Source organism: Chroicocephalus ridibundus, chromosome 3 (assembly GCF_963924245.1).
Source record: "Chroicocephalus ridibundus chromosome 3, bChrRid1.1, whole genome shotgun sequence".
NCBI lineage: Eukaryota > Metazoa > Chordata > Aves > Charadriiformes > Laridae > Chroicocephalus > Chroicocephalus ridibundus.
In genome coordinates, this window is record NC_086286.1 from 93,023,349 (window position 1) to 93,167,527 (window position 144,179).

The following is a 144,179-nucleotide window of genomic DNA, read 5'->3' on the forward strand; positions in this document are numbered from 1 at the left end:
CCAGTTTTTAACCCAGCGAAGAGTGCACTTGTCTATGCCATGATTCGCCAGCTTCTCCAGGAGAATGCTGCGGGGGACGGTGTCAAAGGCCTTACCAAATTCCAGACAGACAATGTCCACAGCCTTCCCCGCATCCAGAAGGCGGGTCACATGGTCATAGAAAGAGATCAGGTTGGTTAAGCAGGACCTCCCTTTCCTAAACCCATGCTGGCTGGCCCTGATCCCTTGGCTGCCCTGCACTTGCCGTGACCGCAAGTATATTGTGCCACAATTTGTACTATACATTGTTGATATTATCCATGACAGAAAGCAAGAGGTATTTCAGCCCGTACCATCACACGGTGTAGCTCCTGCATTTTTCAAACTATTTCTGAGACCATTTTCTCTTTTAGCATCTGCCTACAGGAAAAAGTACTTTCTCCAGTTTTTCATTTGAAAAGTGTAACTATGGATATGAAAAGTAAGCTACATTATTGAACTAGTTACAGCTCAATATTTTCCCCTTTTTTCACGGTACTGCCCTTTACAGAGATGTGCTCAGTAAGTGAGAAGACAGGGCCAGAACATTTCCTCTCCCTCGGTAAGACTCAACGTTTGCGACTGCAAAATTTCTCCTGTTGTCTGCAATGTTCCTGTTGTTCTAATCTCTCTGTTTGAGACTATCCTCTTCTTGTTATTTGGGTGTCATCAACAAACTTGGTGGCTGTTGAATTTACACTAAAGAAGTCCCTGACAAAGAGGAGGTTCATTAGCAGGTTTCAACCCCCAGTGCAGCAGCTCAGCAGGCCCAGAGAGAAGCTCTGCCTGACGGCTGACACATGCATGATCGAAACCATGCTGACGGCTTTTGTTTCAGCTGTGCCTTCACCCATCTGTGACAGAACCAGGCCCAGAGACTACCACCAAGCGCTCTCTGAACTACCAACAGGGTGCTTAGAGGTGTGCTGTGAGGCTGGGCTAAAAGTTTATGTTAAAACATGACATAAACTTCACACTGGAGAACTTCCCCTGACTTCTATTCATAGCAGGTTAAAGGCGCTTGTCCGTCTTCATGGAAAAAAAATGACTTCCGGGAGTTGCAAATATCATTTACTTAAAAAATAACCTGCAAAAAATAAATAAAACCCTTTCCTTTCCTCTCCTCTTCTCTTTCCCTTTCCTTTCCCCTTTCCCTTTCCCTTTCCTTTTTTCCTTTTCCCTTTCCTTTCCTTTTTTCCTTTTCCCTTCCCTTTCCTTTTTTATTCTTCTTTCTTTTTCTTTCTCCTTCTCTTTCTTTTTCTTCCTTCCTTTCCCTTCCTTCCTCCCTTCCTTCCTCCCTTCCTTCCTTCCTTTCTCTCTTCCTTTCTGTATAATCTCCTTAAAAATGGCAAGGGATTAAAGTCCATGCAGGTGTTTGTTTTCTGAGAATGCGAAATCCTTATCCCATACAGCCCGTGGGGAGGCTTAACCACAGCAGGGGGAGACAACTGCCAGACTGGGAGAAAACGGGTAACCCCCCCGCCTGACAACCTGACGCGGGCCTCAAGCCGCCAGCGTTCACCGCTCTGGCTTCCATTTACAGGCGTTAAAACTCTTCCCGGCCCGGATATCGGGGGAAGGGGCTCAAGCGAAAGCGGCCGCTTCCCGCCGCTCCTCTCAGCCGCACAAAATGTCCGCCGCCCCCTAACGGTCGCTACCTGACGCCAGGCGCCGCCGGCAGCTCGCGCCCTGCCCCTGTGGCGGGGGGGGGCGCGAGCTGCCGGTGGCGCCTGGCGTCAGGTGGCGCCGCCTCCACCTGGGATCTCAACCCCTCGCCGGTCAGCGGAGCCGAGCGGAGCCGCCGGGTGAGGGGCTGCCTAACGCGGGGAACCGGGAGGGAAGGGAGGATGGCGGGGTGGTGCCGACACCTGCCGCCGCCCGGCGCCGGGCCGGCTCTCCCCTCAGGTGCTGAGGGGCCGGTGGTGCGGGGGAGGAGGGCCTGCGGGGTCGCCTCACCTGCTCGCCGGTCGGCTTCGTGGCCTTGGTCCCCCGACGCTTGTGGCAGAGTTACCGGGCGGGGAGTTCGGCGGCTTCTCCCCGAGCTGCGGTGGGGGCTGCGGCTCGGCTGCCGGGCGGTTGTCGACGGGGGTAAAGGTATAGCTCGTTTCTGACAGATTTTTTAGGTACTCGGGGAATGTGCGCAAAAGTATTTTGGTTCTGTGAGGGCCCCAGCTTTGGTCCGGGCTATCTCCCATCTGCTGCTGTGCTCCTTTCCATCTGGTGGATCCGGCTGCCCAAAAAGTTGCTTTCAGAAATAGCAGAAAGACCCGCAGGGACAGTTCATAGAATCATAGGATCATACATAGAATATTTACAGTTTGAAGGGACCTTGAAGATCATCTAGTTCCAACCCCCCTGCCACGGGCAGGGACACCTTGCACTAGACCGGGTTGCTCAAAGCTCCGTCCAACCTGGCCTTAAAGTTTTTAAGTAAATTTTAAGTAAATTGAGCTGTACGGCCGTGTTGTGGAAACGCTGTGGGCAGGGTGGTAGCGTTCCCCGGGGGTCCTGTCCAGCTCCCCAGCCTAGCAGGGTCCTGATGGTTATTTTGTTGAACTAATATGCGACTCTTCCTCCCCCCCAGCGCCGATATACCTGAGTAAACAAGTACTGTACACGTACAACTACTGATAATGTCTAAAATTAGGAGTTATTTTTTTCTTTGCTCTTGGCTCTAAAGCAGGTAATGCAGAAGTGAAAAATGCAGTTTGTGGTAACTGTTGATCACACGTGCAGATGTTTTCGTAGTCCCTACAATATTCTTTGGGCCTCTTTCAGCTTTATTGTGTGATCTCGACTACCTTTGCTAGGCAGTTTTCATAAATATAATTTCCTGCATACACGAGTACTGTATCTATTGCAGTAATGCAAATTATTTGGGTAATATATAAATAAATATATATATTATTTGAGTAAATGACATAAATTAGGATAGTAGGAACTAGAAGCAACTCAGAAACAACAGAAACAATTTGCTTGTGCTTGCAAGCTGCATAGTCTACTAGAGAGTAGTAGTTGTAACAGCCACTGCTGGAGACTAATGAGACAGAACAGAGAGTGGATGTAGATGACTCTTTGAATGTTGCAGTAAACCTGTGCACCCTGAGAACACTTGTGTGAAAGATACAAATCTCAAATTTCAGCAAGTCTTAGTTCCGGTTTGAAAAAACATCACAGATGTAAAAAGACAGTAAATGTGCTCCTCAGCTGAAGGTGAATATCTTAATTTGGCTGGGAAGGAGGGGAAGAGCCATGAATATCTTAATGCATTGGTAAGGTGTGGCAGGTGCTTGTGGAATGTATGGTGATGTCAAATCCTTTTCGAGTCTAGTGATGGGACTGTGGCACACATTGTTATCATCTTGGTAAGACGCTATGCGTGCCTTCGGTTTGAAAGAAAAATTCCTTAGTTCTGTCAAATGCACGATAATCGCTGCATCTAAATAGATTTTTCTTGAGGCCATCAATCTGGTATGTCGGACATATTTAATGCACTTAATTTGATGATATAGCAGCACAATGAATTTTATTCATGGGGAGCAGCTTTTTATTGCAAATTGGACAACCATACAACTTCCCATTTCTTTTTTTTTTTCCCCTATTTCCAGATGAAAGAGATGTCTGTATAACTCAACTAGGTTTTTGTTTTCTTTGTCTTGTGAAGCTGTCTACTTTAGTCTTCTATTAGTTTTTATAAGTACCTTCAAATTTAATTCAGTTTGACCTGATGTAGGTGTGCTCCATGTGTAACTGAAATGCCTGTGTAGATTGTATGTTACCTTGTGAATCAACAAAACAATCTGAAGGAAACATTTAAGTACTACACAGCTAGAAAAGCTGACAGCTACATTTTTTGTCTGTCTCTCTTTTTTTAATTTTTTTTTTTTTATTCCTCTTCTCTGAGTAGAGAGCAAGGAAGAGTCTTTTAAAAAACTTCCTGTTGGAATGCCTCACATCAATGCAGCTGCAGCTCTGCAGATCTGTGTGCTGCTGTCTGCGCTTCCTGCACAATATTTCATATCTCAGTGGTACGGGACGGACTCTGTTCAGCGCATCCAAATAACAGAAAGGTTGTAAGTCTCTCCTTCCCTACTGTATTTATAAGAGAGTTCTCTTTCTCATCCCCAATGACACTTTGTCCTGGAAAGTTGGAGTGTGGGTGGAACGCACTGGCCATTCCTGCATGAAAACAACATTCAAATCATACCTCAGACATTTTTGTGGCTTAATGTGACTGTGTTTAGTTGTTTAAAGATGTCCTTCAAAATTTAAATAACAACCGTTGTTCTCTTCACATAAAAATCTGTATATAGTCTGTGTGAGTGCATGACTGTGCCTTAATCTCATTCTGGTTTTGGACATTCCAATAAATGTTATTACGGGTTATGTCACTTTAAAAAGGGGGGGATGAGGTGTTCGATTAGTAAGATTATTTCTGACTTTCCATTACCTTTTGACACTTCCTGTTAAAATAGGTTTTCTCGCATAGTATGATTCAGTACAGTCTTAACCAACAAAAAATCATTCATAGTAAATTACTTAAGGCAGTCATAATGGTAGAGTTAAGTAAGTAGTGCCATTTTGTGTATGAATTAAGAAATTATGTATTGACAGGGTTGCACGCATCTATCTATCTCCAGATGTGAAGTGGAGAATCAGGTCCAAATACTTGGTAGGGGTAACCATTGGCAAATGTTGGTACCTTGAAGATGAACCATGCGAAGAGAAACTTCTGTGACTTAGTTTTGACAGTGCAGCCTGTGTAGTGCATTGGTTGTGTGGTTCATCTGCAGAACTCAAATACATGAAGTAATGAGAGCAAAAAATTGGTCTGTTGAAAAAAGAACTAAGTCTGGCTTTGAGCGTAAAGACCCAGATTTAAATAACATTCAGGTTTCATGGCATGAGTCAACTACTAACCATTTAGATTCATACAAAAACTTTTATGCTATTTTTAATAGTTTTTTCGTTATGTGTACCATTTTTGAAATGTCTCATGCGCACTATTCTCAACTAACAGTTGAAACTGCAGAATCTGATGCAATTTAGCAATTCCTATGGTCTGAGTACAGAAAGCAAGCAACCTTGTAATGAAAAATGGCATTTTCCAAAGTTTACATATGGTTTACTTATACAGGTGATGATTGAAAGAATGTTCATTTGCAGTCTAGATATTAATCTTGAGGAGAATTTGTTGCTGGTCACTGACTTTTTTTCCTGTTTGCTATAGAAACATAGTTTAAATATTAAAAAATATATATAGATGAATACTGTAGAACATTTTTATAACAATGTGATGATCATTTTTACTACTAAAGGATAATTGCCTCCTGGAGCAGCTTTACAAAATCTTACTTGAGTCTGGATGCGTGGGCAGATCGTTTAAAGCTGTGGCTATCAAAGACAAGGTAGGATGTTACATATTGTCTACACTTAATACATTTCAAACATGGCCTCTTCTTAACAGGAAGGTGTGCTGTAGGGGTGAAAACAAGTAAAAAAGGGGAAATCTCTCTTATTTACTTGTTGAGACTGACTGGGACTTCCTATGAGTTTTAAGAAAACCTTTCGCCTGTATTCTATGCAAACATGCTATTTGAACTTCAAGCAAAACTAAATATAAATCATGGCACTAATTCTATATGTGTTATCCTCCGCTTCAGATTTCTCTGATTGTGAAGTCCGGAGGATTAACCATATTAATGATTGTAAGCAGCTACGTTTGTAGGGTCAGATCCTACAACATGGGATGGACATCTTATGCTGCATATGGGAGTTCGAGTAAACTTCAAGTTGAATCAGAAAACACAGATGGGAAATCTGTGGATTTAGGAAGAAGGGGAAACTTGATTATTGGATGTGTGACTGAGTTTGTCTAGAAAAAGTAAGATTATATCCATTTATATATATGCCATATAAATTTAAGAAGAGGGAGGTTAAAAGGCTTGTTTGTGAGATTTAATTCTTGTGGAGTTGAAATAGTCAAAAGGTTTTACCACGTCTAGACCTTCAAAGGTCCTTTATTATTGCTCCATGAACAGTAACCAAGGATGTCGAGTCCTCTGAACTGTGGAAGACTCAGACTTAGTTTTACCCCCAGGAAAGCCTAGGGGAACGGTATATGGATGGAAAGAGAAACTCTGCTTTCACCATAAATTGCTTTGCAGCTTTGTGGAAAGCTCCAGGCATTTCTAAAGATAAAGCCTTCCAAGACCAAATGATCGTTCGGAGCTGCTTGTGTCTTTTGAATATCTTATAAGAATTGGTTATCCTAAAAATATGTTGGCATTTAAGACCTTCCAAACCTACTGTATTAGCTGCTGTTTTCAACAATGCAGTCTGACAAGTCAGGATATTTGACCATCCCTGTTCCTGTTAAAAGGTATTTGTCAACCTTAAGTCTTCTACAGATTTGAGCTAAACCAAGACGTTTTAAAAAAAGTATTGTTTGCACAGTTGTGGAACCTGGTCTTACTTTCTTCCAGGCAGGGCAAAGGGTGTAAGACTGAAAGAGGGAAGGTAGTGAACACCATAGAAGAGGAAGTAGACTAGGACAACTGATAGTTCTTTGGCACCAACAGGTTGCTGACTGATATGAATGGAGAATGTTAGCTCAAATATATTTGTTCACAGACTGCTCCTGTTACATTGCTAGCAGAAGGAATATTTGAAAGCTCCCCCCTACTAAGTGTGGAGTTTGCTCATTGTTTCTTTACACTTTCTCTTTTTCACAATGGCAGTGAAAACCGTAAGCCATCTCCCCTTTTTAAAGATGGCCCTCCGCTAGCCCCCACCCTTTAAGTTCACATGTAATTCAGCCTAGTGCAGAAAGATAAGTTGTATTTATTGTAGCCTTAGTCTGAGACTTATTGCCAGACACCTTGTCCATACCAATGTTAACCAATCTGTAAAGATTTCACAATAGAATTTACAAAAGATACTGAAGAATCACTCTGTTAGTGTTCAGAATAATATTTGCTCACCTGTAGAAAATAAATGGGTTTCCTCTGATATAAAAATTATAATGCAGCTGTAGAGTTACATATGCAAAAAAATCAGATTCATACTCTTTTCTCCTGTTGGAACAAATTCCTTTGTCTTGTGTATTCCTTAAAAACGGTTTTAATATAAAACTGTCATTCTGTTTGGGCTTCAAATTGTGAAGAATTTTGCATCAAAGGATTTGCAGTATCCCTCTATTCAGACAAATGCTTAAGATAGTAATAATCAGAAGGCCAAGTATCCTAAAACTCAGTTTCTAAAGAACTTGTTTGAATGTTGGGTTATTAATTTTACATTTTAGGAATTGGTACTATGGAGAAAAGAAAACTAAAATTGGCGACAATGAAGCAGAAACTCATTCTTATTTTGCAGGTATTGGAGTTTTTGCAATCCTTTTGGATTTTGCTTGTGATACTGGCTTCTGTAAGGTCTTCCATAGTGGATTTCTATACTTGCTTTGTAAATGGTAGTCTCTTTTCTTTTTTTTTTTCCTTCTCTTTAAACATTATTGATAATGTTCATTAAGCAAAACAGAAAATGTAAAATCCAAGGCCTTTTCACCCTGTGTTGTGTAACAGTATCAATACGACATACTATATGTATGTATCTATTTTATTGAAGAGATCTGAGTGTGCCTGTTTTGTACTGATGTATGAAACAGTGGTATAGCTTTCACTTGATTCAAATGAACTGATTTAGATTGACCTCATAACAGGAAAAAGAAACAGTTCATCAGTCTGCTCTTGGAAAGAAACTCCTCACAGTCAGACTGAATAGAAGAATTCTGTGACCTAAGCTGGAAAAAAAAGTAATGGCAAAATCCATTAGCATGTGTAAGCACTGTAAAATATTGTATGTGAGGCTTAAGTAATTGTCAATGCATACATTTGTTTATGTTTTTCAAACCTCTGTTAAGATCCCTGTGTAATATCAAAGGCATACAAATAGAGGAATGTGTTTCTTGGTGGATACTCTTTGTCAAATATCATATTAAAATTCTGGGGAGAAAAAAACAAAGTACCCATTCCCATGTTTACTTTGCTTATTAATCTAACTATCACTTGTCTTCTGGTAGAAGGGAGGAGAATGTCTGTTTCAATGTTTAATATGCTTGATTAAACAGTTATCCTTGCTAAGCCTCTTTCTTTGTTAAATTAGAATCGAGTCACGTTCGCAGCCCAAAGCCTGAATATATTCAGTTCAGTGTGGGACAGGTAATAGTTCATAAAAGATTTGGCTATTCAGGAGTCATTGTTGGATGGGATGTAAAAGCTAAAGCTCCAGAAGAATGGCTACGACACAAATATCCTCCAGCAAAACAGGTTTGAATGCATTAAACTCTTGCTGTATTAATACATACACAAAATAACTCAGGTTTAAAAAACGATCAGAAACACTGTCATGGGCAGACTTCTGCTAACCTAATGGAAAATACTTTAGGGTCCCATATCACCTGTGCATCTGAGCGGTACCTTTGCTGCTTCTGTGCTGTTGTCCCAATAGCGCTTTGCTTTTGCACCACTGACTGGTTAAGCTTTGCTGGTCAGGGTTGAACTGGGCATGTCTCGAATTAAAATTACTCAGTTTTAATACAGTGTTGTATTTAAAGTAGCAGTGTCAACCTGTAATGTTTGAACGAGTTTCTCGTGGTGTGTTACTAAAGTTGAGAGGCTGTTAAATCTTTTATCTGGTCATCCATAATTGGTAACATCTTCATGGCACCTAAGAAATGCAAGTAATCCTTTGTCTTTAATCAATTTCAGTTAGAAAACAATGTTTTTGGGGATCTGGATACTTGGAATGTAAATCTATTTAACAACTTGTTTTTGTTAGAATTCTTGAGGCTTTTGAAATTCTCCAGCCTAAGTCCTTGTTGAATTTGAAAATCAGATGCTAAATCTTTGTTGACAGTGCTGTTCTGATAATACGGTGCTGCATACTCTGTGGTTTGGCTGCTGACATGCTGCTTAAGTGGCAGGAAGGCACTAATCGTTAAGTCAGAGAATTGAAAGTGAGAAAAAATGAGGAACTCTGCCTGTAGCAGGGAATTCATGTTCAGCTGGGAGCAGATATTATGTCCTGTTTTGTGAGTTTTGTTCCTTCCCTGCTGTAATTTTATCCATCTGCCACTCATCTTTGGCTTCTAAAACACGTGCATCCTTCCTTTCTTTTCTCCTCCCAGTGTTGTTGCCACCAACTGAACACCCGTGAATGTCCCATTAGGTGTTCTGATTCTTTTTATATTGTTCTGTTCTCGCAGTGACCTTGTGTTCATCTTTACTGTTTTAATTTTAATAGTGGTGATGCGTGGTTTAAGTGTGTGCCTTTTGGGGTTTTTTAACTTGCCTTTGCCTTTTCACGTTACATGCATCAGCTATGAAAAACGCCTTCTGACCTTTAAGAGGCAACTACTAAGCTTAGTCCTTGCACATCCCATCTAAACGTTAGCCAGGGTTTCAGCCCAACTTTTCCTTGCCTTTCTCTGACTTTGAGTTCTCTACTACATCATTGAGCAGAGGCCGTTGCCTGTCACATTGATCGATCCTAACTGCTTCATAAACTCCAGTTATCTGTCTGTATTCATCCATCACTTTTTTGTGTTTAGATTGTGGGTTACTTTGGGCAGGAATGTTTATGGATAGTTGTGAGCATGGTGGGATCCTGGCCCATGATTTGTGTTCGTAGGCACTGTAAAAATAATAGTAAGCCACACTTTTCCTTACTTGGCTGGAAAATTTTTATATATACATAGAAGTTACCTTAGCTCTGTCCAGCATCGGGAGCAAGATTGTCAGAGATGTTAAGTTCTGAATTTGCCTCTTTCTCTCAGGTGTTCTGTGTTGCCACTTGTGAAGGAAGAAGGGTGACTAACAAATTGTTATGGGACCTATATACATTAAAATCTTGACTCTCAAAAAATGTTTCAGATATGCCAAGAACTTCACATATTATAATTTTGATTGCTTTATATTTAATTTTCCAAACTGATGTTGCTAAGATCATAAAAATGAACTCCTTGCATGTATCTGTTGAGTGGGTTTAGGTTCTGTAAACCTAGTTCAAGTTAACTGATTACATTATATAATCTTTAGTCATCATCTCCCCTCGAGGCTATTTATTTTCTTTCTATTTTTACAGGATCTAAAAGATACTCCTCACTATCGAATTCTAATTAACAAAGCAAATGGATTTGGCAAATCTACAGCTTACATTCCTGAGGAAGAGATAACAATTATTATGGGATTAGAGGTAGTATTTCTTTTTTATTCAGTTGCAACTTGTTTGTTATCCTGTATGTCTAAAAATTGGCTGACCTTTCGCTTAGTAGATATTATCTATTTTGTGAAGTTAGTGAAAACTAATAGAGAAAGCAGATAAAATACGTACTTGCAAGTATGTGTTTTTGGAAGCTGATAAATGACAAAACGCAGGTACTGCCTACTTCAAAGTATCCAACTACCTAGTTTTATAAGTGTTTTAGCAACTTCTGTTACGCGCAGGCTGTTGCAGACGTGGACTTTTGTTTTAGGATTTTACTGACCTATCAAAATTGGACCAGTCATTTAATCTCTTTCTACTGGATCTAGCAAAGTATATTGGTTTCTCAGTCCCACTCTGAAAAATCTGCATTTTTAACAGCTCCTGCTCAACTGCTGCCCAGACTGAATAATGTCTCCTTTCTTAACTGCAAAACTCTCTGGGAGCCGAAAATTCTGTTTTGTGTATCACGGTCTTGGTAGTTTTTGATTTCTAGCTTATACAAGGTGCAACTGATTCTTAGACTAGTCAGAGACTCTGATCCACAAAATGGCCTTCAGGCATGCGTGGCACATACGGCTTTTTGCAAGGGATCCAGTGCTATCGTGTCTTTTAAATAGTGGGTAAAGACAGTATCTGTACTTAAAATAACAGCAAGTAGCTAAACCATTCATCTAACAGGAGATATGTGGTCAAGTCAAACAGAGGAGATTCAAATTGGCATCTTTTGCCTGTCAGGAGAACCCCCCCGTACGGAGTTGTGTAAGTTAGGCTGGCCTGAAGGCTCTCCCTGCCCTCTCTTGAAACTGTGCCACTGCACATAAAGGACCCCCCTCAATCCATGGGGCCAAACAGTGGGACACTATTACCTCTTTTATTTGGGAGAAACCTTAGTTACAGTCCTTGTTTCTGTTTTAGCCACCAATTGTAATATAAAATGTGCTAACATGCCTGAATTTAGGAGCTGGAACTATGCTGTCCCTGATAACTGTCATAAGTATTTAAAATTGGAGTTTGGCAACTCTTGTGTGTCTAAAAAATGTACCCTTGATTATGTCAGTCAGCTGGGTACCTTTGGTTTCCTGTATAGTCTGTGGGGAGAAACAGGTACCTCATCTTAAATATTTATCTTGTGTAAACTAGTCTTTAAGATATCAGATTGTTTTACTCACCTGCATGACAGGCTAATTCTCCCCACAGATTATTAGAGGAACAAGCTCACAAAATCAGATACTTGGAAGTTGTCTAGTAGAGATTAATTACAAATGGTGAGTCATTATATATGATGGCTATACTTCAAAAGGAGGTCTGTGGATTGCCCTCACTCAACTTTTCCTACAGCCTAATAGGCAGAGTAATTGCCTGAAGAGTTGAGACCGATGAGAACACCCTTAGACTTGTCCTAACCCTTTCCCACTTGATAATTCTAAGTCATTCACTGTATGCATTCTGCATCATAGCAAAGCTTGTAACTTGCATTGTCCTTTGTGGATTTGCATCTTCACGTTGAACATTGTGGTACCCAAGGCCATCAACTTGCTGTATCTTCACCATTTCCCTGACTACTTTACTGTTCCTGTTGCCTAATTGGATTAGATAACTGATCCAGCTGAAAAAAATAACAAATAGCTCTACCACCAACAGAAGAGCGGCAACTACTTCAATAAGAAACAGTTCTGATTTTAAAACATCAATGCTGATGTAGATCTAGCACGTAATATCCCATTACTCTTGTAGAGTACTTTGAGAAAGCCACTGTTTTGATGACATAAATCAGATTAAAGTACATGGAAAATCCCACTGAAAATCTATGTACATTATGTATTTAAAAACTAATCAGGAATTTTCAAAAAGTTAAGTGTAGTAACTTTAATTATTCTTTTAAGTGTCCGTTTGTATTTATCGCTAATTCTGTTGCTTATTCAACTTGAAATATTTTCTCAGGTGCACCACCCTGATATGAAAGCCTATTTCAGTGGATATGATGGATCAAAATATATTATGCAGCCATGGTTGAAAAAAATCTATCCTCATGACTGAAGTACAAGTGTTTGTACATGTAAAGTACACCCAGACAACAGATATCCTTTTTAAACATGAGATGCCAGAATAAAACTTATGTATATTTTTCCTATGATGAAATAAAACATTCCTAAGCATGTTTTATGTTGAATGATCCGTTTCGTTAGAAGTGAAAGCTGTACATGTTCAGTTTACCATGACTTGGAATGGGGATTAATTTTCTTCCACATTTGGGAGGAAAGGTTTAAATCTATCCCAGTTGCAGCTAGGAGTACCAAAGGTTTTGCACGTCAAATATCTTGCCCTTTTACAGAGGCAGTTAAGAACTGTAGTGCCAGAATAAATCATAACCTTAATTTTCAGGGATAGAGCTAAAATTTCTGGGGAGGGCTGTAGAAAGTAAATCCCACAATACTTTGACTGTTCTCTTTACAAAAGCATGAATTGTGCTGCTTTCAAATGATACAGGCAAAGGAGGAGTTAATCTACTTCTTTGCACCTGGATGGGTATGTTAAGAAACCTACTTTGGCTCACTACACAAACCTCATTCTTAGTATCTTCTCTTAACTCTACTTGCTACTGTAAGACTAAAGTAAAAAAAAAAAAAACAACAATAAATTCAAGAAAGCATAAAAAATTTTATTAAGAAAAGGTGTAGGATTTCAAAGTTTCTAGAGCAACTTGTTTCTTCTGTTTTCTTTTCCCTTTATCTCAAACACAGCAAACACTCTACAGGAAGCATAAGCGGTAGCATTCTGGATTCTTTCCTGCAGAGTCAGTGAATCTGGGGAGTTCGAGAGATGATTGTCTATGTGGCCTCCCCATTCTTTTGTTTCTTCTTCTCTTATTAATAGAGGTTTTCCCAATGACTGGCCAAACAGTCGACAGACTTCTTGAGCTTTCCGCCGTGTGTTTCCAACAGCAGCAACACATACTTGACGGCTGAGGGAGAAAAAGCAGCACAATAACAAGCAGGGCCGACTGATGTACAAGTATTCCTGCCAAGCATTTTTTTTTTTTAATGCTTCAGCTTTTGTAACTGCATAGATGTAAGGCATATCACCTTCCCCCAAGTTCTGGGTGATTGATAGTTTAGGAGTTTGAAGGGGGATTGCATGGAGAAAATGTCAGCATCCTCATCAGCTATGATCAAGCATTTCTAATACCTGTATGCTGCAGGTATCCATGGTGTGTAGTGCAGAGCAAGAGTTCAACCCTTGCTCCAGGCACTTGGGCGGCCCAGGTGTAAGGCATCTATTTAACCTCACTGGCCTGATTTCCAGACTCCAGTGTAGATACCTTTGAGATACACTTCTGACACCTCCAGAACTGTTAGCAGCAGCTCATTGAGCTTGCTTCTTGGACCAGGCATGATTTTTTCTTTAAGAGGCAAAACCCAAACCAAGATTAAACTTCCCTCTGCCCCACCTGCCCCAATAGGAGAAGCAGGACTGTGAATAATTAACACCTAAAATACCAAGACTGTGAGCTTCAAAGCAGCGTGTTTCAATGCTGAGCAAGCACCATACATGGTTCTTTTCAGGACACGGCAGCAGCTAAGAGTAATGGGAATTAGCTAGGGTGCTCAGAATTATCAATATCTGGTAACACACTTGTATCTTCATGAATAAATATAAATTAAACCTACATGTGCTGGTGTAGCCAAAGTAAAATTCTGATGATCTAATGTTCAAAGTAGATCATACTTCCAGTGGAAATCAGTAGGAAAATATTTTTTATTGCATTCTGCTTTTGCACAGGGACACTGTAGAAACAACAAGCTGCATCTTCTAGGCTGAACGGCTTTAATTTATATTTAAAACAAATACTGAAATATTTGAACATAAATTTTAATAGGTATGAAGGAAACCATTTGCTGACATTACAAACAGTATAATTATGTATTCATATTAACTGTTATCTGAAGCTGTAAATTTTGTGGCATGAGAGAGAACTTACCGAAGGGTGTCTACGGCTTCTGGTGTATGGTAGAAGTGAGGTGGACTGATGGTAACAGAGGTTCCTAACTTTTCAATGAGTAGATTGCAAACATTCTGCATTTTTCCAAAATCGCTGAATATAATACAGACCTGGGAGTGAACACAGACATCACACAAGTAATTTTTTTCAATTTTTCCCTGTGATTCAACACTTGTATTTAAATCAGTATAAAGACAAATATGTACAAAATAAACATACTAGTTCCGTATATAACTCCAACATTTACTTAGAGCACTTTTATACAGCCCTAGAGACTATCATTAGGTTTGCAACAGAAAGAAGTTAATAAAATGGTTTAAAATTGAGGATTAAGAAATGCTTTTTTTGTGAGGAAGTACGGCATTCTTGGTATGTAGACAATTCAAAGAATGAACGTGCTCTTTGGGACACATGACTAGATGCATCCTGGTTCTTCCCTTTTTAGATGACTAAATGTTAATTACACAGAAGGCCAAGCAAAATGATGTGGAAAACATTGTGCAGAAAGGACAACTAGATTTTAATTCCAAGCATTAGGTTCAAGAAACCTAAACTGAGACTAAGCCTAGCCCAGTCCAGCCTGCAGTGTGCTCAGAACCCTGTGTTGGCTGAATGGAGTCACTCCAGTGCCTACCGAGAACTGGGCACTTCAGACTTGCATTAAGACCAATTTAAACATCTAGCTATCTGTGGCTTTGGCAATAAGAAGCATTAAGTACAGATGTGTCAGGAACTCAGGTGCTTTCCCAAGCGCTACAAAGCAAGCATCGCTATCAGCCCCACATCCAGAGCCCTACAGCCTTCCTTGTGGGGAAGTGCCAGCCAAGTGGCAACTTTCTAGGCAGGAGCCAGCCTTTTTCTGTGGCAGAACACAGTCAGCAGGAGTGAAGCGATGATGCCAAGCTGCTGCTACAGCATTCAGGAATCAGAAATCCCGGGTCCCAAAGTCCTTTAAAAGAACTAAACCCTCATCTTCACTTCCCAGCACAGTGTTCTCACTATCAAGTCAGGCACACCTTCTCTTATCCCTGACTCTTTATTTTTACACAGTAACGCAGCTGCAACAGGAAGAGGAGGAAAAAAGCTGTGGTAAAGAACATTCCACTGCCAACCCCTGTGACGCACAGCGATTGCTGCAGTCCATGCGGTGACCTATCCCAGCGAAGGTATATGGTACAGAAATCCAAGTTATGGCATGTCAGCTGCACTGCAGTAGCTTCCTGTGTGCATACCACAGATTTACCTCGTGGTAAATGAGATAATTCAAGGAAGTTGAATCTCTCAGTGAGAGAAGAGGGGACTACTCCATATACAGCATAAGGTAAAAAGTGGACATTGACAATTACCACAAAGTAATTAATGAACACATTACCCTGGGTAGCCTCTCAGTGCAGTGCATGTACCTCATCCTGGCTTGAATCCTTGCACTGGCTCAGTAGCTCTTCACACAGCCGAGCCAAAGCTGGGCTTAGGGCCTTAAAAACTGACCAAGATGGAGTGGCAGGGCAGGTCCATCTTCTACAAGGACAAAGGGTCACACCTCTGGTGCAAAACTGCACCAAGGCTTGCATCTTCACCTGAGCTGCGCACCCTTTATCTGTAACGTGGGGGTTGGATCACTTTCTGGAAGGTGCAGTAGCAATCTGAAAAAAGGCTGAAGATGAGACTAAACCTAGATTTCTTTCTTCAGTGGGAGTTCTTGCCATACATAAAAAGCATACATCCTCCTGTGCTGTTTTGCCAGAAAATTGTCATAGTTGTATTTTGTGGAAAGTTGGACATCTCACTATAAGGACTATCATAGTGTTTCCCAGATCGTTATCAGTGTCTACAAGATTAGTTCCCTCAAGGGGATGAAACAAAAGAATGATCAAACAAAAGAACTGTGGGTCTTAAGCAAGAGATAAGCTGCTCAGACTGAGGCAGTTCTGGGCACTCAGGAACTTTATTGTTAAAAAAGAAGCATGTAATCAGGTACCCTCAGGGGCAGAAAACAACTGAGCAGTATCTGTGAATTTTGTTGTTTTTTTCCCCCTAAACCCCACAGAGTTTTCAGTTAGAGCTAGACCAAATAATTCCCACTTACATTTACAGAAGATACCTGAGCATTAAAATGCAAAGCAGTGTTTCAATTTCTTCAATCATGATTAAGGTTAAAAAGTGTGAAAAAGTAATATGAGGGTATGCAAAACCATTATGGACATTAGGAGGTTTGGATAAGGCTGTAAAGGACAAGAAGTTACGGAGGCGAGTATGTTAAGAAATGCACAAAACCAACATAATCTTCATCCCATGAGATCATCATGCAATAAATGAACTATTATGATTAAGATGTTATAGAGCTTTGTGATCTCATCCACAGCTTCATTCTTCTGCATATTTTCCTTTGTTATAGCATGAATTAAAATTTATCTCCTTACAGTTGAAAGCGTATCTTGAATTTTTAATTACACCTTAAAATAGCTATTTGTCTGGGAATTTCTTCAGTCTTCTAAAATGGTAAAAAGTTTATAGAGTGAAATAGTGCATGACATCTATGATTTTATGTACAACAAATATGATGGCAAACTTTAGTAAAGAAGCGAGTGTAAGTTAATTTGAAATTCATTTATATTGCTAAAGCAGGCAAACACACTGGTCAATGGAACTTCATTGGTTTATGAAGCTGCACTAATGAAACAAGTACATACATAAAGGGGGAAGCAAGGAGAAACTAATCTCTGCATAAGGAGCAACCATACTGCTACTTAAGTGTACAGGGCAGCCAAAACAGCAGTACGATGGCTAGATTTTTCAAGTTCTGCCACCCAGGTCCTAGGAAACCATACAACTTTTGAACAGCAATTACAGCTGGTCCAAGCTGCCTACAAATGAACACGAAATCCATGTAATTTGCTTTCCACATAAAATCTTTGTTGTATAAAAATTAATAGCAGAAGGGAGACAATTGGTTAAGCTACCACTAAAGACTGAAGATGTAAGCCTACGCTTGTCTGTAGCTTAAATAATAATTCAATATAGTTTTATTAATTTTTAAGTATAGCTTATCTAAAAACCGTGGTGATTTAAGCTCTCATGATACTGTCTATGACATTAAAGTCATTCAGAAGATGACACATTTAAGTATCTGAAGACTCATTTTAAAATCCAAATTTTGTTCTCCAAATTCTCTATTATTTCTGTATTTATTGTTGTTATTTAGGTGAGAATACGCCTTAAAGCAAGCAAGCGGACTAAAGAGTCTGAACCCTGTTTCAGGGGATTGTCAATAACAGCTCTGTAAAACATCTATCATTTTATTGCAGACTTCCAGGTTTACTTCATAGGAATCTGTAAATTTGCTGGGTAGTGATTAAAGTTTGATGTTCTAAAAAGATCCATTGACTGAAACCACACCGTTGCCCTCAGCGAATGTTTTCAGCACAGCATTTATTTCTTACTATAGCATGAACGTGCAAAAATATACTTCCCTGAGCTGCTTTTGAAGTAAATGGGATTATTCCCATAATATTTAGCTTTCACACAGGACTTTTTACCTACGGAATTCAAAGTCAATTACCTAGGAAACAATTAGCTTTGCTTTACTTGCAGCAAGCTGATGGCAGAGTCTTGTAGAATAGACCAAAGTCCAGGTGCTGTTCAGCTGTGGCTTAAGCAGATCTAGATTAGCGCTGCCCACACCATTGTTATTCCCCATCCGCTCTTGTCCTCTGCCTTGCATTGCCTCCAGTTCAGGGAGCTAAAATAATGGAAAAAATAAAAGCTAATCTAGAAAATAAAAAGTTATTAACTGGAGCAGCTTTCTGAACTGACCTATCACCTGATCACCTAAGTACAACTCCTTGCAATAAGTAGAGGGCAGGAAGGGCTAGGGGTGAAGGAGAGCGTGCGTTTGCTTACACTGCCACAGAACAACTGGAGAGTCCCAGAACCAAATATTCCCTTCCATTGCATCGTGTAATATTAAAAAGCACGCATTCATCTGAGAAGATAATAATTCTTTCTATATTACAGTAGCAGAAAACAAATTCAGCACACAACAGAAGACTGCAGCTGAACTCTGCTTTAAACTGCAGTCCTTCAATAGTTTCTTTGGACTGTGCTGCCTTTACTGTAGAGACCATCAACTCCTCGGTATGAGGAAAGACAGTCTGCAAGTTTCCATTGGTCCTCGCTACATTTCTTATTCTTTTTTTATTATTATTTTTGGTTAGGTTGAATACGTACCTCTGCTTCCATTTGGTAAGTATCTTCTACTCTGCTAAAATCCTCTGTTACAGTCATATTTTCTTCCTATAACAGTACAAGAATATAATCTTAAAAGACAGAAAGTAAGCATCTGTTGGAAAAGCTGTGTCCTGAAAAGTTGAATTATTTTGGCTTATTGCTTATGACTTAGCAACAGAAATGTGGAATTTTCCATACAAATCTCTTCAGTTAAAAACTATCTGGATGTTAAAGACTTCCTGACATTCTTTAAATTATACTGTAGCTCTATAAAGTAATTTTGCTGCTATTCACTTGAAGAGAACAACTAGGTCTTAAAAGTGACTGCTAGCAAGGAGCAGTGTGTAACTGTAAATTCACCTGGTTCAAAAAACTAGAAGATTCAATTGTTTTCAGAAAGTTGTTATGTGAAAAGTACTTTTCAGGCCCCTATTTTAAGATATTTTAACAGGTGCAGCTTGTAGCAAGGTGATGTGAACAACAACTGAGCACTGGTTATTCTGGCAGAACAGTAACCAGACTGGCTGTGCCGCCATTGCACCTTTGCATTAGGAGCAGCTACATTATTCAACTTAATGTCTGCACAGACCACTAGCAAATCCCGTAAGACTTATAAATAAAATACTAAACTAAGATACAGAATAACTCCAGTTACATCTGAATATTTGACCAGCTAGCTAGCGGTCTAACTCACATTTCTTTCACCCACTTATCTCTTTGGTAAACACTTTGGATGAGCAACTTCTTGTAAAATTACTACAACACAACAAGAAGTGCAGTTTACAATTTAATTGTAAATATAACTTCGCATTTAATATCCAGGAATTGTAGGGAAGCAGATACTAAGCCTTCCAATTACTGAGAAAGTTTTACTTATTAAATTTATTCGCATAGGAAAACAATATTTGCTTTCAGTGTTGACACATTTCAGGAGATGCTTTGTGCCAGAATATTTCCTATAGAGGCTCAAATCTTCAAGTTTATCATGTAGCATGCATGCATAAGCTTATATAAATGACATTAATCATGAGAAGCATTTTCCTTTTAAAATATCATATGGAAATTAGATCCATAATTACCATTGCACAGCAGCCTCCAAGAAACAAATTTTGAAATTTCAATTTTATGATTGATTGGCAGTGCTCAAATACAAGCACAACAGTTCTTATTTTTGGATAATCCTGGGCAAGGACCGGGGCCACTTAGTCCCTAAAAAACAATTTCCCCTTTTGCAGTCAGAGGTTTGAGGTAGTTTGTCAGCATGGCTGGCTGTGGGTTGCAAAAGAGTGCTCAGGTCAGCCCAGCACCAGCAACTCAGTTAATTTACAAAATGGAGAAAATCTTAGTATTTGTGATAGAATCTAATTACAATTGACATGAAGGATTTTTTTCTAGCGCTCTTACCGATCTTACAGAAATAACCACACGGAAAAGCTTTGTTCTACAACTCATATTTTGAAGAAATAGCTATACTGTAATAAAACTTTAGAGTAAACACAGAAAAAGTGCATTTGTTTTTCCTTGCCCCTGCTCCTTAAAGCTTTTAAAAATAAGCTCTCTTTCCTGCTGAACAGATTGAAGTCCTCTAATTTGGTTTTGCACTCTGCAAGGTTCCTGTGTATTTAAGGACAGTGCCATCCTGTGGCTCCAGGCACTATTGCAAGATCAATGCAATCCGAGTGAAAGATCATTTTGTGCCATCTATTATAAAATTTCCCTCACAGCCAATTTTTATCCCACCAGATTTGACAGTAGCTGTATGCGTTATTGAAGATAAATGGACGAAATAATTGCTGAAGTCATAACAAGGTAGCCTCCTGCAATACATCTTCTGTTAGATACTTTGTTCCTGTTCGGGAGCGTGTTCGGACAAAGATATGGAAAAGACAGGTAGCTGACAACATAATTTTAAATTGGAATCCAGACTTCGACTACATAAAAAGCAAAAGGCTTTTTTTTCCTACTGCTTATGTCTACTGCTCATATTTTAGCCAAGGAACTATCCATTTGATGGCAATAGCCACAGGAAAAATAGTTTTCCCTGTGACTTAGGGAAAGCTACACTTCTGAAGCATCAGGTATTCTGGACTTCTGGAATAACTTTCTCCATTTGCTAAACCTGTGGGCCAAGAATCACAGTAGGAAAATTAAATGAATATAACGTTATTGTTATGTGATGACTCAATTACCCCAGAAGCCATTAACGATTCTTAACAGAACTGCACTTGCATTCTGCTTATATAGCCTATTATCTGAGCCAGCACTGACATAAACCATCACGGCTGCAGGTACTCTAAAAACAAAAATGAAAAAGACAGCCAATATCCCATTGAGCTTATAATACTAAGTCTAAAACTGTGCTTTGCCTTATATTTTTCTTGTTTTCAACAGAACAAAATCTTACATAGCCCTTCCTCCTACCTATCTGCTACTTCTGAACAGTATGTTCTTCACAGGACCACCGCGTCCACCCTCATGACACTGTTGCTGTTTACAGGAATAACTGCTCCTTTCCCCAGAAGAAGACAGGAAAAAAAACCCTAAACAGATAAGTTAGCAAAAGCACACTTCAAGGAGACAGCTATATAACAATACAGTATGAGAAAAGCCTATCTGCAGATAAAGTTATGTGTTCTGCTGCTGGTTCCTGAGTTAATGAAACTGTGAGAACTTTTTATGAAACACAAGACCAGCGTTAGTAAGGGAAAGTGTTTATAGTTTGCAAACGTATGCTAATGCACCCTTGTGGTAAGCTGTGCTGATATTTGTAGTTATAAATAAAAAAATCTAGGAACACCTGGAAACATCTCTTAAAATTTACTTGTACATTTGAACTGATATATCCAATATAACTTTACATTATGAAAAATAAAGATATTTAAACAACAAAAAGAGTTAGCTTCTTCCACCTGAACAAAGCATTTTTGTTCTTTAGCTGAAGAAATAGTTAATCAGAGTCTTGGTGTATGCTCGTATCTCCTGACAGTCCATCCACCATAGTGTCCCCAGGCAGTTAAGGATGATAAGCACCTATAGTCAGCGTGTACCCCAGGTAGGCATCTGGTACCTGTGCTGCAGCCTCCCATCCCCTCGCTCTGTCTGTTCTGTTTAGCATTAGACAGACAGAATGACAACCTAAAAATATATGGTGAAGAAGATCCTGCTGCTTAATGCTGCTCAAGCAATAACAGAAGTATATGTAACAGTTATTTTAAGAAAGGTAAAAAGCAGATTTGTACTCAACAAATGTCAGGATTCTTTAAAATACATGGTAGTCTAAAAAAAAGGTGATGCCTTATGCCGTTTTGTACCTTTCTTATTCCAGGATACATTGAAATTGGAAGATTTTGTAACTGAGTGAGCAAAACTTCAAAATCTTTCTTTGTAACTGACTGTGCATCCGTAACTGTTACTCCTAAATAATAGTTTTGAAATATGGAGAATATCGCACATATATCCAAGGATATATCCCATTAGAGACAAACTCTAAGCCAGAGCCCACTGGATATAGTTTGTGAGATGGTTGGTTTGTTTATTTTGTGCTATAACACTCTGACTGGTACAACAAATATTATCACTGCTATTTTTAAACAAGATGGCAAATGCCAATTGTTAGATACAGTGAAAAAAAACAAGTGTCATCTCCACACCCCTCCCCAAATAAATCATAGGTGGTAAATATAAAATGAGTTGCTTCTAGAAAAAGAGAAAAAACTACTTTTGAGCAGCTGGGCTGCATAAGAGAGATTGGTTTCCCCACTGATTTTACTTTCCCTGCAGCCTTCAAAGCAGATTCTGTGCTCTCAGATGCTGCATATACTTACAGCACTCTATAAATAAATGCTACTATGTGCATCTATTTCTGATTAAAATCCTGTGTAAATATATATGGAAATTAGGTGCTGCCCCCAGGCATCCTGACAAGCTGCTCACGCAAGCTCCTACTGCTGCAAAGGTTACGCACTTCTGATCTCACAGACTTCCTACGACAGCAACAACAAGGGTTAAGGACATTGGTCTACAGATTAATTAAAAATAAATATATAGAATAGCCAGCTGATTTCTAAAGAGGCTTGCAACAACTAGAACCATATGGAGATTGTGAAGAGATATTAATTTTACAGTGGTCTAGAATGGTATTAGCTACAAGTGATGTTAGCAAATGCAGTTAAGAACAAATTGCCAGCAGTGAGAGTTGTTAGTAGACAAGCTTCAAGGCAAATAAAAGCTGTAGCACTGCAGTGATTTAAAATTGGATGGAACAAAGCACTAAAAATTATACCGCGGGGAACTACTCTGAAAAAAAATAACTTCATGTTGTTTTTCTCGGAGTTCCCTAGAGCTAACACTTTGCTAACACCGAGAAACCCACAACTTAAGCAGCATTTCAGAGTCCCTCAAGTAAGTAGAAAGAAACAACATTTCCATTCTCCAATGTACAGCATTTCCGAAACAGCAAGAGATTACTGTGAAATTATTATAACTATAATAAGACACTGAATGCTCCCCACATTATAAAAACAGTCCACTCTCCACCTAGGTTACACCACCATTGCTTACCTGCTCCCATTACATTTCTGAATCTGACTGCATATACCCAAATATAATCATTTGTTTGCCCAGGTCGTACTTCATTTTGCATTTATTTTTTTTTCTCCTAGCCTGGAGTAGTGCACACAGCCTCTCTAAAGCATGCTCACTTACTTAACAACCCGGCAACTCCTTTTGCATGCCATCCACCATGTGTTGAATGCTCCATGCTATCCTAATTCAATCAGGCTCATGTCAAAGCTAGCAGTCAGTTACTCAGATTCACTGTAGGGTAAGTATCTGCAACTATTTTTTCTAATCTATCCGAGCTCTGAAGAGCTATTTAATTGCAGTCAGGATGAAAATACCCCATGATCTGACAGCTCACCATGGTGGTGGGTAAAAAGCTTATTGTTTTCTCTACTAATAAAAATGAATGTGTGATGAGTTGCTTTGTCTTCTCCCATTCCTCTTAAAATCCACCAGACTTAAAACTCCTGTTAATTCACTTAACCGAAATTAAAGGCATTCAATTTGTAATCCCATACAAAAATGCACTGGTTCTGACTGAACAAGCCATTCTGATGTCCATGGAATTGTGCTCCCCATCACAGACACACACCCAGCCATGTGTTTGGGAAAAACGTAGGGAGCAGCCTCACGTACCTAGCCCACAGCAGCCTGTATGTATCTTTGCCATCTAGTCCCATAGCTGCAACATCAGCTTTTCCTAAATCAGGGGTTAAAGGGCCTTTTTTATTGCCTTCTTTATTCCTGAAAAAATGCTTTATTTAACTAATACAGAAACAGAGACAGCAACACTATCGGTTTTAAAAGAAAATAGTAAAACCTATTTTGTTGGGGGGGAAAAAAAAAAGTTGGAGTCAGCACTTATCTTCAAATGCGTGCAGCATTGAGATATGGGCATGCAATTTCACTGTAAGCACATCACTGTTTAGGCCGAGTAATTTAGGCCGATTAATTTACTCTCTTTACTTTGCACTTACTAATAGTGAATTGCATTGTAAACACCATACAGTATCATGGAACCCTCCTACGATTTTTACTTTTTTACTACATTGAATAATTTGGTGTTGATCAGAATTCTGTCATCTCCCTTTTCCCCAGCTCATTTGTGAATACACTAAAAAGGCACAAACTTCCCGGGGAACTTCAACAGTAAGTAACTTTCAAAAGCAACCACTTAGCGTAGAATCATAGAATGGTTCGGGTGAGAAGGGACCTTAAAGATCACCTAGTTCCAACCCCCCTGCCGTGGGCAGGGACACCTCCCACTAGACCAGGTTGCCTAAAGCCCCATCCAGCCTGGCCTTGAACACTTCCAGGAATGGGGCATTCACAACTTTTCTGGGCAACCTGTTCCAGTGTCTCATCAAAGATCAGCTTTGTTCTGTTTTTAAGAGTCCTAGGTGTGGAACACTGTCCAAAACCGTTTTATAAAATCCAAGAACATCAGCAGCACAATTGCTAGGACAAATATCACCCTTATGGAGCATTTACGGTATGGACAAGGCTTTAAAAGTAAGACTATGCTTTCCTCATTGTCACAAAATGATTTCCTGTGGCCAAAAAACTTACTGTGGTGAAGGAACTTTCCGAGTCCACATGGGGCTTCTGTCACTTCAGCTATCTTGATCACATCTCACATTTTTTTCATACCTCTCTACTTAAGCGGAACAAGGAAAAGAGAGAGGAAAAAGCTCTGTAGGCATTTGTTGCTAAGCTACGGGAAGCACATAGTTACACTGACACTTACACACACGTAAAGGTTAAGTTATGCTGCTGTGTACACCTTTATCAGTTTCATCCATACGCACGTGAGGATGCTGTATTACATGATAAACAGTCGAAGCAGGATGGTTTTCCCATGCAAAACAAGCATCCCGTTGGAGTGCCCAAGTAGCGACGTTCCAACTTTCCTGTTGAGGCTGGCAAAGCTGCAACCTCCCAGAGACAGACAGGCTTTCCCAGTGGCCGGTGCATTCCCGAGGCCGAGAGCTCCGAACCCCTCGTTACTCCTCTGCTTCCCGCCGGCCAGGCCGATGCGCTCCACGCACCGGTCCCTCAGCGGTCGCCTTTCCCCTCGGGGCTGCCCCAGCCCGGCCGCCCCTGCTCCCGTCGCCGGCAGGGTAGAGGAAGGGTAGGAGAGGCCCCCGGGGTCCGGGAGGTGCCGGTTGGACCCCACCGCGGAGGGGAGCTGCCCCTCCCGCTCCTCCCCTCGCCTTTCCCCGGGGGAACCTCCCGCCTCTCGGGGCCCGGCGCCACAGAGGAACCCCCGGCGCTGCAGGCGGCGGCTCTCACCGTGACGCCGCGCTGCCGGGCGCTCTGAGCGATGTACTCCAGGCGCCGGGACACGCTGCTCCGCGCCGCCCCGGCCGCCCCCTTCCGGCTGCCCAACCGCAGCGACACCCGCGCCCGGTCGGGGCCGGCGCTCAGCTCCGCGCTGCCGCTAACGTGCACCTCCCGCCCGGACGGCGCCGGGGGGCCGCCGCCGCCGCCGCCTCCTCCTCCTCCTGCCGGGGCCGAGGCCGGGGCCGGAGTCGGAAGGAGCTCGGCGAAGACGCGGGCGGGGGGCGGCACAGGCAGCGCCATGTTGGCGTTTCCCTCACGGCACCATGGCAACCAACGGCGGCGCGCCCGCTGCACGCTGGGAGCCGCTCGCTTGACCTTCCCCCTCCCCCGCTTCCGCTCCGCACCGGAACGCCACCGAGGCGCCTTCCCGCCATGTCAGGTACCGAGGCGGAAGTGCCTCTGCCGCCCGCCGGAGGGGATCCGCCATGACAGTTACCGAGGTAACGGCCGTAGCCGTTAGAGAGGCGGTAGCTGGGGAGGAGCAGGTGCATATCCTCTAAGGAAAGGCTGCCCTCTTTTCTGCTATTTTTGACCTATTCTCGTATCTTCCTGGCATGTTAAGGTCTGGAGCAACCTGGGAGTGTTAGGAGGAGTGCTGGAGAACTGGTTGTAGTTGCTGTCTGTGGACGGAGGGCAGTGTTTTGTTGTGTCGTGGCACGTCCTCCTCTGGTGGCAGGGGTGATTAAAATCCATTCTAGCGTCAGCGCTGCTGGTTCTCCATGGAGGGGTCCTGCAGTACACACATTAGCTTTGCTAATGTCTGCTCACCAAGGCCTGCTAATGCTGACCTCTCTTTAGGAAAGGCTTCTCAGAGGCTTACGGAATGTTTGAGGTGGGAAGAGAGCTCTGGAGAGGGGGTCCAGCCCCGGCCCAAGTAGGGTCAGGCAGAGCACGTTGCCCAGGATCATGTCCGGTTGGGTTTTGAATACTTCAAAGGATGGAGACTCCAGAACCTCTCTGGGCAACCCCTGCCAGTGTTTGACCATGCTCACGGTAAAAATGAAGTGTTTTGTTATGCTCACGTGGAGTTTCATGTGTTTTAAGCCATGTCCATTGTGTCCTGTCCCGTCACTGGGCACCACTGAGAAGGGCCTGGTTCCCTTGTCTTCCTTCCCTGCCATCAGGTATTTATACATATTGATAAGATCCCCCTGAGCCTTCTTTTCTCCAGGCTGAACAGTCACAGCTCTCAGCCCTTTCTCGTAGGAGAGATGCTTCAGCTCTTTCATCATCTTTGTGGGCTTTTGTTGGACTCTCTCCAGTCTGTCCATGGCTCCCTTGTACTGGGGAGCCCAGAACAGGAGACAGCACTCCAGGTGTGTCTCACCAGTGCTGGGCAAAGGGGAAGGATCACCTCCCTTGACCTGCTGGCAATGCTTCTCCTAATCCATCTGGGATGCTGTTGGCCTGCTTTGCCATGTGGGTGCATGATCTGCTTGTTGTCCACCAGGACCCCAAGCCCTTTTCTGCTTTCCAGCCAGTCAGGCCCTAGCGTGTGCTGGTGCATGGGCTTGTTCCTCCCCAGATGCAGGATTTGGCGTTTCCGCTTGCTGAACTTCATGAGATGCCTCTCAGCTGAGTTCTCCAGCCTGTCCGAATGACTCTGAAATGACTGTCTCAGTGACTAGCTCTGTATGTCTGGTCTCATTTGTATGAGGATTTTTGGAAAGGACTCTGGATATGTCATTACTGTTTACATTTGTGGTACATTGTGTTTTGATCACCCAAAGTCTGGAATCGGGTACAGAGGCTGGAAGCTGATGATACTGTATGTTTAGACAAGGTCTTGCAGCCTTCAGAATTCACGTTGCAAATGTTGGAAAGTCTGCATGACATGATACAGATAAATATTGCTATAGTTTCCTTCTAGATAAAAACATGACATGTAAAGACATCAAGACCTGATTTTACAAGTCAGATGCAGATTCCTTGGAGGTGTAAGGAAAGAGAAATATTAAGGGAATTGAAGCCCTGTCTTTTTTCCCCTCATTAATCTGCTTGGTGCGGTATGTGCTTCGTGTCCCATCATTAGGGAGATTATGCACAGACTTCCTTTCCCATCATTAATATCACATCTGCCTTAAGAGGTATCAATGACTTTTGCATGCCTCGTGACTTTTTGAGTCTTCTGCCTTTGAATCTGGTTTTCTCTCCAGATTTGCTGAACACTTAAAGTTTCAAATAAAATGGATTGAACCTGTTAGGTATTCATCATTACCTCTGGAGATGACACTCCATGTTTCTCAGCATGAATAACTGAAAGTAGAGACACCTAAAATTTTGAGTGTAACTGACTTTGATCAAAGTTATATGACAACGCAAGGAAGAAGCTTGTAACAGAATCCAGAAACACTGGTGCCTAGTCACTTAACATAAATCCATTCGAGAGCTTACATGAATAAATTCTGGGTACCGCTGACTTTAAGAAATAAAATATAAAAGGAAAATGAGTACAGAGGAAATTATAAATGTATATTGCTCAGAAAGAAATTATTTCATTAAACAGGGAGTTAAAAATGCTTTTGAAAGTAGTCTGTCACAGCAGTACTTTCTTTTTTGTTTTGTTTGTTTGTTTTTATTTAGCCAAGATGTTTGTAGAGGATTTACTTGATAATATGTAACAGTATCAATAGGCACACTCTAAGTATTGAATGCTGCTTATCAAGAAATCATCAATAAAGCTTTTAAAGAAGGGCTGGATAATGTAATGAACCCAAATTGGGTACTCTCCAGGTTGGTTTTGTTTGTTCAAGACTATTCTGATTTAACCATTGATGATAAGTGATTTGCCTTTTTATGAAGGCAGCCTGTATCAGAAAAAATCTGTTGCAGTAGTTACATGCGTATACACAGATATGCAATGAAATCTCCTGCGTGTTACGCACTTCATAATTCAATGCTGTGTGATTTTTAACTTTCTGGGAACACGATGTGTCTTGTAGAAATATTACAAAAAGGTATCATAATTAAAAGCTTAATTGGATGAATCCTAGAAGACCTTTCCTAGGACCACTTATAAAATTGCCTTAGATGCAAATTAATCTATGGAAAAATACTTTCCTGTGAAACAAGGTCCAACAGCATTGAACAGTAGCTTGCACTATAAGAACATCATACACTAAGGATAATTTAATAACATTTTTACTTTTCACTCTTTAAGGGTACTTTGCAAAGCTCCAGTTTAAGTATATTGAGAGTCTGTCACTCAGAATTTTAATATAAAGCCCAATCTATGGATAATAAGCTTTTTCTGACTTACAGTTTGAGTAGGAGGCATTTTTGAAAATGATGGATTAAACTGTTGTTTCAGAGTTGGAAAAGCGAATTTAATTGTGAATATCATTCTGCTAACTCAAATTTAAAAATTGAAAACTTACCTACAGACTATGAAAAGGTGGAGAAGGTGCTAAGTTGTGTATGGGATTTGTTTTTTTCCTTAGGAAACAGCTGGTTTTATGCCTGGATCTATTTCTGTATGGTAGCAGAGAAGTGCTACATTGCTAATGACTTTCAGCAACGCAGCTGGATTTAGTTAGTGAGGTAAGATTTTTGAGATTTGGAATGTGTGTGACAAGGAAATCTCTGTTAAAGCTGCTGCCAAAGGCTTTTCTGTGAAAGGACAATTTGCAGTTGCTGTGTTGACTGATATCTTTCTGTCATATGTCTCAGGTGCTGACCTACTGTACTGTAAAATACTTACTGAATGGAGGCCCTATGTTGTATCAATGTATTAATTCGTTATTCCTTACAATGTTTTTATGCAAAGTTGATTGGTCACCCACTTCATTGCGTTGACAATCACTCTGTAGGGCAAATAAATATCCGCTGTAAGCCAGGTTTGTTTTCAAAACCATATAAGACTCAAAATTGAGAAGGTTAGATCCAAGAAAATAGAAAATTCTTCTTCAAAATTTAAAATTAATTTGTCAGAGTTCTAAATTACTGAATTCTTAACTTAATAATGATCACCAAAGAGTTCCAAACTTTTACTTGAGCATTTTTTATTTTTTAAGAGGAAACATGCATGGAAGAAAGAGAAAATTAGAAGCCCTTCCCCTGGTAGTGTTCTATTTCCAAGATCAAAATTTCCAACTTAGATGATTTCTGTGAAATCTTGTATTTTAAGGACATGAGTGTCCTCAGGAAGCTTGTTTCCCCTCATGGACTAATGAGGATAAATGAGACTTGATGAGGCTTGAGGGGAACATACTAGGGCTCACAGGAGGTGAGGCTGGTGAGAATTTTAAAGCAAAACAAAGGTTTTCCCTTTAACAACATACAGAGGTCTATGGAGAAAGAGAAATGCCTCCAGTCTTCTCACTCTGACCTTGCCTACAGAATTTCCAAGGCTGCTAACAATTTCTGTAGCTCAGGAGGTTGGTCAGTGGGTCTCTGCTCTAGATGTCGCTTGCTGCAAGACCCACTCCTATGAGTAGAATTTGCAGCCCAACTATGGTAAGTGGCAGTATTGCTGGAAAACATGAATGGATTTGTCACATTTTTACTTTCCTTTAAACAGTTTAGCATCTCACAGCTTCAGAAAAGACATCTGTCATTTCTTTTCCTCCCAGGCTTCTTCCTAAATAGTGATTTGACAAGATAAAGTGATTTTGGAGGTAACTCAATACAAAACCAGTGACTCAGTCTGGGCTCAGATGTGGTCTGACTTTTTCTAGTCTTAAATTGGTCCTGTTAATAAAAATGGAGACTTCTTTACTCTGTTTTTTTTAAGTCAACTTTAACATATAATGTGAGCAATGAAATTGTTCTCTGACTGTAGCTAGCTGTTGATGAAGCGAGCTGATAGTCTACTGCTCGAACACCCACAGTACAAAAAAACCATCAGAACATCATTATTGACCACTTCTGTAAAACTGTAGAAAACTTAACACAGTTGCTGCTGAAATCAGTTAAGAGACTGTGGTTGTCTTCAGTCACAACTGAATGAAGCCCTAAAGCATGGAACATACTGATATTAATAATACTGTCATAGAGAAAGTTAGGTTAAGACTAGTAGAAATAAGATTCACATCTGGTCTCTGTCGTAGATGTCACTGAAATGTCTCGTGTTCTGTGCTCAGCAGCACCTGAAAATGAAAAAAGTTGCAGTCTCTGTTCAAGGGTATGAACATTACAGAAAGGCTAAACGGCTCATTGAAGTGGTCTTCAGTAATGCATTTGTGAGGAAATGGCCTGGAATTATTCTCTGTAAGCAATAAATCTTTGCCAAAAATTTATACGTCAAAAGAAGCAATATTTTAAGAATAAATTATAAATAAATTAATAACCTAAAGATAGTAATCTTGCAGAATCTGATAATTAAAGTGTAACTTCAGGTACTATAAGCAACTCAATTAAAATTTACATGCTTAACAATTTTAATACTAAGTTTCAGGGTTTTTTTATTTAAAATGTCATCTGAGCTTTTGTGAGTTATGAAGGAAATAATATCTATTTTCTCCAGCCTACATTTTTATATTTTCTTAGAAATTCACAATGACTGTGAATGAACGTACATGTATACTTCTCATATATAAGCACTGCTAAACATCTTGATGTTAACTGCCCCAAAGTACTCCTTTTCAGCAAGACAATATACCGCTGTAATTTCACCAATGGGAACCTGGCAGTTATAGCAATTACACGTTGGGCAGGAACACTTTAAAGGAGCTTTGTGGCGGCAATCATACAATTGGGGAGAATTACAGAATGCTGGATTTTAAGACCAAAAGAAATCCCTCTGTCCCGACCTCCGTAAGAGGCCACACAACATTCAGAAGTTTAGAAGTGAGCTGACCAAACTTTTGGAAAACTGGCATCTTGATGGAAATATTTCATATTGTGGAGAGCCTGTTGCTGTTCTTGAGCAGATATTTATTGATTAATTATTCTGATTGCTAAAAAAAAAAAAGATGATCAGAAAATGCAGATTAGAAGAGGCTAGAAACTAACAAATCTATTCTTTTCCAAGCAGTCCTTGGTAGATTTTAGGCTACCCACTTCTATAAAGACCCTCTGATACTAGAGATTTTTTTCACTTCCCGGTGCCTTAGCTGTCCTCGCTGTCTCTTGTTTGCTTGTATCCTTTTTGTCAGGAGATTCAAGGAATGCACTGGCTCAGCACTTAATTGTAATCAGCAACAATGAAGAAACACTGCTTCAAGAGACCGTAGTCTCCCTCTTTCCACAAGCTCAGTTCCTTAATTTCGGACAAGGTTCGACAGGCACCATCTCTTTGACTTCCCTTTCTCACAACTGATCACAGAGACCTTTGTCCCGGCTTCAAAATGCAAAGGAAAGGAGTTTTTATCCCAGGTGGATTTTTTTTTCTGGGGCTTGGTTGTTAGACCCTGTTCTTTGCTCATGGGTATAGCCTGAAACTCTTAAGTGTGTGGGCCCAGGGCTGATTTGGGCCCGGGGCTGTTTTTTCCCCAGGGCAGCTTTTATCCATCCTATTCCTGGAATTTGTCTGCTGGCTTGCATTTCTGCTAATGTAATGGAAATTACACAATGGAAAACAGATGACTTAAAAATCAATACTTAAAAATTGTCTATCTAAGCTTGAATTAGAAAATATTTTTTTTTAATTAAAAGATACTCTTTCCCTTACACATTATTTATTTATTTAACTACACTGAACCTATCCCAGCGTCACAACACTATGATATTGAGAAAAAACAGCTTCTTTTTCAGCAAGGCAAGTTACAGTTTAATGTCTTGAAGCACAAGATTAATTGGGTATGCAATGTAACAAATGTTAGCTTTCTTGAAATTACCCAGGCAGTCGTTATTAGACTTGACCCAATAATTTGAATCTCCTGCATCAAGGAAATCTGTAGTTTGACTATACACAGACTGAAGATTTTCTTTGCTTAGTCTTTAATCCCTGAGCTATCAATTCATATGAGATCTTGCTATCACACAATTGGTGGAGGAAAAGGTAAAGAACTGATCACTGGTCATTGGATGATCTTTATCTTTTTTAAAAGAAAAAAAAATTCAGTACATGACATTGCATCTTTAAAATATTTGCGGCAAGGTGTAACTTTGATTTTGTTGTGGATCTTCTTAATGACTTTAAGATTATTGTTAATTATGCCTATTAATCTGAATGATGAATATACAGAACATCTGTAAAGGTGCATGTAACAGTTGCTAGTTTTAAATATACACATCCGAATATTAAAGTGCAGATGCTGGAAGCAAGAGATGTAAGAATAACTATGGGAGAGTGTGACAACTGAGAAATTAGCTGAAATATGATGTGCAAGAGTTTGGATTAGAAGAGGAAGCAGAGGTGGGAGGCTCAGACCAATGCAATTGACAGCAAGAGACTATGTGTGCTTTCATGTACTCAGGGGAATGAAAGCTGGAAAGAAACAGATAGTGACACAGTGACAACCTTAAAAGGGTAAGTGAAACAGTGTTAGAAATGAAACAGTGTTAGAAATGTCTCCCTAACTTTTGTGCCAAGACATTTTTTTCATGCATTAGAAGTTACTGGAAAAAGGAACAGAAATCGATGTTTTCTCTCTATATTTGGCAAGCTTTCATTTGTTATCCCTCAGATTTTCCATGATAAGGAGTTCAAATTCTTGCCTTTGAAGACCCTGGGTTTTGGCTATATCCTACAGGTTTTGCTTCCCTCCTTTTCCAGCTCACTCTACTCAATCCAACGGAGGTATTTTTCACCTTCTTCTCTACCTTTTACAGATTTCCCCCGCATTTCCAGAATTCTTTGGAGGACTAAATTTACTGTGTTACTACTCTCTTCTTCATGTCCTTCCTCAGAAAAGGTTTCCTTAGAAACCCTAACCCTGTTTTCCCTATGAACAGTTAAGCCTAGATTTAAAGGTTTAGGATGGAGCTCAGACTATACCCAATGGTGGGGTTTGGAGTGAAACCCTGTAGAGTTCCTGTACCGGTGTTCACTGCCTAATATTAATCTTCCTGAATGTTTTTTTTTTTTTATATATATATATATGTTTCTAGAGGCAATTTCTCTGGCAGAAAAGGCAGTTCAGCATGGTTTCTAAATGCAAGGGGAAGTTAGGTGCCTCCTGCCAAAAGCTTTTCTCCTGGAGTCACCTTTTCTGGAGACATTCAAAACCCGCCTGGACGCGTTCCTGTGCAACCTGCTCTAGGTGAACCTGTTCTGGCAGGGGGGTTGGACTAGATGATCTCCAGAGGTCCCTTCCAACCCCTATCATTCTGTGATTCTGTGGAGCCCATAGACTCTCTACAAGGGACCATGGCTCCCATCCTGAGCACCTGCCCCAAATTCCACCCTACATGACACAAATGAAGAGGTGATGTTCCTGTTGTCAAAGGGTGTCTAAGGCGCCTTTACGTTCCTGTGTCCAGAGCAGACTCTTGGCACAGCAGTGTGATTGCTCCCAAGTCCAAATGCTTGTTACAGCAGTTACCTGTCACTGGGGCACCTTGATCAAGCAGCCTACTGACCAGTCCTCAAACTGTGCAACTGCCAAAGGGTGGAAGGGTTGGGAATCATGACTCCTGATCTTATTTTTGGTTAGTGGAGAAGATTTTTTGAGGGTTTAAAATAGATAAAGTAGTGTAATGTGACTTGGGAATGAGTAACTAAACACACAAAGTAGATCACTTAGTAACTGAGATCTAAAGAAATGATATCTCAATAATTTTGCATGAATGTCGGAGATGATAGTTTTAGAATAGCCACTGCAATTGCAACAGCAGATGCATTAGTGGAAATATAAGTGATACAGCAGGCGAAAAGCCAAATCACAGTTCAAAGATCAGCCAAGAGAAAATGTTCACAGGAAAAAATTGTCTATAAAAATGCTTTTGAAAAGCTCTGGAGGCTCCCTAATCAAAAATGGCCAAGCGCCAGAGAGAGAAAATGGAACAGGTAGGACCTGCAGAGACAGTAGGACAATGCATAGCAAACGCCAGAAAAAGGGATGACAGAAGAAGAGCTGTCAAAGCAGATGGTATCAGGGTGATAGTTCTGGCAAGGTGGAGAGGTCTACTATCCGAAAGCTGTATCTCAAGAGGACGTTTGTGAGCATGCTTGGACTATGAATCTGGAGATTTGCAATATTGCTATTTAGTGTAAAATTAATTCAGAAGTAGAGGTGACTGGTTTGTAAAGAAACTTTTAAGCAGTTGTGAAGTAGATGTGAAGTGGAACAGAGTGGCATTGTAGTTAGTAACCCTGAGGGACTAATGTTTTTAAACACTTAACGTAAAATAACAAATAATCAGGATCAGTTCAAAAGCCTTGCAAGATGCATGGAAAAAGACTTGGATGTTTTTTCTTTTTTTTTTTTCAAACAATAATTTGTATTTTTAAAAGTGTAATAGAGAGACTTCTTTATTTTTCTCTGTGCTATGACACATTTTTCTTTGACCTAAAATTTCCATGGGCACTTTACACATACCTCGGGATGTGTAGAATACGCTGCAGCCTTACAAATGCATCATCTTTGGTTTAGAGTATGTGTTTGCTTGCTATTGAAGTTAAGCTGGCAAGTTATTTTATTGTAGGTCTCTGTGCTATAATGTCTATGGACCTAGCTTGAAGTTGAATTCCCCTCTAAATAATTTCCGTCACCTCAGCACATATAAATATATCATATATATCATATCAGGCTGATAGAGTTGGGGCTGTTCAGCCTGGAGAACAGAAGGCTCTGGGGAGACCTTATTGTGGCCTTTCAGTACTTAAAGGGGGCTTATAGAAGTGATGGGGACAAACTTTTTAGCAGAGCCTGTAGCGATAGGGCAAGGGATAATGGTTTTAAACTAAAGGAGGGTAGATTCAGACTAGATAGAAGGAAGAAATTTTTTACGATGAAGGTGTAAAACACTGGCACAGGTTGCCTGGAGAGGTGGTAGATGTGCCATCCCTGGAAACATTCAAGGTCAGCTTGGACGGGGCTCTGAGCAACTTGATCTACTTGAGGATATCCCTGCTCATGGTGAATTAGGTCTCTTATGTTTAAAAATACAGACCAAAGGGAGTTTTGCAAATACTAAGGAAAATAGATAATTGCAAGATTAACCATATGGTTCTGTTTATACCAATCTGGCATGTTTTGGGAGTTTTCAAGGTTAGATTCTGCACTTTCTCCTTGCAAGTAAGCAGAAAGCGGTGACTTGTAACTATTTTGATTTCCCCACACTGGCGTATGCCACAGAGCAGAGGGTTGTGACAAGGACCAAATGATGTCTAAGAGTGGAGAACATCACATTAATTTGTCCATTTTGGGGTAATAGTAGTCTCTCAGGAAACTGAGCACAGAAAAAGATAATTTTGCTTTTAGAAGGTAGGGTCCTACTGCGTTAGTTGATTCTCCTGTGAATGTATTATTAAGTGAGATTCAGGAATTGCTCCAGTGTTAGGGAAAGCCAAACAATGAAATACTTTGCAGCTCTCATTTGATTGCGTTGTCATTGAGAATGATCACTGAAGTGTGCTTAAAAGGAGTTATTGTAGCACATATCGAAAAATCAATACAAATGTTAGTTGTCTTGCAACATTGTGCTTTGGGATTACAGTAGCTGGGAATGGCTGAAGTCAATGCCATTTACGAAAGTGGAGTTTATGTGGCATAAAATGTGATTGCAGAATTTGCTGTGAATTGGAAGGTTTGTTTACATTGGCTGTATTGAGAAGCTGAGCTCTATTTTAATTTTCATCAGCGCAGCAACAAGAAGAACAAAACCACAACTGAGTGGGAGAAGGGAACGGGAGAGAAATGAATCTATTTGCTCTAATATATGAGCCACAAGATGCTTTCTTTACTAAACTCTAATCATCAATGTCTAGAGCAGAACTAAATGGAGTGTTTTTTACAGACAGTGCTGGGGAAATATCTTGGCTAGTGGAAAAATTGTTAGAGTTGATGGAACCAGAAAAGGAGAAAACCCATTTTAACTCTTAGAGTTTAGGTTGAATTTTCATGCTTTGCTGGTAAGGTGCCCAGCAGTGTTCCTTTACCCATAAACTGGAAATTTGATGTGGAATTCAAGAAAGAAGACACCCGTAGAAGTACACAATGTCATTTAGAGTAGTTTTTGAGAGAAAAAAAAACCTGTTTAAAAGTAAAGCTCATTATAGATCACTATTTTTTCTTGTGCTTCACTCATTTTGGTGTTCCATCATTTAATGCGGTTTAAATCAGCAATTTTTGCAAATTATTTTTGTGTGAATAATGCATACTGTGAATCTGTTTTCACCATTTATAGGCATCTTTTTTACAGAAGGAAAACTACAGGCCTATCTTCATTTACTTTGTAGTCCCTGCACAGTACTGGAATGGGAAACATGGGGTCAATCAGCGCAAATGAGAATCGAGCCACATGTTTGAAAAGCAATGAGCAACTGCAGAAATATTTTTGAAGAGAAGAGCTTGTTATTAGCCTTTCTAACACAATCCTCAAAGGTGCTGGGGGTTCTTGCTACTCATCAACTTCAAAGGGAATTCAGTGTTCAATATTTTCTTGCAGAATTGGGGGTGCAGAAAAGAGGGCCAGATGATAATGAGCTGATAGGATGACAAACACTTATAAAAGGAAATGCTCTATGTGAGAAAGCATTTCTTTGATGATTTTTAGTATGTCATGGGTTGTGCAGTGACAAAAAATGGCATAAGATGGCAGTAAGAGATTGCAAAATATAGTGGTTTGGAGTGACACATTCCAGTGAATCAACCCACTGGCTTGCAATAAACATGATTGTATAACAAGGGACAAAATGGGGGCTGCTGAGCTCCATCTAGGCACTGGTTTCTAACTTTTTTGCATTTTTCTTTTCCTCGGAGGAAAATCTCCGGTTTATTTGACATTTATACTTTCTTATCTGAGTGTGGGAAAATGGAATAGTATTTCGCACCGCATTGCCATCTGTGTGAAAGCGCTTGAAATTCACTGCTCATCCTTTTTTATCTGTGCTGTATGAAAATGACTCCAAATTTAGAGTCATATTAAATATGGCATCATGTGCTGACCAGAACAAAGTAGGCCGAAACAACCCCGTCAGTAATGCACAGGCAGCTTTACAGCCTTCCTAGTGAACCACAGGCAACATGACCAAGAGGCTGTGAAGATCATCCACTGCTGAACTCTGGTGTGGAGGACAGACTATTGCAGGCTTAGACCTGTTTTGACAGATCTGGCCAAAGCCCAGGGGTCTGCTTGGCCTGAGGAAAGTAGAGCTGGTGAGCCCTGGGGAAAGTTTTGTTAGGCGCTCTAGTGGCACCTAGGCTTTTAGGGTCTTCTTGTAACCTTTCAGTCCAGGGTTGTGACCTGGAGACACACGACTGCCTTTTCTTGGCCAGGGAAATTAGTTTTATGAATATATGAATATGAATATATAATTGCTGTTTATGATAACTGTATGAAAAGAAGCCGGAGAAAAAGAGACGGCTGTATTTCTGGAGACTGATTCCAGTAGGATTTCGCCAATTTAAACATTGCTATAAAAGACAATGTATGGGTTACTTGCAAAATATAGGCATGTACTTTCTCAGTGTCAATGATTTCATTAGATTTGTGTTGGAACTTTCAAAAACGACTTTATGTTCGTATTTAAAGCTACATTCTATAGTCCTGGTGTATACTTTATGTTCCTCTCAAACAAGATTCTCGTTTTATGAATCCTTTGCAGTGGAAATGATGATAGAATTTTTAACTGGTGCTTTTCATCCTTAGATCTGATAGTGCCTTATAAATGCACATATCATTTACCAAAAAGGACTATGTGATCAAACAAAGTAAAATTAACATAAAGCAACAGTGAGCAATAAGCATTTTCTAAAGTGACTAGCAATGTATTTCCTAAGCTCTTTTTTAGCAGGGAAAGGTAGATGTGGAAGAAATTTTTATGTTTGCCTAAGTTCATGATTACTTTCACTCAAAAACCTGATTCTTTTCAGCATCTGCATTAATGTAATCACTCGGGAGTTTTGTGGTTATGTGTGATTTTTATCTGATATCTAAGCCAGAGGTCAAAACACAAAATTGGCATTTAGAAAGATGATGCGGATTTGTCCTGCTCCCTGAAGGCCTTGGTCTGTAAGCCGGGAGATGGATTACAATCAGATATGAGTGTTTCCATCTTTGAAGTATAAGATCTTGTTTCACTGTAGTTCATATATACCTGATTCCTTGCAATCAAGATTTTAACATTTTAGGAAATAAAAAACAAAAGTCAATTGATATTACTTCAGCATTTTTTTAATAGTGATGCTTCTGGGAAGGTCAAGTGGACATTTTTTTTGAGAATAGAAGTAGATTAATTGATCTTTTTTTAATAAAATAAATTGACTAAGTGAAACAGAATAGAAAAAATACCTTAAGAAAAAAATCTTCAGCTGCCCAGTGCAGTGTTGAAGGCAGGTCCTGGCTTCCAAGCATAGTTTCAGTGAACTCAGTGGCATTGCGGGTTGTAGCACAGTCTGTACAGTCCTTTTTGGTCACCCACTGCCTTTGAGGATTGGCTGCGCAAGCTTCTGCTCCACTCCGGACTTTTTCAGGCTACATCTTCATGGGCAAGTAGTGGGAGCGACTAGCTGTATTTGTGGAGCAGAGCAGTTGCTGCTGAGGACCTAGTGCCCACACTATGCCTATGTACTTCAAACCAAGTCTGGTGTGGTCCTGTACATTGAATACTGCTCTGAGGCTGGGGTTGCAGTCCCGGAGGATGTCTTCCAACTTACTTTCATCCAAAAAGAATCCAGTCAATATGTTCAGAGACCACTCCATGATGCAAACTGAAGCACACCAAATGGTGACAGTTAGAAGATTTTCTTGAAAGCATGCTCCTGGCCTGAACTCATACCGTGACATACACTTGTTCTCAGTCCTTCTACTGTGCCATGGGCTCCTTTTGCTCAGCATTCATTCTCTTGTTGTTGTTGGTTTTGTTCTTTGTCTTGTTCTCCTTCTTCTCCTTTTTCCTTTTTCCTTGTGTTTTCTTATTTCATCTTTCATGTTCTTCTACCCTGCAGTCTCCTCTCCTTCAGTGGCATACCAATGCTGGAGCAGTCTTCCTCTCCAAACGAGTTCACCTGACCCAGTCATTCTCTGGAAGCGTGCAGTATTAACATGAATTAAGAAGCAAATGTTGAACAAAACATACGGAATCCATCACACCTGTTTTCTGCATTTAGACTAGGGTAAATGGATTCATAAATGGGTTAATACCTCCTTCTATGATAAAGTAATGGGGGACAGAGTCTGGGAATGATCTCCTGCAGAGGAAGTCTCAAGAACTCTGCTGGTTGCTTGGGAGGTCTAGCATGGAGAAATCACTCTATTAATTCCCTGTATTTTTGTTTTTTCTCTAAACATTAGCTATGGGGCACATTTGGAGAGAGATATTTAAGCTAGATGAACTATGCTAGGATAAGTAACCTGGTTTAGTGGGACCCCTCACTGCCTGGCAGGAGGGTTGGGACTAGATGATATTTAAGGTCTCTTCCAGCTTACACCATTCTATGATTCTGTGATTCTATAACAGTATCTGCTGTAAAGGACATGGACTATTCTATTGCCAAAAGCTGTGCAAGACTTTTTTAACTCAACTACATGGCACAGAGTGACACAATATTGCAGTTACATAATTAGCCTTCATACTAGAATTGCAGTTGAGTAGTATAACAGCTTTACATATATATACACGTAGATATATATATGTAGGAAAGCAAAGGTAGTAAATATGTCATAAGAAGTACTTCACAGTTATTTGACCAGTTTTAAAATGTCAGTGTTCATTACAAGAGTGCTAGTGGGAAAAATGGAGTTCAATTTGAGATTTAAATCATCCATTGACTCTGTGAGAAAGACAGAGTAGCATTAGAACGAGCTTACTGCTTTCCATTTCTTTTGCTAATATTTTTTATTTGGTGTTGATATCCATGTTGGACCAAGAGATTTGAATGCTATTTTATGCTATAATGGTAAATACATGACATTGTAATGAGGTAATAATGAAATTCCAATAACGGTACATTTTACTGTGGCTGTATCCTGTTAATTCTGATGAGAAAGTGATAAAGATCCCTAGATTTTGACTGAATTATGTAAAGAACATAAAAGTTTGATTTAATGAAGTTCACACTGGTGTGTTTAACTCACAGATTCATATAGATAGGTGGATAGGAGCACGCATTAGTAGATATACTTGAACTAAAAGTGTGATTTTGCCTCAATGGCAAGCATGGACCCATTTAAACAACAATATTTTTACTCATTGCCCAAATTTAATAAAATTCTGATTAACCTGACACTAGAGGGAATTCTAGAATTCAGAGTGAAAGTCCATTTTTCAATAGTCTGTTGCAGAAAGACTTGTGCATGACAGATCTTTGAGAGAGTCTTCTGCCCCTCATTGGCATTTCTAACAGGCCAGAAGTGAACAACTATAGGGAGCAATTTTGATGCAGTTTATCAAGTTATGTATGACAGCTCAAGATATGAGATCAAAAAACTGCTAACCTTCTGGACCGAAGTGGGCTAATCAATACATGGGCCCTGTCTTAAAGACTCAAGGGAGAACTTTTCCTGCAGATACTGGAGTAAACCCACTTGCTGTTCTGTAATAATCTTGATAAGAGCCTTTGCCCTTGTACTGCTTTTCCCTTAAGGTCTGATCCAAAGGTCATTCACAGCAAAGAGGATTTTCCAGTGGGTTTTGGCTCAGGTCAGCGAGTGAGGTCAGGTCAGGCATTGTGAAGCTTGGCAGCAGTGGCAAGAAAGGGAACCAAGACCCAAAGACCACCAAGGCAAAGAAAATCCAAAAGTGAAGTTTCAGAGTAGACTGAAAAATCATGCTAGGGCAGGATTCATCTTACCAAACTCAGGCATCTAAAAGTTACTTGTCACATTCCCTTCATAGCCATAGGATAAGAAAGAAATGAGATAGTGATTCATTGAACCTGTCTTAGATATCTACTTTAGGATGAGATGGATAGCCTTATGGAGGTGCCTCGTTCTCTCCTTCGACTATAAAGGAGCCCAGGGGACTAGCTGACATTTAGGCAGCTGACTTTTAGATGATAAAGTTAGAAAATCCCTGTCAAGAGAATCTGTAGAAGTAGCTGTTGCTACTGCTCTCCCCTTTGCTCTTCGTAGCCATTAAGACAGTATTGCAAGTAGGTCTGCTGGCTTGAAAAGGCACCCTTCTGATACTCTGATAGGTCGATGCTATGCTTTTCGTCTAGAAAGTATAAGATAGAAAACAGGTATCTAATCATTTTACCTGAAATAACTTATTTCTCACAAAAAATCAGGATTTTCTGATCAAGAGTAGTAATTCCAGTTGAATAAACTGCCTAGTGACGTTATCTGCAGTGAGAACACAGCTCAAAGTTCAGTTGCACCTATTTTTCTCCTAAGTAGTTTAAATACCTCTTACTATTCCTTCCACCCCTTCTAACAAGAAGTTAGTGTGAATTCAGATTAAGGTTTCCTGTATCCCAGCTACTGCTCTTAAGATTGGATTAAAGAAGGTGTCCAGGTAATGCAGTCTTGTTGAAATCAAAGACGGACAAAGTTGACTTGGATTTAGTGCATATCTTTAGAAATCTGGCCCAACATTTATTCAGGAGAACAGGTACAGAAATAACTTCATTTCTTTCCTCATATTATTATACAGAAAACAGTATAGTGGTGTCCTTCACACAAAAGGAAAGCACTTAAAAACAAAAGGTACCCTCTATTTATTGCCACAGAGAAGAAAAACTGGCACCTAATTTGTACAGACAGCTTGGTTACTGAGTTGGTCTGGGTTCATTTTTCTCACATTTTCAAAGGAGATTTTTTTACTAGGAGCTGGATTCTTAAAGGTATTTGGTTTCTAAAAATATGTGTGGTTACATAGTGGGGTTTTCCATTGAACTGCTTTTTTAAAGACCAAAATCTTCATACTGGACCCTCAATCTCATTGATAGTCAATGACATTTAAGCTTCTAAATTTAATTTGAAAATATGTTTGGGCTACAAAGGTAGTTTATATTTAGATGCTTTTGAAAATTTAAACTTGGATGTTGAATTAATTTATGATTTTGTACTCAGTTTTGAAATAAAGTTCTTTGATTAGAATAGAAATAACTATGAGAAATACTATTAGTTTTAGAGGACCGTATCTCTTCATTCAAGTGCTATGTTTTGGTTCATTGCAAACAAAAATTCTAAGGAAATTAGTATTCCAAATGGAGGCATCTCTGATAAGATGTACATGAGCTGTTTTGGAGATGATCATCACTTGAGATATGGACTGTAGCTTCTCCACTATTTTTCTTTTTTTTTGTTTTTTCTTTTTTTTGTACTGAGAGAGAACAAAGTGTTTGTTACAGCAAGGCAAGAAAAGAGAAGAAATAACTGCAAATAAAATGGATCTGCTCATGAAATACTGTGAACATTATGGTGGGACATAATGTAGGTTGAAGTTGACAGTTTAAATATATAGAGACAGATTCTTCTCTAGAATCAAATACACAAATTGAAGCCACTTTTGTTGTAGCAAGTGGAAATGAATCCTACCTATACTATCTATTAAAAAAAGGTCAACTGTATGATAAATAGAAATATTATTTTGATTTTACATGTTTAATGTTTGATTCTGCACTTACGAGTATTGAAAAAAAAATACTGTAAGCCATTTGGTATGATTTTACAGACATGTTGAAGTCAATATGAGCTGTCAGCAAAATGTGAAAGCAATATAGAAAATAATAAAATAGTCCACTGTTGTAAAATATTTTAAAATATTGTTAGTAACAAATTTAACTGCTTATTAGTAAAAACATTTGCTGAACATAAAAAGAAGTTAGTTTATTTTCAGTTGAATTCTCTGTTGGGTTAACCAGCATTTTAAGCACTTGTGGGAATGCTTTAATGTTAAAATATGTGAAAGTAAGTTTTTCTCTATCTGTTTCCTTGTCTTAAGAAAATGCCTGGATTTCTGGTCTTCAGAAATATTTTGACTGGTATTCATCAAAACAGTCTTTCATTATCTTTTCTGAATCCCTGCACTAAATCCTCCAAAGCTTTAGGATTAACTGGACTAATAAACTCAGTTCTGAATAAATTTAACATTGTTCTTGGTTGCTTATAAACGTATCTGTGTACAACAATGAATCAGCCAAAAGCAAGAATGCCAGAGAAAAATTAAAATCCTGTTTTATGTGTTTTGAAGAGGAAATAATCTTTTCCCCTCCCTTTTAAGTTGGTTTTGAGGCTAGCACTCGAGAAAGGGCAACGATTCTCCTCAGTGGCCAGGCTCTTCCCTGCAATCCGTGTGGTTTCTGAGACTGAGAAATATAGAGGAAAGAAGAACATGTTTCAGAATTTTAACTCTGCAAATGACATATACATTTTTGTCCTTAGGTTTAAATAGGAAGCTAGAAATACTTCTATGTGAAACAGTTATATCCATTCCCACATTGATTTGATGCACTTTACTTTTGGTATAGCTATAGCATCTATTTCACGTTGTGCCCAGTGAAAGGATTTGAAGAGTTTGTAGAATGACTGTGGTTGCTTGTCTTTGCGTCGTCATGGGTTTGGAGCACAAATGCAAACGTGTGATTCAAACATAGGCCTGGCACATATCCCCTGCGCAAGGGAAAATGCAGTCGAATAGTTTATTAACAGTGTGAATACACAAAGTAGAAGTGATCCCAGATGGTTTTGTAAACTCCAGTAACTCAGCAAACATGTTAAATAAAGTGTGTTGTTCATTAGTCTCAGTAAATGAACTAAGTTATTAAACATGAATATGTAAGTAAAAAAATTTATTATATATATAATTTTGATCTGGTCAGAATTTTAGGCACTCTCTTATGCTAAGCAATTGTTTTAATGCAGGTGCCATGTTCTGATGAGGTGGATATAAGACTGGCTCTGCTGGCTCGGTTTTAGATGTCAGACTTATACAAACAACTCAGGTTTGTAAGGGTTAATAACTGGGAGTAAAAGTTGCAAAACAAGGTATCTGAATATTGAAATTATAAACGCCCACAAAACACATAATTTTTCTTGATGTTTACCAAAGCCAGGAGTGAGTTTGCTAGATACAGTTTGCATGAGCAAACACAGTCACCCAGCTATTGAACAAGGGTTTATGGGCTTTTGTGTCTATAGTCAAATGCTTTATATGACTCCAGCACTGGCTTCAGAGATGAAAGGTTTCAGCATAAATGAATGCTTCCCTTTCTGAAGGTGAAAGGAGCTGTGTTCCCTTGTGCTAGGAGCACATTCAGGCCTTCAAAATGCAATTCGCATCTTTTGAATGCATAATATGAAAACCGTCCCTTTTTCTTTGGGGATGTATGTTTTAACTTCTATAGACTGTAGGTTGAGGAACGCTGCCCTGTTTCTAGGATTTCTAGGTGCAAAAGTAGGTGCCCAATTTCAGCTACTACACGCTATTCATTTGTAGATTGTCAAATTCAGAAGTTCGAATAAAGATTTATGTGTTTGGTCTATTTTATTGATCACTTTTGAGCTGTGTCCTGGTTAATAAAAACGTTCCAGGAGCAAAAGTTGAAGTAAGAAGAATTTGGTAAGGGACTGTGTCATCTAAAGCAAGCGATCCTGGGCTGGTTCTGCCCTTGCCCATCCAGAAGACACCTCCAGGAAGATTCCCCCCCTGTGTACGGCTTTTTTAGGACCTCTTGCTCTCTGCTATTGGGTCAGAGAGTTTGTGGTGCGCTGACAGCTTGTTCTGGGATGGTGTCATTTCCCCTTCCCTTATGAATGTCTGTACTTCCCACAACGCTCAGGGTCCGTGTGCAGGGCACAAAGCAACGTTGTGCCAGATAGCCTGGGTGAAGGGCTGCAGTTTCCTGAGCAGGATAGCTGGGATGATGCTGAGGAGCAGAATATCTAGGCTATGGTAATGATGATATGATCTCGCTGTTCCCAGTGAACATGCCAGGTTGATTATTTGCATACCACTGTGCTGAATTGTGCTGTAGAGATACCCACCAGGCAGGATGGAGGAAAACCTTGTGTCTAGTGCAGCAGGATCTTCAAAAGCATTACCCATGTTAAATGTTATTTTATGCCTTAATCTCCTCCAGCCCCAGACTCCTTCAGATTGTACTGCAATGAGCTGCCTAACACCTGGTTGTTGGGAGGATTTATCACCACTGTTTTGCAGGTCTCTCTCATGAATCGTTGCCTGTAGGCTGTCTGGAAGAGTGACCAAAATTATTTTCCCTCCCTCTGCCAACAGACGACTAGCCAACACACTCTCTGAATTCCTTTCCTAATAGTAATGCAAAGTTAAAAAGCAAAGAAATTCACTTACATGGTGTGAGTCTATTGCAGAGCAGTGAGCAAATCCATCTCAATTTGGGTGCTTATGCTTTTTCTTTAGCATGGCTAAAAGAAGTTCTTTAAAAATCCAAAGATTGGTAGGTTGCCTACACAATAATGCATCTAAAAAATGTTCTAACTACCAAAGTCAATCCAGTGAAAATATGGTTGCTATGGCTTCTTTCATGGATTTTGCACTTACTGTCTGTAAGAGGGATCATCAGTACCTATCTGTGATCTCCACACAAGGTGTCTCCAGACTCCTAGGGAAGTGTATTCAGCAGTTCAGAAACGGGTTAGGCATCCAAATTCTGTACCATGTTTTACAAACGTTTTTACAATGTTAAGACCTGTTCTGAAAATATAATTTGTAAGCTCATGTTAAGTGCTTAATTTCCTTCTGAATTTAATAGGGACCCTTAGGCACTAGGATTGGTGTTAGCAATACACAGCCCTCGGGGATACATTGAAACAGCCTGTGGAAACAACCTCCTCACTGCCTCCCCATCCTCTAATGCTTAGGCGAAAGTGGGATTTGCAGCCTAAAACTATTTCATGGACTAACTGTTGAGCTTGTGGACAGCTGAAGTGGTGAGAGACAAATTGCACTCTAGGTCTGCTATAAATCAGAGTTTGGGTTCACTGTGAATCACACTGGGAGTTCCTTAATATGATTGAATTTGAAGTGCAGATGGGATCTCAAAGGAGGAGTATGTTCTGTGAGCATACATGTCTGTCCAGTCTTCCTCCTGTTATAGTGCATGTGTGAAAATTAAATGATTACATACGTATGGAGGAGTTACACACTAAAATAGCCTGAAGAACATGGTAAGCAATAACTCTTTTTGTGTGTACAAGGAAACTGCAACCGAAAGCACAAGTGGCTTTCAGAGACCTGGAAAATCTTCTGAAATGTTAGCGCTTCATGTAAATCCAGTATATATGTTTGAGGTGAAGAGAGCCATTATTGATATGTTTTATTTATATTTCCCTTCTGCAGAAAAGTAGCAGAATTTTAGGAAATGGGACATGCTATGCCCACAGGGGAAAATCTTCTTGTAGATATGTCCTGTACGGGCAAGGACAGAGAAAGTCATCTGGTAGGCATATTGCGTATGTGCCTTGCTCTGTGGAACACTGCAAGTTTAATTGGGTTTTTCTCCTGCTGTTTCTTAACAATACTGAACCTGTCACTATGCAGGGAACTTTGTATATGAAAAATGTCAAAAAAAGATTAAGATAAGTGGCATCCCAGTGAGTACTTTAATGCTCAAGGCACAGATGGCAAATCTCAAAAGACTGTGGCAACAATAGAAATAGTATGTAAGAAAACAAAGCAAAAATTACTGCACAATGTAGTTTATTTATATGCAAATCAGTGAGCATTTAATGCCAGTATCCTAATATTTTTTTAAGAAAGAAACCACAGCTTTCACAAAGAATGTTAAACTGCCTGGCCCCAGTGGTGACAGAAATCCTTTCAATCCCCATGTGGCACCGGCAGCAGTAACGTAGGTTTCTGTATGTTCTACTCATTGTGTGTCAATGCCAGCCTGAGGGGTTCTTTAGGAGACACAACGCAGTGACATGAGCTCAGGTTCACCAACAGACTTGGGTGCTGGAGAGCTGAGTGTCTTTGTGTATAGTCTAAGGTTCCTACTGCAGTACAGGAATGCACAGCAGAGGACCTTACAGTGCCTGTCCTCTGCCCCTCAAGGGGTGGATGCCTTGCAAGGGATTCACGGTTGGTGCTCGGGGGGGAAGGTTGTCTCAAATCACTATGAGGAACAACTGGGAATAAGATTCCATCTCACATCTTCATCCTTGCCTGGACTCATAGTCATCCGATCCATGTCTCCAGGAAGGTGCCTCCCTCCGGACAGGCTGGGGTAAGTTGTTTGCCCCAGAAATTTTCTTCAGAAGTGGAGCAGCAGTCATATCCTATAAGACATAACCAAAGAAAGTAATAGTGCCTTCTTTACGTATAATCTTTATTGTGTAATTCAGAGTGGGTAGAGTATTCCATGTGGGATGCAATTCCATTCACTCCTCCACCGGAAAGGATTCAAACCAGCTCCCACTGCTTAAGTGTCTCAGCAAGGCATAGATGCTCTAGGGAAGAAAAGGAAGAGGCGCTATTTACATGTCTTTTAAAGATTGCCTAAAATTGAATGGGAACAACTTAATAATTAAGATATTTCTGTAGGACGGGGGTCCTGGGAAAGAGCAACGGAAGGTAGGGTTCTTTCACGCTGCAGTTTCATCTGCTCAAATTAACTCAAAACTTGTGAAACACGTCCGCTACTTCACAGCTAGAGACTGCCAGAATTAAACCTCCCCTTTGAAATCCTTCCATTTTTCTGGTGTGCATTACTTGAAGATACATGCTGTTTAGGTCTCTTCCCTATCCTTTCTCCCCCTTTTTTCAGAGTGTCTCTGCTGAAGCTTTTAGCTTCACTGTTCTTCCATTCATGGCCCTGTCTTTGATTTCTGTTTATTCCTGGTAGCACGCAGTGTCACATAATCAGACTGCAATAGTGTCACTCAACAAATCCATCCTTCCAAGCAGCGAATCCATTGTGCCACTAGACCTGAATAAACGTATATTCTCTTTTGCAGAACACGTATTTCCAGTGTCATGTCTGGGTAGCTAATCCCGTAAATTCCAACTGCCACAGGAGTCATGGAAATAGCCACAGATCATTTCATTTTTCTCAAAGCCAGCACCCTTTAAAAAAAATATCATTTTTCAACTGTAATGCTGAACTAAAGGAAGAGATGCCAGAGGCAAAAGTTAAGGTCACAACAATTGTTTTCAAATTTTGTTACCTGTCAAAAAAGGTGACTCTTCCTTTATACTTTTATCTTTGTATTTTTAACTGAGCAGTGTGAAAATTTTCATATTTAACGTTTAAATAGCTGCTGTGGGTCTCTTCATGACTTCATGCCTTTGACTTATCCACAGCCCAGGGCTTAGTGGTATAAAATGGTAGATGTCATGAGCCACCGCAAGTGTGTGTTTTGCTCGAGAGAGCTGTTATCTAGTGCCAAAGAAATAACACCAAATAACACCACATATTCCGCATGAACTTAGGAACGTATTTTGTGAGGTAGCTGCAAAGCACCCGTGTGCTCGGGAAGCTCTCTCATTCACAAAGAGCTCTGCAGTGGGGACAAACGTGCAAGAGAAATGGATATATGGATATGATACAAATTTTGTATGAAACTCACTTCTGTGGAGCAGTCTAATGAAAAGTCTAAACACCACTTCTTGTCTGATTTTAAGAACTTGAGCTTTAGGTTTGCTATGTGTTTGCAATTCTAAGTTTAGCTAAGTTAAGGCACCTACTGCGTGCGATACCACAATAATGTTAAAGTACCAAGAATTTTCTTCTGCTGATATCCCTCACTGTCTGACTGTATCTTTGTATTCATATGGTTCAGTCATCTATCTGACTGATTTACTTACCAGTGCTTTTTGTTTTGTAGATAACGTTGATTAAATTTGGAATTTCACTTCCTTCTCCATCTCGTGCTGTTTTCAGCTGATGAGGCTGCATTTGGCATGCATGGCTGACAGCGCATGCATCCTATTTCAAATGCCCCTGCACAAATGTGACCATGCTTTGGTTTAGGAGAGAACTTCTACAAACACTTGATTGACCTGCTATTTCTTTATATATGATCCCACGGAACAGGATGCTAATTAATGGATTTTTTTTCCTTATTATTGCATTGTTTTCCTGTGTATTTTTGTCCACTTTCTGTCATGTATCAGCTGTAAGGCCGGGACTTGTAATTTTTTTTAGGCTTTGTGCATCTTGAGATCTTTATCTGTGATTGTATTTTTGTACCCTCAAAATAAGAAGCATAATTAGTAGTGCTTTCCTGTTTTGTAATGTTGAGTGATGCCATCAGATCTCAATGTGAAAAGTTGCTTCAAAGGGAAGCTACTGGCTGTGAACACAGAAAGTTTTCAACTTGCAAAGCAGTTTGACTCCTGAAGAGAGTGTTCCCATTTAAAAATACTTCCATCCTTTTGTAGTGGTTTTTGATCTTATGTTGAAGATTTTAAATTGGCTTTCAGGCTTATGTTCTGCATATTATAGAGTTGAATTAATTGTGAGCTTTATGGGTTCTTTTCTTGAAAGATCGTTCAGTTCTGTTTTCTCCTTAGAAAAATGTCTTATGAGGCTCCTGTGAACCCACGAGAGAAAACGAAAGCTTACAGTTAATAAAATGCATTTACCTGTGTGTAAGCTGTGACTGGCTGAACTGAACTTCCCCTAGCACTGCTGTTATTATATACCATATGTCTCCCACAGATATACAAGACTCAAGGTCAGTGGGGAACAAAGTTTTTTGTATAAATGCTGGTATGCAAGACTTCTTCATCTTCTGAAGCTGCTGTGCCCGTAGAAGTGTGAAATAGCAATGAGAAAATTTGCTGAAGGAACTATTGTTCGCCTTTACGCTCAGCTGCTTCTCCCAGCTCAGTGCTTGCAGCTGCAAAGGGTTTCTCTGAACAGATGCACAACGGTTGTGGTCCAGCCCATGGAGATTTTATAGCACAGGGAAGTAGAGGAAGGAAGTAGAGGAAAGAAGGGAAGAAGCTGGGCATGACTGGGTGGGCATACAGGCACAGCCTGATCCCCACCTACAGCACAGTTATAAATGAAGGAGAAACTTGAGGTTTCATACTTATAACTCACGTGTAACTTAAGTTCTGTAGCTTTTTCCACAATTGCTTATCCATGAAATGTCCAGTACTGTCTCTTGCACTATTATTTTTGGGACATGATTTTGGGCCTCCTGTATCTTGAGTCTGAGGACCTGGCAAGAGGGTACCATGACTTCCTTTAGGACCTACACACTGGGTTTCCCCTGTGTGGAAATCAGCTTGTGTCACTGCAATCAGTGTATTACTGGATCCATTCCTGATTCCACAGCTTAGATGCTTGCCCAAGAACTCATCCCTTTGCTGCTTGCTGGCAGGGTACCTCCGCAGGGGCATAAGCTGTCAGGATAAAAGCTGGGTAGCAGTTGTGTATTAAAAAGTAAACCAAGCCAAGATGACTGCGTTCATAGCATCACAGAACAGTTTGGGTTGGAAGGGACTTTAAAGATCACCTAGTCCAATGCCCCTGCCATGGGCAGGGACACCTCCCACTAGACCAGGTTGCTCAAAGCCCCATCCAGCCTGGCCTTGAACACTTCCAGGGATGGGGCATCCACAGCATCTCTGGCCAACGTGTTCCAGTGTCTCACCACCCTCACAGTAAAGAATTTCTTCCATGCACCTAAATTTAAAACCATTGCCCCTTTTCCTATCACTACAGGCCCTGGTAAAAAGTCTTTATCCGTCTTTCTTATAAGCCCCCTTTAAGTATTGAAAGGCTATAAGATCTCCCCAGAGCCTTCTCTTCCCCAGGCTGAACAGCCCCAACTGCCTCAGCCTGTCCTCGTAGGAGAGGTGTTCCAGTGTTGCCTTGTGCTTTAGCACTGACCACACAAACTGATGTTTTCTGTGAAAGGAGATGGGCTTCTCCCACTTTTCAGCTGAGGCTCATTTTAAATTGCTCAAACTTGTCTTCAGGTATGTTAAGGACAGGACAGCTGGTGACAGTGCTGACCCTTGCTAAGAGTAGGGTGTTTCATAGAAATGGTAACTATCTGCTTATGTACTTACATCCCTTTAAATTCCTCAAACCTCCTTCAGACTTGATGCAGCCTAACATCTTTGTGTTTTCCAAATAGACTCCCAGCAAATAATTTCCTGATTGTTTACTAATAACTTAAATATACTAAATAATATTGCCCCTCTACAGCTACTTTTACATTCTCACCATTCGCATGCCTAAATTCTCTACCTTTGTACAGAAACTTTTCATCAGTTTCAAATTCCAGGACAGAGGTTTGACATTTAACCCATGACTAATTAGTTTCCTTAATAGAACTTAATGAAAATCCAAATAAATTATACCTTACCAGCCTACTTTACCTATTAATCTGCTGACAAGAATTCTAATATATTAGCAGAGACACAATTTCCTCATAGAAAATCTCTTTGTCTCTATTATCTTCCCTCTAAAACCCACAAATAGTAGGAGCCAGACCTTGAGCATCACTTAACTAATTTCTTTGAAGCTGTGCTAATTTACATCAGTTGATGACTTGACCAGAAACATGCAAGTCTAAGAACCTCATCGAGCAATCCCTTCTCATGCAATTAAGGATTAATTGTGTAAGTAGTCCCACTGAGGTTAGTAGTGAGAAAGGATCATAGATTTTGGCAGCTAGGGACTGTTGTACTGAGGTAAGTCACAAAAAGGTGTCCACATCTGCAGGAGCATTTACTTAGGTGTGACATCTCAATACTACTGCTTCCCCAGTGCTGGTCAATGCGGTGGCTCTGTGACCTCTCAAAACTTTGGAAGCTCAGTTGTTATCAGCCTGTGCTGCCGAGGGATGAGATCCTGAGAATGGGTGCCCTTCTCCTCCCCACCTTTGGCCTTTCTCCTGGAGATTTCTCTCAGTCATGCAGTTATGCCAATGTTCTTCGTAAAGAAAATGAGATTCCCCTTCCCAAATACCAGCAGCTGGGTAGCAGAGGTACCCTCTCAGTATGCGTACAGCCTGTGGCAAGTCTCTGACCCACATCAGGCCAAGTGAGTACTTGAACCTGTGTCCCTGTGATGCCAAGAGTATGCACTCTTTCTGTTTAAACTTGTTGACGTTCTCATTGGTGGTGTGCTGATGTTTTGTGGTTTTCCTGCGAGCTGCCTGAGGCATGCAAGCACACACTACTTGTTTGTGGTGACCAGACTATGCTTACTTTCAAGATAGCTTTTCTCTGTAATCATAGAATGGTTTGGATGAAAAGGGACCTTAAAAACCGTGTAGTTCCAACTCAATTTGAGAAAATCTCCTTCAGGGCTTCAGCTCAGGCCAAACCAGCAAACAGCATGTCAGTTGTTGGGTTGTAAGAGTGATATACATATACATGTATATATATGTGTGTCTGTACGTGCTTTTTTTTCCCCACTGCTATTGTCAGATACCTGGGTGTGTGCAGGCTAAGAGACGAGCAGAACAGTAGTTATGAGTTGTTGCTACCTGGTTGGTGGCCCAGGTGGTTAAGCAGCTTGGTGGTTGTGTGCCTGAGGCAGGAAAGGCGAGGAGCAGCCAAGCAGCTCAGCATCAACGTAACCCCACATGGACTTCTTGAAGGAGACCCCCAGTTAAAAATGCTTTGTATTATACAACAAGATATCAAATAAAATATCAATGTAGGCCTGTTTGGAGCCAGAAGCTTCTGAACAGATACTCATAAATACGTCTGAAAAGGTCCCCATCATATTAAAAAAAAAAAAAAGCCCAGATAAGATTGCTGTTAGAGTTAGCAGGTCTAGACATAATGCTGCTAGAAAATATTTACTTAGAAGTAACGAGAAGCAAATGCTGCTGACACACATTTGGGGATGCTGAATTGTGAATAGAAATCATTTGTCAGGTTCATCATCAAAGCAATAATGAACGTTGGTATCTTGTGAAAGAAAAAGTGTCATTGGAGAGAGATAACGCAGTGTTTCCTTTTTGTAAGTGAGCACAGAAATGGTGGTATTACTTTCAGCCAGGCTATTTTGTGTGGTTTTAGAAGGATGGGTTAGTTCTTTCATTCCCTTCTACTGGTTTGCTGTACAAATGGCAGCTTAAATACTTTCACAACTGCAGATGAGCAGAGGGCATATTCCCTGGAGTCTCTCAGGCAGGGAAAATCACAGCATGTGGCAGTATAAATATGACATTGAACATTTGCTGTGTGTTCAGAGACCTATGATAAACCCAGAGCAGAAACATAAATCTTCTTTCCGCATTTAAGACGGTGCCTAAATAATGTAGTCTAATTTAAATACAGTTTATTTCGGGGGGGGGAACAACTAATTTACAGAAGAGTGAAAGCGCCAGCTGTCTTGAATTTATTTTTTGTGCTGTTATCCTTCATTGTTGGGGTTGTTAGTTCTTCTGGGATGGAGTATTTCCTACACTTAGGTATAGGATGCTATAAAACATGAGGCTGTGTAACTGATCATGTGTGGGCAAATAAGGTCCCTGTTTTCACTGCTCATTATTAAAAAACTTAAAATCTATTTAAGCATGAGACACAGAAACAGGCAGCTTGATCAAGTTCATATGTGCTGGAAAAACTCATGAATATGATTACTTTTCTACCAGTAATAGAAGTCTAAAAACGCAGAGATATGAACTAGAGTAGATGATTTTAAATGAAGATACTGACATCTCAAACGCAGCAGAAGGGAATTACAGGGAGCCCAGTGAAAGTAAGGAACTAAGCTTAAAATGAATTCTTTTCATTGACATTCATTGGGGAAGATGTCCTACTGTAAAACCTTTCTTTATAGGAAGCAAGTCTGAGGAACTCTCTCAATATGAAATGACACCAGAAGAGGGTTTAGAAAAGTCAGTGGAAAGAGAAGAATCAAACTGATGACATCAGGCAGCATGAGCCCAGTATGTACACGTTGAACTCGGGGCTGAATTTGCTGAACAATTAATTGTAGCTTCCAACCTATTGTTTAAAATATTATTTTTTTTCTTTTGGATGGTTGGGAAGTGGCAAAAGTAACACCAGTTTTTATCGAAGGGCCGCAGAGAGAATTCGAAGAACCACAGAACAGTACCTCTGACTTTTGTGCTGGACAAAGCAGTAGAAGCTGTAAGAAACAACAGAAATGAGTAGAGAGGTGAAATACAACATAAGTGAAAAGAGTCAAAGCAGATTTCGTAGGCTGAAATCATTCCTCACAAATCTATTATTTGATTTCTTTGAAGAATATGTGAGTAAGGGTGATGCAGTTAATAACAAATTTCCAGAAAACTTTCAACAATGCTTTTTACCAAAGGCTCTTGATGAGATTAAGATGTCATGGATTAATAATTTGTTAAATTAAAGAAGGCACAAGGTAGGAGTAAACGATCTCTATTTCACAATAGAGAGGAGTGTCCACAGTCCCAGACTCTGTGCTGTTTAGTGTATTCATAAATGATCTGAGAAAGGGGGTGAGCGATGTGGTGACAGCTGCTGCTTGATCAGGCAAAATATTTCAGAACAGCCAAAATTCAGACCCAACTGCAAAGAGCATTAGAAGGATTTCTTGATATTAATTGACTGTAAAATAAAAATGGCAGATGAAGCCTAGGGCCCCTATACCTTAAGTAATGCATCCAGGAAAACCAATCCCAAATATGGGAAATCCCAATATATACAAAATGATAATTTTTCTATTAGCTATAACAATTTGAAGTTATTACACATAATTTTCTGAAAAAAAACCCCACATTGTAATGATCAATGATAATTGAAAGGCAAATGGAATGTTAGAAATTATAAGGAAAGGAATGGAAGATAAAATATCACTTTGTCACTGCTACATATATGGGGTGTTGAATAGGGAGCTCACTTCTTATCCCTTAATCTCAAAAAGATATAGTAGTGCTAGAAAAGATACAGAGAAGGACAATAAGGTTAACCAGAAATCTGAAATGGCTTCTGTACATGGAGAGATTAAATGAGTTATGGCTTTTAGCCTGGGAAAGAGACCACTGAGATGTATGTGGTACAGTTCAGTTCAGTTCAGATTTCAGATTCATTCCCTGTCTCTCACAGCCTGTGCAGTGTGGGCAGTGTAGCGGTGCTATTAGGCATCTGGCTTAAAACAAGCAAGAGGAAGTATTTTTCCTCACAGCCTGTAATGCAGCTCAGGAACTCATTGCCATATGATGTGTCAGATGTAAAAGTAGCAATGCGTTGAGCGAATTGGATGGGTTTGGAGAAGAAAGGCCATCAAGAACAAACCCTGGCACAGAGCAGCCTCAAACACCTGCTTGCTGGGAAGATCAGCTGTGGTCAACAGGGCTCTCTGCGTGCCATGTTTTCTGGCAGTAGCATCTGCTGATAGCCACTGCCAGAGACTGGCTATAGGAACAAATGGACCTTTAGACTGACCAAAGTGTGTTAAAATATTTATGCTTATATCCATTCTGTCGGTTACATGGAGTTAACCGTGTTCTTCCTCTATTGACTGAGTGACCAAAGGCTGGCCTCTGCCAGAGAACTCAGGTGGCTGCCGTGACTCAGATCTTCTGCCAGCGGGAGGTTGTGGCTCTGCTGAGCTGTCAGCCAGCCCTGCTTGCCGGCTTCACCAGCGCTTCTGCTTCTGCCGCTGTCCTGGACTTTCTTTTTGCCTCCCATGCCTTGATTTTCTTAAAAGCTGGGTTTTAACTTTCATTCTTTTTAAGGTGCTTGCGTACAAGGTGGTGCCTTGAGAAGGCACATGGGTACAATTCCAGCACATCTGTATGTTGATCTCATAGCAAAGAGTCTTGTGTTATTACCCAGCATGCAGTAAGCAGTACTAGCTCTGCTGTCAGGATCTTTCTTTGCCTGCATGGTGTGGTGGAAGGAAAGGTTTCCACTAATGAGGCGGGTGATTCATTACGGTATAAAGCAGACTGAATATGATTCCTTTGTAAATAACTTCTGGCTGTGTTTGCTAGCAGACAGGTGGAAGCTCCTTATTCGTATGCGTTAATGACACATGCTTATCAAAGAGCGATAATGCAATCGACAAACAAATGGTATTTTCAGTATTAATATGTAAATTACATGCTAAGAAGAAATTATCAAGCACTGAAATACAGCAGCAAGCACTAATTGCATTCCTTGCCCTTCAATATGCTGTGCACTGTAGATAGCTCTTTTCCCTAAATGAACATTTAAAGCTTTCATTTTGTCTGCTTCCTCATGCTTAAATATTTCAGATACATTTTTTCTTAAGTATGTTGCACTGTTTGCATAAAGTGCTTTATTGTACCTCATAGGAGGCTGATGTGACCAACGATTTGCTTGAACAGCCTTTGGGTGCTCTGATTCCCTAGAAATGTTTATAGGTTATTCCTATAGGAATATAGGTACAGTACTGAGGTGGATTTCCTTGTGAGAAACCATGCCAAATAATCCCCTTTTGCAAACACATTGAGACCTCTCTTGGAAACTGATTGGGATTTTTTGTTTTGTTCCTAGTATATTTTTTCTGGAAATCTGTTCCAGAACTTCGGTCTCCAGATGGCTGGAAGTCTCATTTCTTAGTAACCATTTTCTTCATATGCCAACACTGTCTGCGAGCTTGGAAAGTTTTTCTCTTATGTTTTCTCCGTGAAGTATTTGTAGCACAATTGTGCCCTGTCTCAGGATGTCTTTCCTTTTTTTTTAAGCTGAATAAGTAATTTTGTAATAAGTGTCCCCTCATACGATGAATCTCCATTTCTCCACTTCTCTAACCAGTATTCTGTGAACCCATGCCAGTCTGAGTTCCTCTTTCTTTAACATAAGCTGTTAGGAAATGTAGGTACTATGTGAGCTGAGGCCTTCTTTATCAGAGCTTAATTCAGAGATGCTGTTTCTCTGCTGTTTGTATAGGAATTAGGACAACTACGGAGGCTATGGAGATTATGGAAACTTGTACAAAATATGTTTCCACATCCAGCATCTCCAAGTGAAAAGATCCTGGTAGAATAGAAAAGAATACCTCAATATTCAAAGTAAGCTACATGAAGAATAGCTAGAGTGGTGCCTGATGAACCCCAGGAACTTGCGTAGGACACTTCAGGTTCATCCTTGCTCCTGTCCAAGGGAATTCTGCAAGCCCAGCCCTGGCTACCTGGCATAGTGCTTTTTCAGGTGACTTATGGCTGGGAGTGTGCAATATTTAGGATTCCTTTTCCTTACTGGAGCTATGCAGAAGGATTACAATGAGGGGAGATCCCAATTCACATACTCATTTAGCAGCTGCTTCTCTTGGTTGAAGGAGTAAATTGAAAATTATTTCCAAGCTCCAGTTCTTCTTTGTCTATTTATTTGAGTTTACTAAGAAGAACTAATGGATACTGGAGAAGAATGTGCCTGGTGGGCAAGACTCAGCAGGAATCTATCCAGGGAGGGAGACTGGTACTGAAATCCCTTTGGAATTGGCTTTATTTAAGATTTTAGATGATACTTTGCTGTGTCTAGCATTGGAAGAAGTATAAGTTTAGAGAGAGTTTGGAGAGTTTTAGAGCAAGGATTCCTACATGCAAGTAGGAATGGCAATTAGCCATTGGCAATGGCAAGTAGCTATTCCTACATGCATGACGCCTGAAATGCTATGACAGCCTTCACTTTCTGAAAATGTGAGGTACCGTTTGTTCTCACTTGCAGCAGGCACGGTGGTGCTATGTAGTAATAGCGGTTCAGAGGAGTAGATTGGATACACTTGGTTTAAGATAGTTTCACCTTTAACACCGTCTAAAGCTTAGTCAACAAACTCATCTCTACTCGGTGCACTTCTGTTTACTCTCTTAATTTTTTAGAGACGTCCTTTAGACTGAGACACAAGTAATTTCCTTTGCTTTAAAGTCCCACTTCTGAGTGTAGCAGCAAGATGCTGGAGTGGGCTGGGGAGGGTGTTTTATTCATCAAGAAGCTAAAGGAAGACTTGAGGTGATCTCTCTGCCTCTGATGAAATTCATTCCTTTATCTGGAAGCTCTTAAATCATTCCTGCCAGAGGTGACATTATAAAAATAATTCTGAAGAACAAAAGTTCTCGCCCTTGGAATACACTGCATTGCACCAAATGGTAGGCATTTATTGCATTTTTTTTCTTTCTTAGGGAGGCTACAAGAGTTGAGAGACACATCGAAACTTTAGTTTCCTTTAGATTTCTTTGATGACTTCTGCAAGTTGATAGATTTTTTTTTTTTTTTACTTAAACAAATACCTTGTGAAATAAGCTGCACAAAGGATAGCCAGAGTGGTGTCTGTTGAACCCCAGGGACTTGCTCGGGACACTTCAGGTTCATCCCTGTCCCAATTTAAGGGGCTTTGGTGAAGCCAGCCCCGGCTTGCCATTCACAGCCTCTGTGGCCATGTGTGCCTGTGGAGCACTGCGCTGCTCTTACCGTGTACTTGGTTGCAGCAAAGTGTGGCACATACTTATTTAATTGTACCTGAGTATTTAAATGGGGTTAAAATAAGTGCTTTTCCTATGGCTTACTCCTTTTGCAGGCAGATGCACTCTGGGGCATCTACAATACCGACTTTACTGCAAGACAGTAGAGAGAGAATTTTGTGGCGGTCTGGGTGACACATGAATGCCTAACACCCCTCAAATTCCCCTCTAGCGAAGGAAAACAAACCGCACAGATTCTCCTATTGAGTGACGAGGAAATGGTTCTTCCTTCTTGTGATGGTGTAAAGAGGTGGAAGCTGGCACACCCTCAAGTTAATTTTTTCTTGGAACAGGGACATTTTATTAGAGGGGTTTTTTTAACTGTAAAAGCGATACTTAAGTTGTGCTGAAGCTGAATTATGAGCATAAGGATATGTGGAAAGCCTGCTAGTTCCAGGGACACTAATATCAGTCCCTTTCTGTAGATTATTAAAAAAATTAAATACTCAAACTCTAAGAGATAGCAAATAAAGGATGAAGGTGGTGAGCCTATGCCATTATATTCAATGGGACCTAATTCAGTCTGAACAGAGTTACAACCTAAATGCACAGGTAATGTAATTTTGCAGTAATTTCTGTTGATCATAGTGATTTTTCAGGACATATTTTGGAATATCACTTGGTTTATGTTGTTCTGGAGGCATGACAAGGCTGGTTTAATAAGCTTTTCTACTATGTTGTAATAGAGTATTTGCACTCTTCTATTACGCAAAATATTTAGCGCATGCACGAAAACTTGGCGTTGATCTGCAGTTCAGCAGCAGCGGTAAGCAGTTTACTGGATAGCATCTCTTTTTTGTGTCACTAGAGATGGAAATGGACGTTCGAGTGGCTTTTACAGCTCGGGAAATCCAAGGAGCCATTTTACTCAGGGAGATGAGACACTTTTTAGAGAAAATCCACAATTTATCCAGGAGATTCAGCTGCAAACACACTCCATGGTGCAAGAAGAAAGTAGACAACTAGAATAAAGGCAGATGGAAAGAGGTGAGCTTTGACCTTTCTCTGTGCAGCATTTTCAATCTTCTTGACGGACTTTAACTCCCTAGCACCTGATTTCTATAGCTTTTATATATTTTAAATCATCAACTTGGTGCAGCTGTTCCAGTTTTTATTTATCTTGGAGTATACTGCAACGATTTCTGCCACGTACTTTTGATACTCTTTTCCACAATACCACAAATGGCTTGAAACAGGAGCTGAGAATGACAATGTCTCAGCCACAGCAGCTACTACCGTCCTTTGAGCAGCTGCTCAATCTATGTGGCAACTGAGGGCTTCTAATAAAAAAGCCATTTTACTGTGTACACCTGATTTGTTAGCCTGATTTACAGAAGGTGATGAGTAAATCCCCACCTTCAGATCGGTTCTGAGACATAGTAAGATGTCTGGAGGCTTTCCAGCAGCAAAGGTTTTAGTGTAATATTCTAATTTATAGTATAGCGTTCTGTTTAGCATAACTCATCTTTACAAATTGGCTGTCTCTGACCTTGATATTCTCTCATATGTACCATGGTAACTGTGAATTTTGAGAATGTGCCGTGTTACCTGATAAGGGAAACGCTATTTCAGAATCTGAAGAGCAGCATGGAGCAGAGGTTTCTCCTCTAGGAGACAGCTTCATGCTGGCCGGACAGTGTGAAACTCACTTGTGGGGTTTTTTTCAGGCATTAGGGAATTCAGCTTTGTTGAGGACACTTCCATATAGTGTCAAACCACCGCATCAGCTTTTACCTCCCTCCTAGTTGCTGGTATGTGGCTGAAAGTCCTACAGGTGGGCAAAGTCCTTGGGTGCCAGGGTGGCTTTGGAAGTGGTGAGCAGTAAGGCTGCTCTAACGTGTGCGGCGTTGTGAGCAGGCAGTTCCCAAAGACTTTCTAAATCTCTGTTTTATCCCCCAGATCATACTCTTTTCGGCTCCACTCCACTGCTTTTATTAAATAATCTGCCACCGATGTAGCATTCAGCTGGATGTGAAACCTTTAAAGAGCTTTCAGGTGGGGAGGGAAAGCGGTACAGTGTTCAAAGCTGGGACCAGGACTCTATCAAGCAGCTGCCTGAAGCCTTAGTGGACTTTGTGGACTGTGGCCATGCTGCTCTGTCCTTTATGTTCATGGCCAAAGCATGAGTCTCAGCTGGTGTGACTGGAGAAAAGTCACTGATAGCCTCCTAAAGAAGCATGTGAAGTTGGGCATCCAAATAGAGAAGTTTGTAGTCTTGACTGCAACAGGCCCTATGTAGGGAGCAGCCCGTGGAACAGCGTATTGCACTCGTGAGTGAACTGGGAGCTTGCTGCCTAACCAGTAAAGCTGCTCTCAGATACACCACTGACGCTATTGGGGTCACCTGTATAAATAGGGACAGAATCCGTCTGTACCCGCTCACATGAACTTGCCAGGATACTGAAAGATTTATGTTCCAAATGTGATAATAAGCTGATATTGCTTATGTTTAATTTTTCCATGCACCAGTGTTACTGATTGAAGTAGTGAAGCCAGGTACCCAAACTGAGACCCCGGTCTGTGTCCCAGCACAGTGGCCTGGATGAAGTCATGGTGGGAAAGCTCTGAGTGATTTCAAAGAGGGCTGGCTGTCGTCCATAGCAATAAACAACCCCGGTCCCTAGCACTAATAGCCTAAAAGCATTTTCAGCTTAGCTTGTCATGCTTTGCCTGCCACTTTATTGGCAAACATCTTTCATATTGTAAGCAATTCTACAATTTATATAGAGGTAGTAAACCAAGAAGTGATTCTGTAACTCTTAAAATTCAGTTAGAATGATGACACATTTAGTTTTATCTTGTATGATTTCCAAGGGAAAAAAGTATTAAAAGTTTTGTGTTTGAACATTTTCCTTAAAGGGAGTTTTTCTGACAGATGTAATCTCTTATTTGATCTTGCTAAGTACAATATTTCATTTCTCAAGTAACATCATGATGTATATTTAAGGGAACTAATTCATATCCCTTAAAAAACAAATATCCTTCCCATCAGATACTAAAGATTTACTTAAGAGAATTTTGGCTTGTTTACTTTTGATTTTTAAGATTTTTAAATGTACATAAAGCGTGAATTATTTCGTGTTTGGAAGCTCTGTGGTAGGAAGCTCCAGGTAATTTTTCTGAGAACCGAGAGGGTACGTGTGGAGGCGTGTGTGGGTGTGTGTATACACATATATGCATATACATATGCACACTTGCCTGTGAGCATTTATACTTGCATATAAGTACGTATACATAGAGACCCACACAGATATCAGTGCAGAACTTCAGTTGCAGGATTAGTGCAATTGGACTAGCATCTTGTGCTGCCCCAACACCAGAGGACAGGGTCTCGTAAAAAATATAGCACATAAGTTTAAAGAGGAAAGAGGTAGTGAGAAAGGAAAGAAGGTGAGGATGATATCACAAGATGAAGTAAATTATCATATGGGCCCAGCATGGTGTTTCTGAATCATTAGAAAACACCTTTAATAAAGAATGTGGGTTGTCCCTGGCTGCTGCTAACATTATTTGGCTGATGGATGCTGCAGCAGAAGCAGGTCTTGAGGAGTGATTTGAAAGAGAAGGCTCCCATCAGTTCTTCTTCAAAGAGTACATTTTCTCCTTCAAATCAGTTGGAGTTCCCAGAGCTGAATCATTAATAAGCATCTTTTCTGATGAAGTTCAGAGCCCCACAGCACTGGTAGCAGGATGAAATTAAAGCTTGTGAGATTTGCCCTACAAAGGCTCACTCTTCCAGAAGTTGCCTCATGTTTTCTGACGAGCTGTTGTGTGTAAATCACACACGGCTGTGCAACATAATTTCCCCGCTCAGCATTTCCTGGGAATGTTTTTCAGGATTACGGGAGGGCAGGCTGCAGTCAGGGGAGTGACCTGAGGAGGTCTGTGCTGCCAGTCCTGGAAAGCAGAGGACTGAGGATCTGCAGCAGCTCGGCAAGCCTTGGTCCAGGGCAAAGATTTTGAAGTACTTTAAGAGGGAAAACACTGTGTTGTTAAGCCTGATTTCTCAGCTCTGTAAAAAACCCTTTCAGAGTACACATAAGCTGCACAGAACCAAATGACGCTGTTCTTACTGGGTCATGTCTTGGGAATAAAAGTTAATTTAGTTCAATCTTCAAATCCCTGTTAAAGTCTTGACTTTAAGGTCAAGGTAGTAATTTTTAGTTAGAGATGGATGCAACATGGTTTATTTGTTTGTTTTTTAAATAGGATTTGTGGTTTTATCCAGTAAATTTAGTCTTCACTACGGGACAATACAGGATCTCATCTGTACAGCTTTAGAGATTAGAGTCTCAAAGGTAAATATCTGTGTAGCTTCTGCTGAGCCTGGTTCCAGGCAGGTGCCTTACCTATCATTGAGGACACTGGTGTAAGTACCACCTTCATTCCTTTCTGTGGGCAAAGCCAGGAGATCTGCTTGGGCTCATGTCTGGCCTTTTATACCTTCACCAATGTCTGCTCAGGCTGCTGAAGGAAGGATTTATGGATCCCTTTTTTATCACCACAGCAATCACACAGCAAAAGTGGGGGCCTTTTCTCACACTCTGTCTCCATGGGATGAGAAGCTGAGTGGAAAAGGGGCTGCTACATATGGACGTGGCTTACCAGGACTCGCTGCAGAAGAGAATTACTCATCCTCTGCAAAGTATTGATGAGGCCAGTCTGGATTTGTGCCTCAAAATTCAGCCTGCTGAAAACTTAATGTGTTACAGAATTTGGCACTAGTTTGGGCCATTTCTAACTAGGGTGGTACTCTGATTTATGCGTTATTCAAGCACCCAGCTAGACAAGATTGAGCTTAATTATTAAAGAGATAGCGAAATGTTACGGACATAAATTCATTTCATACGGGCCAGCAGTTGGACACTAACACAAGCTAGATTTGAGTCAGTCACTGGTCCCCCACAACCTTCCCCTTTGCTCTGATTCAAGTGCAACTAACACAAGTAAACACAGTGCAGTAGGCAGAGAGAAACTCTGGAGCACCACAGTCTGGGGAGGCAGCACTTCTACCCACACCCTGAGCAGTGGTGGCATTCAAACACACTTATATCCTTTATAGAAAGCCCATTATCCCAAGTGAATGCATGTTCATAAAAACTGCTTGTTACTTTCTTCACTCATATCAGTTTATCAGTAAGTGAAAGCAGCCAGCTCTGCCTCTTCTTGCATGGAATAGCTCAAAGAAAGAGAGATGTTATTTACAAAGCAAATGCCATTGCCTCTTTTAATTTTTTTTTTTTTTTTTTTTGCTTAGTGAGCTTCAGAAGTTTTCTGTTTTCTGAGAGTCATTCAGATGAAAATTGTACCAACAGATGAGTGACAGAATAGCTTGGGGATAGGCAGCACCTATTGTGCCTGCAACTCCTTTCTTTGCACTCGACAAACATGATTCAGACCATTTCTGGGGTGGACGTGGCAGAGTTCTGCTTTCAGGCTGTAGGAAAGCAGGCTCCTGCTGTCATTTCCAAGGAACTGGTTTTCTCATGGCAGTGGGTTTTTTCCATTAGATATAGGGCTTTTCCTCTTTTCCAGCACTCAGATGTGGAGCGAGAGGTTCCCTTACTGTTTTCTGGCCAGCCCCTCTCAGTATCCTCTTATGGGATGTCGTGACATGGCAGCTAAGTAACTCTGCTGCTCTCTGTCTCCACAGGCATGCTACTTCTGTTCTGTAATTTTCATGAAAGTGGATAATTTCCCTCCCTCACCTCTTTCCCTGACATATAAGTCATTCCCGGTCCCACAAATAAATCAAAAACAGTGTGAGTTGGAATATGTCAGGTGCAAACAACAGGAAAACCAAATAACTCTCTCCCCCCTGCCCAGTTTCCTTGATTTTGAGCTTATCCAAGAGTTCTCTTCTTGGATAATTCTCTGACCCACGTTGGGTTCCATCTGGTGATATTTGTGAGCTGTGTTTTCTGGATGTTAACAGATTTGCAACCTCTCTGTAGCACTGAGTTCAAATCAGAAGAAAGGCGAGGTGACGGAGGCTGTGACAACGATGGCCTGACAAGGTCCCGAGCTCCTTATCTCATCAGCCAGCTCACCTTCCCCATCACCCTCTCCCTCTCCCACTGCAACCTTTGTCTTCTCAGAATTTATCTGTATCTATATCAAATCTGTATCTAAACTCTATCAAATATCTCTCTCTGAGTCTCTTCTCAGGTGTAGTCCCACTGAATTGTCTTTCGCTCCCACCCTTTATCTATTCAACCCTGCAAATAACAGATATGTTCAACTTTTGGTTCAAGGACAGGCTTTTATTTTAACCTATTTTTTTCTGAGCAAACAACAATTATGAAAGCTTGCTGCATTTGTCTGTCTGTTTATTAGTTGTCCGCAGTCCTGCCCACAGTGGCCCCAAACTTTTGGACATGTGAGCTGATTTCATCCAAACTTGTCAGAAAGGTAAAGATATAATAAATAAAGAAATAAACCCCTACAAGCTTTGTGAAAATAGTTGGTAAGGTAGAGGAAGCAGAAGGTTCATGCCCCATCAGGGGAGAAGCTGATGTGGAGTCATGTTGCTTAGACATCAGAGAGTCCAGAGGAGAGCACAGTCTTGAGATACAGATCTGCAGGAAACCGAGTTTCATCATCTCTGCTGCTTATAGAGCGAGGAATTTAATTTCTCTCTCCTGAGAGAAACATTGAACTGTTCTTCTCTACTTCCAGTGCATCATTGTTGTGTTTGAACCTTTTATTTATTTATTTATTGTATTGCACTGTCAGTTATGATTAATTTAGGTTTTGTTGATGCTGCTTATTGCATAGAAGGCTTCTGACTATGACCTCTATGATGTAGAGTCCATCACCTGAGTTTTCTCCGCTGTCTACTTTTATGTCTGTTCATGTATCAGAGGGGAAATAATGGCTGTGGTCCTAAGTGGGAAAATAACTACTAATGGATTAGATTGTATCAAATGGTTCGTGAGACTGAGATAACCAGCCATAACGGGCTGAGGTTCCCAATTGTGACCACAAGAAACCTTCTCAAATTTATTGGTGGTAGAACTGAAAGTCATAACCCAGAGAGGAAGGTAACAGTTAGGCAGATTCAGATTGACTATGGAATAATAGTCCCATTCTTTTTTATTTTTTTTCCTCTCTCGGCTAAGAAATAAACCTTTAACATCACATCTTTTTCAAGACATCGTTCGAAGATAAAAAATAAGTGATTTTGTTGACATAAAGTCTATTTCCACTGAGAGCTGTATCAAAAGAGATCAAGCAGATATCTTCTTTCTGCAAAAGCCAGATTAGAATCTACTGGCTGGTAGTGTCCTTCTAAATGGCAGAATGTGTTAAAAAATAAGACTTGTTTTATTCCTTTCTAAGTAAGCGAAGTATGCTGTGAATTTATGTGCTTCCTTTAATAAGGTCCCCAACTTGTGCTTTGGAAAAAGGTGGCAGTAAAGCTGTACTATATCAGAGTTATGGGGACACATCTCTCTGGTTCTCACTGGACAAACTTGCAGCCTGCATGATCTCAGATTTAGTAGAACCAATAACATTTAGTATCTACAATTTTCATAAAGTCTTGTGGCTTTAAAATGGTACAGTAATTACTTTCTTCTGTCTCAAGATACCCACGGTAAGTTTGCAATACATTGCCCATGGAAATGACTCAGCAAGAGGAGCATGGTGACCGCTCCTGCACAGCAACTTACTAATGGGCTGGGTTTGTCTTTTACTCAGATATTTGACTTCTCTCATGTAATATTTTTGTAGCCAAGCCTTTTTAGCAAACCTGAAGAGATCAAGATAGAGATAGGAAGCAGGCAGTATGTTAGCGGTAGAAAAGGTAAATAACATGGTCAAAGCTGATAAGAAAAATTAGATGGAATACTTTCACTGTCTTTTGAAATTTTATTTATTTTGCTGAAAACATGTTTTGGGGAAAAAAGATGAGACCATGTTGAAACATCCCATGGACAGTTGTCTCCGCCTGTGACTTCTATGTCTATTGAAACTATTCAAACCTCTCCTAATTCTCAGAGGCAAAAAAAATAGAGAAGTGGGAGAATTATCAAGTTTCAAAAATGTTCTGTTTAGTTATGATGCAAAATTAAAATCTCAAAAGTGTTTGTGATTTAAAATCTACAGCACACAGCTCAGGTGAAAGTATATGGTGGTTTTGCGTGAATTCCAAAACCTGATACTTTGGATATGCAAATTGTAACTTTTTTTCCCTCAAATAAAACCATACAACATTTTGAAAACTTGCATTTCCTTTTTAATTTTTTTGCAAGTCAAGATTTGCCACTAGGTAGGTGGGAACCTTTAATTGAAAATTTTCTCACCTCCTCTACAAAGAATTCTTTGATGGCTTTGATTGCGATTAGGAAGAGCATTCTCTGAAATGGGCGAGTTGTGCTCCCCGCTCCTCCTTTCATCCTGATCAGAATGGTTACTGCATGCTCAGAGCTTCAAACAGCCACTGCTCTTGGTTTTAAGAAAATATGGCCAAATTAACTGCATACTTTATCAAGATGTTATAAAAATTTCAATAGTAAATTTTTGAAGAACGCTTTGACATATGGCCTCTCTACTATGAGCTAAGCTTAATATGTTATGGAACACATGTTAAACTGTTAAATGACAAGGTAATCATAAGTTATGGATTACTCGGGACTCTGCATGGCCAGACATGTTCCCTCTTAGATGATCCTTGGCAGTTTCATTATCAACTGATAATTGCCAGCTCTGCCGTAATACATTCATCTATTTAATGGTTATTTCACATCATTGTGAGCCAAATAGTGCTGCGCAAAGGCAAACACTCTCTTTTTGTGTTCTGCTTGGAAGAAAACCAGAAACAATCTCTAGAAGAAGAGGGACAGGATCAAACAATACTGTCATGGTCACAGTCAAAGTAGAACCACTGAATGTGTCATTTTGTCAGTGTGCACTGTCTGAAATTTGTCTAGCTCTGGAGTTAAAATAAATCCACCAGCAAAACACCATTTTTTACCTTAAAGAGTTTTCTGGCTGTTAGTATCCTGGAGGATATTTTTTATCTCAACTTTAGCAATCAAATGAAGCTGATATAAAAGTTTACCAACTATTCTGCATGCTTACTATTGCTATTGTTTGTTCAGAAGGCTTTACTTTACTTGTGGGAGAAGTATAAATGTATTTAAATCTGTATAACCTCTGGGTTGATATTAGTATTAGTTGATACCACTTATAAATATATTAACACCATTATATTGATATAACTGTGTCTGCCTGAGTAGGCTGCAGTAATTTAGTTAAATCAGTTTTGCTATCAAGGCAACTAAATGAAAGGGGGAAAATAAATTCTAGATACAGAGAAGGGCAGGTAATTTCTGTCACTACTTTGAAAACTGCTGGCTTTTCCAATGAACAGGAGATTTCTGTGAACAGAGTAGGCATTCTTACAAAAACTGCAGTAAATGAAATGTCATTTTTATTGATAATGATGCTATTTACTCTAGAGAACTGTTTGCTGTTACAAGAGCTGGTTCAGAACTTGCCAATCCTGTCTCTATCAGCCTTACAGTTTTCTGCAGCAAAAACATTAACCGAGTCCTGTGAAGTTAATATTTAAGGATCTTGGGGATCATTCCTTCAGAAGTTTACATGAGCTTTTATCAGTAGCAGCATTCTTTGTCGAGATGTACTTGCAGTACAAGACAGGGTTGATTTTCCCCTTGGAAACAAGGAATCCTTAAATTCCTTTTTATTCCACCCTTGTTAAAACACAATATTGCCTAGGCTTTGTGTAGGCTACATTTTCACCCCCTGGGAGCTCCTAAACCTGCAAAAAAAGAAAAAGTATGACACTAATTGAGTTTTCTTGTCTCCTTTCAAGTTTCAGCATCGTGACTCTGCTTGGGCATCTGGATGTGAGTGTTTGTTCTCACTCCTGCCAGGGGACCGACTCCGGCATGCCATTCCTTCCTTCCCCCCCACCCACTTCCTTTCCACCTCCCTCCCAGAAGTCACTTTTCTTGAGACATGGGAAAGCCATCAGCACGTCCTGCTGCTCTGAGGGCTGTTTGCTGGCTGCCTTTGCTCTTGGAGGTGGGTGAAAACTGTTTTCTTTCACAGGCTGGTCAGAAAGCAGCAGGCAGAACTGACATCTTCCAGCCGAGTCCTTTGCACCACCCAGAAAGGCAGGAGGAGAGATGTCCTCATGCTCTGTAGGTAACACATGCACATGGCTGTGGAGGAGAAAGGGCCAACAGGAGGTGGTGGACGATGGAGCGGTTGGGCAGAGCCGAGGGCCACCTGCAACCAGCTTGTTAAGCTGAGACAGGGTGTTGAAGGGCTGAGACAGGGCGTTGATCTTTCACACTATCAGTGAACACAGGTAGAGAAGGGGAAAGGCATCCAGCTGGCATGGCAGTTCTCTCCCCAGAAGAAAAGACTATAAATTACGGTTGTGCTTTGAGAATGACTTATGGCTACCCTGTTTATCTACCTGTTAGAGGCATTTTGGTTTTCTGCTTTTAATAAAAATATTGCCTGTTAAGCCCTTTGTTTTGTATTTGCCAGTGGGAGCAGTTTACTCACTGAGCCATTTGCACTGCTCCTTGCATCAGGATAATTTTCCCTGGTTTCTGGGTGAGGACTTGAACAGTGCTCTAGCAGTGATTAAGTGCGAACTCATCTATAACTGTTTCCACTCAGGTCCTGGTAGAAGGGTTACAAAATGGCTCGTACCAACGACAGTCTGGCCTGCAGTGTTTATCCAGTACCTGTTTAAGAGGCGGTGGTTACTATCGACTGCCAAACTCACCCAGATTCGAAGTGGCAACTGGAAGGAGAAAGACCCTCTATCGTACTGCCAAACTGAGGATGCCAGTCTATGCCAGGGGAAGATGTTTGGGAGACAACCAGACCCAACACCTTGGAAGATGAGCTTCCTCTTGTGCCTAGTCCCGCTTTACCTGCAGAAAGGCTTCCAATGAAACAGCTACAAAGAGTACGGGAATGTCCTTGCATAGTATGACAGAGACATAAAAAACAGATTTTCTTTTTGTTTTAATTAAATAAACATTGTTGTTGGATTTCTATCGGAACTTCTAAACCTGCTTAGAATTTCAAAACCAGTTTTAGACTGAAGAAAATAAGTCCAACAATGAAGGAAAATATGCAAATCCTCCCCCACCCCCCCAAATAAAAGGAAAGAGAAAAAAAATGATATGTCACTTTAATATTAAAGTTAAAAGGCTTTGATGGTGAGGAGAACTTTGTAGAAAAGAAAATGATGGGTGTGACAAATCTTTAAAGAAGAGAAAATGGAGTGCTATTTTTAAAATTCTTTTATTCTGTGGTATTTTACAGAGCCTTACAGATGACAAAGCAGCTGCTTCCCCTGTGCTTGACTGAGTGCTTTCTCCACACACCACTGGGTTGGGGTTTTTTTCTTTTTGTGTCACATTGATCTCTTGTTTTGCTGCCTCTAACACGCCATTAGGTGCCTCTGGCTGCCAATAGTGAGGGAGAAGATCAGGTTCTGGTGGGTAAACTGCCATTAGGCACTTCCTGACGTGATTTATAATATTATGGCCTGCGTCTACTCTTTGAAGATATTTTGAGAGGTAGAATCACCTTATTATTATTGTTTTTACTGCTTGTACTGAACGAGTTTCTAGGGGTCCTTGTCCAGATCTGTTGTACAGATGTTGCACAAATGGATATTAAAAGGCAACACCTGCCTCCCAGAGCTTGCCTTCAAACAGGTGAGACTGAAAATAGGCAATTATTATCCCCAATTTGCAGCAGGTACCTAAAACTCTCCAGTGCTGCACAGAAAAATTTGAGCAAGCTCTGAATAGAAGTAATATGGGCAAAGGAGGATGATAGTACATCTATCCTAAAATAACCACCTTCTCACAGCCTCTAAGGTGAAGTAGCATGTTAAAGCAGTAATACAAGGTACCCACAGTGGCTATCACCTGAAAACAGAGTTAATCAGTCATATTAGACAACTTGGCATCTCTCATTCATACTAAAGATGTTGGTTGCTGCCCCCAGTTGTCCCAGAAAGTCAAGATTACCTGCTCACCAGGTTTCAGCGGTACACCAGTAAAGCTCCAGCTGCCCAATGCACTGCAGAGCAACTTCTGTAAACACGTGCAAACCAGCTTTACAGTCCCCCCTTGGATCTTCCCTTAAAATAGCTCTCTGTGTCTGTAACTTCTGCCGGGACATGGTGATGTTGTGGCTGCTGGCGTGTGGATGCTGCTGTCTATCACTCCAATCAATAGCCTCTGATGGGTTCTTATCTGCTTGCAATGCTCTCTTGTCTCTTCACTAAGGCCATGGGTGGTTAGGGCAGCAATTTCCAATCTTCACACAGCAAACTTAGTAAATGTTGGATCCTGGGGTAATACATATATTAATAACAAATAATAATAACAAGCAACAAGAAATTTTTCTCCAGCTGCATCTCTATATTTGCACGCTCAAACACCCTCCCCCTGCCCCCCAAACACACTCAACACAGCATACCATATGTGGGAGCAATTTGCAGCCGTTGATATTAAGGATGCCTGTCTTTAATAATTGAAAATAATTAGCATAATGCTTGACTCATTGAGTTTCTATGGGGAAACAGTAACCTCCAGTGGTCATTTAGAGTCCAGTCATGTTCTAACAGACTTCAGTGAGAGCAGTATTAGGTCCTTAATTTATACCTGGCTTTAAAATTTTCCTTGAAGCCCTAAATTATACATTCATAACCAATTTCTCATACAACACATAGCTACTAGAACTGCGCTCCTTCAAAGGTTTATTTTGCAGTTATTTACCTTTGCCAAGGGCCTTGAGATCCAGAAATAAAAAATCCCTGTGAAAAAGAAAAGTAATACCAATTTTTAGTGAAAAGGTCCAGTCTATAACTTTTTTAAGGAAACAGTGCAATTATTTGTGTAGTGTCTGAACTTGGCTTAGGAATGTCATTTAAGTGTTAAGTGAATAGATCTTTTCTTCTTTTTAAAGTGGGGGACAACCTCCAGTTAGAGGGAAGGCTAAGACTATTTTCCTATCTATTTTAGACTGGTTTTTTGTGAGAGATTAGAGGCTGAAGTTAGTAATGCATTTAGGAGCTGCTCAATTTTGACCAGTTAGCAATCATAGGAAACAGGGATGGAAGGGACCTCGGGAGGACTCCCAGCCTGTCTCCTTCAAGGCCAGACTGGCTCTAGTTAAACCGCTTCAGCCCTCAGCTTCCTTCAGGCTGCAGTCCCACAATACAGAGGGACAGGGAAGGCCGACAAAGTTTTATGTCTCTCTGTGGTTCCTATTTATATTAAAGACCCCGGCTGGACCTGTTGTGCTACTGGAGCTGCTGGATATTGCTGATAGTGGAAGGATTGCAGAGACCAGCATGACTTTTCCCTTTCCTTCCGGGGATTGACGGTTACTGCCTGACAGCTCAGAGGCTAAATCTTCAGAGTGCTACCTCGGTTGCAACACATTAATCCGGGCGAGCACAGCACAATTAGCCTTTCTGTTGTTGGGCTTGCGAGGGGGTTGAGGGTACGCCACTGAATGTGACTTGAGGGATCACAGGTCTTCCCCTGAGGTTTTTAATTTTTATTGTCCGCCGGGTGAGGTAAATTATTACCTCCATTTGATTACCAAGTGCTGTGCGAGTGTGTTTGTTTATATTTATGCTCCTGGGTGGTTACTGTCAACATAACTACTGCAGACTGCTCAAAGCTTTGAGTGGTCCCCATCTGTCAAAGTAGGAATTAAATATATTAAACCCTCCTCCTCCTCCCTGGGTTGTTTTTTGAGAATGTGCCACCGACAACATTTGGAGCTGCGAGAAGTTTATGGCTGGGTGTGGAAGGGTTTGATTTAGAGCTAAAGCAGCTGTGAGACATCAAAAAGAGACAGGTGAAAAGTCTCGATGTTCCTCAGGGCCACAATAGCATTGAAGGCTGCACAGGAGCATCCCACTGTCGGGCAAAATGGCCAACTGAGCCAGCTGTGCTGGGTCCTCAGATACCTTGTGCCTAATTAGTCCCAAGGCGTCATGGGGACTGACTACACACTTCCTCCTATACCCTGTCTACCCCAGGGTGTACTGGTTTGGGGCCCAAGGTGGTGTCCTACGTGTCTATGAGGGTGGGAAACAAAGAGCAAAGCTCAGTGTGGCACTGGATGGCTGTGATGAAGGAGCAAGTGATGTCCCTGAGGACCTTACCAGAGAGATTCAGCTGGAGGTGCGCACTCAGGGGGCTGGAAAGGCGAAGGGAGAGCAGGCAGAAAGAGAAGATCTTGACTGACGGTGGACAGGTAAGATGCCTGTTCTCTTAGTTTATCCCCACCTCCTGCTCAGATAGTCATCTGCTTCTGCTTTTTGGGGAGTGTCGAGCTCTCACCTGGAGCATGCAGGCTGATCCTCATTGCTGACCTCTCCCCTTCCTCCACCCATGGCGAATCTGCTCTGCCCCTGCTGTGAAACCAAATTCTGCCCTGTGGGAGAGACTGCTTGGGCTGAAGGCAGGTGTAAGACCTGCCATTTAAATGATCTGGTGCTTAGCTGAAGGAGGAAAAAGAAAACATTAACAAAATGAAACTACAGAGGAGATAGCAGATGAAAGTAAAAAACCATAGGTGGCAAGCTGTGATTAATATGGAAAAATAGGTAATGAAAAGAGGAAAGTTAAAATATGAGTGATTAAAAAAAGACCATAGGCAACAATTGGCCCATGGAAGAAAACCATAGACAACACAGCCAATGTTAGTTATGCCACAGCTGGCTTCTCCTGAAGGAGAAAGCAGAGATGAAACAGATGACATGCAAGTGCTGGTCTCTGAGTCCTGCTTTCTTTCAGTTAAGGATTATTTACTATCTTTGTTTCCTCTAATGAGGACTGCAAAACCCAGTTGGGGATTTACCGACCATTTCCCTTGATTTTTGTTGTTTCTTCTGTCTTTTTTTCTCTACGACATTGTGATAGTTATCATCTTTGGTTCTCCTCAAATGGGTCATTTGCAGGAAAATTACAATATGTGCCTGTCTGAGGTACCAGCTAATTGAACACTCAGAAGGCAATCAGTGATGCTTTACTGGAAGGCAGACTATGTGCCAAAGAAAGCAAAGATATATTGGTGAGGTTCATAGGGTGGGTGAAGACATATTCCAAATTAGAGACCAGTGTCAACAAGAAGCGATGCACGGGACAATGATATTGGTTTTTTTTAAAGTAGATGTGTCGTTCTTATTTGCTTTTAAAGTATAAAAATTCCTATGTCATCCTACAGGAAGTTTAGGTTTCGATTCTGCAAATGTGTCAAAGCTATGAGATCAGTGCGCTGGGCAAAATTACATGTGCTTCAGGTGGTCTTCACATAGATGACCTATATCTATAATGTCAGGCCAAGAGAAGGTATGATTAAAATTTTTTAAAGTAATATTTTTCATGAAGCCTCAATCAGGTCTACATTGAGGTTCCATGCCACTAGATGCTGCATGAACACTCGAAATATGCTGTCATATAGGTGGACTTTTCTTAAATTATATACATGTTGGAAACAGGCAGTTGTGGAAAGAACAACTCAGTACGATTGTACCCAAGCACTATACATTGTACCCAAGCACTATACACCTTGCAAATGGGATGAAACCTCTGAGAATCAGCCTTTACATAAGGTAAATAATATCAGTCGTCTTCAAGACTGATTTTGAAATTTACTGAAACAAACTGATTGTATTCCTGTTCTGGGAAGATCCCCTGACAGTGTCCGTGAAACCAACGAAAAATTGTCGTGGTTACAAAGCCCTGTGTGAAAATCTCTTTGGACTGCCATAGGAGTCCTATAGGTTTATCAAGGCTCCTGCTCTCTCTCTCTCTCTTTTCTTTTTTTTTTAAATTGATGACTTCAGAATTTAGTTTGTGTTTATTAATGGCCTATGTGGAACTGATGGAAATCAGTATGTTATTATTGTATACAAGGACATACATAAATATGACTTTCTCCAGGGTTAGGAAAAATTTATATCTTTTCAGTCTCTGTTTCATCTTTCTGCTCTCTGCACAGTCCAATGGTAACATAAATAATATGACAACAGTGCACTGACTCACTTTTGACCATGTTACTGGTTAGTTAAATTATTAATAAACACTTAGTGGAAGACATTTCAGCTAACTTTAGCAGTCTGCCGTGCATACATTTATATCTGATTTAGCTTTTTAGGGCTCTCTTTATAGTCAGTGTGGGAAAAACAATCCCAAGGAGTGATACACATCATGAGTTTTAGGTACATTCCTTAAATGAGATGAATTATGCCCTAAACCCACTCATTTTTCTCCAGCTAGCTGCGGTGCAGATGTCTTAGTTTGGAGAGATGAATTTTACCCTTTGTTCAGTTTGTGTAATTTCTGTGTGTACATGGATCATTACTTAGGATGATGTTTAGCCTGAGGTAGCTGAGGGCACTGTTCTCCTCTGGCTTGAGGTACTGCAGAGAGCGATCTCCCTTCGTGAGCACCCGCTGACTGCTAAAATAGCCTCTGTTTTTTTATGAGTGTCCTCGGTTGCTTTTTGTGAAGGCATCTAATTCTGCTCATGCTGTGTTAAATGCCTATCATATTCAATCTTTCCAAAAATGTGGCAGAAGAAAGCTTAATGTCGTTACTCTGGTTACTCCCATGTGGGAAAAGGGTTTGAGAAGCTCGGATGGTTCCTGCTGAGAGGATCCGGAGCAGCACCTCAGGCACCGAATGGACTACAGTTAGATAGCAAGGTGCCTCATGATTGTAAATGAGTCCAGGGTTAAGTGATAGCTGGGAGATTTTTTTTTTTTTTTTTATTTTATTTCAAATGATGATTTGGTTGGAGGTCTGTTAGTTCTGCCCCAGCCTCATGCGAGTGGCTCAAGTCCTTTACTGGGTGTAGCTGTTAGTAATATTTGCAAGATGGGGATTTATAGACACATTTATTCTGGAGGAATCTAATCACTGCATTGCTTTCGCAAATGTAGCTGTATCAGAAGCAAACAGTGCATGAATTATATGTCTCGGCAGGATTGATCGTGCCCTTAGGAGCTATCAGCAGCACCCAGAGAACAATTACATTCTTCTGCTCCCAATAATGAAGTACTATTTAGAAACAGAAAGTCGTTATGTAAAACTTTGAGAAATGATACAATTACATTACATTACACGTAATTTTGTCATAGGCCTTGCTTATTACATAAAATTTAAATGTCTTCTGAGAGGGAATTCTGTAGTGCTGATTTCCTGCTCTTGTGCTCCAAGGCACTTTGCCTTTCTGTTAAATGATAAGAGCTGCTCAGGGTTGGCAATAGCATATATTCTGAAAATTCAAAAAGCTTACTTATAAAAAGTAAGCAGTTATCGTAGTAATTATCAGTTAATTTAATATTAAATAACATGTTAATTTGCCAGTATCTCTTTCATATTTTGGTTTATCTGGTTATTACAGCAAGATGTAAATCAAAGAAGCGAACACAGGCATCATACTTCTAAGATTATTCATCCTGTGTAGTCAGTCTGATTTCTTTGTAATTGTTTACAGATTTAAATTTAAGCCTTACTTTTTTTTTCTTTCTTTTGCATAATATTTGGCCTTTGTTTTGCGTGCTGGTTTTGACTGGTGCGTGACCAAAAGCTGTGTGATGGAAAGGCAAATGAGTTGTGTCGGTCTGGTTTGCGCAGTCTTCAGTGCAAAAGGTCCCAAAGGCAGCGCTCTGGTGAGTGGCCGAAACGCGGGGCTGGGCCATGTGCCACCCTCTGCAGGGAGGCAGAACTGGGCAGCAGGCAGCACCACAAACGGTCAGGACGGATCTGCTCTTAGCACAGTCTCTCCTGTTTTATCTATGGAAAGTGAGACCTGGGGAGACAAGCTGGTAGGAAAAACTCAATAACACTCCTAAATCTTAAGGGCCTGAGGCTGGAACTGCAGCAAACATGAGTTAGTGCCTGAGCAATCGGGCATTGTCTGCGTGCATCTCATCGCTTTCACTAGCAGGTCTCAGTTAAACAAGCTTTTCCTTAAAGGGAAGATGTTAGGAATATTTCATATCAGCCCTTCTATACCTTAAAGGCCTTTTATTTAACCAGGACTCTGCCACAATGTGAAAAGTCTTCAACGCTGGTTCTTATGGTCCAGGACCACATAGGAAATAGGGGCTTAATTGTATATAAACCAGTTGAGGAGGCTCTGTCCCATGGAAAGAAAAGTAAGGAACAGTTTTAAGTGCATAAACAGTCTCTTATTTAAAGGCAGGTGCTTTCCACACTTGTATTTCTGTCTCAGTAATTGATTGTGGATGGTTTCAGCAAATGTGTTGCATCAAGAACTCAGTAACATTAGTGTCTTGAACTGGGGTTGATTTTTTTCCCCCATGGTCTCCTAGTATTTTCTAATGGGCTGTGTTGCATGTTGCTTTTTAAATCAATTCTGTGGCAACCACGTTATGCTAGCAGTGTGTGTGTGTGTGTGTATTTGCATGCTGGGAGAGTGGGGCTCCATAGGAAAACTTGGGAGAAGCCTGGCAGTCCAAGGAGAGCTGACAAGACCTGGTTAATCATTTAAATGTTTAAGATTTTGTACTTAAGTCTTACAGCACAGAAGCACTGACGTAGTTCCCGCAGACTTTCCAGTGCTATGGTCACTTAGCAGCCTCCTGAAGTAATTAATTATGATTTTATTTGACTGGAATTAAGACTCTTGAGATGTCATTAGGGTTCAGCTCGTGTATCATGTGAGACAAAATTGTATCTCCATTTAGACAATTTCATATTACAACTTTCTTTTCAGTATTCTTCTTTTTTTATAACAGAAGCTTTCAAAAGCTTAAAGAAGGAGACAATTCGTTTTATTTGAATTTCAACGAAGCAGGTAGTTTTATAAGCCTCAGAGATGTGAGGCTAGGCAGTCCATATTTTTTATGTTAGTCTCGCACCTGACGACATAAAAGGATCCTCTTCTTTCCGGGTGCTTTGGCATGGCACAGACCTACGGTAGGAACTGACTTGTAAACAGCAGATGACGATGCTAGAGAGGCTGAGGAAGTGACTGACCGTTGTTGTCCGCTCCGCCTTTTCCTCAGCAATCGCCACTGTGCTGTCATACTGTTCGTGAACGAGTTCCTCTACACAGTCTCCAGCCTCCTGGGTTAGCTGATGTTGGGTTTTCTTCTTACGCTGTGTTTGTTCAGTGCCTGAATGACGCTGAAGCCATCTTTGCTGTGCCATCTGCCCCGGTGTGGGTGTCTGCTGGGAGTGACTGTCAGGTAGATGTGTGCAAGGATGGCCCAGATCTCCTCTGTCTGCTGGGAAGGTTTTGGGGTCCCCGGCTGGAGCAAGCTGCTGCATGCTCAGGGATCAGACCTCCTCCTGCTCTGGGGGTAAAGAGCGGTCTGGGATGTGGCAAGCTCACTCCTGTGAAATACCCAAGCCTTTCCATGTGAAAATGGCTCAGACCTAGGGGAGCATGAAGGTTTTTAGTACCAGTGGCCCAAAACATTTTGCAAGAACCCCCTGTGTATGCTCCCTAGTGCAAGCACTATCTCCTGTTGGTACTGGAGATCATCGAGCCTGTAACTAGCTAGCAAGAACCATTGCTGTGCAGTGCTTTGTATGTTTTCTCTTTAAATTCTGTAAAGTTCAGTATGTTTTCTCTTTAAATATGCTTTTTTTACACCACAGGATCAAGTCCTGATGTAAATCATAGTGGATAAGGAAGTCAAGTAGTAGCCCTGTATCTGCAGGCTACATCCCATGATGGAAAAACATGCCACTATGCATGGAGGAGCAACAACTCTCGATTGTTGTCTTCCCGCTTTGTCACCTTGCCCCTTTTATGTCCTAGGAGCCATTTTCCAATGTTTTAGTCACTAGTACTGCTTAGAGCTCTAAAGAAGTATTAAAATTTTAAATAGGTGCAAGACCCACAGATTGGTTGTGAAAATATTTTGGTGGTATTTCTCCTTTATTTCAATATATTATCATGAATAAAATGCCTTATGCCCTACTAGAGTGTATCCAAGCTAATAAATTGCTGTGGAATGCATGGAATTGCAGAAGCCTGTCATTAGCATCTTGCATGAGCTGCATTTTGATGTGGCAGTCAAACCGAATTAAATTCCACTGTGCCCAGACACAAGGTAATAGCTCAGTGACTGCTGTCTTCCTAGCCATCCCAGGTGGTGACGTTGTATGAAACTCAGTGCTACAGAGCTGCAGGGAGGTGGCAATCATACAGTGCCCCCCACCCTTGTGTAGTAGCCCCCATCCAGTAGCTTTGATTTAACTGCATTTTCCATTTAGGTTGTAGAAGAAAGGCAATAGCAAAACTTGTCAGAAACTATGTATGCTAAAAAGGCCATTAGGTTAGCTTTTGACTCTTTTTTTTGAGGGATATGAATATGTAGCTAGAGATGCAGAAAGCCAACTAAATGTCTTCTTTTTTATAAACTTTGAAATTTTGTGTGTCTCAGCAGGAGCTCCTGAAGTTTCATTTTTAACCCAACCCTTTCTGAGATCCCTCGGCATAGAGATGAGAGCTTAATATACACCCTTGTTTCTGAAGTACTTGCTCTCTCTGCCCACATCTTTGTTCCTGAATTTCTGAGGGCCAGGATATATTAGAAAATCCTCAGGTCCCGCACTGCTGGTGGATAACCACGACACTTGGAGCAGCTCTGGATGCTGGACAGCCTGGAAATGCAGGAACCCGTTTCAGTCCCTCAGCTGCCAAGTGATGCCTGCTCTCCTCTGCGCCTGCTAAGAAGTGTGAGATGTTTTTTTTTTTCTTTCATGTTATCTGATAAAAAGTCTGTGTAGTTCCAGCTTCCCATTTATTTCTGGAAAGCTGCTCTGCCTTTGAAAACTGCCAGCTCTTTCATGAGGAGCAACGGTTTTCACATTATGCAGTGGTTTGTTTTTCAGTCAAAGCCTTCACTCCTGGAAACAAGTAATTACAGGAGATCATTCCCTTATTTTAGAATGAAAAAAACCCCCAGAAATAGTTATTAGTTTTAGTGGTTGCAGTGAAAAACTCAAAGTCATGACTCAGATTTACTCCAAAGGCAAATTAGAATGTAAGTAAAAATAACCCAGCATTTATTTTTTTAAAGCCCAAATTCTAACACAGCTTTAAAAAAACAAGGGTTTTTGTCTGCCTTATAGTCTTTGGACGTTCGTAATTGGTAAAGCTGACATTGGTAGGGCAGTGCTACATAGAGACACACACTTCCTAGGGACTGTGGTCTTCATTTTAATCCATCTATCCCTCCTAGGGAAGCACACTGTGTCTGGTGTAACCCTGGGGTTTTATTTCACATTGCTGAAGTTCCAGATGCAAGAAAAAGAAATGTACAGACTGAAAAGATTCCTGAGGCAAAGAATGAGGATATAGGCTCTTGTAGAAAAGATCGACAAAACTTAGATAGAAATGACATGGAAGATCTGAAGGAATCTCCATCATGAAAGGTTTTAAGAACAAGTTTGAAAAACCCCTTTCAGGAAAGGCGTTGGGAGAGTGAAGCATTTGAGCAGAGGGTGGTCTAAATGATATCTTAAAATCTTAAAATCTTTTTCAGTTCTCTCTTTATTTGCTGCTCTTGGACTTTCTGAATGAATTGTGAGGGACCCTCTGAATCCGTTTGGTTTTTTTTCCTCCGAAAATCACAGATAAGACTAAAATTTAAATATATTATGTCTATATCATTACTTTTGTCTACTAATCATGTAAGTCATTAGAGAAGTAAAACTGGTTTTGATAATGAGCTGTTTTCCATAAAACCATCTTGATTGGCATTACCTCTGCTTCTGGTTTTATATAGTTTAATACCTTCCTAAATAATGTCATCTTTTTGCTAAGCATCACATTATTCCTCTATTTCTGGTTACCCTTTGGGACAATGGTGTACAATTAGCAATTTTCCAACCTGGAAAGTCCTCCAGTGATCCAAATTATATCAAATTCATATCCACAGACCAGCTTCATGGCAGGTTCTCTAACATTTGTTCGGGGGCAACAGCCCTGGTCTAAGTAAACCTAATGAAATCTATAGAAATCCTGGGTTTAACTCTGGAAAAACAAGATGGCGTATCTGGAAGATGCGGCTGTTAGTATGCACGCAAACAGACTGCCATGTTCAGAAGTATTTTAAACTCTGTGGTAACATAGGAACTTAAAACTTCAGTGAATTGTATGCTAATTTACCAGTTCAACAGAAAACACTGCTTAGTATTTTGTTTTTCCCGTAGCATCTGTTTTACAATAAGTGTTAACGGTGATTCAAAATATAGCAAACGAAAAGATTTGTTTTATTTTGTAGAAGTGACGGTCTTGAAATTTAGGTGTGAGAATACCAGAAAAATAGTTTTCATTTTCCGTATCGCTGAAGGGGATGGCAGGAGTGAAATAGCAGACATCAGTTATAACAGTTGTTTTGATTAAAGTGGTATTTACCCTGCTGCTCTTTCATCCGCCATCAATCTTAACTGGATTAAAAACAATATCCAGTGGCAAGAATTCATTATTAAAGTTATTTTCCAAGTATGTTTAGTTAGATGAGCAATCGCATGTGTATCATGCCTTCTTTTACAGTAAAAATGGTATGAGAATACGCATAATTGTTAATTGCTTTCCTTTTACTAATGAAGTGGTATTAAAGGGAAAAAAGTATTTTTTCCTGTCCTGTGTGAAGACTATGAGAAGTCTATTTCTCAAGAGGAATCATCACAGTATTGTAACAAAGAAGCTGTTTGGCAAAAAAAACATTCAAGATAGACCTATTTACAATCTGCAAATCTTCAAGTCAGTTTTCCTCATCTCAGGGGCTGAAGTGGCATACCTTTTTATAGCCATAGTGATGCATTTTTATAAGTGCATGTATTTTATGTCCTGTGAAAACCCACATGCATCCAGTGAACATGAATTTTGCTTACTCAGCTCTTGTGAAAACCATGGAGAAATTGACCTTCTGTCCTGTGCGGTTTGTATAGCTAAACCAATAGTGCAACGGTGTATGTATGAATTGGGATTAGAAAAGAAACTGCAAAAATTCTAGGATATTAATGAAAGGTAACATTATGTGAAAAGTTTTTCATGTTTATACTTTTATTTTCTTTGTTTTAAATGGTGAAAAGACCTAAACAGGGCAAGATCTAAAAGTGACGAGTTAGAAGAGCAGACACCTCTTTGCAGCTGGCATGTAGAGAAGAAGGGTGGCATGTATTGGATTTAGATATCACAAAGACAGCATCCCCTTCTGCTCCCAGCAGGAATTTTGTGGTTGATCTCAGTGCTAATAGGATCAAACAGAAAGACAAGAGGCATGTAGAAGTGGATAAAAGCGAAGAGGTAAAAGGACCAGACTGGGAAAATGCCGACTGCACTGATGCAAAAGCCTGGCAGTCCCTAGAATTAGACGTCGCATTGAAAAATGCAGCACCCTTGTTCAAAATGTATAAATTACTTGCAAAAGGATTGATATCCATAAGTGTTCTACCTGCCTCATGAATGCATTAATAACTGGGTTATATAGATATGTATATGGCTATAGTTGTGTGGTATTCTGCATAAAATAATTGTTTATCAGTAGACTTTCTAGCAAATAAAAAAGAAAATTTGAATTATTTTGCAATAAAATAGACTAGGCCATACCTAATCCAGCAAAATCTGTCCTAGGCTCAATGTGAAACAAGAATTTCCACTCATGAGATGTTTTTTAATTTATCCTTTGGTCGCACACAAGCACATCATTACCATTATTCAGCATTATGAGAGCAATAGTACCAACAATAAAAGATAATGCAATATGATTTTTATTTAAATTTAGATTTGATTAATAGCCTTGTTGTAAAATTTTGCCGGAGAGGAATAGAAATCAGGTGGAAGTAAATGGAAATAAAAAAAATACCTTTGTTCAGTCCACGTCTTGAGAGAAGACTGAAGGAGGCTTCAGTGAAAGGCTTTTGAATAAGAATTTCCTTTGTTTGGGTGTGATGCTTCCCAGTGTGGAAGGAAACCTGTAGGCAGACTTTTTTCTGTCTTGGGTCTTAGAGGAAAACTAATGTGACCCAGATCTGAAAGATGTGGCAGCCCTTACCAGGAAGAATAAGGGAATAGTTGATCTATGGAGCCTGTCTCCTTCTGTATATCCACCTTGTGTAACTCCACCCTGCTAGACATCTGCTGCCAGCTTCAGTAGTTTCCAGGCCCTTTCTCTAGCTGAGAGAAAGCTAGAGACCAAGCTTGGAGACCAGGTCATATGAAGAGAGGCTGAGGGAGCTGGGCATGTTTAGCTTGGAGAAGAGGAGGCTGAGGGGAGACCTCATTGCCCTCTACAGCTACCTGAAAGGAGGTTGGAGAGAGGTGGGTGTTGGCCTCTTCTCCCAGGTGAATAATGACAGGACCAGAGGAAATGGTCTGAAGTTGCGGCAGGGGAGGTTTAGATTAGATATTAGGAAGAATTACTTTACTGAAAGAGTGGTCAGGCACTGGAACAGCCTGCCCAGGGAGGTGGCTGAGTCACCATCCCTAGAGGTATTTAAGAAACGTCTAGATGTGGCACTTCAGGGCATGCTCTAGTGGCAGAGATTGTAGGTTGGTTGGTTGTGGGTTTTGTTTTTTTGTTTTGTTTTTTTTTTTGGTGTGTGTATGGTTGGACTTGATATGTCAAAGGTCCTTTCCAACCATGAAGATTCTATGATTCTGTGATTCTGATGTAGAGACAGGCAGTGACTCATTCAATTTACTTTTGAAACTTACTTTGGGATGAGTATTAGGCTCTAAGGAACCCAACTGTCCCCATGGAAGAGGGAGCTTCCTAGTTTAGACTAAATGTCAGCCTTAAACTTTCAGCCTGCTGAAGTTAGTGTTTCTCAATATGATTTAATGTTATTCATTCTAGTGTTAATTTATGCCTCACTGTCACATTTCCTTCTTGCAGCACAGCTCCAAGTATCGTGTCACTGCCTGACTCCCTCATCCGAGCCTCTAAATGTGGAAAAGGAAGAAGCCTTCACCACTCTAGGACATAGAGCCACTAGATGCCACATTTGACTTGAGGCTGTTTCCATGGGGTTCGTTGTTTCATACTCACCACTTTCTCTAAAGGAATATCTGCCTAATATTTTTTTCACAGTTCCGGTAGCTCCCACCTATTTTGTCTCCATACAAGAAAAAACATAGTTTTGAAATCTAGGAGGAGAGGGTATGTATGTATCATGATTTAATGAATGATCTACTTTGGCAACAAGAGCCAGAGTGGCAGCCCTAGTGCAGAATGGTGAGGACTTGCAAGGTTGGATGCCTTAGTCTTGAGTAAAGAACAAGGTAATGCAGCTCCAGGTGCCTCTCTAGTTTCTTTGGAATTGGTTTGAGTTTCTCTGTGTGGCACTGCATTGTGTCCTGCAGACTTACTGGTAGAGTTAATGTGTGCCCAATAAGCACATGGGCCTGGTGAAGAAAGGTTGGATAATTTTATGTAGAGAAGATTCTTAGAGGAGCTGAGGAGCTTGTGACAGAGAAAGAGTTATCTGGCAGAAAAATTGTATCTAAAAAGGCACAGCATGTGTTTGCAAAGGGATGTTCAAACTGTGTTACTTAATCAGGCACTGCGAAAAGATTATTTTTGAAAATATTTTGGCAAGATCTCCTGACATGTAACAGATGATTTGCAATTCCTATTGCATGCACTCCAGTAACAGTTCTGAAATAATATTCTGTCTTAATTAATGAAGTTCAATTTCTTTGGAATTCAGCTTTTTCCTGGGTGGCAAGAGAGATGATGAACAGCACTGAAATAAATGGGTCCAAATTACTAAGCCCAAAAAGTAGTTTCCTTCCCCATATTAGGGAAAGGAGCACTGTCTATGGGTTGGCCATGGCCACAGACCCAAGGGAAGCATGTGTGAAGACTGACTGAAACTACCGGAGATGTTTACAACTACCAAACTGAACCTGCCGCTCCTGCTATTGCAAGCAGTACAAATACTCCATTTGTACTGCTAAGCACAGGAATCATTATGCAGCTGAGTAGAAAAGCGCAAGATAACTGATTAATCAAACTGTTCTGTAGTTAGGCATCCAAAGGACAGAGGATCCCTCTAGTCTTTAAAAGGACATTTACTTTTTACTTACATTAAGGGAATCTTACAGAACTTACTTAAGGTTTCTTTTCCGTTCTGCAATGCAGAACTCCTCCCTGATGTGTCTATGTACTTGAGTCCTTTTAAAGCCTAAAACACATATCTGTTTGCTTTCATCTCCTTCCCCCACTTCTTCCCTTTCCATATCTCTTCAAAATCCAGTAGACAGAAGTTTGGAACTTGTATATTGCTCCTTGCATAGCCACATATTATGAATGTCAAAACTGTACACGCTCCATATTTCGTTTCAAAAGTATTACCAGTATGTTCTGAGCAACATTTGGTTGTTATTATACTGTAACAGTGTTCACAAGTTTGGGGTAAAAGAGACTCCCAGAAGTTTCTGTGGCACTGCCAGAACTGAAATACAAATGAACATTTAAACTATTTTGAAGGTGGAAGGTTATGGACTGTCGGGCATGATCTCATTAGGGAAGTCCAATTAATGGTAGGCTAGATGAGAGGTGAAGTCTTTCTTTGAGAAGCCTAAATCTTCCTCAAAGTTACATTTTCCTCTAAATGGCACCTTCCAAGGACTTCCCAGGTGCTGGCCTTCAATAGGTCTGGAATTAATTTTGATCCAAGTTGCTTGCTGCTTATGTTTGTACCAGTCTCGAGAAGGATGAGAAGAATCTTGAATAGAGCTTTTAATATTTATTCTCTTTTCTCCTATGTTACTACTAAATTATTTATGCCATGTCCTTCTTCTCCCAGGTGTTCTTCATTTTGAAAGAAACATTCCTACTAGACATCAGTTTGTTTATTGCGAAACCTAGGATGTACCTCTCTGAGGTAAGAAAGTGCTTTAAGGCTAGAGAGCTGAAATGCTCAGAATACTCATTAGATTTTACATCTGTACAAGTCTTCTAAAAACTTCTATTCAACTACTGCATAGTTTGGAGATATTGAAAACTCTGACAGTTGATCAAGGGCAAATCTGCTTTAGTTTGGTCTCTCCTCTGCTCTGCCAGCTTGTGAACAGCACAGAGTCCTACCTCTGGCCAAAGCCCTGAAAACTCTGATAAGACTCTCAAGAAAAGTCTTGCTCTCTCCTGCTTTTGCCTGTGGGCTTGGGAAGCTGATACCTTGGGAACATACCAGGATGGAGTCACAGTCACATCATGGGATATGGGATATTGTGATCCAGAGCAAGGATTTGAGTTGCCCCCTGAAGGGTGGGTGAATGGTGTGAAGTTTGCTTATCCATTAGAAGGAGAACACAAACTACTGCAGATGTTCCCATCCCAGGTGAAATACTGATTGTAGGTCTGCCTGTTTCATGGTGTTAGAGAAGGTGCAGCTGCCCAGGGAGTTTGCAAGGCATGCTAATGGGGCAAACAGCCCACCACACGCTTCTGGTGCAAAGGGACATGTAGGAGGAACCGAGGACTGGGATGTTCTTCACAGTAGCTTAATAAGAGTCCAGCTAGGAGGTAATCAACCAAGCCTGCAACACATGGTAACTGATGCTGAACCAGAACACACAGGGTGTATTTCACCCATGAAAGGTAATTTTCTCTGTGAGGGAATACATACATTTCCTGTGTTGCATGTTGGAAGAAAAGCTTGAAAGTAACCTGACCTAAGCTATTAATTTCCGACCAGGTTCCCCCAGCCTTTTCAGTGTCTTTGTCTATTTGTATTCACGTAGTGAAGGCAGCTGGTAGAGCGTGTGTGTGTTTGCACGTGAGCTATCACGGGAAACAGACTGTGCTGTAATGCGAGGGCCAAGGCAAGCTGTGACCATGCTGAGCTATCTGTTGTGCTACTGAAGAATGGCTTGTTCATTGACTAAGGTTGTATTTAGCAACTCATTCACAAGAATTCAGAAACTATTTTCTTCAGCTGGCATATTTGCTTCCCCCAATGTAGATTTCTGTTTGTCATCAATTTGCCTCTGATTTTTTCAGCATTCTTCTTGATTTTTTCAGACCAGCCAAAGCTGACAGCTGTTTTAAGCAGGTGGGAAACTAACTTCATTACTTCTGTGCTGTCAGCACTGGAATCTATGTGTTTAAAAGTATATGCATACATATATTTATTTATATACAAACATATTTCATTTTACAGCATGAAATTATAAGGCAGGAACTGTTCACTTAATATATCCAAGTGCCAGGCACAACTATTGCACTATATCATAAAAGCAATACACAGTAAATCACTTATATATTTGCTTGTATATGACAAAATATTTAAAGCTGGAGTCTAACCTACTTCAGTTTCAAACTAATTGAAAGTTATCATTTAAAATTACTGAATTTGTGTTTTGGCTCTGCAGTAAGTCAGACTTTCAAGGTCCTGTGATTTTGCCTAGCACAGAGTGTGAAGTCTTTCAGAACTTGCACACGGAAAGAAAAGCAAAATCCAAGCAGAAATGTTCTGCAATAACGTTCTGTTATCCTCCGCAGCCTTTTAGTCTTCCCTCACACTTTAATGCAGCAAGGAAGGAGGAGAGGGGATGCAGGAGACTCTATGGCCAAGCCCCCTTGTGTGTTGGGAAGAAAAGCGCCGAGAAGAAATGCTCCGCACTGCCTGGGTCTTCCCCATATCATGTCTTCTCCAGCTAATGAATGGGTGGTGTTTTATCATGACCATTTTGATGTATTATTCATCCCGCTTGTTGCATTTCCTCTACTGATGACAGAGGGACCACTCCCAGCAGCAGATTCCATCATCTTTCAGCTTTTGGTTGAGTGCTGCCACCAAGCCCACAGCAACAAGTTGAGTGAGTCCATGTACTGCTCTTGCTGCTGGAATGCCAAATGTTAGTAATTCATACTAAGCCTTTGACTCCTTTGGCAGGCTTGTTTCAAACGGCTTATTTTCAGCTCTCCGTTTCAAACACGTTCATTATGTTTTGACAATGCATAATTGCCCAAAATATCCCCCCTTAACTTTACCTTCATCAAAAGCATCTGACACACCAGGTGATACTTTCATCATTTATAGGAAGAGAGTCACGGTCAGTTATGCTGCTTCTTATGGATGGGAGGCATCAGTGATTGGAGACAGTTCCCATCTAAGGGATAAAGGTCAGGGGAGGGACTGAAGGCCTTCGCTGATGGGCTTCTGATAAAATATTTCAACTTGACTGGATTCAGGCGTGTGCTGTGCGCTGCTGTGCTGGCTGACTTTCAAAGCTCTTGAAAAGTGTGCCCGTGCCTCGGAGTTTCTGTGCCAATTCTCTAGCCGTTCTGCAGGTCAGAAGGGCAAGTTTCAGATGTCCCGCTTGCCGTGTGCAGAGTTGTAATTCATAGCGTGGGCCAATTTAATAACCTGATTAATTTATTTATACCTGGCCTTCAGCCACAGAGTGCAAAACAAGAATCCTGAAGCAAGTGTCAGTGCATTTGCTTATGAAACACAGGCACAAATTGGCAATTTTTTTTTTTAACCTGAATTCAACATCGATATTGACTGGGGGGAATGCTCAGTGCCTACGTATATTTAATAATTAGTGTAGCACTACAGAAGCAGTCTCAAGTGAAAAGCCATCATTGCTTAACTAATCTCTCGAAAAATTAGGTAGGAATAGAAATGTGTATTGTGGGTTTTAATGCCTAGTTCTCCAGTTATGGTGAAATCTGAAGGAAAAAGAACCAACCAGCCTTCAAAGATTTGTACGTCAAATGCTAGCTTAACTGTTTCCTTTGCTTGAGAATAATTTTATTTTCCTTCAGGGCTGATCCTTTGTTGGTCCTAGGCTTCTTATTACCACTGTGACTTTCGGTGACGTGTGTCCTTTAGGACCTGTAAACACAAATATTTCTTCTGCCAAGAAAAAACATGTCCTAAAATCCACATTTTCAAAGTGTTTTTGCATATACATGCATATATGCATACATACAAACCCCTAAATCCTTTTTGACATGCTTTTATTTTCTTCTTGAATTTTTCTTCCTGTGCAACAAACATTATAAAGGCATCGGCTAGAAATACTTACTCAGTAGGTCTTAGGTTTAGCTCAAAGGAATCTGGACAATTTAGAGCCAAAAATACGAAAGGTGGTTGCTTCTGTGAGAAATGGGCTGTGTGTGAAGCGTAGCAAGAGGCTAATTCTTTTCTCTGTCACTGACAAGCTCTCCAAACATGGACAGGTTTGGAGCCAGAGGGACTGGGTTATTGAGATGTGCTGAGCTACCACCTGTTTGCTGAGCCACGTCTCTTAGCTCATTTAATTTGCGAAGTGAAGCATATTAGCCTAAATGACTACAACCATGGTGAAAACACGGGACAAGACGACAGGCTTCATTTCCAAACTTCAGCTTGCTGTTTGATTCAGGAGCATGGGGGCTCAGAAACTCCTCAGAAATTGCTAAGCAGGATAGATTCCTGTAAAGTGGCAACAAATGGATACTCCTAAAAGACACTGGGGCCTCTGTGCTTCCAGATCATGAAACACACAAAAAAGTAATGAAGACTTACAGAGCTGTTTTCAAGCTTTCTGTTTTAGGTCTGAAGACAGGATAAGGATCCTTCCCATCTTACCCTAAAGCACTGGATATCATCAGGTATTGACTACGAAAGGAAAAACATCATTTCGCAGCTATACAGAGCCTTAGAGCACCCACAGCTTGAATACTGTGGGCAGTTTTCATGTTTGCATCTTGAAAAGGACAGAGTGGACTTTAAAAAATGTACAAAGAGGGTAACTAAAATGATTAAAGGGATGAAGGATCTGCAGACAAGCTGGGACTTCAGTTTGGGGAGGCTTTGGGACATGTGGCTGAGGTTTACAAAATCATGGAGATAGTGGTTAAGGTGAATGCAGAAATGTTGTTCTCCTTCAATACAGGAACTTGGAGAAGTGATTTAAACTGATGAGAAACTTGTTAAAAGCACATAAGATAAATTATGTCTTGATGTAGCAGGTAGTGACCTGGAACTCATTGCCGTGGGAGTTAATGGAGGCAGAAGGTATCAGGAGCTTCAAAAAGGGACTAGGCAAAAAGGAATACGGCTACAGGTCCATGAACAGATACTACAGGGAACAGGCAGGATTATCCTGTTAGATGTTAGATCTTGGTGGAGAAGTAATATGAAGCCCATATTCCTCATTTCCTCATATTCCTAGTTTCCTTCATATTCCTCAGGAAGGATTTTTTCAAGAAATTACTTAAGCAATGATGGATTTTCACTTGAGAATGTTTCTGTATTCTTACACTAATTATTCAATATATGTATTTATATATATATAAAAATGAAGGAGTCATCCTTCATAAATGTGTGTCTGGCGTGCTGCTCCTACTGTCTTTTCAGACCCAAATTCAGATAACTCCTGTGGAAATGATTTCATACTCGAGGCTCTTTGATCAAGTTCAAATTTACTGTTTTGTGGAAAGGCTGTTATTTCTCTCCTTGGTTCTATTTTTGCACGTCTGTAATTGTCCTCGGTCAGTTCAAGCTGGGCAGATGTCATTAGGTGGCTGTGACTTACACCCAGATCGAGTGACCCATAGTGTCCCGGTGTCCTGTTGCCAGGGCTGGGCAGGCTCTGGGCAGGTACAGCAGCATAAGAACTGCCCCAAAAACAGGGCCACATCCCTGCTGCTGGCTGTGGAACAGCTTAATTTTACCAGGTGGCAGTCACGTGTGAAGGTGTTGTGGGAAGACACAGTCTGTTACCTGCATCTACCCCAACTTCAGTTGCTTGTTGGCTTGCACCACACAACTGGAAGAAGAAAGTGAGCTGGGGAGAGGGGCCAGGAGCCGGGCAGGTGGCCATGGGCACTAGACATATCTGGATTCCAGGTGATGAGCTGGACCAGTTTTCAAAGCTCAGTTTTCTCTGTCTTCCTGGCGGGAGTACTTTATGAACACATGAAAATGCTCCTCCCCATGAGAGTTTATGAAGGGAGAAACAGTTTTTCATTTTGGCTTTTGTTTTCCCTCGGTTCAGATTTGTAACGCTCAGAGGTGTTTTTTGAATAGGCTTAAAAAAGACTTGCTGGCAACCTGCAGAATGCCAGAATCTCACCGAATTTGTGCAGTGCTGGAAGAACTGTGCAAGATGTCTAAAATCCAAATCTGCAGAACAAAACATGAATTCTTCCCCTGCCAGCACAGCGGCCACCCCTGGGCAGCCTCATCCCAGGGACAAGGAAGGTCCCTTTACAGCACAAGGCTGAAAGCCAGCAGCAGGAGAAGCACTTAGAAGCCGTGACAACTTATATAAGGATGATCTGCAGCCTCCAGGGAAACGAAACAGCATTTCACCCACTTGATCTCCAGTAATCACATAACATCTGTAATATAATCTAGAAATGAAAGACAAATGACAGCTCCCATGTCGTGCTGCTCATCTCATGGTGAAGGCGACACTGAGCAGCAGCTGAAATTTGATGGACAGATTTCCCAGAAATAAGAGGACAGGAAACCAAACTAATAGCTTCTTTTTTTTTTTAGTTATATTGGATTAAGGCATGGCTGTGAGTATTTTGTCATCTGAGCTCAGCTTTCTGTGGGTGAATACGATTATTCCAAGATTTGAGTCTTGTATCATTCATACTAGCAGCAGGCTGAAATCAAGCAGCTCATTGATGTGGCCAGGCAGAATGGGGTAAATGATTTGAGTTTAACAGCTGATGGCTGCCTCTTCCTCATATTCCCAAAGGGCTGGGGAAAACGCCCTACGAACCCTTCCACTGTATTTGGCAAAGATTATCTGTGAGTCTCTACTGGGCTTGAAATATTTGAAGAGTGCTTATAAGGTATTGCCAAAATGAAAAGTACTATTGTGTTTAATTCTGCAAATCACATGGCATTATTTTTGCTGTCAAACTGACCGATATGTGGAATTAACTTGCAGCAAGAGCACCAATGACAAATTGCAGATATAGTTTTGGGTGTTTTTCTTAGCAATTTAGGCTGATGTGAGCTTAGACTTTAGTTTTTCTTTCATATATTTTTTGAAATATCCAGGTAAGCTGAATTTAGAGGGGCTCACACAAAATTAAAGTGCATTCATATAGTAAGTGAGCATACACATATGAGGCAATTCGGCGTGTTTACCTAAGGCCTGACAGTAGTGACTGATACTTTGCAGTACAAATACTCCACTGATAAGTGCTCTTAAAAACATTGATTTGCTGACCTCTTATTTTCTATGAATTTCCCCCTCCCCATCTTTTTCTCCCTCCTCTGTTCTAAGGTATCAAAATCTTCTTTGAGATGGTGCCTGGTGGATAGGTGCATAGTTGACTGGGGCAGACTGGGGTGTGTTGGGTTTGCTTGCAGAGAGGAGAGGTGGTGGCCCACCTGGTGCCAGCAGGCTCTGAGGACTCCCTGTGCAGTGGGGACGCGGGTGGGTGTGAGACTCCTGAGCCTGAAGATGCAGAGCCTGTAACGGTTTCAAGCCAAAATGCTGAATGTGAAGACCTGGAACTGACCACGTGTCTCACAGCTCTTAGTACTCACCTCTCGGCAGAAAGGGGAAGGAGCCTTTCCACCAAAGCAGGCTCCATGCCAGGCAGCACGGTGATTTATTCCTTCCTCCCAGCGATGCTGGCACACTGCGCAGCCACGTGTAGCGGCAGCTGCTCGCTGTGTGCTCTGTCCTACCTCTCTTCACCCCGTCTACTTGATGCAATAGTTGGATGCGCCTGAAAAAAGCCCTGGGCTAGGAGGGTTAATGCCGAAGCCTGCGACTGATGGAGGAACCGTGAACACCATGTACGCCCTGAACCTGGCAAAGCTGCGCATCCTGACTCGTGCCTCCCCATGGCCATTAATGTTGCTCTTGACAGGAGTCAGTGTCCCACTGACATCACATCTAACTGCCACCAAGCTCCGCCCTGTATTGCAATAGTTTTGCCGCCAGTGATTTGCGTGGCAGTCTCAGTCCTACTCCATAATCTGCCAACCAAACCCACTGGGCAACATCAAATCCACAGTTTTGCCAGTCTGGTGAGACAGTCAGCGACAATACAGTCACAATGGCCAGATCCATCACTTCCAGGTGGAAAAGGGGACACCTTACTCTCTCAACTTACTTCTGGTGCAAACACACCAACAACAGGTATTGGGGCCTGCAGTTTTAAACACAAAATCACACTTACCTTTACTCTTCCTTGCTGAGATAAGAGAATAGGTCTTACTTAAACTCTGAAATCTGACCATCTTTTCTGTTCCTGGAAATAAGCAGAGGTATTTTTTCCTGAACAGTGGCTTATAATTTGGTCTGGAGTGGTTGCAGTTCCTGGCTCTGATGCTGACAAACTTTTCCCCAAACTTTTCTCTTTTGCAATAAGGTCTCCTGCACTAAACATGGGAGAAGGGCAAGGAATATGCTGATGAGCTGGGAGATGTGCTGTGAGAAGACCATAGCATAGTCTGAGAGGTATCCCTGTTCAAATATCTAGTGGCTGCAACCATTCTAGATGGTGGTTTCAGAGGAAGGTTTTCAAAGGTGCGGTGTTTTGGGCTTCTTTTCACTCCAGTGGAGTTTATTTCTGCCATGGCTCCATCTCTTCCCCATCCATCTTCTGGAGCCCAGGCCCAGAGGTTCTGCTCAGCTCTTAAAATAAATAGATTGGTAAGTGAAATCATGTCCAGTTGCCAATAAACTCTTCACTGTAATTCCAGACAGCACAGCAAGGGGTAATAGCCATCGATTGTGGTTTAGAGGTTCAGGTTGGACTGTAAGAAAATACTCCACCACAAGCATCTTGAAGTGGCTCATAGGGGCTGTCGGATCTGCAACCTTGGATCTTTTCAAGATGTGGCTGGACAGAGGCATGGCAGACCTGAACTAGTGACGACAATAGTCCAGTTTCAAGCAGGAAGTTGGATTAAGTAATCTTCAAACAATATTTCTATGGTTTTGTGATCGTCTATGTTCTTAAATTGTCAGAATGGTCCTTTGAATGGGTTTGGCCTGAGGCAAGTCTCCTGAACTATCCCCAGGCATCACTTGGGAATTAGCTTGAGCCATTCCATATAAGAAGTTTGGGTGGTGCCACCTTGTTCATAAGGGAAAAAGAATTCTATGGCACGGTAACAAGGCATTCTGTACCAGTTGCCCTCAGTGCCAGAATGTCCAGAAAACATATAACTAATTAAATTTCCTAGGATAGATGTGTCCTGTCAAGGAATGTAAAGCGGCAATCAGTGGAGATGTGTTTCCCGCTTGGCTGTGTCGCTGGTAAAGGCAATCACAGTGTGGCCATTTTGCTAGCTTTGACAGAAGGCTAACAAAATGTGCTCTTATTTACTGGAGCACTTGGATCACTAGTTTATTACTTTAAAAGTTCTTTAAAGGATGAAAATGACAATCATTTATCACTGCTGTCAAGAGGGTAATCTAGTTGTGATCTTGCAGATATGTTTCTGAGTATTCTGCAGCGAAATAATATTTGTCATTGTCTTTCTCGATAGAGATGTAGTGTGATGTTAAATTCAATTAGGATATACAATAAGAGGGGGTGCTGTCACATAATAACTTGATTTCTGAGACCTGAAGTTTATTGTCTTGAATTCTTGGTGTGGGCTTTCCAATGAAATAAAAGTGAGACTCTAGTAGTCTTTGTTCACGGGTAGTCCAGTTTATGGGCTCCAGGCTACATGTGTCTGTAAGCAAGGTGGTAATCCAGTGCTTTGTGCTTAGGAATTTTGGTATTGTTAATGTTTTACTTCTAGGTGGGGTCATGAGAATTCTATTTCTGGATCAGACCGGGAGGAAAGTCATCCATTTTGTCACAGGAACTGGCTGGGATGAGCATCAGGGGGAGCCTGAGGTTCTGGAAAGCTGTGGACGCGATGTTTAGTACCAGATGGTGAAGAAAAAACCTGCAAATAACCCTGCAGCAAAGGGTCTGGAGTGAGAGATCAGGGAAATTCCCAATAACCACATTTAGACCTTGTTTTTCTGACCTTTGCCGGTGGGTTTACATTGCATCCAAAAAGTCTCCTCTGTTTTTGTTGATGTCCACCCTTAGCAAATGTTGAATGCAGATGAGCTCTGTCTCCAGAGTGCTGTGCTCAGGCTGAGAGGGGGGAGAGCACGGTGCCTTTGGGCACAGCTGGGCTGCGCGGTCGCCATCTCGGGGAAGGAAGGCAGAGCAGGCTTGGCCCTGGGCAAAAGGTCACGCAAACCGGCTGGTGCTTAAAGCTACGGGTGAAGTCTGCAGGCAGACCAGCCTCAAATGATTCTCGAATTACCGTTTGGGGCTGACACTGGGAAAAGTGGATGCTTATGCAAGCACAGGATTAGCCAGCTCTTCCTCTTAACAACTTTCTGAAGAGGAAATTTTTATTTCCATTCCGTAACCGGTGAAGTCGGAGCGGTGAAGTTACACTTTCTCCAAGGGCACATGGGGGGTTAGTGGGAGGGTTTGAATTATAACCTGTCTCTTCTGCCCCCAGCCCTGAGCTTAGCCCTGCAGAGCGTGCTGCATCCCTCCTCATTTCCCGTTTTCTTTGTCCCACCACATCTGCTGATGGATGGTGAGAATGGTGAAAACCGGTCACCGGGTCCCCTCTCCAAGTTGAGTCCCATAGATCTTTTTGTATTAGCCACATTTATCATCCTGTATATTCATTCGATTAGTGACAGATTTACTTTTGATTGTAATGCAGCATTCAGCTCAGCAGGGCATTTTTTTTTTTTGAGGTGTTTTAGTCTTTTTAAAATAATAAAAAAGATTTTTTGTAGTGCCACTTTGCAAAAGGAACATTTTCAAGTAACATATAATTATACTCTACAGTTGTCAAACAGAGCAGTGGTTAAGTGGCTGTTCAATAACATGCAGCGGCAACGCTGTATCAGGTACTAACGCTGCTTATCTTTTAGCTAGAGTGTAATTATTGGTATTTTAAGCAAAGTACTGCATTCATTCCCACGTGAAAGTGCTGCTGTAATGTGGGGAAGTATTCTTATATCATAATGCTTATAAAAGTTCATAGGCATGTGAGTGAAAATGAACGTGTCAATCACCCTAGAAAGAAAATGGAGAATTGCTCATCCTCATCCTTTCTAAAATCAGTAGTTTTAAAAAAAGTACGAATGTGTTAGAGGCACCTAACTCTTGCATGTTCTGAAAAAGTTCTGAAAACATAATGTCTTCCCCCACTTCATAGGGTAATAGGCCTACAGAAGAAGATGTTGCTTGAATGCAGAGGGCAGCAGAACATAGTAAAGGCCATTCAACATTACTCAAACTGGTAAGTGTCTGATAGTATTCAGTTCAGCATGTTTTTCATAACACTCTAAATTAAATATCCACAATTTTTAGAAGACTGTTTGACTCTAGAAAAAAAATACACTGGAAGAGCTAAATTGTCCCTCAAATTCTTGATGTCGAGGTGTGTTTTCTGCAGTGTTTTGAAACCCGGGCGCATTGAGAAGACTTAGCAAGGAAAGCTCCACGTGTGTTTTGTGCATCTTAAGTACGTATTTCTATAGGTATTAACTTCCGTCACTGTTTACTCAGGATGAGAGTGTGGGAATTTGGGGAGCGTAGCACTCTCCTCAGACACTGCGCATACTCGCACCCCTGTCACTTCTCAGCACCAGCCGCCTGCTAACCTGGAATAGGCAAGACTCAAAAGACATCTGACACCCTGTCCCACCTTATTGCACAGCAGCAAGGCTGCAAGTGCATGGGCTAATATGACAGCAGTTTAAAATGCTCATGACTAGAAGTATAGGGAAAACATTGTGAACACTTATTAGAATTTTGAATGGTTGCTCATGCAAAGTATTTCTTTAATAAGCATTTCAGTGAAAGCATGTTTGCAAAACAATGTCTTCACTATGTCTGAATACTTGCCTTCGTAACAAAAACGTGGTAGCTGCAGAATAACAAAAATGCTGGCTGTTTTCAGATGGTTGCTATTTGTCCATTGTGTTATGCTTGAATCTCTAAAAAGATCTGTCTGGGGAGAAAAAATAGCATTGTGTGAAACGTATCCAGTCACACACCAAACAGAGATTTACTACCTATTTATGGATTACCTGAAATGGACATTTCTTTATGTATTCTTCTCTTATTCTCAGGAATAACTGACACTTTTACACAAGACAGGATTATTTGCAAAGAGGATAATGGCTAAATGTGTCAGATTTATTCACAGTGAATCATTCAAAACAACCTTACTCAGATTTTTTTTTTTTTTCTTGGAATAAAGACCTGCTAATAGATGAAAAGGAAGGTTTATTGTCCAAAACATGGATCATGAGATACTGGTTGAAAATATAGATGAATTCTTTTGTATGTACGTAGCTGCAGCAGATGTGCAGAAGTTTTATTTGGTACATGAATCTTTCAGAGGTACAGCATCAGATGGCAGCTGCCTGCCTTGCTAGCCTGTATCCTGAAATGAATTATTTTATCCGTGAACCTCAATTGTGGCCTGTGTATTCCTGAAAAAAAATAAATGCTTTCTCATAGCTTTAGTAATATGTGGTGAATGTTCCAGACCAGAACGTGAGTTGCTGACTTGCTGGATAGTAGCGAGCAAAACGTCTTTGGAGTTAATTCTTCTAACTCCAAACATTAGGTAAAATCAGGAGCTGACTAAGCTGGAAACAAAGTGCTGTCACTTACAGAGTCAGCTGGTAGCTGGTGACAGAACTATCTCTATATGGGATGAGCAAACTCTTTCTCTCAGCCTTCAGTTTGAATCATTAGGTTGGATATCACAGTGTAGCATCCACAGCCTCACACCCACCCTGTCAAAGATGATAGAAGAAGAGATTTGAGAATCATAGAGAATTAACGCAAAATTTTCTGGCTGATTCTTCCTTCCCTTGAAGCTCACAAGGCAGTTGCTGAATGGGCTCCTGCAGCCTTGCATTTGACATGAAGTAAGTGTGAACATCCCACCAGTTTTTCCAGACCTAGGACATATTCACAGCAAAACGCCCTGGTAAGAATCACTCGTAACTTCAACTCAGCTTCCCTTTTCCCCTGAGGAGTATTTAAAATGCCCAAATTGCCTGCGGCTTTCTGGGAGCTCTTTTTGCAGAAGGAGAGCAGAGTCACTCTTAACCCTTTGACATCAATTCCCTCTTCCTTCTCTCCACCCCTGGCACTCTGCTTATTTAATTACTTTGCTCCTCAGCTAGGAAGAAGTGAGCATTTGGCACCAGAATGGCTAAATGCTCCCAAAGTGCCATCAGTCAGCTCTGAGGCTGATGGACAATGGAAGACTGAAGGCCTTGGGGACAGACCTTGGGGAAAAGACCTTGGGGTCTTTCTGCTCTGGAGCCCTGATCCGAGCTGGCTCAGTTCTGTAGAGACAGAAGCTGACACAGCAACGTGCGGACTGTTGTCTCTAGCAGGGTTGCCCCTGAAGTATTAAATGCAATCAAACATAAGTCAGCAGGCCTCTATAGTTCATTTGCCAGTGGTATTCTACTCAATAATGTGCTTAATTTTTTGATATGTTTCAGAAGCATGGTAATAAAGAGATATATCTGTGCAATGCCATCTTTCACTTCTTTGAATATAGTCCCTCTAGGCAAATTCAGTAGCATCTGTCCAAAGTAAAACAGAAAGTAAAATCAAGCACCTAAAAACCAGAAAGATAAATCATTTAAACTCTAAGTGAGGCATAACTCTGAGTTTGGACTGATAAATCCCCATACTTGGCACATCAATTATTTCAATAGGTGATTCAAAGATGAAGGCAGCCATGACCTGAGGCTGTTTAAAAATCAATGGTGAAGCGGCTTAGCAAGCATGCTGTTTACTTCTTGGGCTTCCACATAATGAATGATTAATTAAAATATATCTATAGTAAAAAATTAATAATTTTAAACTATTTTCTCTTAATGACTGATCTGTTTATTTTTCTCCTCCTAAGGATTGTTTATTGGCCTCATTTGATTTTTGTTTACTGGGGTTTGAAAATGACCTCCTTATATTGGTTCTGGTAAGAATTTTCTGTGTGATGAGACCTAAACCTTCCCCCATTAAATACCATGCTGAAACTCCTGGGTATTTCGGTAATCGGGTCTTTGGGGTAACTGTCAATGTGGTGACAATAGTCTCAAGCGCCTGGTGCTAATGTGCATTCATGTCTGTAGATTCAGACCCTGGAGGAACATAAATGGCTATACCATAGAGTTATCAAAACAAGAAAAACATGCATTATTTATCTGCTAGAGTGGAACTGGAAGGAGTTACTGTAAGGCTGGATAGTGCCTGAAATATATCCTTAGTGCCTAATCTTAATCTAAATTGTACTTGCATCTGTCCCATTTGAGGAGCCAAATTTGAACCACAATTTGACAGGGGAAAAGTATTCCTATTGACCTAAATAAGCCTTTTTTCTTTCCTGCAGACTGCAGACTCAAGGACTCTTGCTGTAGTGATTTAACAAACATACCGGCTTAGTACAAACATTGTGGGGAGGTCTGATATCTTCACTGTGACTACTTCCTTGCACTGAATCTGGGCCAAAATCTTGGGCCTTATCTTTGAAATGTCCCGCAGAAGTTTGGACTTGAGCTGATCTGAAAGGTTGTGTGAACATGAAAGATGGAACGTGGCTGGGAACACTGTTTCTTTAGCACGTCGGTGTCTGTGGAGGGGGCAGCTCCTTTGCTAGCTTTTTCCATGTCCTCAGGTAAGGTCCATTATGTGCCCTACATGCACAGCTAATTATTCTATTAGGCACACAGTTTTGCCTTCTGCTTGGAGTGAAGGTGATCAAACACCAAGCAGTGTGTTGCTTAATGCAGTAGCAGAAGGGAAGCTGGCATTCTGGGAACAAGAAAGCTGCAAGGATTTCTGCAGAAGAGAATGAGTGGCTGATCGCTGCTCCCAAATCCCTCTGAGCTTTGTGCATGCAGCTGCTGCAGTTATGATGATGAGGCTGGTCCATTAAGAAAGGTTTTCAGAAATGTCAGTCAGCTTTGCTTAACAAACAGAGCTTACTGGCAAGTCCCATGGTGTAATGGAATGGGAGGAGGCTGAATATGACCTATGTGGAAGGTTTTTGGTCTGAAAACTGGGGTAGACAACAGCAAGACAGAGAGTATTTGTGGGACTGAGAACTCACTCAGCTCCAAACCATTCAACCAATTTATTTGGCACTACTGTCTCAGAAAATGGCCAGGCTAGCAGTGACAGCCCAGCTGGTGTTTGGAGTTCAGACGCCCCTAAGACTGGTCCCAGAAGCAGCAGCCAAGAGATCTGACCCATATGAAAGTGCTAGCAAATGCTTAGGCTTGGCTGGCTTCGCACAGAGCTTGTTTCAGCTAGAGACGGGCAGAGCTCGTGGTTTTACTCCGCAAATTTTATGTACTAATGTTGCCATTTTGTGTCCTAGGATTTTGGATGCAGGCCCTCAGCTGAATTTTTTTTTTTTCTGCAACTTTTCAAGCAATAGCTGTTTCACCTCTGTGACCCTTCTCGCACCAAAAAGGGAGTAAGGTCTGCCAGCTGCTACTTTAGCATCAGCAGCACAGAGACCTGTTCACGTCGCTTGTCACTCTGTGTTGCAAGCTCTCTGGTGGATGTTGCCTGTCTGGTTTTGTCCAGATGACTCGAGATGTGATAAAAGGTGTGTGTTCACCCCTGCCGAGGGGTAAATACAGAAGCCTGATGGAAAACAGAAAGAGAAAGCGAACCCCACTTTGTTCCCCTCTCTGCTTGCATGGAATAAGGAGAAAAAGGGGTAGATAAAAACATATATTACAGAGATGAGGAACAGCCTGTGTCATTATTGACCTTCTGCTCTGGTCCGGTGCAAGTTTCCTTCACGTTACTCACTGCTAGGATGGAGAAACAACATGCCACTTTTATTATGGCTAGGCAGAGGTCAGACCAAAACTTGTAACTTGGTAGTGAGGTCTGGGCTGAGACTACGCAGGGGTCCCCATGCCTGCTCACACTAGTGCTTACATGCACTTTATACATCGCTCTATAGAAAGTGGTACAGATGGCGGGGAGAGAAGCCCACTGCATGGTAAGACCTTCTCTGGGAAGCGGCAGGGCTGTACCCCAATATTTGCTATGAGCTAGGTGGAGCAGAGGGTGGAAGCTAAATTTCCCGCAACTTGAGTGCTTTGGCTGTTGGGCCGCTGATGTTGATAGAGAGGCAAATGCCCACTGCTGGTTTACTATGGGTGGTCCCCATGTGTGCCGCTGCGGCAGCCTGCAGCCTGGTGTGGAGCTAGCCTGCATAGCTTGCCCCAAGGGACCTAAATACTTGAAGCAGGTAGATGGTGGCAGGGCACATGTCACCATGGCCACCTTCTTCTTGGGAAGGTGAACCGACTCCCGCAGAGCTCCGTGTTGCTGAAACCAGGCTGGTTCAGGTCTGAGGCTCTCTCTGTAGTCTCTGTGCTACCTGGCAGCCTGCATGTCAGTGCTCCTTTTCAGTTCTCTGTAATTACTTCAGAGAAATTAATTCTTGATTAGAAAACTGACTACTTGCCAAACTTGGCTTATACTCACACACAGGTGCATGCCTTTGGGGTTGGATTTTCTTTTTATAAACACAGAAAAAACCACGCTTAACTATTTTTCCCTCTTATTCATGCTAACAATATGGTATTGTTATTTTCTCTTTTATTCTTTGGCCATCCATTACCACTCAGTTGTTTGCAAGTCCCAACATACACAGTAAATAAAAATAGTGGGACTAGTTTAAGCATAGGCAAAGAGGCAACTGTCTGTGCTAATAGGCTGTAAGCAGTGGTAAAATGGTGATGGTGAAGGAAAGCCAGCATCCTGCCACTGACTTTGCCAGGGCTGGAGCCTTGGAGAACCAGGCTCGCTCTTGAGGGAGACATGAGGACTAACTCGTAAATCTCGTTATCTCTCCTCCTCCTTTCCATGTATGAGAGGATGGGGGCAGCATCTGTCACCGGCCGTTGGCCAATCTGGCCAAAACCACGACAGAGGCAAAGGTTCCTGCTAGGAAAAGGAGCCTGTACCCTAGATGAGATTTCTCAGCTGATGAGAGAAAAGAGATTCTTGCCCTGTACCTGCCTTACCCCCAAAATGCACTGAGCACCCTCCTCCAACCTGGCCCTGCCCTGCTGCTCTGTTGTTTTGTCCCAATTAATTATGTCCTGCGAAGTCATGAGAAATAACAAGATCATCTAACTATATTCCTTGTTATGTTTTTTGATCTTAAATAAAAATGCCTCGATATTAAGAGCTCAGTCCTGTTCATCCTGAGCCTGTGGTGAGAGGAGCCTGACATCGCTCTCAGGACGTGGTCTGCATCTCAGACGTCTGAGAGCATATCTATTAAGAACAGGAGAAAGAGACTACAACTCACCACCACACTGTATTAACAAACTATTAAAGACTGTTTTTTCCTTGACTTTCATCGGTAGCATTAAGGTGATGCAAGTATGACCTAACGGAATGGAGATCAAATCCCATGGATTCTCAAAGTCACTGTGGACCCTGGGCTTTGCTGGTGAAGAGTTACTCCTATCTATGGCTTCATAGTCATTTTTCTGGCTCCTGCAGTACAGGATGCATTTTAAATTTCTACCACAAATCCATAAAGAAAAATATTTATAGCGCCTGTGGTAGGTAATCATTTCAGATATTTATTAAAAAACAAAAACGCATGCAATTCTTCTTCTTCTAAAATAAATAAATTTCAATCCTCTACTTTTTAAAGAGTAAGCAGCATCACAGGGAATTTTGGTGTTTAATCTTCTATGGTCATAGTACTCTGAAGTCAGCTAACATTTAAAAAAATGTCACTGCACAACTAAGCATCAATGCACATTTTTAAGGCTGCTCAGGTTTTTGATGTGATAAATCAATTTGATTTTTGGAAGGTTTTTATAGTCATAAGACAGTTTCCACAGAGTTTGTAGAGTTTGTTCCACCTTGGTGTTTAGCTGGAACTTAATCTCAAAACATAAATTTATGAAGATTTTTCTGGGTCTGGATGTTTTCAGAGAGTTTTTGAAAAAGGATGGGGGGCATCCACATGCTTGTCTGAGAAAAACACAGCCGATTGGAATCTCAGAGGAAATTTGTACAGCTGTACACTCCGTATAGTTTAAGAAATATGAAACATTATATTTTCTGTGGGTTATTACTGACAGGGAAACATTTCCTGACTTTTACCCGTTGTGGCAGAAGCATCTGTGGAACGAAAGAACATGAAGACATTGTTGAATTAGCATTATGATTGCCATGTGTTTTTATAGGCTTGGTATGGCCTTATTCTTGAGGATGTGGAACTAAAAGACAATTTTAATTGCTTAATGCATAGCTCCACTTTGAAAGAATGTCAGTAACAAGTTCCAACTCAGATTAATTTTACCTGGTCCAAAACTTCAGTTATAAGACCTAAAACTATACAGAATGGATGGACTGGCCTATAGTAGAGAGGGGGGAATGGGAGATGCAGAGGTCTGTGTGCACCCCAGTTAATGTGCAGAGGATGGGTACTTCCCTGGAGATGATATGAATAAGCAGTATTTTGCTGCATGGAAGCTGAATTGCCATTTTTTAACCCTGCTGTTACAGAATCACAGAATGATAGGGGTTGGAAGCGACCTCTGGAGATCATCCAGTCCAACCCCCCTGCCAGAACAGGGTCACCTTAGAGCAGGTTGCACAGGAACGTGTCCAGGTGGGTTTTGAATATCTCCAGAGACGGAGACTCCACCACCTCTCTGGGCAGCCTGTTCCAGTGCTCTGCCACCCTCAAAGTAAAGAAATTCTTCCTCATGTTTAGATGGAACTTCCTATGTTCAAGTTTGTGCCCGTTACCTCTTGTCCTGTCACTGGGCACCACTGACAAGAGCCTGGCCCCATCCTCCTGACACCCACCCTTTAAGTATTTATAAGTGTTGATAAGGTCCCCCCTCAGTTGTCTTTTTTCCAGACTGAAGAGACCCAAATCCCTCAGCCTTTCCTCATAAGAGAGGTGTTCTAGTCCCCTAATCATCTTGGTGGCCCTTTGCTGTACCCTCTCCAGCAGTTCCTTGTCCTTCTGTTGTCCCTGAGAGGACCAAGTGTGGGTGCTGGACGGATCATGGGCCTGCTGCTGTTGCATTGCCATCCTCAGGCAGTGCCAGTTTGGTGCTTACATCCCCAAGACTTTGCTCTCCCTGTTGTCCCTGAGCTTAGCATCACTACTGGGTTATCACAGTGGAAAGTAATCCCTAAAATTTCTTGGGACTGCACTGTTCACTGCATTTGGACCTTTTCATATAACTGAGATGCTATTGCTAATCTTTTATTTTGGCCTTGATGGAAAAATATTGCCACATTACCAATCAAACTCTGACTCTTGAGGGGAAAAAAAAGCAAAACTTTGTATTCTATAGGTAACGTTCTATAGGAACGACAACATTTATAAATTCTCATTTAATTAGCAACTTCTTCCCTTTTTAAATATCTGCTAACCAAATAACAAAACAAAACAAAATAAAACAAAGAGCAGAAAGTAACCATAAGAATTCGTGACTTTGGTTATGACCATGGCAACTCCATCTGGGTAACTGAATTAATGGGAAAATATGCACTTATCAAATTCCCACACTTACCTGTCTTGCTGCTGAGCATTTTTGAGTTCATATGCTTAATCTTGGAAGACAGAAGTGCTGACTATGTAGTTATGTAGTATCATGAAGAGAAGTTGGTGCGGGAATGCCTCAAAGTACCAAAGAGGCTAGGGAAGGACACAGGATGTGAGTGGAAGAGTCCAAACACCTGGTATGAAATATTTTGGGCAAGCGGAGGCTGTGTGAGATCCTTCCCAGCTGGAAATGTTCTCTTCACCTTTGGCACAAACACTAGCTTCTGCGTAGGTATTTCACTCTTAACAAACAAGTAATATTCATGTAGATGAATAATAAGAACTGTCTTTCTAGTCCTTTAAAATTTCCTTTCTGCCTTGGGAACTTTCATCAAAGCAAGTGAATCTCTGAAGTTACTGCCGATGTTGTGGGGTTACTGGGTTGACTGGGAAAACAACAGCTACCAACATACTTTATTTTTCTTGGAGACCTTCTGAGGCTCAGCGGGGCAACAAGAGTGGCGTTTGGCACAAGTTATGTCTACTTGTGCTATTTTCTCTGATTGTATAGTTATTTTTGAAAGTATGTCCTGCAAAAGGAGAGGATATGCCAGGCTGGGCTGGAACATGCATAGGTCAGAGTAGCTCCCTCTCCATTTGCCTGTGTGGAGCCATGTTGTAGCTCTGACCTAGGTTTAATGAAAAGGGAGTTTAAATTCTACATAACTGAAATTATTTTTGTAATTAAATTAAAATTCTTCAGAATTTAATTTGCACAGAGGATAAATCGAATATGCTTAATCCCTCTGTGTTCTGTGATACGAGACTCGTGGCCAAATAACTGACGCTGAAGAATGAATCCCCTTTCTCTGCCTGTCACAAGGCAAGGATGTGCATGAATCAGCAGAAGAGAAGGAAGGGAATGAGGTGTGGACAGTGGCCATAAGGTCTGTGAAAGCCAACTCCCTCCTCAGACCCTCAGAAGTGTTGTTCAGATGAGCTCCAAGAGCATTGATACAGAGTTTGCATGATCCACAGGACACCCTTTCTTTTGAAAGCTGCTGCAAAACCAAACCCTGATACTTCAGCATATTTTGAATGTCAGATATGATTTATGAAATGAGTCTTCATGCCTTATTTCCTTTTATTACTGAATAAAAGTTTTTCAAATGCTTATTAAGATAACCTGAGAATCAAGGAGGAAAACAATGAATCACTCACAAAGAAGAAACAAATCTTTAAGAGAATCCTAAAAAAGAAGCATTTATCATTCATGCTGCTTCATTTATCTCCCCAGGCTGAGTTACAGTCCCGTCTGTGTGACTGATGCTGCCTCTGAACAACCTTCTTCCCCACCTCCTCCCTTGCCTTTCCCAGGTTAGTCACGCCACCCACCCGGGGAGTCGAGGAGCTGGAGCTCCTTCGAGGTGATGCAATAGGGTTTCTCTCTCTCCCCACATTACCTTTCATATTGCAGCCAGTTCAAAGAGTGAACGCGAATCAATGCACTCGGCTGCTGAAATCAAGCAAACCTTATGGGCTATTGCGTGTTGTCTTTCATGATTAAGTCATTTTCTGACTGTAGATTCTTAGGCTGCTGTTACAACAAGAAAAAGAGTGATTTATCCAAGTGAGGAGCTGAAAGACAAAAGCCAGAGATGTTCAGTTTGATCCCGGTCTTCACCCAGAAACACTAGAATGTAAAGGCTGTAAGCTAAAAGTTATTAAGCCCGTCTTAGGCTGTGTGGTTTGCATGCTACGGCCAGGTCAGGAGTAGGTTACTTATTCCTGTCACCCATGTACTCAGGTGAAAGATCATCATCTGCTTGATTTGTTTAATCTCGTCTAGTTTAAGAATTATTTTGTTCCTACGAATCTTCTGTCTCTCATTACAAAAGCACTACAAAAAAAAAATAAAATTACTTGCTGTGCTCACCTGTATGTTAGCTCAGAGATTGATTCTTCCAGCTCACAGCATCAGTACCAAACTGAAAAGTTTGGAAGTGTTTCTGCAATGCGCTAATGGATAAGCTTCTGCTCTGCATCCCACTCGGCGCCCGACTGGACTAGCCTGGCTGGCAATTAATCTAGAGCTATGTTTGAAAAAGTCAAGAAGAGAAGCGGGGCTCTAAAAAGTTAGCCGCTGCCTTCAAAAATGTTAGCTTCAGTTTCTGTAAGTAATAGTGGGTCCAGCACTGGACTCCCTCCATTCGATAAGGCACTTGAGAAAGAGCTATCAAAAGGTAAGCAGAGCTCCTCCTCTGCACTGAAACTGCAAGACCTTTGCAAGGCTCTGTGTTTATTCTCGGTCTTCATTAATAATGGAAACCCGCAGAAAAGAAAAAGGGCACCTATAACGTGTCTCAGGTGTGATACAAGCTGGCCGTTTATTTCCTGCAGGTGGGCACAGGGATGTGTACGGTCAGGAAGGCACTGGGGCCCTGGGTTTGCTGTGAATGCACTTTGGAGAGGAGAGGCTTCCTAAGAGTTCTGCCGAGTTTGGAAAATGTAATCAGCAACTAAATTGCATTAAATCTGAAAAGAAAAATTAAACCTCAGGTTCGGGAAGTATTTGTTAGGGGAAGAGCAATTTGGCACTTAGCTGAGTCTCTGTCTAAGAGTCAGAGCTTAGTTGTCTAGAGATGGCCTGGTGGAGTTTTTGGGATTGATCACCTACCAGGCTGCACTGGTTATTCTTTCTTCAGCAAGAGCTTTGATATCAAACATTGGCACGTACCTTCTGTGTGGTACACAAACACAGAGGCAAACATCTTTTGTTTGCAAAATATAATGAAGATATCTCCCAGTTTTTGACGAAGGTTGCTCTGAACTTCTTGTTCCACCTGTCGAGCCCCTTGAATACCTCTTGTACCTTGGCCTGGCTTCCGCTATCACTATGTAATTTCCCATCGAAAAGTGTTTCTTTTTAGAGCTGTCAGAGAGAACAACAAAGCCACCATCCACATCTTTGCCCTAGGCCATAGGTGAAATACTGAAAAGAAGCCAAAATTTACCGTGAGAATTCTTGAAAACTGAAGAAATATTCCTTTGAATAAGCCCTACAACTGACTCCATTCCTGAAATCAAAACTAACTTCTTATTAGCTTTACTCCTTATTTAAACCTCAGTCTTGACGTTTAGAAGAAATTTACCATATGCCAAACTTGCCACTGAAACTAGTAGTGACTTTGGCATGTAAAACTACAACACTGTAGCAGCTAGCAAAACTCCGGTGCAGCAGCATATATTCTTCCTACCGTGATTTTAGATATTATTGACAGTGCTACCATGAATTAAAATCTCCTGGGGTTGGATCTAAGCTCTGCTGCAGACCTATTCTATGGCCTGCTTCACAGTGACTTTAGACATCTCACGTGCAGAGACAGTGGGACACAAACTCTTATGCAGGATGCGCAGATTATCTGGAGCTATGTTCTATTGCCACTACGTTCATAATAAAACTGCTGGTGATTTACCGGTACAGGAGTGAGACCCTAGGAATTCCTGGGTTTAATGTTATATACAAATAAGAAATATTTTTATGATATCATCATAAATTCAGTTGAAAAGCCAGACTAAACGGCATGCTACCACAATTATTAATAAAAAAACCCCAAGCGGTAAGTAAATAGCCAAATAGTAAATCATATTTAAAAGTATATTGACTGTATTGATTGGACAGAAATGGGCAGAATGGGAGAAACTCCACGTCTTCAAATAGAAGAAAACCAAATTATGACAGTTTTAACTGCATACTCTGCAAAGGTCCAGCTGTACTATCATCTAATTAGTTTTGTGATATTTTTTAAAATACTGAAATATATATAAAGGCTTGGGTGAGATGATCTGAGTTTAGATTATGTCCATGTAGATTTTATACCTATACTGCAGCCATCATAACACACAACACAACACAACACAACACAACAATATTGTGCCCAAACTATCACAGATGAGATCCTCTTCCTTATATTATAACACCATTTTCCCCCTAAAATGAAATGACAGAAAAAACCCAGTTTATTTCTTCGAATCAATGAAGCTGTCTCATCTACTTGCCCGGCACCACCATGTGCATTTGTGTCTATGCGCATTTGTATGAGATATTACTGGAAAGGCCCTGTCAGAAGGCAATATTTGCAGGAGCAAAGAAGGGAGGTTTTAGGGATATGAAATCACAGCAGATGTTCCAGTTATCCCATTAAGACAAGATGTGACCTTTAAATGGAGGAGTGATACTTCGGACGCTGACATTTGATTTCCTAATGTGCTCCCAGTGTGTTGTAATTTGCTAGAAAACAATGAGTGGCATTCATCTGAGGCTAAAAGTTTCTTTTGGAAGTGCCGTGAAAACAGCAATTGCATTTTATGACTTGCCAGGCAGTCTTTCAATGTGCTAGTGAAATTATCAGAAAAGGAATGGGAACGCTTTATAAATATTGCATGAGAGGAGCCGTATAAACAAACAAACAAAAATCTATGGTTCCAGACATATTACTCCTTTTATTAAAGCAGTATTTATTCATATATTAAAAAAATCACATTGAAATATTAAAGAGTTTGGTCTAGGCTGGGAAAATGGAAACAAAAGCTGTTTCATTCTCTATTATTTTTGGTGTCCTTTCCCTCACCACTGTACAGTTCATACACTGCTGTGATCATAACTCTCCCTCTGGACGTGACTCTTCGTGTTGTGGGAAATCTTTATAAACAGTCTGCCTGGCCTCAGCTCAGGAAAGGAGCTGTTACTTGCAGAGCACGATGGTTCCCACAAATGATGGATGCTCAAAGCTCAAAAGAAAGGTGGGAAAAGCCCCAGGGACGAGAGCTTGTTTGCTCTTGGAGGTGAGCAGAGGTGAGGTTTTTGCCTTGTGGAGCCATTTCCCGCTCAGCGGACTTTGGTCTTGCACTTCCAGTGCCTCCTCTGTTGCACTTTCTGGGAAGAAAATGGTATTTCCCTGCAAGGATGCTGCTGGGGTTATGTGTATTGCCGATGTGTGACTTGATTTTTTCCCTCGATTTCAGTGAGGCTCTGTTGGCAGATGACCACCATGTTTACCTGCTGCCTCACCAGGGAGCAGCCTGTCCCCAGCAAGTCCCACTATGCCAGCACCCTACGAGGATGGTAGCCCTTTCCCCAGACGCACAGCCTCCAGGGTCACACCTTCACAAGCTTATCCTTTGCCACTCCAAGACACCGGTCCCGCTATGAGATACTCACCATTCCACCATCAGTAGCTTCTTTTTAGAAATTCAAAACAGAGGATTAAAAGTTTTTCCCCATTTTCTGTTGTTGGTTTTTTGACAGAGCAAGGACTAGAAGAGCCAGGTCGTCTCATCTGTGAGAAATAGAACAGGCTGTGTTTTAACCCCGTGTTCCTGCAATCGTCACTGGGGACTGCAAGGTGACGCTCCTCTGCTTGGAGTTTGTGTCCTCAGCTTCTCTCTCTAAATCAGCCATTTACACAAGCTCTCCCCCAGCGAAGGTGGAGCTGGTGTTTTGCCCGGCACTTTCTTTAGCTGGTAGCTGAGTTATTAGGAACTGACAAATGCTCAGTGATGGACGGAGGGGAGTTGGTAGAAGCTATCATCTCATTTGGGGTTCAGTGCTGCTTGTGCCCCACCCCCGCCAGACCAGCTGCAGAGCCCACGTGTTCTGAGGTGTCCCCTGGCCCTGGGCAGGAGCTGGGGGAATAAAACTAACAGCATACAGACACTGAGGGCAGGTAGATGGAAAGAGAGCAGAGTGGAGGTGCTCTGTGCACACTCCGTCCTGGGAGTGCTGTGGGGGGACCCAGGGAGAAATGCAGGTTACTGGGACCATGGGTAAATCCACGCTGGGATTGGAAAGGAGCTGGTGACCATTGGTGTCTCTGAGAGCTGAAGGGACCACAGGAAAGAAGAAAGGGTTTCACTGAATTCTATATAGAGTTTCAGTTTTTGTATCTTTTCTCTTTTTTTTGGGCTTGTTTCAGGAACATTTGGGGGAGTCAGAAAACTGGCAGATTTCAGAGGAGAAATGTCAATGTTCATCACTAGTATTTTACATCTTTGTCTTGCAGGGTGCTAAACAGGTGGTGAAACTGTCAGCTGCAGAATGGTGGGTTTGTTGTTTGCTGGCTTGGACAGGTTTTTTCGGCTTTATCCACTGAGACCTTGAATGTGTAGCAGGTCTACTGATCCTGAGTGAACCAGCATGTCATATCTTCTCAGGCCATTAGTACCTCTGGGCTTTTGACAGCCAGGATTGTTCTGTAATTATTTTCCATCTCTACATGGTTGTTAAATGCTGTTATTCAATACAAAATGTTTCTCAAAATGTTTCTGGACTGTTTCATTAGTAATAATAGATTATTTTCCCAAACAAGCAAAGCAGAAGTGAGCTTCAGTGTCTCTCAAATTATTACAAAGGTAATTATATTAGTTCCACTAGTGCCAAATAGCATTTAGAGTTATTTTTTGTGTCCAATCCAGTTATTCATTTTCTTTAATAATTTACAATTTGGCTGTCACCATGGCACCGCTTTGTTTCATACCTAACAATAATGGTACTGTAGAGAGGAAGCTGGCCAGGGAATGAACAATAGCACCTGAAATCTGAAGTCGTGACTAAGAAGATAATTTTGAATGAAAAAAACCCAAGTTCTGCCAGACCAGACTGCCAGGAGGGTGAGACGGAATGCTGGAAGCAGGGCTTCCCTTCACTGCATCCTTTTGCTGGCTCCCAAACCAACATATTTAGGGAATGCAAAAATGACTAGATCATCTAAGCATTAAACAGACTGAGCAGAAAAAAGTACACGATGTCCTTTGTAATACTTTTTTAGTCTTTAAAAATAAATTTTATACAGAAGATCGACAACTCATAGTGAATCTCCTCTATTCTGTTTGTACTTTGAGACTAGAGAAGAAGCTGAAGTTACCTTCAAATCCCTACCCTCTAATTTTTTTTAAAAACTGAAAAGCAAATTGCTCAATTATCTTCTCAGGAGACACTGTTTAATGATCTGTTATTAACTACTTGCCCTTCTTTTCATTATTATTATCTCCCGTCTTAACTCTTTGGCACCAGTACATTTTTTGCTCTGGTTTTAATAATTAAAAGAAGAATGATTACAGACTCAATCTGTTACAATATCCTGCTCCTAGAAGTGAAGCACTGTGCATTATTTGCTCTGCAATGAAAAAATAAGGAAAATGAAGAGAAAAAAGAAAGAGAGAAAGGAAAAGTTTTAACTTCCAATCTAAACAAACTTACACGACACCGAGGCCATTTCTTGGTTATGATTTTACTGATGGAAAAGGAAAAAAGCTTTCTTTAAATTGTTAAGTAAAAACAATTGCACACCTGAGACAATGGCAGTACAGAATTAGTAGGCTGCCCATGGGAAAGGTGTGAGGCAGGATGCTGATTTTTTTTTCCAGTAGAGGGCACTGAAGAAATATAACCAGACCACTGTTGATTAGCCTGGCACTGACTTGAAAGCACGAAGGGCTGGTTAGTTCACAGCAATTCCTGTTCTCTGAGTCTTTATAATCTGAAAGTGTATCAGAGAAGTCTGTACGGGCTGTTAATAAACATCCAAACATTTTTAGCTAGATGCGATGTCACATTCGTCTTTTGCAAGGTTTTAAGTAGATTCTGTAGGCTTGCAACCGTTGAGTTCCCTTTGTGTTATCTGAGTGATAAACTGTGTCTTCCTTTAGTTTCTTCAGTCCCAGCTTTAATGAATACTTTTATCATGGAGAGACACCGCTCAGGAAAGCACTAATTTAGGTGTGCCTGCTTCACAGGGGACTTTAGCTTGTCTCTGATTGTTAAATGAACCAGTTCATATTGCTTTTCTGTAAATATAATGGCAGCAAAATTTTGCTTGAAATTATTAGGGGAAAATTCTGTGTTACCTAAAATAACCTGAATATTAATTTTACTTTGGAACTGATTAAACAAATATGCATTATAGAAAGTTCATCAGCTTTCTTTAAAACAAAAGAACAGTCAGAGAGAAAGGGAGATGGAAAAGTGCTGTGAAAATTATCCAGCCTATCACTTATAACAAGCCCTAATTTTATCTGTTAGTGTGTAACTGTATTAGCTGCTGCCTTTTGGCAGCTGTATCAAGGATAGTTTTTGACATCAAATTGCAAATTCTGGTCACATTTGACTGCAATTTCAGTTTAATCCCCCATCATTAATTATCTGGTGTCATTTGTGTATTAATTTGTTATTAGACAAAACCAGAAAGAAAGCTTTTTTTTTTTTTTCATTTTAAAGGCTTCTTTTCTGGATTGTCGGTGATACGTTCCTTACATGGTTAACTTTGAATGCAACTTTTGGTGAACTCCTTCCTTATTTGTGAGAAACGTGTTTTGCAGGTTGGTTTTAGGCTGGACCACCTTTCCCCACCCCCTGCCCCATGGAGGATTGAGTCTACCCTTGTACCTGGAGTCTAATGTGAGGTCCTGGCTTAGCCCGCATGGCTACAGGGCAAAGAATAACAGTTACTGAGATACACGCTTAAACCCATTTTACGAACTGAAGATTGATCTGGTGAAGCACAAACAAGTCTGTCTTGCTGAGCTAACACAGAAAGTGATCATCCAAGGTAAGCACAACTTCTCTATTCATATTAATTTCCTTTTCCAGGGGATAGGTAACAAACATAATTAATTAGGCATTTTTCCCCTTGCTTTGCAAAAGCCGCCAATGCTGCGGGCATAAACAAACAGCTTCTCTTTTGAAAGGGCTTACTAGTTTGGAAACATTATTTATAGTTAGTGTGAAGAACGTCACTGGGACCAGCAACGTGGATAACTTTTAATTGAGACCAGTGTTTATGTTTTACTGATTAAATCATAACTTAAGCAAAGAGGGGTTTGGGTTTCAAATGAAAATGGATGCAAAGGACTGTACCATAGTGCACCTTCTTCCCATCCTCCTTCTGCCCACGGAAATACCCTCAGTTCCCCGTGTTCCCCCTCAGGGTACTCTTTGCCCCTCAGTGTTTTTCCACCTCCGTACTTGTTCCCTCCATGTGGCCTGTTGCCACCACTATACTTTCAACGCTGACATCTCCTAAGCAGCCTTCACCATCACGCCTCTAGATCTGTCAATGAAAGTCCTCCTCACAGTTGATCCGATCCCTCTTGTAATGTCTTCCAGCAAAATTGCTATCGTTTCCCCTGCCATTTCTCATTCATACCACAATACCCTAGCCTACCCTATGGGTCTTCCCCAGTTCCTACCTCTAGCCCCTGACTCTTCCACTTACTCGCTGTGGTGTGATAAATATCCCTGTTCCTTATTGACCACTGTTGGCTGCTGGTTGAGAAGAGTGGGTAATTAGTGACTGAACGGGAGCACCTGGCTAAACCTGTTTCAGAACACAAAAGGTGAGATGCAGGGAGCTGTCATTCAACTCAGCTCCATCTCGCCTGGCAGACGCTTATTGATCCCTATCTATCCAGAGGTAACTTGGGGGGAGCTGTGGAAATGGCTCAGCCCGGGGTGGTCTCAACACTGCCTCACAATAAGAACTGAAACCCAAATGGTGCCTTTAACAAACAAAATGCCCTGAGTCAAGTCCCACCACTATTCAGTGAGTGTGAGACCAGACATCACAAAATAAACATTGCTATCTGAGGGGCCATCAAACCACCCGAGATAACCACTCCAGATAGTGTAATCCATTCAAGCACAGTCCCGAAAAAGGATATTTAAGTCCAAAGTTTTGGGGAGAAAACTGGGGGAATCTTCCAAAGATACAGTGGCCTGTAGGAGATTCTGTCCCCCCTTGTCCAGGACGCTGTGCAAGGTAACTTCCCGGGACTGAGTGGCCTTACCTGAGAGAGAGAGGGTAAGTGATTTAATAACATACGTATGATGTCTAGCATGCTCCAAGGTCGTGATTTGTGCACTCGTTTAAGGTGTTCATATCTAGCGCGCTGGTGGTTTGTGTCGTTACTTTTCGGGATCACTTGTTAGGTGGTAATAGCGTATTCTGTGAATTGTTTTGTTCTTTTCCCCTTAAATTGCAATAGTGCATCCATAAGAACTTGCAATAGTGGCGTATCAGACCTGTGAGTGAAGTCCAAATAAATTGTTAATTTGAACCTCTCAGTGAAGTCGTCTTCTCTCTGTCACAGTGACTCTCCAGAGAACATACATATGTTCTTTGACCTGCCAGGCAGCCGGCTGTCAATACAGAAGCGATACACATTTTGATCAGCCTGCTGGCCAGGAAACCCTGCGTTCTGGCTGGGAATTACCGGCGCTCTGCATGATGCCCTGTCCGAGCAGACATCCAAGCTTGTCCTCAGGACTTGCTTGGCAGCAACAAGGGACAAATTCAGGTTGAAGGCGTTCACCACAAAAATATCGTTTCAATGCTCACCAAAAGTGTGGGAAGATTACACTAATACTCTGGTGATTGTATTCAACTAATACTAATTGTATTCACTTGCAAATACAAGTCAAATGCCTTAACAGTCACTATTTTTATTATTGGGTGGAAAACTTTTGTCTGATTGATAGAGAAATGGAGTGACAACAAGTATTAAGGTGTCATATTAACAACCAGTTACAATCTTGTCTCCATCGGCAGGCCAACTGGTGGCATTCCCCCATCTGCAGTAACTTGTAGCCGCGGCTTACAATGTTAAGTTTTGCTGTGCAGGAAAGCTTGATTTAAGGTGAGCTGATGTGCTGGTGTTCCTGCTCGCTGCTCCTCCTCCTGTGGGCTGCCCTGGTGTGACCCCCTTTGCCTTTGCTCTCTTCTGGCCTGCGAGCTTTGCTGCTTTCCTCTGTCCCCCAGTTGCTCCCAGTAGCCATCTTCATACCGCCCCATGCTCTGCTTTGCCTGACGCCCTCCCCCATAACTTTAATATCCATCCTTTACATCCTGAACAAGAAACGCTTGCAGCTAACGTTCCCACCATCCTCCTGTTTCTCAGGTTACAACCTGTGTGTCCCAGTTTTGGGAGCTGTTGCTTTAGATTGGCAGGGCTACAAAAATTAGGGCTGTTCAGACACCATTAATAGGCCTAGGAGGTCAATGTGTTCTTATACCTGACATTTTCTCCACTCCACAATGTGACTATCTTTTGGGAGGAAAACCAGCTCCTCAATAAAAAAGCGAAGGGGAGAGAAATAAAATGTGCCTGGTCTGAGCCCACTGTGCTCAAAAAACCTGCTGGTACTGAAGCCTGCAAAGCAGAGTGGGGCGTAGAAGATGGCTTATTTAGGGCTAAAACCTGATCCCTCTGTAGTTTCTGGGAAGGGAGTTTGGACAGCTTGGTATTTTTGGCAATTGAGACCCAACAAGGTGATATCGTAATCATGGAATCATAGAACTGTAAAATCATAAAATAGTTTGGGTTGGAAGGGACCTTTAAAGGTCATCTGGTTTTCCTTAGTGATCTGCCTTTGCACCAGGATGTTTTGTCACATCTGGCTAGCATGCTCTGGCTGGTGCTGTTCATTTATGACCTTACTGTTTCACATTTACAGTACTGCAGTAAAGCAAGTCCTAAACAGTAAAAAAATAATGAGCATTCCCTAAAAACACTTTAAGGGAGGAAACAGGCCCTTTTTTCCCTTCTGGTTTTTTTTTGTTTTTTTTTTCTTTTGAGCCTGCACCGCCACAGAAAAAAATTATTCAAGCTGAGAAGCAACTAAATTTGCAAAAGGATGAGTATTTTGAATTAACTCTGTTAAGCAGTCCCATTTCAATGAAACACCAACCTGCATTATTGTTCTCTCTCCAGTCCTAAAAGCTCTCCCTGGCATTTAAATGACAAATCAATCACTTCAGCTCCAGGCTAAGAAATCCTTCCTGCAATATTACAGGGCAGGTAGGTTTTCAGCTCGACATTCTTTTCAGCATGATGATTGCAACTTGCAATTATAAATTTAATCTTGCCTTATGAAACTGCAAGATCCTACTCTGATGTGGAGATCTACATGCTACAAATCTGCGCTTTCTTACGAAGTACCTGAATTCCTAAGCAATGCAGCACTTTATTGATATGCAAAACCATTCTGGTGAAACATGATTAATTTCATAGCTGGAATAGAATGATTTATCTGCAAAAAAAAAATAAGATATGCAATGCAAGTCCTCCCTTCATGTTCATGGAATATCATTTGGAGCATATTCTAATTTCTTTGTCTTGATTTGTTAGTCCAAACAGTTCAACCATAGATTTAGTTCTGTTGATCTGCTTGGGATCTATGCCTAGGTCTGGGAGGCCTGGGAGCGCTGCTGCTGCTGCTGGGGATACGCTAATGACTTACGACTGGTCAGTGAGCTGAACGGAGCTTTCTCTGCTTTGCATGAGATCCATACAAGCACTTCCAGCGGGAGGACTCGCAATTGCCGATCTATACCCTTGTTTGCTTGACTGGTGGTGAAACATATTGCTTCGGATTGCACTGCTAGGAATATTTGTGTTCTTTAAGTTCTGTTATACTGGTATTCCCAGTGACTCCTGCAGGTAGCCAGTGTCCAAGGCTTGTGGGCAGCTCCTCCTGGAAGGAGAAAAGGCTTTGCCCTCTTCCTTGTGAAAGCGTATTCACAAAGTCTCAACTGCACAGGGAAGAAATAAAAAAGAAATAATGTATTTATTCCCAATTTCAAGCTTCCTCAGAAGCAACGCTATATCAAAATGCTTCTTTTGTTTCGGGGCACACTTCCTTTTCTTTTTACTTGGGTGGTTTCTTTTGGAAGCTTTTCTGTTGCTCCATCTGTTCACAGATGTACGCACCGCTCTCTAACGGGGCCCAGCTCATGCAGCTCAGCTTCTGAGCAGCTGTGTGCGGGCTTGGTTTGGATTCCCGTCTCCTGCTGCAAGTGAAATCGCAACTTCTACCAAATCCTGCCTGAAGGAGAGGTGCCCAGCGCTTCTCTCGCACTCCCCATGGAAATAAAGGGAATGTTTTTTACAAACTAAAAGGAAATAGTTCAGACCACGACCAAAACAAATTAATTCACTCTTTGCCAGCTAATTCGTTCAGTATGAATAATGACGCTATTAGATGGTGATATTAATTGCTACTGTTAGAAAAGATAATTTACGTGTTATTTGTGTGATGCTGAATGAAAGGATAAAAATGAAAAGCAAATAAAAACAATGAAAAGAAAATACTCAGCAAATGTAATGACACTGAATAGGAGAATAAAATTGAAAAGCAAATAAAAACAATGAAAGACAAATATTCAGGAAATGTAAATCCATGTTGATTAAAGACAACAGCAGAAAGCTTAGGAAACTCAGAAAGCCCTGCTAGAGCATTTCATCTAAATATGTTCAATTTAGGAGAAAATTGATAATTTTAGAGCAGGGAATTAAAGATATAATTTAAAAAAAGGTTAAGGTTTCAAGTTAAACTGATTGTTTTTTGTCTGCTTTCATCAGCTCCTGTAGGACTCAAAAGATACACTGCGTTATTAAATTAAACATTTCTACAAGTTTACTTTTGTGCATCTTTATGGTCCTGCTTTTGATGATGAAATCTTACAGATGTTTTTCGAATAATGCACAAAGTAGCTTCTATGTCCTCCGAGTAACATTATTTTACAGACTAAAGCTGAAGGGAGCTCCGCAGGCTGACTGAGGAGCGGTACAGCTGAATTTTCTTTTCTGCAGACAGCCCAGCATTTGTTTGTGCAAACGTCACATCAGCTACTCTGGCATCGTGGCAGAGTTTTTTGTCTTAGGTTTGAGAAATGCTATTCCAGAAGAAGCATAATCCCACCTATCCCAGGTGTGTGTGTGCGTGCATCTCCCATCAAGAGATCCTTCTACAGTCAATGGCCAATAAGAATAATTTGCCCTACATAATAGAGGTTTAAAGCGTAAACAAAGAAATTGCTGATTTTAGAAGACAAGCAACTAAACTTCCATTTCAACACTCCACTCGGTTTCATGTCTGACACGGTTTTTCAAGGCAGTTTCCAAGGTTGACTTGAGCAGGTCTTCAAGCAAATCAGGGAGGAGAGGGTGGAACTGGGGTTTGGTTTGTAGTCCAAAGGTCCTAATCTGATATACTTTCCACATAAACTTTGCAAGCCACTTGGCTTTCTTTGTGTCTCAATTACCATTTGAATAACTCGCTGCCTCATCTAGCGTGATGATAAAGATTAAATAGATAGAAAGGCACCGTAAGAGTCTGTTCCATGATAAATATAGATATAAATGACATTACAGAATAATTCCCAGCTAACAGCTGGTCTACTATGAAAATCAAGCCTTTTCCTGAGAATGGACAGAAAACTTCTGTGAAGGTAGAACTCTTCCAGCTTTTTTTTTTTTTTTGTGAGAAAAAGGCATTGGCTCCCTGTCCATTTACTGATGAAGACAGGGACGATTTTTTAGGGGATTTGTCTTTTTTTTTTGTCTTCAATTACTGTTACTGGAGGTGTTGGGCTGGGAATCTAAAACTTAAATCTGAATTCTCACAACAGTTGCTTTTTCTCAGGCTTTTGCCTATATTGCTTGTTTTGTTGGTTTTTGTCCGTGAAGTTTTCTAGCAATGAACATCAGTTCTTCAGCTCTAAGAGCGAGCTGTCCACATAGAACGGGAGATCAGTAATACCAAGCTGTAATCTATACTAATTAATACACAGGTAATGTGTACAGTAGGTAATGCATTCATGAAGCAGCTCAGGCTTAATTCAAGGAGCAGCTGGGCTAAGTGGTATGTCCACACATATGGTCCCAGCAGCGGGAAATGAGGTGGAGTCCCCAGCAAGTACACATGTGCATCCATCTGAGAAGAAAAAGGTCAGGAAGGCCTTAAGGGGAGAGTTCCTTTTTTTAAGCCGGAAGCCTTTACCCTGAGCATTTAAATTTCAGAGGCTGATAATGCTAGAATGAAACGGGCATATGGTACAGTTTCCCCTAGAGAGCTCTTTCTCTCTCCTTATGCAAGCCAAGTGTTGCCCTACTTAGAAAAAAAAGTCCGATGTGTCGTAAAATGCAGATTACAATTGATGCTTCCTGCAACTTCACCGGTGGATTGATGCTGGTTAAAGACCACCTGAAAATTATTTTGGCAAACGCCCCAAATAACTTGGAGTCAGCTGAGCCCACAACTTGCTGTGGCCATATGAGGGACAAGGAGTCAAGAGACAATGACGGGACATCGGGTCTCGCAGAAGGCACAATTATTTTTGAAGTTAAGTGTGCTGCACATGTGACAGAAAACTGGTGGGAATGAGATGAGCAGCATTGTGTGAGGGCCATTTCAGGACTAGGTGCATCTACAGTAGAGGTGGTTGGGAAAGGAAGATAGCAGCATGGCCATTCCCCGTTTCTGCCCCAAGGTGTTTGTCAGGCTCTGTCAGCAAGTTACGCTTCATATCTCCTTGAAATCTGCCACTACTTTTCACTGCCCTTAACTTTTAAAACCAAGGTCCTTATAGTTGATACGAATCTAACTACAGGGTGTTGAAAGTAAACCATAACAAGCTCTAGAAATAACCTCAGGTAACTCTTCTAGACCTAAAACTTTTTGCTTTTTAGTCTGCTATCTCAAGAGATTTTGACTTCATCATTCTCACCATGAAATAAAATTTCTGCTTGTGGGACCAGCTTGGATGAGAAGTAAAGCAAAGTCTGAAGTTTTTTGATGTTATGGAAATTTACAACAAGCCCCAAAAGCATGGATCAGGGCTAGAAGGAGACGAGGAATTTAGTTGATAATAATATTGGTTATTACAAGGCTCTGCAGTTCAGTCCGGCAGGGATGGAAAGCTATCAGCAGATGTCTCTGGAAAGGCCAATGTGTTTGTTGCACTTTTTTTCTACAGGCTTTCCTAAAAAGGCCAGCTGAGATCAGGCAGCCAATAAAATTATCACTAAAAGCACAAAGTTTCAGGTTAGGAAAAGTCCAGAAGTATATGGATAAATTTTGAAGTTTGCTGTTCATCTGGGCCTGATCACCTGCACACAGGAGCCTTCTGAGGCTGGATGAGATGCATCTGACCAACGCCAAATGTCAGTTACAATCAAACTGGCATTGCTTATGCCCATATGTGCACACGCACTTACACATGTGTTTGGGGCTGATGAAGGACCAGAATAAGCAATACAGACGAAGGAAAAGTGGTGAAAACGAGGAAATGATGACAGATTGAAAATGGGGTGGTGGTGTTAGTAGTTAAAAACCAATAAGGAAGAAAAAAAATTATCCTGTTTCTTTCAAATTAAAACATCCAATATCAACAATGACTTGATTGCTTTTTACGGAAATAGCTCATTTGCAGCAACTCTATTTTTGATCTCTATTTCTATCTTTTGAGGGCAGTAATTGGATGCAACTACCTTTATCAAAGGGTCACTAGACAAAGACAGACCACAAAAGAAACCGTTAAACCCCCCCCCCCAAACTAATGAGGCTGTTAAATCAAGAGGTTTCCAGTGAAAAGCCAACATTTGCCAACATCTTCTGTTTCACATATTTCAGATGCCGCAGGATAAGAACTGTCAGTAAGTACTGACTTATAAAAATAATGACCACTGTAAAATGATTTTCTGTTTCACTTGACTCTATAAGGCCAGTAATGTGTTGCTAATGAAGCACCTAGGGTGCATAGCATCACCTTTTCTGGGACTCTGAGAAACAACCAGCCATATGTACAGCAAATGTCTTTGGCAACACTGAGTGGCCTTAACTGGAATTTCTGTGCTGTTGTAATTTTATGACTCAATCCTAATGTTATTTAAACATCATTTTTCTGTGTTTAATTTATTTATTGTCTCTAGTGGTAGACACAGAGACTAGTGAGCTAGATTATATTAACATTTCAGAGTAATAATAGAAGAAAGCAATTATCTTTGGGCATAAAAATCATTTTAATTAGACAGTCAGTAAAGTGGGAATGGACAGACAATGATGAATCATTATACTGTGGTTTAATCAGACAGAGAGCCGGTCTGCAAGAGGAGCTCAAGAAAGTGTTTTGGCTGGTTGAGTGAAATGCGGACAATAAGGAGAAATAGTCAACTTCCTTGAGCCTCTTTGCATCACCAATAAAAAAAAAATACATTAGCACATTGTTTCTTTGAAGTCACGGGAAGACTTGGAGTTTGCTAAAAGTTGACAGAAATATTTTCTTTACTCCATCTTAAAATCCTATCAAACCAACAGTGACTTAACACCTGTGGGCCATTTCTCTGAGCCTTCACTGGCATTTTCTTCTTCCTCAAGCCACCATATATCAGTCTTTTCCTGTCACATGAGAAAAGTGTTATCTGAGACTGCTTCCAGGTAAACCTGTGTATCATGCTAGATTTTGGCAGTGGCCTTCTTGGTACTTGCTGTTTTCCAGACCTGAAGATGAAAAAAGAGATTTATGTCTGAGACTCAGTTATCTCATGTGAGCGAGCAGAGCTTTTTACCACTGTGAACTGCATCTGTGGCCCTGCTTTATTCCTGCGCCAATTTTCAGGTCAAATATAACAAAGTGATCCCCTAATGTAACGAAAGATGAAACCAGATGGTATTGCAAACTCAGTGTAATTTAGGTGCTGCGTTACACAGTATCTATCATATGATAAACAAGATCCATTTGCATATTGAGACTCTTGATAGCTCTGCACAGAGCCAAAATGGACTGGATAATTCATCATGATTTTCTATCAGCATACAGAGAGGTGTGGGCTAATGCAGCTCCGGTGTGTACGTGCTTCTCAGTCCAACAAAGGCAAAACCACAGCTCGACAGCAGCTCTTGGACGCCAGCACTCTGAGGTTGTGTGCCAGGGTGCAGTGGGACGGGGGGATCCCCAGGGGCCCGGAACATCAGCGGGGTCCCCAAGGCAGGCAGCGCAGGGCAGGGCAATTCCTGATTTTTCGATGTGATGACACCTACTGGGATGCTTTCCCTTCCCTGCATGACGTGCCTGGGCACTTCGCCATAACACAAGATAAAGCTAGGTACCTAAAAATGGGATTCAGAAAAGTGAGTGTGCCGAGTTGAGAGTCTCCTTGGTTAGTCAGTAAGAAGCCCTGAGCAGAGTGGTTGGGGAATATCTGCATCTCGCCGTGGTTTGCAACCTGAAACTCCTGCCAAATCCAGTCATCTGAATGTCACCTTTCTGAAAATTGGTGGTTCTTTCTCCAATTTCCTTTCCAGAGAACATCTAGCACTGAAAGCCGAGCTTAGGATCTTCTAGATGACACCTGTGGCCACCAGAGTAGTACATATTTTTGGACTGGTGTTTTCCATTTTGCCAGGGGAAGCTGTTTAATTTTCCATTAAATTTTCAGTGGGCTAAAATGATCACCAGGGCAGGTGTAGTGGAGACGTCAGCCCTATCAGAGGGCAATGATTGCTTCCTTATGGTGTGACATGCAGGGTGGAAATGTTAGGAGTCAATGGGGGATAAAAATGACCACTAGGAGATATCCACTGGTTTCTGTGCTTGATGTCACCAGCAGTCATTTGGATGGATTAGAGCAATCCCCTGAGAAAAAAGTAACTAAATCCCAGGTGAAAAACATGTATTTTTGGCTTTCCATACCTCATGTTTGAAGACCCATATTAAGTACCTTTGTACCCTCTCTGGAGCTTATCTTCAGCTACTGAGGTCCTGTAGAGATCAAGACTCTCCTACCAGCAACATAGTGGCAGCTTTCCCCTCTCCTTATGTTTTGCAAATTGAATCCCTGGGAGAAATTCTCAGAGGCAGAGAAGGGCAGGGTGGCAGCTGACATTGCAGGCATTGGAAGGCATATGGTGCATTCCACCAAGGGCGGCTCTGAGAGACAGAAATTGTCTCCCAAAGCAGAGTAGGCATGAAGCATGGAAAAAATAGTGTAATTATGCAGCTGAGAAAGAGAGTGATTGGTGCATTAGTCATTAATTCCTAGAGGAGGTACTGGAGTTTGAAGGGAAACTGAACTCCCTTTCCAGTGGTGTAAAGTAGTATAGGTATAATCAACGTTATTAGGGACACCAAAATAGCTTAAGTGATGGCTAACTTTGAGACAAAGCAGCCAGAGATACTCTGCTTCATTCAATGTTGAAACTATTCTGAACAAAGACAGCTCTTCTCACGTGACTCCAAGGAGGGCAGTTGGTAGCCCTCAAAGTCTAGCTCACCTGGGAATGGCAAGATCACACACAAATTAATTTTAGCTATGTTTCTCAATGAGCTTGTGAGAAATCTACAACTAGAAAGCTTACAACCCATGACTGTTGTCTGCTGCGGCAGACATGGGGTTTGGGCTAACCCCACTACCATCCCAGCCTGGCCCTGGTGACCTCATGGAGGTTCTGGGGATGGGCCTTGCCAATGAAACCCTGACAGTCCTGCTGTTGCCACCATTCCCTGCGGGGCAGCTGGCCTCATTGCCTATCTACAGTGATTAATGGGGTCTGATGGCTGTTGAAGAGTCTAGTGGGAGGTGTCCCTGCCCATGGCAGTGGGGTTGAAGCTAGATGATCTTTAAGGTCCCTTCCAACCCAGACCATTCTGTGAAGAGCTCCTCAGTGACATAACAGTAGCTGTGGCAAGGTCTCTGGAGGTGGTGGGAGACTCAGTTAATGTGTGTGAAACAGAGACCAACCATTCTGAAGTCAGAACTGCTAGGGAGAGCTGATGACAAATAAGTCATTGGAGTCTGTTTTCTATTTTTTAATTACCTGATTTCTTTTAATTTATTCCTTAGGCACTGAATAATTTCTACAAGTTCTTAGTCTATAGCTTGCCTGAGCATTTGCTGTTTCAGCAAACATTCCTACATAAACTTGCTGGCTAGCCGGACACAGAAAATGAAGGCAAAATGAGTGTGAAAATACCAGCAAAGGAGAAAAAATATTTTCTCGGGTGGCATTTGTGTTTGTTTCACCCTCCCAAGCCAATCTGTGAGGAACCAAGAGAAGGTCTGGGAGGGTGGGAGGGCAGCACTGGGCTTCTGCAGGGCGGCTGGGTAGACTTTGCTGCCGCAGTCCAGTCCAGGCCACGATCTCCTGGAACAGCAAAGAAGCTGCCTTGTGCATGGACCTGCCTTGTGCATTGACAGGCTGAGAGAGTTGGGGTTGTTCAGCCTGGAGAAGAGAAGGCTCCGGGGAGACCTCATAGCAGCCTTTCAGTACCTAAAGGGGGCCTACAGGAGAGATGGGGAGGGAGTCTTTATCTGGGAGTGTAATGATAGGACACGGGGTAACGGCCTCAAATTGAAAGAGGGGAGATTCAGATTGGATATCAGGAAGAAATTCTTTACTGTGAGGGTGGTGAGGCACTGGAACAGGTTGCCCAGGGAGGTTGTGGATGCCCCATCCCTGGAAGTGTTCAAGGCCAGGCTGGATGGGGCTTTGAGCAGCCTGGTCTAGTGGGAGGTGTCCCTGCCCATGGCAGGGGGGTTGGAACTAGGTGATCTTTAAGGTCCCTTCCAACCCGAACCATTCTGTGTGATTCTCTGTCTGCGTGACCCGGACAACTGACTGCAGAATATTGGCAAGTACTGGCCCTTCACTTACTTCTGGTGCTATGTTATTCTGGGTTCATCTCCAATATGGTCATGTTTGAGTGACCTGTTAGTACTGTCACACAGGCAGCACCTGTAATTCCTCACTCACGTTCAGTGGCGTGACCATCTCTCATCCCGAGCAGCTCGCGCTGGCCATGCCCACCTCCCCCTCCTCTGCAGGACTTGGCATGGAGGCTGCACAAGTTTGGCTATATCGCCAATTGGTTTTTTTTTTCCCCCACGTCTTTCTGCCTTCGCTCACTCTGTTATCGAGCTTCACTGACCAGGCACTAAGCAAACACTGAGTATTCAGCACCAGCCTTTGGTTTCTGCACTTACAGCACATAACTGCCTGTGGGATCAAGCCCTAATTGAAAAAGTAATCAGGCATGACTTCTTGGTGATTGCTTTTAATGACCTCATCCTTAGCCCCTCCAGAAGACAAAGGCAGCTGAGGGCATTAAGCATGACGGATGGTGCTCGGTGTCTCACAGATTTGGATCTTACGTGACTAGGCTTTCTGAGAGTTGATGTTTCAACCAAGTGACAAAACCAGCTTGGAAGTTAAACAGTGATTAACTCCCTGCTCCCATACCTGAGGAGGCTAAAGAGCTCAGTCAAGAAGTATTTTAAGATGAATGTAACTTTAGTTTCTGTACACAGAGGGAGATGAGAAGCAGAGAATACATTTTGGAGAGGATACAGCTAGCAGGATAGCTGGGAGAAAAAAGCCCCTTTTAGTCACCCATTCAAGTTATAAATGATTGTGGGTAATATAAAGGGAATTGACTGAAGCATGCTCTCTTCTCCCTTACTCCTCCGGGGCTGCTCTCTACCATATTGTCCTTCCTCCCTCTCATTTGCCTCTGTCTCTTATTCCGGTCTTTATTATTCCTTACCTTATTCCCTTCTGCCCCTGATTTTGTGTGCATATTTAAGCTATGAGTTGTATGTATAAATACTAATTTACAGTACTGAGATGATGTAAAAGTTGTGTGCAAGGCAAAGCAATAGAGCAGCTGGACAATGTTGAGCACTCAATGTACAGGAGCAGACTGGTGTACGCAGATTGGAGGTCAATTTTACTTCTCACAGCTGACTATAAACTATTGAATGCAGCTACAGGGTTTTAAAAACATAAATGAAGAGTAACAAACCTTAATGAGATCTCTGCCTGACAGGGGATTTTTAATAGAAATGTAAAATTTTGCCATGTAGCTTAGGCAACCTTACTGCAGTTAACAAAACGGAAGCGTTTGAAGTACTAAGGACTGTGGCACAGTGACTTTGATGGCAGCAGTTAGCCAGCACTGTACCTGCTGTTTGTGCTTCTCAGACCATTTAGGTGTAGATAGTTTTGGACAGAACGGAATGACGTTATTTATTGTGTCACATCTACTTGTTTCTAAGAACAATTTATCTGGACACGTGCAATGATGTACGCACGCTCTGAAGCCAAAATAATATTAACTGGTGCTCTTCTCAGTCACTCTCAGGTAATGAATCTCATAAAGTTGCTTTCTTACAGCCCCAAACTACTGCTTAGCAAGGAGAATGGCCTTCCCAGCAACATACCTGTATGAATCGTAGCAGAGATGGAAACAGATTTCTATTACAGTCACAGAAAAAATGTTAAAAGTGAAATTCTGTTATAGGCAGATGATGATGTTCTTTTTGCCAAAAGAACCCATGCTTCATTTTCTGCTTCATTTAGTGTATGTTATAAAACTGTTGCACACAACGTTACAAGCTAACTTTACAAACCAACAAAAAACTGTGACTGTATTTTATGCCAGGCTTTGAGGATTCATTTTCCTGAAGTGTGCAGATACCTCTGTCTCCAAAACCATAACTTTTTCATAATGTCTAGCGGTGAAAGCATGCATTTGAGGAGTGGGAGCCAGGGATTTTCTTCTTTAGACAAGGCTTTTTGACCACTTCCCACATCCTCTGTGGGACTGACTCTTTTGAAGAGCATCTTGACTCTCTCACTCCCCAGTTGAGAGCTGTGCAAGGTAGCAAAAAGGAGGGAGTGGATGAGAGATAAGCAAAAGAATGGGAAAAAAGGAAACTTGCATTCTCCTGAAGCAAATGAACTAAATGGGCTCTTTTGCTCCTTTCTCTATTTTTCCTGACCAGTGAAAACTCTTATCGGTTCTACCCATTGTCCCCCCCCTTCCCTGCTGTTTTAAGAAGAAAGTGGCTCTGATTGGCAATTCTTTTCCCATCACTTGCCGTGGGTTAAATCTGACAGTCTTTAAGCAATCAGAATACGCCTGAATTTCTTTTCACTGTGGTTGTCTTACCGTCTTATCATGGTTCTTCAGCATTTTCTGTCCCAGTTTTTTTCTATAGTGGTGAAGTGTATGGAAAAGTCAGATTTATTGCTCGTTAAATGGAATCCCCCTGTTTCTGTCGGATAGTTAGTGGGGAGAAGTGCTGTTGAAACAAGACTTGAGGAGCATATGGGGCTGTTTGCAATTCTAGACATAATTAGCTGCTGTATAACTGACCTGTATAATCAGTAGTGGCCAGTGCTGCCTTGGAAGGTAAAATCCCCAGAAGCATCATTTTATAGAGGACTTCAAAGTCTCCTACTTTAAGCAGCAATGAATCTGACTGGCAGTTCTTCCTCATTATAAATACACTATCCAGAGGCTGTCATTGTTTCTCCAAGGGGGAGGGAAAGGCTGCCATCTACAGCTGATCTGAAATGCCCAAGTTAAGGTAAGTACTGAGAGAAGAGTGGTGGGCATACAGCTGGTATACTTTATTTACTGACTGATAAAATATAAGGTATTACTTCTATTACCACCACACCTGGGAGGTCCAATCTGGCATCCCTAACTCTGAGTGTGTACAGTGGTTGCTCTGAAGTGCAGGGCTAATACGGGGAGTGGGACTGCTCATTCACTACCAGTGGCTGCTGATGACTTTGCCATCAGCAAGGCAGGCTTTGCTCCGCTGTGACAACAGCCTAAATGTTGCTCAAGATGCCCATGGTATTGGAGCAGAGAACTTGCTGGAGGGGATCCGTGCAGTGGTACAGCATGGCTGACTCGGGCACCTCTGGCAAGCGGAACAAGCTCTGGGAGTTTGTGGCCCGTTCCCCTTTCCCCCTGTCCCAGTGCCCGCGCGCTGCCACTTGCTGCGGTAGTCCCAGCCTTGGGGAAAAAAATCAGTTTGCAGTTGTTGATGGGAGGCTGCTACTGTCCATGTTCTTTGTCTTTCACTCCTTCTGCTCTCCCTTCCCATCCCAGCTACAATATAATTTTCCATCTGTACATGAAAACCATTTTCTTTACAGTCAGTCAGAGCAGAGCAGAGATAACAATTTAGCTCCACTTTAGGTATGTGCTCCTCAAGTATGCGTGTCCTGAAATCTCTCCTTTGGGGTATCGTGATTTTAAATGATGGCCAAACAATGGCACTTCTCAATTTAAACTATAGCCATCGTGCATAAGAACATCTGTACTCTCCCATTAAAAAGCTGTTCCTCATAGTCGCACTTCATTATACCAATCTGTGTGGGTTTTTTTCACAGCCCAAACATTTTAAAGGGGCATTTGCAACTTAAACGACTGGCTAGTACTGAAAGTAGAAGAGCAAGTCCAGTTTTCTAGGTATGCCAGTACACCGATACACAGAGGGACTTTCCCAGGCTGGCACAGTCTGGAGCTCTTTGTCAGAAGGACATAACTCCTGCCCAATCCACACGTCACTGGATCACATCTTTGCATTTATGGATTACAATGATTTCCCGATTTTTCTATTTGTCTTAGAAAGTTTCAGTATCCTCGTTAATTCTAACTCTACTCTCAGCTCAGCTCTATGTTGTCAGCTTGTAGATAATTTTTTTGAGAGAGCATACCTGGTCTTTGACCCACTTAGAGAAATTAAGCTTCCTCTCTTGTGAGTTATCTCATCCTTAGGTTTAGGCTGGAGACTTTTCAATAGCTGTTCCTGAAAGAAGGACATTGTATGAGTGAAAATGTCTTATCAGCAGAGGGTGGGATGTTCCCTGGTGAAATTGTGATGGTTCTTTTTTCACACCCGAATCCACCCCTCTTTTTGGCTCTATTAAAATAATAATAATCCTGAAAGAATACATATTCGATTGCTCATGGTATTCTTCAGCAACTTGTCTTCACCCAGGGGTGTAAAAATGGAGGAAGTGTAAAGCTCTGGGGAGGCAAGGGAAAGGGGGAGTTTGTTTCAGCTTTAGCAGGTCTGATTGTTTGATCTTTGTCTTTTAAGTCTGCTAAAAGAAAAAAAATTATGTGTCTACCAACCCTCTGTGTAGAATGAAATCCCCATGCATAAAATACCTGCTACCAAAGGGCACCGTTACTCTGCACCTAGACCTCATATGTAGAGTGTGTGTACTTAAAGGTCTCTACAGTTCTTGGGTTTATATATGTTATTGAATCTGGGTAAATTATCTGGACAAGGAATCCCACTGCTCAGAGCACCTTTTTTCCCCATGGTTTTAACTGCAAAATGCTGCACAGTAACATTGCAAAGCTCTGTTAAATGGGTTGCAGCTCGCAGAAAGAGACGGTGAAAGGAATACTTTCCCAGAAAGCCCAGAGATAAAATTCAGTAAGGATTTCGAGTGTAACAGGAAAAAACCTTTTTAAAAGGACTTAATTCAGTGCATTAGACTGAAAAATATTAAAAAATACCGTGGAGCTCTGCATGGATAATTGAAGAAGGATTGAAATGGTTAGTATAATACACTTTTCTCATTCAAAGAGCCTGTGTTCTTGATGAGGTTCTAGCAATTGGAGGAGCCAACACAGCCTGCGGTGCTCTGCGGTTATTTGTTTGTGCGGGTTACAGACACCCTCACTGCCATGTCCTCTGCCCCATCTTATCTCGCCCAGCATAAAAGCAGATTGCTTCTACCTGGTGAAGCATGAGTGTGCTTTTGAGGCCTCTTCTGCTGGCAGGGAGGAGGCTATCATGAATCCAACAAGTGGCGAGTGTGGCAGAAGTTGAGGTGGACTGACTAAACCTTCCCTCCCTGACGCATGATACAGTTTAGTCTGGGTCCTGGGATTTATTTGAATGATAAACGTCTTTGGGAAAGTTCCCAGAAAAGGGAGTAAGTTGCTCTTAGCTGTTCTTTTAATGCAGGATTTCAGAAGACGATTTCAAACCTACTAAAATTTCAATCTCTAATAAGCTTAGTGTAAAATACTAGAGCTTATTAATCTTCTCAGCTTCTGTGCTGAATAAACTAGGAAAGAAATGCATTCTACAGATGGGATATAGCCCTTTTTACTCTGAAGGAACGTTAACCTTTCGGGAACTGTTCAAAGACACAGTTTTGAGCATGGCAAATCAAGAAAAAACGCACTACCAACAATATAATTGCTTCTTTTAAAGGGTATTTTTCTTTGCAAATAAATTAGTATCTTGTAAGTAAAACAAAGGAGCAGTTAAAGAAGTAGACTGTTAACACCTCAGTCATTGAATAGCTACGAATATTGACACAGAACTTCCTACTAGCTATTTTTATTTAGCCCTTTCCTGAAAATTAACCGTATGTTCTGTGGGAGTTTTATCAGCTGACTGCATGTTGCAGAAGTGTCCCCAGTTGCAGGCGGTACAGGAACTCTTGGGTAAACTTAGCTAGTGGTGGAATTTAGTCCTTAAGATCTCTGTGCATTTTGTAGTAATTAATCATGATTTTAAATCTCTGTGGGCATTTCACAGTAATTAATCATGGTGAGACAAACATCTCCTCAGAAGGAAGCCCCTCTGCTTCTGAGAAACCAGTTATCCACAGTCAGTGTATGTTCTCTCTCATGCATAGGTGGCGTAAAATGGATCTATGGATCTGAAACAGACTTGGGCAGCAGGGAGCAGTAGTGTGACATACAGCAAAAAAGAGTTGTACTGCAGTATTTGGAGACTAAAATAAATAAATGACAGTGACCTTACATACAGCTGGAAATATTTGGTACCTAGAGTGAGTCTGAGGTGAGACAAGTTGGAGTGCTAATTCCTTGGATGACTCTGAAGACACTCCAAGTTTTGTAGCTGAGACTGCTGGAGCTGAACTCCTGGGGTACACTAGCTCAAGGCTTTGCCTTTGCCTATTGTATAATATCTCTAATAAGAAGGAAAAGCTGAACGTAATGAAGAAGAGTGTGTTCATTTATTTAGATTAGCCAGCAAAGTGAGAAGTATGTCTTGATGCCAAAATGAAGCTGTGCAAGCCATCCTCCTGAGAGGAGGCGTATGCAGGGGAGGTGCCTGGAACTTTGGGCTGTGTGGAAGAGGATGGGCAATACAAGAGGCCGTGGCATGCTGTGAAGTATGACACCTTATAAGACCTATTTGACAGCAGAGCTCTGGTTAGTGGCCCACTTTTCACTGCCTCAGGCACTTTGCTGCTTCCTTGGTCCCGGCACCGGCCCCTGCGGGCCACCAAACAACTGTATGTGGCACAGGGAGCACGGACCAAAATTAAGATTGTGATCACATGCTCTAGAGACACGTGAAACCTGGCACTAGACATGAAGCATCTTGATGGGAAAGAGAGGTCTGTGATTATCAGTCTCAATGTGAATTAACAGCTCTGCAGTCTACGCACTGCTTTCTGATACAGATGGGAGACAAGATACAGGCAGTGCTTGCGGAAGCCTTATTTGCATCGGAAAAAAAACGTGAGTACTGGCATCTGGGAGGTATCTGGGCTGCTTTTTAAAATTTAATTTAATTAAATTAAATTTAAATAAATTAAATTAAATTAAATTAAATTAAATTAAATTAAATTAAATTTTATTTTACTTTATTTTATTTTTAAGGAGAAGGATATTATTACCTGCAAGTGAGTGTACAGTGTTTTTCTCCTGTTACTTTTTAAGGCAACCACAAAATTCGCAAGACCAAGCATTGAAAAGGGTGACAACATTTCTTCTTCCCTTCCTCCCTATCTTCTCTCCTTCTTTCCTCCCTCCCTTCCTACATTCCACCCACCTTCCCCTTTCCTCCGTATCACTGATGCCCTGTGTGAACTTCCATCATTTCTGAAACACCCTAAATGGCTTTCTGGCTGTTGCGTTGTTTGTCTTCTCAAACCAGGACGCTCCTTCCTTATGATCTCCAAATCACTAAGTATCCCTGAAAGCCAAATACTTGTACAACAATGCACAATGCTCAGTCTTCCAACCAAAATGCCCTGTATACATTAACGAAGCTGTCATTGCCCTCTGTAATTTCTTACAGCATCCAGATTGTTAAGTGGAGCCTCGTACTTGGGCATCTAGAGATCAGATACCCAGGGTGAGTGACAAAAGCAGCTCAGCAGGAAAACAAGGGCGCTTTTCAGTGCTTAACCTGATATTGTAATCTGCAAAATTCACAAGGTTTTCAGAGACAGCACCGAGAGCATGACCAAGTATAGAATCTCTCTTATTATCTTAAGGAGATACACATATATATTTAAACAAACACTAGAAAGAAAATTGAAAGAAACTGGTAAGCAGTCTAAAGGGAGGAAAGTCATTCAGTATTGAGGGAACAGGGCTACCTGCTGGGATTGGATGTGGGTCGGCTGTAGCAAAATGGGCTTCAAATAATCTGAAAGTGAAGTGAAGCAGAAAGACAGAGGGAAAGTTATGGTTCTGCTGATGTTTCCAGAGAAACTACTCTCAAGATAAACTCTCAAACCCCGCAGGGTCTCTTAAGTCCAGGAGCTTGGCAGGGCCATCCGTCCACGGGCTGTTGTGCAACACTAACACCTCCATGCCTGGGATAGACAGTCAGCAGTCTGAACCATTCTGGCGACTGGAAAGCAGATTAGCTTGATGTATGATGCATGGTAAATCTTTGCCCTTTTAGAGCTTATCTCATGCTCAGACTCCAGGATTGTCTTTATTTGTCTGGATGCCCTACAGTTGTCATCTCTGAAAAATGGTCGCTTTTCTGGTTTTGAATGCCTCTGCTGCATCCTCTGAGGTAAGGTGGCCTTTTGTGCAGTGAACTCCATTATTACAAATGTGTTCTAATTACCACACGTATTTCTAAGGCAGCTATTATGAATCTGTATATTATTACTTGAAATGTGAATGACACCATTACATTTTTAAAATGGTAGCACACTGGCAGAGGATACGATAACCTAAGACTCTTGGCAACTGTAGTTTACAAGTCATCTTCACCAAATTGACTTTACTGATATGCGTCAGAACCTACAAATGAGTCTGGAGATAAGTTTGTAGGTGTGGGGTAAAGAGATGGGGTCAGTGTGGAAATGCTCCTGCATCGTCCTGCTAACCAGTGAAATCCCAGACCCGGTTAGGGTGATGGGAAGCATCCCGTCCCAAGGAGAGCGGTGTCTTGGAAAGTGAATCTCAGTTGTCATGCCACCCTACCGAAGTTACTCAGAAGGAACAGCTAAGGTGGAGGTGTCGTGTAGGCTCTGTCCCTCAGAAGAAAGCATCTAATTACTCTTCAGCTTCACAGCCGCAAATATTCGGGGGTTGTGTCTCAGTTTGTTTTAGTTGTCTTGTGTACCAAACACAGCAAAGAGGAGGAGAGGCATTTAGCACACAGCTCAGAGGAGCTGTTCCAAGTAACAGAAATCCAGTTCATCCCCTTACAGAAAAACATTTACAAAAATTTGCCAAAGACAGAAAAATTGAATTAATCTAATAAATCAAAGGCTTTTGGGTATGTGATGAGTGTGGCAATGCTGAAACCGTGCTTGTAAGTGGGAGAGGTAGGAGCACAGAAAATGATGACCTTCACCCAAAATTTTTCCACTTAAAATTAGGGTAAATTAGTGTACAAAATAATGAGCAGATGGCTATTCTGAACGATCACAATTTGATTTGGATACTGGTAAGAGATGAAACGAAGACAAACGAGTTTCACTGTTGTGCCTGGGACTCCAGGGCCCGCAGTGTTAATATCACTGTGCCATTGTCGTCCTGACTCCGAGAGATGCCATGGCCACACAGCCCTAGAGGGAGAGAGCGGGTGATGCCAGGATGGCTGTCAGCTCTGACTGTCTGCCAGATGACTTTTGAAAGGTACAAGTGCTATAGCTGTCCACATCCACTGTTTGTTTTTTTTTTTTACCGGCCTTTCCTACCCTGTTTCTTCTCATTCCTCTCTTTCCTTTTGCCCTCTGCTTCAGGAGTCTTTGGTTTAGTGAGCTGAGACTGAGTCTTTTGAACACCTCCAAAATGGTGGCTAAAAGCAGTATATTACACAGATGAGCGCTGTTATGCTTCCTGGTTTTGCTGTGGTTTCTTTCCCTCTGTTGTACCTGCTTCACTTGTTTGTCTTCAAGAAAGCGGGATCAGGTTGAAGTAACATCTCCAAGCCATCTTAATAAGCTTTTCTCTTTTTCAAAAACTTGCCAGCATGTTCTGAAAATGTCACACAATTTATAGAAATTTTAACATACGTATTCATAGGATTCCTCAGTGATGATGCATTTGTTTTGGGTAAGGTTTAATAAAACACTTTGTTTACTTCTCCAAGCTGCATAAGAACATCAGAGTTGGCAGGTCTTACCTCTGCCTTTTAGGAACCAGTTAAAAAAAAAAACAAATGGAAAAAAATAAAGATTTCAGTCACCTGTCATTTCGAAATAGCAAAGACTGGATTGCAGTAGCTGGTAATTGCTGTTGCTGTCACAGTAAGCAAGGAGAGTTTTCTTTACTTGATCTTCCTTTCAACTTGGATATTCAGGTGCTGAACAAGAACAGTGATTAATATAAATATAATTTTGTATGGAAAATGCATGCAATTCTATTTAAATCTTCTAGACCAAAGACTCTGTTTTACATTTTGCTGAAATTTACTCTTTTGGTATGAGCCAGCCAACTTAACTTCATGTTGAACCACTCCATACTTAGTACACATTCGTCAAACTGAGATGTTTATGGAATAACTTTGTACAAGGCAGGGTGAACAGAACGATACCTCAATAAGCGCTTAGACAGATTTCCCTAATGTCAAAGGATGTCACATATAAGATATTATTAGAATAAAAACCTAAGGAAAAAACATGCTGTAGGAACTTCTCTGTGCGAACTATGAAGAAAAACTACAGTGCAGTCGCACCAAGTTCTCTCGGCAAATTCTGTCTTTGCTTCTTGGTTTAGGTCCTGCACATTGTTAGCACCTAAATAACAAAAAATAATAAAGAGAGGTCATAAATACTATAAAGTACTGCAGTGTTTCTATAACATGGACTGAAATTCCGGTGTTGCAACTGCCAGTGTCTGCCATACCTATAAGTTGTCTACGTTCATCAAAGACCTTACAGAGACTGAATGACCTTGCTGCAGACATTGTCCTTTGATGCTGTGAGCTGAACTGCTTCAAAACTCTCCTGCTTCAGAGTCAAAGATGTGTAGGAGCCAGCTGCCGTGAGGTCAGAACACTACCCCTAACAAGTAGTTAGGGATACCATTATCAGCTAGTGAAAAAGTTTAACAGGGCCAACTGAAGGCTTTTCTGTGACGTGAAACATTACCTCTCTTTAGCCCTTAGCAAGGAATCCACTTCATTTCCATAAATTCTGTATAAACAGGCTCTTGCAGGTGGATGCAGAGGGTCCATTGAAAAGAAAACAGCTCTGACCAGAGAACTGGAACATCTTCAGTCTTTGTGCACTAATTGTAAGACATGCTCTGTTCCTTGCACGAATTAAAGGTGGATCCTCGGTTACCTATTGCTTTTAATGCCAGCCTCTAGTAGGCTAATGTCTGCAGCCCTTTAGTATCTATGTGTCACGGCCTTGAAGGCATTAAGATCTAGCATACTGACCAGATCTGACACTAAAAATCTAGGTGGATCTTAAGTTGGTGCTTCTCAGAGTGACAAATATGGTTTTTAGTGACGTTTGGGTGTTACTAGTAACTACTTCTGATAACCTTTTGCTTTATAAAATGAATGTCCATATACGCTACAGCACTTAAGGAAGAATACCAAAACTTCAGAGGAGAAATATCTGTTCAGTACATGCAGACTAATGTGTACACACCCCCATAGATAACAGGGATATGTGTCATCGCTGACTTCAACTGCACAGCGTTGAAAATTCACCCTTTAGGCAAATGAAATGCAGCTCCAGTGGAAGTAATTTAAGTCTTTGATCTTTCAAACCCAGCCTTAACTTTACCTTCTTTCTCCAGACTATGAGCTGGCAATGTTTTAAAGTCCTTTCACATTACTTTTTTGGCTCTAGAGACTGAAATTTTTTGCATGTTTGTACCACAACAGGGAAAACAGATATACTTGGCTTTCTGAATTGAAGTTTCTTTGTTTTCTCTCATCTCTGTAAAATCATCTTCCGTAGCCCTCTGTTCCTCATATCATTCATCTCAGCCCTCTGCTCTTCATATCATTAATCTGAATAGTGTACCTGTTCCAAAGTTAATACAGTCCCCCCAAAAAGGGTACATTCAGATCCGTTGCACGCTCAGCATCTTGGAGGATTGCCCTTATGCTGAAAGGAGAATTTAAACCTTTCCAGGGTGAAGAGAGAGCTATCCATCTGTGAGAAATTCTAAGCTGGAAGCTGGATGTGTTAAATTTTGTTAGTGTTTCTCTTTTCTGGGGCAAGTCAAGGTTTGGAACACGTCATTGATTTATTGCTTTCATTAACATGATGGAACACAACAAGTAGAGTGCTGCTGTTGAGTTTACTGCACCTGTCCTGCAATGCAATACCCAGCCATTACCAGATGTAATTAGCATGTTTGAGGCAATATATTAGTCCACCACAAATGGTTTTTAAAAGGAAGAGGGCAGTTATATTGAATTTTTTTTTGACTTTCCTGAAGAGTCTAAAAGCTTTTTAAAGGAGTAAAAAAAATGTTCACACTAGAAGAGCTGAATCAGGGCTCTTCAGGAAAACAATGTTATGGAAGGAGAATTGCTTTTACAAAAGCAGTGACGCAGGAAACCAAATGACATAAATTTTAAAGTGTTGATACCAACAGTATAAGAAAAATTTCTGGTAGCATCATTCATCCACAGAGCCTCTACGCATTACAGTTTGTACAGGAAGATCAATAGTGTGGCAAAAGTTGACGGAGGGCTGAGCCCTGAACAATCTGGCATTTTGAATCTAATGTATCATTGAATAGTGGAAAAAAGAGACAGTCAGGGTGGACGGAGGACGAACACATATGACATTTTCTCATATATGTATACAATAAAGAAAAAGGGAAAGGTTTCTTTTATTTGGCAAAGATATTGTGGCACAAACCAATGACTGAAGAAAGCTGTGAGAGCTGCTCACAGAGATATCCGACTTAAGAACTTGCAATTATAAAAAGTAGATCTAGGTGCAAGTTTGAAAGTAGCCCAAGATGATCTGCCCCCTGCAATCTTGGGCCTGATGCAGTTCAAGTGATTTTGTGCATGACTTTGGCAGAAAGTTTACTGACTCAGAATAGATTGTTGTACTCAAATGGTAGGGAAAGCGGTCACAAAGCATGTCTTTTCTGTATCATTTCCTGCCTGTGGCACTCTCAGATCCTATTGTACTCATCTTCTGTGGAAAATATGGCTGCTTTTTTCAACCAGTGATGAAACAGGACTTTCTGATGTTTTAAGCACCTTTGTTTGCCCTTCCAGTGCCAAGAGAAGCCACCGTATATGAACACACTGTACAACACATGATTGATAAATAATGAAGGGAGCAAGTCCCTGTTCAGTTTCTCTCATTCTCAGCCACTGTCCTCTCACTGTCCAGCTCAGAAACCTTGTCAGGGTGCTCAGGAACTTCTGCCTGCCCTGCAGGTCTGTTTTGGGCTCCCACCCAACCTTAAATAAGGCAGGATGGAGGAGTAAAAAGGCAGAAAGGGTCTCGAAGTTTACTTGAGTCCCACCTTGACATGGAGGTGAGTAGATGGCCAGGGTGTGCACTCCAGCCAGGTGCTCTTGAAGTGCTCCGGGGGTTCGTCACCTGTGGCACATCCAGACCTTGGGACATGAAAGCAATACAGACAAATCAGCCCAGTCCAGTGAGGTTGCCTGTCTGGGAACAAAGATGAGAAGCTGTAATGACAGCACGGTCTAATCTGCCCTGTGAAGCCGTGCCCCTGAAGGAGATAGGAGGCTCATCACAGATCCTCACCTGGGCCTGAGTTTCACAGACAAGACTGTGGTCAAAGTGCTCATGGGATCATTGGGCATCTGCTAAAGGGAATGTTGAATAACAACAACGTGACTCTATTACCTATTTGATATTAATGTGAACACAATGGAAGACAGTTTTCCTGCTAATGATTCAAGAAAGTTGTTGAAAACCTGCAGTGTTCAGGAAAGACTTATTAAAACACTGAAAGAATCAGAGGAAAAAGCCTAAGGATGGATGGTTTGAGGAGGTGAGTCTGTTGAGCATACCAAAGGAATGGTTGAAGATTTATTTGTCCCTGAACACCTATGTTGGAAAAAGCTATTGTAACAGAGGGTTCTTCAAACCAGCAGGACAGTGGAACACTAACATCCACTAGCTGACAGTTGACAAAATTAAAAGTCAGGAAAATGAGCAGGTTTGGGGTTTTTTTTCCCCATAGTCTGGTCAAAGACGTGCTGAAACAATTTATGAGAGGTTGCAATAACTTCCTTTTCCCTTGGAATGTTTTTGAAACAAGGTAGTTACCTGAATGATGTTTCATAGCTTCTGGGTTTGAACCATCATCCAATGGCCTTTGCTTGCCACTCAGAAGGGAGGAGCACGGTGCAGCCTTGGAATCAGCTAAAGTTTCACAACCGTTTCAGATTTAAAAAAAAAACCTACCAAATCTGGCCACTGACACAGATGCCACAATGTTGATGACCAGTACCAACTAGGTATTGACACCCTGCACTGTGCCCAAAGGGCCCTGTGCTTCCTGCTTGGATCTCTTTTGTCCACACACATATTGTAATGGAAATTTCTCATCCAGCGCTGTCAGTTCCCTCACAGTATTTAGTTGCAATATTGTACTGAGGGGAAATGTTCTAGAGAATATTACTTTTGTTCTTCCTTGTTTTTATAAGACTTTCTCACCCTGATTGATAGCTTATTATTTTGATAGCACCAAGTGGAGCAGCTGGTATAGAGAATTCATCTGAAGACAAAAAACAAAAGGTGTTTTTGTGTGTGTTAAGTACTCTAATACTAGAGTGACAAACGTGGCAAGAAGGCTGGCACTGAAAAGAATCCAGAAGAATTAATTTTGTTATGGAAAACAACTGGCAAAGCTGCAACTATGCTTGGCTGTGCCGTGTAAATAGTTGCCATTTATATACTCTGACTTGAAAACAGGCTGTTGTGCCATTTACGTACAGGCTGATATTGTGCGTTTTCCGTACAAGATTACTTTTTTCCACCACATGCCACCCCCCTGGAATCAATCAAAGGGATTATTCCAAAGTGACCTTGTTGTAATAGTATGTATATTAAATTTATACATAATCTCAAATAAGGCACAGGTTTGCATTATTGAATGTATGAGTAGAGCAAGCAGTAGCAGTATTAATTTCATTTAATGTTATGCCTACTATATTGAGTTAAAAGATAGGAAGATTTACTATCCATTTCAAGGAAAGTTATTGCAGTTTGATACTAACGTTCTCAACAGTTTATTTTTTTCTTTTAATCTGTAGTATAATAATGGAGAAATAACATAACAAAGCAAATTTTACAGGCTATTGTAATACACCCATCAGGGGACTGGCAGCGCTATGGGGGCCGAGGGTGACAGTGGGGCTGGACGGAGTCAGTGATGGGGTCAGCCCAGCCCCTGCGGACCCCAAGCTGGTCCTGCCCTGGTGGGGCCAGGAGGTGCCATCCCTGGGCACGGATCAGGAGCAGCGGGCCCACGGCAGGGGCTGCAGCCACAGCCGCTCCGCAGGCCGAATGGGAGCCCCTCGCCTTCCCTGAGGGATGGGGCTGCCCCGGCTGCGCTGGTGGGGAGCTGGCCCTGAGCCCCTGCAGCCGAACCCTGGGAGGGGGGATGCTCTCAGCACCTTTACAAGAGTGAGGAGAAACGGGCAAAGCACAGATATGCCTATGGAGAGATAACCTAGAGAGCTTTTAGGCATGCGTTTCCCAGTGAATAAGTAAGGCACCGGTTTGCACTATTAAATGCATGAGTAGAGCAAATAGTAGCAATATTAATTGTATTTAATGTGGTCTGTTCCTTACAGTCCATGGCTCTATGAAGTTACATAAATACCTACTGAGTAGTGCCTGTGTTGTACCACGCATCTCCTGATTATTTTAGCACTGATATTTAGATGACAATTTTCTCTTCCACTGCAGTTGTTCACCTTTTCTTTGGTATTTTCTTCATTTAGTCTGAGAGGAACTTTGGGTAATGAGCCTAAGCAATGCATCTAATTCCCACACATGTCTGTCTGAAGCTGAGGGTGATAAGAAATGATGGCTTTTTTCCCCAGTCACCTTCTCAGGGTGCAGGCTGCTCCCAAAACCAGATTCTCCACTTCCCGCAGGGTTTGTAGTTGCACATTCTTGACCAGCGAAAACCACACAAACACAGGGTGGGGATGGAGCAGTGACTGGCCATCCCAGATGCCCACCGGCAGCACAGTGGAGACTAAGCCACAGGAAATCCTTGTCCCAGTGCCACTTGGTTAGTCCCACCCCCAAAGACCTCAGCTCCCTCTCCTCCTGCCTGGGGGACACATTTCTCCTTCTCTCCTCATGGCTCCCTCACTTTCAAGGTGCTCCTCAGCCCCCTGCCTGGGGTGGATGAGTGTCAGGGACACATGGCTTTGAGAAAGGACTTGGGCGTGCCTTTTTGAAATCCCCCATCAGGAACCACAGAGGATAAGACACTCTGTATGTTCGGGTACAGGGCATTTCCCTCTCTAGGCTTTGATTCCCCATGTGAAACAGAATCCTATTTTCCCAGATTTAAACTTGCCATGCCAGTGAAAAAGCAATTACATAGCAAAACACATATAAAAATGATGACAGTCATCTCTCTTTCTGAAGCTTTTTGCAGTTTTATTCAGATTTATCGAAGGCTTTTCCCCCACATGACATCTTTCTGTAAATCTGCTTCGTCTGCCAGAATATCGAGTCATCAGAATGTCCTCAATGATGAATCATTAGAACATCATTAAAACATGGTCCCTAGTATCAGTCATGGTCACAGGAATGCAATAATCTATGCCACGGCAGCACACTTAGAGCCATCTAAACGTTTTTTGAAAGCTAATACACTTTTCACTTAATTACATTTTCAAATTATACAGCCATTTTGCGGTGATTTATTGTAATTATCATCTGTGTTTAATTTAAAGTAAAAAAAATGTACATAATCATCTTTGGCATAAACACACTTTAGTCAGTGGGTTTGTGGCAGGGTGGAATTAACCCTGCAAAAAGACCTTGTCATGGCTGAGCTCTCCTATACAAACCATTTGTTAAAATACTTATACTCCTAATACCAGTATGAAATTGTGAATAATTGTAGCCAAGCGTACAAAATCCCTTCAAATGTGCCAGGAAAAATGCCCAGATGTAGTGATTTTGCGTCAGAAGAAACAATGATGTGACTTAAACTTTCAGTTTATAGGTGTCTGCGTTAGCAAAAGCAAAAGCAAAAGCATTCTCCAGGAGCACCCTGTATCTTTACATTGACACATGCACTAAATGCTTCTGAGCCTGGACCGTTGTGCACATCGATAGTAAAGACAACCCGCATTGAGTGCCTGAGCATACAGGAAAGTAAGCAAAAACCAAAGGCAACACCGGCAAAATCATATGCCAAATTCAACTAAAGTGTAAGATGAAATGCTTCGAGGTGAGGCTGGTCGTGCAATATCCTTTTGGATAAATTCCACTGATTTTCATAGAACTGGATTGACTATATTCAAAGACTGAATTTGATCAGATCTTAAACATGTATTACCTCTTCATCCCTGGTGTTTACTACATCAGTTTCTAAAGCCCAACTAAAAAAAAACCAAAAACCCCACCCCACACAAACATGCCTGAGGGGAGGATCAGTGACCCTTCTCAGATATGTCCTCTATTTACTTTTCATGAAGGAGTTCTGCTGAGCATCTTCTGTTTGGGTTATCTCAAAAAGTACCACATAATCAAAAACCTGTGGCTGGTTTCCAAACAACAGCTAGCCTAACAACGATTCAAAGTGTATCACTCTGTCTGCGCCGATATAAATAAGAATGGTTTTAGTCCTGTATATTCTGATAGTGAATCTGCTGCTGTTGTGGCAGCTTTTTGTCTAGTGGTTTTATCTGCTAACACTTGAAAGGAATTGTTATCCCAGATTATCTGCAGCTGAATGCTTTTAAATCAATGGAGTTACAGAAGCAAGAAATTTGGCTTGTTATTATTATAGTTATTTGTACTATTGTAGCACCTGAGAGAGGACTGTAGCTTCGTTACAATGGGTAATATCTGAACTTAGAGGAAGAAATTCCCTTGTGAGGCTTTTACAGTTACATGTAAAACAAGATATAAAAACTTGTTAAAAGCAACAGAAAAAAAAAAAGGCGGACATTCTAAGAAGTTGATATGATTCTAGGGTTGGTTGGATATGTAACCTAATGGCCCTGAATGAACTGACTTTATTAAAAAAGAAATATAAATAAATAAATACCCGCAGTCCCCTATTGAGCCTCATTTTTTTTATTGCAGTAAAGGGACCATTTAGAGAGAACTGAATGGCTCATGGCTCTCTGCATTTAGCATCCTGCTATTGCCAGGACATTTGCAATTGAATCAGACTGGCTGAGCAGTTGCTCAGTGACTGAAGTTCCTTTGATTGTGTCAAAACTCAACGCTTTGCTGAACGCTTGCTGTTCTTTGAGCACAATATCGTCCTCAGTCATACGTTGACAAAATTTTCTTACGCTTTACCATCTCAAGACTGAAGAGCGTAACCTCCTGAATCCTGGCTTTCTAAAAGCTATTTTGGAAGTGAGTTAAGCTAGAACCACTTCACAGCATCCTGAGCGTGAAGTAAAACTTGCATGTGAGAAGCTGGTGCAGAGGAGCCACTGCAGTTCAGTGTCCTCCTAAATGGCTTTCTCTGCTGCTCGCTGGGGAAAACCTTTGCACAGGCACTGCTGAAAATGCTGCCCACCCTCCTTACTGTGCTTGGTGCACTTCGCCTTCATCGGGAGAGTTGTCTTGTACTTCACATCCCCACGGAGAATGATGGCTCTGTTCCTGAATTGTATGATAAAACCTCTATTCAGGTATTTCCATTGCAGTGCCTGTCCTCCTAGAAAATCAGGAGCCCGGGCCTGTGTCAGGTTCCTTTCAGGAGAAGGGCTTAAGACAGCAAATAAAATGATGAAAACCTTCTCCACTCCTGGGATAGATACTGCTCACTGGGACGACAGTTGTCAAGACAAAGCACACATGGAATATGGCATTTAGCTTAACAGATGAGTAGCTGTGAAATACAACAGTGAACAGCTAGGGAAGGGGGGGGTGGGCAGAAGTTCAGGTTTGGCTCATGTGTTTTGGACGTAGGAGAGACTTCCTTCTGTCCGTCTGTGTGCCGTCTCTCCCCGGCACTGCTGGAAGGTGCACGTGAAGCACGGCAGCAGGGCACCAAGCCCATCCCCACTCCTGGATGTTTGTGTGCCAGGTCAGAGGTAGGGGCAGCCAAGGGCAGCCCCTTCCTTTGGTGGCCTTGGAGCCACAACATTTTCCATAAGCTGCAAGGGAAAAACTGCACCCAGCCAACTTTCATATAGTGCCACGCTGGTATGCTTCAGCTTGCAGAAACGATGCTCTATTGGACAGCACTATTTATAATATCACCTGATGCTTTCCCGTCAGCCAGTTTTACAGAAAGAAGGAAAGTTTTTCAGAACAAACGCAGGAATTAAAGTCCTTTGCATTTTTTTAGACTCCTTACTCAGACAAATTCACATAAAACTGCAATGCTCTTTGTCTTGCTCTGCTGCTGCTGACACTTAATGTCAGGAGCAGAGCTTGTCAGAGATGCCAAAGTAGCTTCTCATAACTTGCTCTTTTGCAGTCTCTCAGTATGTTGAATGCCCTCAGTTGCTCAGAAAGCAGAGCATTTGGCATTTCTGGACTGAGGAAGGGGCATGCTTAGATTCAGGAGCCTTGATTTTGCTTCATGGTGTGCACATCATTTTGGTGGCTGACAAACTGGCAAGGAACTAGTTTGGTGGAGTTAATGGGTTTGGGTAGCAACTAGATGCATACAAAATGACCACCTATTCACTCTGTTTAGACAGTTCAGATGCCAGCACCTCATTCAAGTCTATGCAGAGCAAGTAGGCTCCAAAAAGTATGCTTTACTGCTTTTATTGAACAGAAAAACTTG

The 144,179-nt window shown here is 41.3% G+C and overlaps 2 protein-coding genes and 1 long non-coding RNA gene across 4 annotated transcripts; 2 read left to right on the forward strand and 1 right to left on the reverse strand.

The window, feature by feature from the left end:
- The first annotated feature begins 1,554 nt into the window (after window positions 1-1,554).
- LOC134513437 (uncharacterized) lies at window positions 1,555-12,576 on the forward strand. Its single transcript, XM_063330133.1, has 7 exons — window positions 1,555-1,823; window positions 3,926-4,088; window positions 5,337-5,426; window positions 7,322-7,392; window positions 8,179-8,342; window positions 10,159-10,269; window positions 12,223-12,576. The coding sequence occupies exons 2-7, from the start codon at window positions 3,964-3,966 to the stop codon at window positions 12,316-12,318; spliced, it is 657 nt and encodes a 218-aa protein (XP_063186203.1). The 5' UTR covers window positions 1,555-1,823; window positions 3,926-3,963; the 3' UTR covers window positions 12,319-12,576.
- Window positions 12,577-12,938: 362 nt separating this feature from the next.
- On the reverse strand, window positions 12,939-25,775 carry IRAK1BP1 (interleukin 1 receptor associated kinase 1 binding protein 1). Of its 2 annotated transcripts, XM_063330134.1 has the most exons (4): window positions 25,361-25,775; window positions 18,509-18,574; window positions 14,261-14,391; window positions 12,939-13,243 (listed from the first exon to the last, which is right to left on the reverse strand). In XM_063330134.1, exons 1-4 carry the CDS (start codon window positions 25,649-25,651, stop codon window positions 12,973-12,975), a joined length of 759 nt encoding a protein of 252 aa, XP_063186204.1. In that variant the 5' UTR covers window positions 25,652-25,775; the 3' UTR covers window positions 12,939-12,972. The 2 variants fall into 2 exon arrangements, with proteins under 2 accessions (XP_063186204.1, XP_063186205.1); XM_063330135.1 differs by lacking the exon at window positions 18,509-18,574.
- On the forward strand, window positions 25,775-69,893 carry LOC134513439 (uncharacterized). The gene is made up of 4 exons (XR_010070427.1): window positions 25,775-25,851; window positions 28,852-28,951; window positions 68,631-68,842; window positions 69,452-69,893. It is a non-coding gene; the product is annotated as an uncharacterized LOC134513439 (long non-coding RNA).
- The last annotated feature ends 74,286 nt before the right edge of the window (window positions 69,894-144,179 follow it).

Coding starts and splice junctions, on each gene's coding strand:
- LOC134513437 (XM_063330133.1), top strand. CDS start 3,964: ATGCCTCACATCAATGCAGCTGCAGCTCTGCAGATCTGTGTGCTGCTG. Junction 5,427..7,321: donor CTGTGGCTATCAAAGACAAG/GTAGGATGTTAC, acceptor TTTACATTTTAG/GAATTGGTACTATGGAGAAA. Junction 7,393..8,178: donor AACTCATTCTTATTTTGCAG/GTATTGGAGTTT, acceptor TTGTTAAATTAG/AATCGAGTCACGTTCGCAGC.
- IRAK1BP1 (XM_063330134.1), bottom strand. CDS start 25,651: ATGGCGCTGCCTGTGCCGCCCCCCGCCCGCGTCTTCGCCGAGCTCCTT. Junction 18,575..25,360: donor CCCGGCAGCGCGGCGTCACG/GTGAGAGCCGCC, acceptor GTACTGTTATAG/GAAGAAAATATGACTGTAAC. Junction 13,244..14,260: donor GAAGCCGTAGACACCCTTCG/GTAAGTTCTCTC, acceptor TTTCTCCCTCAG/CCGTCAAGTATGTGTTGCTG.